This window comes from Lepisma saccharinum, chromosome 6 (genome assembly GCF_977018435.1).
Source record: "Lepisma saccharinum chromosome 6, izLepSacc3.1, whole genome shotgun sequence".
In the NCBI taxonomy this organism is placed as follows: Eukaryota; Metazoa; Arthropoda; class Insecta; order Zygentoma; family Lepismatidae; genus Lepisma; species Lepisma saccharinum.
In genome coordinates, this window is record NC_139234.1 from 74,815,240 (window position 1) to 74,959,418 (window position 144,179).

The 144,179-nt window shown below is 37.6% G+C and overlaps 3 protein-coding genes across 5 annotated transcripts in view; 2 read left to right on the top strand and 1 right to left on the bottom strand.

Moving 5' to 3' along the window:
- LOC145988884 (uncharacterized) overlaps nt 1-2,395 on the top strand; it is a 25,000-nt gene extending 22,605 nt beyond the window's left edge. For both annotated transcript variants that reach the window (XM_083124162.1, XM_083124164.1), the window contains one exon: nt 1,134-2,395. In XM_083124162.1, coding sequence (XP_082980288.1) covers nt 1,134-2,258 — 1,125 coding nt within the window. In that variant the 3' untranslated portion in view covers nt 2,259-2,395. The remainder of the gene's footprint in view (nt 1-1,133) is intronic.
- A 19,237-nt stretch (nt 2,396-21,632) lies between these two features.
- On the top strand, nt 21,633-89,107 carry LOC145988885 (transmembrane protein 120 homolog). Of its 2 annotated transcripts, none has more exons than XM_083124166.1 (7): nt 21,633-21,806; nt 66,621-66,739; nt 67,770-67,940; nt 72,228-72,320; nt 76,219-76,436; nt 77,789-78,012; nt 86,327-89,107. In XM_083124166.1, the coding sequence occupies exons 1-7, from the start codon at nt 21,732-21,734 to the stop codon at nt 86,651-86,653; spliced, it is 1,227 nt and encodes a 408-aa protein (XP_082980292.1). In that variant the 5' UTR covers nt 21,633-21,731; the 3' UTR covers nt 86,654-89,107. The 2 variants fall into 2 exon arrangements, with proteins under 2 accessions (XP_082980292.1, XP_082980291.1); XM_083124165.1 differs by lacking the exon at nt 21,633-21,806 and adding an exon at nt 53,101-53,501.
- An 11,517-nt stretch (nt 89,108-100,624) lies between these two features.
- On the bottom strand, nt 100,625-121,891 carry LOC145989455 (trypsin-1-like). Its single transcript, XM_083124800.1, has 6 exons — nt 121,760-121,891; nt 118,635-118,761; nt 116,896-116,994; nt 108,926-109,050; nt 104,119-104,294; nt 100,625-100,832 (listed from the first exon to the last, which is right to left on the bottom strand). The coding sequence occupies exons 1-6, from the start codon at nt 121,863-121,865 to the stop codon at nt 100,674-100,676; spliced, it is 792 nt and encodes a 263-aa protein (XP_082980926.1). The 5' UTR covers nt 121,866-121,891; the 3' UTR covers nt 100,625-100,673.
- Between the last annotated feature and the right edge of the window lie 22,288 nt (nt 121,892-144,179).

A 144,179-nucleotide genomic window follows, 5' to 3' on the forward strand; every position in this document is an offset into this window, starting at 1 on the left:
CACGGTCTATAGCTGTCTTCAATTCGTCGACTGAACGCGCAGGGAATTCTTCTGACCTCTTCATCCAATCCAATTCAATGGACGCTTGATTTTGAAATTCGTGTTAAAGTGTGTATACATTTTTTTGCGACCATAAAGTTTAGCTACAGTAATTATTATTTACATTTGGAATGCAAAACATATTTATATTTTAAAATTAGCACGTGATTTATTTGTTCGTTCTTGCACTTCCTGCTGTTTCCAATGGCTTGCTACTCACAGAGTCCAAACTTATTTAACATAAGTTTGGACTCTGTGAGGTTATTTTCTGGTTAACAATTTGGTGTACCTTTCAACTTCAGTAGGAGTGTGATTAGCTATAGTTAACTGAAAAAAGAAACTACAGTCGCTTAAGGTTCTCACAAATCTTACATCTCATTGCTTTCAAAATAATATATTTTAAATGAAACATGTTTGGCTTAAACAAACTACTGAAATGAAAGATTTAACACGTTATCTTCAATTATTCTAATTCTCTGGTTCGATAATGATATACGTTTGTGCAGAAAGCAGAAATTAAAATTGATCAAACAACGTCACCAATGTTACCTGTTGCATCCTAACATTCTTGATCAATTTCTTCATAAACTAATAGAATTTTCAAACCTTATAACTAGAACAATTGCAGTTAACATGTTAAATATTTATTCCCAGCAGTTAGTTTAAGCCAAATACGTACCATTTCAATATGTTTTCTTAGGAAAAGTAGAATGCATCATCCGTGACCAGTCAGAGTGGCTCTTCAAAGTTACCTCTTCAATACTTCATTACACAAAGTGTTATTATGTATAATATGCAAAGAAAATTCATTGCGAACAAATTAAATATGAAAAATTAAAATATTGAATTCCGAAAATACATCTCAAATATTAAAAACCTGAAAACAAAATTTGTTGGAAAAATAATGTATTTCTTGTACTTAGTTTTTCTCTAATTTGATTACCATATCTTAACAAGAACATCTAACTGCAAAGCGAGAGAGCCGAGTTCACACACTTGGTTACATACAAACATAACATTGATCACAAACATAGATATGTTGCACGCCATTGTCTCTAAATGATAGTTGTCTTGATTTTCACTTATTTTCACAGAGTTCAGAAGCCAAGGCAACCTCCCTAAATCCTGGAGAGAATCTCCAGCAACTCCAGAACACCATGGAGGACATCAGGAGCAGTTTTGTTGATAAGGTTTCTTCTTCCCTGGAACAACTGAGGACAGAACTCAACACGGAGTCCAGTGGTTTGCAGGCCATCATCAGCAACGGGACTACCAGGATTCAAGGGTTAGTACAAGGAAGACAGGCGAATTCTGGAGACACCTTCACGAGTATCCAGAGCAACGTGCAGTCGTTCATGGACTCCGTGAGGGACAGCCTGCAACAAGCAGGACAACAGTATTCAGGAGCTTCGGATAACGCCGGTATGAAGGTGGAAGGGATACTGTCAGGGATCAAGAGTTACATCCAGGAGAGACGTCAGGATCTCGAAAACCTACGTCAGCAGCTTCAAGGTGACTCTGGCTCCCAGACGAGCACGTGGGATGTCCTGAGAAACCAATCTCTCTCCGGGATCACCAACTTCATCTCAACACTCGACATGGGAAGTTTGAACAGCAGTCAGATGCAGGAGTACTCGGGCAGCATCCAGACGTTCGTCAACGACATGAAGGAGAGATTTGATCAGGGATATGCAGACATGCAGGTACAGATGCAGACGGTCAGAGATCAGGTGGAGGGGAATGTGCAGCAGATCATCCAACGGTTGAGCACGGCTGCTGCAAACGCCAGTACTAGATTTCAGCAAGCCATCCAGGACAATCAGCAACAAGGCTCCGACAATGCCATCCAGCAATATGCCACCCAGCTCCAATCCGCGGTGAACAGCCTAAAAGACCAAGTAAACAGTTTCGCAGGGAAGAGTCAGTATGATTCGCAGACAGTTGTCACCAACATCAAGGAGCAGATGTCGGTCGCCAGGCAGTACCTGGAGGAGACGCTGCGTGATTGGTTCACCAGGATCAACACGTCTTTGCAAACCTTCCTGACAGGGCTCAACAACGAGGTCCAGAACACTGCAAGAACTTCTGGGAACGAGGCTTCGACTAATATCCAGAATTCTGTCAGTTCTTGGTTCAACACTTTAGCCTCCCCTCTCAACGTCACTGGAAACATCCCCTCATCTACTGGGGAGGGTTTTCCTTTAAATTTCTTAGGTTAAATTATTGACAGGCCTGTAATTATTAGTTATCTTCAATATCGTACTAAGTATCTTAAGATACGATATAAATAATTCAAAGTGGTGCTATATTCCTGTAAGCTAGACAATAATGTAATAAATCAGATATTTTATGTAAAGATGTTCCTTTTCACTATTTTCCTGGCCAGAGAAATCATTCAGGTGGGCTACAGGGAGTGAACGAAATTGTTTCTTGGGTCTGTTGCTTCAGTGGTCATGGTATAATTTCTCTTTCTTTCCCATTCCTTTGTTTTGTTTTTGTTTTCCTTCTATCTAGTATGACTTTCTCTTTTTTCGATCTCTCTTGTTTTCCCTTTATACTTCCTCCTGCTTTCTTCCTGTGAAGAGGGGTTTTACTATCTCCTTCCTTTTCTGTAACTCAATCTTCTTGCTTCCTCTGAAGTTCGACTCTATTTTTTCTCTTTTGTTTCTCTCTATCTTCTTCTTCCTTCCTTCCCTTGTTCCTCTCTCTCTCTCTCTCTCTTTCATTCTTCCTCAGGGAGCGTATTTATCTTTTCATTTCCTCTCTCTTTTTATCTCTGTTGATTCGCTCTCACTCTTTTTCTTTCTTCCTCTGTACAGGATTTCTAGCTTATCTTACTTTTGCTTTCTATCTATCTTCCTTCTCTTGTTTCTCACTCTCTTCCTTTCTTCCTCTATGGAGGGTATGTAGTTTATACTTTTTCATCTCTCATTCTATCTACAACCCTTTGTTCCCCGTTTCTCTTTCTTTCTCCTTCTGAGAAGAGTACATTGCTTCGAACACAACGAAAAATTTGATCTAGTGATATGAGGACAATTCATATCAACTGGATTAAAAAGTTTCAAAACAACAAGAAACGGCAACCTTAAGTACCTTCCAGGATCAACAATCGAAAATCAGCAAACTATGTTCCACCTGCAGATCATTGTCTTTCTATTCGCGTAAAATATATATCTGCATGCCAGTAAAAAATTGTGTAAGCAAATGTTTTATTTTTTAGAAAAAAAGATCAGAAAGCTTAAATGCATATGATAAAAGAAATATATATTTTTAAAATCTATCACTTACGTTACTCTTTCTAATACCAAGAAGGATGAGTGGGTACAATTTGTACCCATCTTCAATTAGTAACTCCATTAGGCTAAGCAAATACAAATTACGCAGGTGTGCATTATAAACATTTTACGCAAGAAAATAATTATTTACTAATTCTGATCACACAAGCAACACTACTTATATCCAATCGACAAATGGTTTCTCCTATTACGCTCAAAAATATCCTCAATCACAAAAATTATTTTCTTTTTTGGGTATATGTTTCAACTCAACACACAGAACAATAGCTATACTTATTGAATAGTAATTCCAGGATTAATATAATAAACATAAAAAATAATTAATGATAGGAACAAAGTATCCCTTCTTGGAAGTTCTCTACTTAAAGATATGCAATTTTTATTTAGCAGGATGTGAAATCCTGAGATCTTGTTCTTAAAAAATCCCACCCACCAATAATTTCCGGGGAGGGGAAGTTTTGTTATGAGAACGAAGACTAGCAAATTAGTTTTAATTTCAGATATGCTTTATAAACAAATAATCAAAAACGCATAAAACGAACGAAAGATAATGTCTGTCTATGTTTGTGTTCGTGAGTGTTGCATCAATAAAGACATATGCACAACAAAAGCAAAACAACAATGCAAAGCAAATATATGTATGAAATATAATTGGTTTATGTTAATAAAAAAATATTCGAAAACATTTTTAAGTATTTTTCGATTTATTGACATTTTGAACCAGTTGGCATATGAATTAGTTCGATACTATGGCTCATATCCGACAGTCTTCAGCATTTCAAATTGGCCTATTTAACGTTCCGACATCTGTACAGAAAAATTGGAAATTACCAATGACGTTCTTACCTGTGCGAAATTATGCGAAAGAAAATAAAGACCAGTTTTGCAGGTCTTTAATATAACATATGAAAAGAACAACGAGGTGCCTTTAAAACGAATATCACATCAACTGCAAAACATGCAATAATCGAATTCATTTTCCAAGGTGTGAATATAAATAAGAATTTTCTTAGGAATATTTTATGACTTAATTAAGGCTTTGGATATGGTTATCCATGAAATATTAATTTCTAAAATAAAATAATATGGTAATGCACTTAAAATAACAATAAAGAAAATATTATTATCAGACAGAATGCAATACGTTGAATATAAGAAAATGCAAATCCACTATGAATGCTTTAAAGCTTTGAGTCATTCAACCATCAATCTTAAGACCGTGACTATCATTTACTGCAAAATATATAAAAAGGCCACGATACTAATTCACTAGTAAGGTGAATTGTGTGTGACACAATGGACTGTATGTGACAATTATATATAAACAAAGAGGATCCACATTATATATTCCTTCATACTTAACCCTAACTTAATCTATGGTGGGGGAGGGCTTTCAGGCCCACCCCCTATTGTTTTCCAATTTTTTAACTGTTAATATTTTTATTTAAAAATGTAAATAAATTATATTACTGTACTTAAAAATTTCTCTATTACTTTTCTTCATAGGCGTAGAGCTGACAACTCTGCACTGTAAAAAGCCATGTCAAGAATCAGCAATATAAGGCCACGGATGTTCCCAAGGTAAAATATTCCGGAGGTAAAATAGTCCCCCGTTCGGATCTCCGGGTAGGGACTACTTTGGGAGGTCCCTGGACTAAGGATAAGATCTACATTAGGAATAAGAATATAAAATTAGGCACCTGGAATGTCCTGAGCCTTTACCGGCCTGGGGCATTTCAGTGTACAGTTAATGAGATAGTTAGGTATAAATTAGATGTAGTAGCTGTCCAGGAAGTTAGGTGGCCAGGAGAAGGGAATTGTAAAACTAAAAATTATACTTTTTTCTATGGTGGTACTGAAAATCATAATTTTGGAACAGGCTTTTTCATAAATAATAGAATTATCTCGGCTCTTAAAACAGTAGAATTTATTAATGATAGGATATCATATGCAGTTTTGCAGGGTAGGTGGTGTAAAATTATTTTAATAAACATACATGCACCAACGGAAGATAAAGATGATAATACTAAAGATGATTTTTATACAGAGTTAGAACAGGTCTTTGATAAATTTTCTCAGTATGATATGAAAATTCTGTTAGGTGACTGTAATGCACAGATTGGCAAAGAAGAGACATTTAAACCCACAATTGGTAAAGAAAGTCTTCATGAATTAAGTAATGATAATGGTATAAGATTGATTACTTTTGCAACCTCAAAGAATTTAATTGTGAAAAGTACCACTTTTAAACATAAAGATATCCATAAATATACCTGGTCTTCTCCAGATGGTAAAACTCATAATCAGATAGATCATATTCTCATTGATAAGAGAAGGCATACTAGTATAATTGACGTTCGTACACATAGAGGTGCTGACTGTGCCAGTGACCATTATTTAGTAATTGCTAAATTAAGAGAAAGACTCTCAGTGATAAATCATAAGCAACAAAATCTAAAAGTTCTAAAATTTGATACAGGAAAGTTTACTGATGAAAGAATTAAGAAAGATTACCAAATTAAACAGTCAAATAGATTTGATGTTTTGCAGGATTTAAATGATGATGAAAATATAAATGAAACAGACGTAAATAAGAATTGGGAGCACATACGTAATGCAATAGAATCAGCAGCTAAAGAAAGTATAGGATACCATAAACCGAGAAAAAGTAAGCCATGGTTTGATAATGAATGTCATAATCTAATAGAAATAAGAAATCAGGCTAGACTTAGGTGGTTAAATAACTCTGATGATACAAATCTAAACAATTATAATAGAATAAAGCGAGAAGTTAACCGCACGTTTAGAAGTAAAAAACGAGATTACTTGAAAAGCAAAATTAACGAAATTGAAACAAACAGCAAAAATAAAAATATCAGAGATTTATATAAAGGTGTAAATGAGTTTAGAAAGGGGTGGCAACCTAAAGTAAACTTGATAAAAGATAAAGACGGTGATTTTCTAGCTGACCCAAGTGATATTCTAAATAGATGGAAGAACTATTTTAATGACCTTTTAAATGTCCATGTAGGAGATAAATCAGAAGTAAATGAAGTCCACACAGCAGAACCTTTAGTTCCAGAACCTAACTTGACTGAAGTTAAAGATGCTATTAAAAGGCTAAAGAATAACAAAGCACCTGGCATTGATTTAATACCAGCTGAGTTAATTAAATATGGTGGAAATTCATTAATATGTCAAATTCATAAATTAATTTGTTTAATATGGAATAAAGAAGAAATCCCTCAACAGTGGAAAGAATCCATAATTGTTCCTGTGTTTAAAAAAGGTGATAAAATGAACTGCAATAATTACCGTGGAATTTCTCTACTCTCAACAACATATAAAATATTATCTAACATTCTTTTAACAAGACTAACCCCATATGCTAATGAAATTATAGGTGATTATCAATGTGGATTTAAACGCAACAGATCAACTACAGATCAAATTTTTCACATCAGACAGACACTCGAAAAAAAGTGGGAATATAATCAAAATGTCCATCAGCTATTCGTTGATTTCAAAAAAGCATATGATTCGGTCAAAAGAGATAAATTATATAATATATTAGTAGACTTTGGAATACCTAAGAAGCTTGTTAGTATGATAAAAGTATGCACCAGTGAAACAGAAAGTAAAATTCGTGTGGGTATTAATATGTCTGACAAATTTACAATTCATGATGGGTTAAAACAAGGAGATGCACTATCTCCATTGCTCTTTAATTTTGCCTTAGAATATGCTGTTAGGAAGGTAAACGAAACTAAAGAAGGACTAAAATTAAATGGTGTGACTCAGTTGTTAGCATATGCAGATGATGTAGACTTACTGGGGGATGATGTGAATACAATTAAGAATAATGCTAAAATATTTTTCAAAACTGCTAAAGAGATAGGTTTGGAAGTTAACAAAGAGAAAACTAAATATATGCTTACAGGCCGAAACCAAGTGTTAGATAATAATCAAAATCTAATTGTTGGTAACAACTCGTTTGAAACAGTTTCCAAATTCAAATACTTAGGAGTAATATTAACAAATGAAAATTATATTAAAGAGGAAATAAAAAGTAGGCTTAATTCAGGAAATGCATGTTACTTCTCTCTTCATAAACTTTTGTCTTCTCGTTTAATATCTAAGAAACTAAAAGTTAAAATATACAAAACAGTAATTTTGCCTGTAGTATTATATGGGTGTGAAACTTGGTCCCTTACATTGAAAGAGGAACATAAATTGAGAGTATTTGAAAATAGGATCCTTAGGAAAATATTTGGACCTAAAAGGGATGAGGAGACAGGTGAGTGGAGAAGGTTACATAATTTAGAACTACATAATTTGTATTCATGTCCAGACATTATTAGAATAATTAAATCAAGAAGACTTAGGTGGGCAGGCCATGTGGCACGAATGGGAGAGGAAAGAGGAGTTTACAGGATTCTTGTTGGGAAACCTGATGGTAAGAGACCAGTAGGAAGGCCAAGACGAAGATGGAGGGACAACGTTGAGATGGACCTAAGGGAAATCGGTAGGGATGGAAAAGAGTATATAGATCTTGCACAAGATAGGGACAGATGGAAGGCCTGTGTTGCTGCAGCCATGAACCTTCGGGTTTAAGAAGGCTAGAGAGTTAGTTAGTTAGCTTTTCTTCATAAAATTATAAAGTAACTTACATAGGAGGCAAATTTCGCGAGTGGGCCTGTCAGTTCCTTTCCCCCTTCCCTGGGTAAATAAACCAAATCAGCTATGGGCCACCTTAGGAACTCGCTTCTGGACCACGTTTTTAAACAAAAATTGGTATCGTTGCTTTGACAAAAAAAAATACACTGTAAAAATGACTTCCTTGGAAAAATAGACAGTAGCGAACAGGAGTAGCTACATCGAATCAACATTTTTTTTTCGAATTGTAGCTGCAGCCTTGGCGAGTTACTATTAGAAGCTCTCTTGATTATTTGATTGGATTGGTTAACTTAACTTCGCTTTTCTTCACCTTTGTCTAATCGCAAAGGTGAGGATGAGTGATGATATGATTGGTGAAGGGACACACACACATGGCCAGGCCGGGATTCTAACCCAAGACTTCTGGCACCGTAGCACGCTCTGCTAACCCCTCCGCCACGCAGGAAGGCAAAATGTAGCTTTCTGATCACAGGAAAAAATAATATACCAAAGAATTACCTAATTATGTATACAAACATATCATAGGCGTGCGCACTGGGGGCTAATAAGGGGGCAGTTGACCCTCCTAATACTCTCACGTAGAGACTTAGTGTGGAGAAGTCTCATTACAGTCATTAAGCAATATAAATCTCTTAAAAAAATAAAGTATTTTGAAGCCGACGAATGTTCCAAGCAACTACGGCGGGATTATTTCCTATGTAATTGGACTCCCACTTCGTTCCCCAGCATATTACTTGTTATTAAGACTCACGCATATTATTCATTAGCCTAGTTGTGGTCGCAGAATAAATGTGTCACACACTGGAAATTATAAAATTATGTGTAGTTGTTGTGAATCTGCTGGACGAAATCATGTTTACATGTAAATTAGTTTGAACCACAGAAAAGGAAAATAAACGAGTGGGGGACAGAGAATTTTTGTACCACGGAAGCTGGAGTTATTCTAATAGAGTGTTTTTCGATGGGTCCGAACACACACTATATATACACACGACCCTGTTTAGTACCCATCAATACAATAAAACAGTGAGAGGAAATGAGGTTTTTCTTTTTCCGACTGAACTTTCATCAATGCTTTTGCCCCTTAAAGAGAGGGTCTGCGCAAAGCTATGGCATAATGGTTTCCATTGTGTGTGTGCGCTCACCCTGGGATATAATTGTAAGTTTTTCGGTCCCAGATAATGATACTACTTAAAGATATATCACTTTCTGGTCTTGTGTAGCTGTCATTTGTAATGTCTAAGGCCAGATGATACCAGTTATAAGATGTGCCATTTTTATGACAGTCCGTGTTTTGTGAAGGTGTATCATAAGTAGAGCCCGGAAGTTCAGGCATTTATTTTCGTTAAAATAGGCAGGCAAAAAGGCATTTATAATGTGGAAAATAGGCACAAAAAATGAAAAAAAGGCAAAATAAATCGAAAAAAGGCACATTTGGAAGTCGCTTACTTTTATCTATAATTTCTGGCAAAATGTTAAGATCTACATTGGGAAGAGCATTTCAATTTTCTCCGTCTTGATTGCACATAACTACAATGTGTTTTTTAAGTTCTCATCGTTCATTGATAGTCGTCTATCAGAGAGAATGTTTTTCATAATAGAAAATAATATTTCTATTTCGACAGAAGTTATTGGAGCATACATATAACAAGCTAATGTAGCTGGACTCATTTCGGTAACAGCATTTTCACCTTTTAGAATATCACAAATTGTTTTCAATTGTTTCAAGTCCTCATTTGCACTCACTAGCCGTTTGCACTTTTCCGCAACAGCTGACCCCTTTTCTCCTGGCACTTCCATCATCTGCTGCATAGATTCCTCGTAGATTTTCATGGATGCTATAATTATAATTGTCTCTGACAATGCACCATAATGTGCAAAAATAAACGTGAATAGCACAGGAGTTATTTCACTTCACGAATTGAAGCCGCTTCATTTTCTGGAAGAGCATCGATCACCTCACTGATTTTTTCAAGGTTGTTAGCATAATATATAGCTGCTGATATCCAGGTTCCCCATCTGGTCAAGACTGGTTGCGGAGGTAAACTAAGCTCAGATGCAACTTCATTAAATTTTCGGGTTCGAGAGGGAGATTTCAGAAATATCTTCTTTGTGTTCGAAATCAATCTGTCCACTTCAGCAGTCAATCATGCACAAGGAAATGTTAACCGAAAGGCAATATCCTAACTGAGCATGTACATTTTTCTCACACTTTTCTCCTTCAGCAATGTTGAAACATGCATGAGTTCAATATTACTTAAATAAGGCGAAAATTATTCACATAATAAACGGAAGAAAAATAAATGCCAACAACGTCTTTTGGGAGAAAAATAATTTATATACACATTTTTTTTTAAAAAAATGGTCAAATTTCATTGAAAAAGGCAAAAAAAGGCATTATAATTAAAAATAGGCAGTGGGGTTCCAAATAGGCAAAATAGGCAAAATGAAAAGGCTTCTAAAACATTCGAAACAACATAAGAAACGTATATCCGGAAAAAAATTATCAATATATGCAGTAGATAAAAAGAGGCATTTTGCCAAACTTCCGGGCTCTAATCATAAGTAATAGCGCAAACTGTCACAGTTGAAAGAACACGATATAGAAGCAAAACAGTCTCAGTGAACATGGGTCCGCAAACGAGCCGTTTTCGAGATATTTGCGAATGTGTGGTTACAAGCCGCCACTGACTTCATTGTTTGTAAACGACGTCCTAGTTGCTAAAATGCTAATCATATGCTAGACAAAGACCCTTTAATTTTCTTCCGCACCCCTTTCAGCACCCCTTTCCAAAACCTATTTTCAGCCGAAATTACTGTAATAACTCCTCACAGACAAAATACTTAGAATGACAAAGAAATACTTTCTGGCACAAAAATATTAGTTTAAACAGACGATAAACACAGATCAGTACTAAATGCTCTTTAGTAATCGTGCATATTTGCTTACCAAAAAACTTAACCAAACATGATATTTATTTCACCCGAAAGCACTTATAACCTCCTTAGTGTCATTATATAATTTTGCTTTTGAGTAAAAAGGCTTTATTTTATTAGAGGGGTGATAAGAGTTAGGAAAATCATATCGTGATACTGAGCGTAGGCACTGAAGAAATACCACTGTTATTGTATACTACAGGTAAGCTATTGATACTAAATTGAAATGGAAGCCGCATTTACTTCTCTGTCATGTTGTTGTGGTCAAAGTAAGCAAGGAAACTTAATCAAGTCACTAGCAATTTTCAGTTTCACTGGCATATTTTCATAGAAATCTACTAAAAGTTGATTGGTATTTGATGTAGTGGCTAAAGCATACATGCATGTTTCATTTTTCTTTAGTTTCAACATCGCATCCCCTAAATTTCATTCCGCACCCCTTCAGCACCCCTAGATGATTGATCTTGGCTCCGCCGTTGCATTCATCTCTTCACTAAATCACACACAATCATTTGTTGACGCATACAGACCGAATACCACAGATGTCAGTCCCTTCTAGTTTCGAATTCCGACACACCAAGGAGCTGCTGTCAGTTGCTTGGTGCTACCGTCTGTTGGATCCAAGCCGAACTGCTTGATCAAAACATTTAACGATTGCTGATGTGATGTGGTGACTGATGACTGATGACAAAGAGAACCAATGATCGGTTAGTTAATTGAATTATCCAGCTTAACTATTTTTGTGGGAGCAGAAAAGGTTTATTATCCATTTACCTAGACTGATCTCACCCAACAGATCGGTAGGTGCCTGGGCTTACTCCGAGTTGATACCTTCTTAGGGTGCGAAATCATTGAAGACTGGTGGTGGGGGGTTGAGAAATATCTTAATCTACACACGCGCGCGCAGATATATAGTATTACGTATATATTTATAATGTTATTAATTATAAAATAAGTGACTACGTTTTTAAAAATACATTATTATTATTATTATTAAATGCATACAAAGAGAAATAATTTGATACTACCAGATATTTATAAACTAACAAACTAACTGGTTAAAGATGTCATTAAATTACAAAAATATGTATTTGAATGGGTTTAATTAATAAACAATTAACTGTTTTAATAAATAAAACAGTTTTTGTTTAGTTTTTGCTTTCTTTTACTTGTAATGTGTCTCGTATATATTCCTATTGGTGCAGCTCTGCTAATTGTGTCTTGAAAAATATAGTGTGTGTTCTGTGATAATATCGTTAGTAACGTGCATTTTAAGTCAAAACTAATTGCTTGTCTTTTGTTGTTGTACCAAAAGTGAGATCTGAACCACTATGTGCCTCCACCGGGTATGGAACCCAGGATCCTTTGATTACAAGGCGGCGACGCTACCACTTCGCCATCGGGGATGCCCATAACTCATATTTCGAGTTGTTTATTGTAATAATAATTGCTAATCCGTATCATTTACTAAACATAGAATTATCGTGTCTGTTCAATGGTGCTGGTACAAGAAAATTAAAGAAAATTTAGTTTCACACACACACACACATTATATATAAACACATTTGCGGGTCTGGCCCATCACTCAAAAAATCCTGGGTACGGGCCTGTCTCCAAACATACAATTCGTCAATTCTAACACTAAGAACATAGGAGGAAAAGCCACAGAATTGAAATACACATGAATAAGAGAGGGTAAAAATAAGTAACAATTCCTCCTCATTTCAGGGGGAGTCAAGTGCTTCACTTTTCCCTCCTCGCGGACTTCTGTGGAGACAAGAATCATGATTTTTCAAACTTCGTTCTCGTTCTTGGTCTTATCTCGGCAAGTCTCGTTTCGTTCTCGTCTCCATTTCTAAAAGTTTCTCGTCTAAGTATGTATAATCCCGAACCTAAAACACAGGCGTCGCCGTAATTTTTTATGGTCCGTGGGGGCAGACCATTAGCATAAAATTGAATAATATAATCAATAAATTGAATTGCCATCATTAACAAAAACCAATAATGGTTAAAATATTGTCAGTTTTTATTATTAAATCCTTGTTAAGACGCTTCTATACTCGATCTACCAAGTAAGAAATTACCCATCAAGGAAAACCATCCGAAGTTAGGGATAAATTTTAGCTGTTAGTTTACGTTGTATGATTCTTCACACAAAAATCTATTTTTTGTAATTGGAAGAATTAATGATGGTGTATAATATGACAACATGAAGGGCTGATCTGGTATTTGCATTTTACCAGTCCCCACTCCTATCCTTTACAAAATTTTAGTAAAACGTTTAGGGAAAAGGTTTATTTTTGGCACTTTTCTATCTCATTCCTTTACATTTTGTGGTAATTTCAAAAATTGATTTTGCATGTTGAACCCCTTTTGTAGATAGAGACCCGGGGGTGTAGCTTCCCCTCAGCTCCCCCTTTAAATAGAGGCCTGCATTTTACACACATTTTTTATCTAATGCACCTTCCATTTGGTTATTCTGTTTAGAAAACTAATCAACTTTGCCTAATTATTGTAATTAACTGCAAAAGTATATTTTTAAAAAAAGGAAATGCGATGTATGTTAATTATATGGGGGAAAGGGCGGGGAGTCGACTGACCGGTTTATTATGTACACATTACCACACAAACTACACAATCCAAAGAATCATATTTCATTACTCAGTCAACAAGTATACCCTGTCTCAGTTATCTCTGGAGGAAGACCGCACATAGCGCCAGAGAAGCGGAAGAAATCGAGTGGCAGAGCGAAGCAGTACACTCTGCTGCGAAGGCTGGTAACTGCAGTTGCCTTACCCCTCCTCGCAATCCCTTTCCCTCTTTACGTGTCCATTGGTGGAGCCGTCTCGCGTCACTACTTGCGCAGACACTTGTTTTCGTTCACCTACTCCAGAGATAGTTGGGAGAGGGTATATATAGGTCCAAGGGGTAAAGTACACGCTTTAAAATGGACGTATTGATTTTCTGAACTTGCCCGCCTACAAGAAGTAAATTCACAGGGTACCTTTCAAGCAACAGGGCACTGTAACAGACGCGATGTTCTAAAAAGCTGTGACGTATCATGTGCTAGTATTCTTAGATATATTCTCCGTTTAGCAGATCGGCTTCTCCTTGAAACGTGGTCAAAGACATTACGAAACCATGATTGCGTAACAGCACAGCAAGAATAATCGTCTGTGTCTTGTTTCAAAGTCAACAAAGCGAAAATCCTCGTTGGCAACGAAGTTATCACAAAAGATGAATCTTCATTCTCACACTCTGCATTATCGACAGAAGGTTGGTAAAATCTCAGGGTGTCTTTTAGTGGAAACACTTATCGTGGAATCTGACCATCGAACTGCATTTAGGCATCGATTTGACGAGATATGTACAGTTACATATCTGAGTGTAACATTCCAATTGAAAGATAATGGTAAAGTTACAATACAAAATTGTCCGCGACTGTACAACACTTGAATCATCCAGTATCAATATTATTTAAGCATATTCTATAAAAAGTACTGCACAAGAATCGTGTTCAATTACTTCAATCAATAGTTAACATGCACTATTTGTTTAATTATAAAGTGAAATCCTGAAATCATTTTATATGAAACAATGTAAATTCACTAGTGTAAATATTCAATGAAAAGTAAACAAAAGAGAATTGTGATAGAGATTGGATACGATTAAAAATTGCACTTTGATAGACTGACTGACTGACTGAGCTTGAGTTTTAAGTCCACTTTATGCACAGTAAGGCTAATCGGGACTTGACCTACAGTTTAATTGGGATCCGAACCACTATGGCACTTTGATAGATTTTGACTATTTCCAGTTTTGTAATTGAATGTAAGGAATGAGGCACGAGCGGCACGTTTGAAATGAATTGAAACACTTATTTGGAAATTGTTACTAGGCATCAAAAATTCTTCAACATATTCTGCTTATTGCTCTTAGATAATAACCATAGACATATGTAAATTAATTCTAATAACTAGGGCTCGTAAGTTGATTAAATGTCATCTTTTCTTCTGAGCGTCGGAAACAATGGAATACATGATATCAGTCCATTTTCCTTCACTTAGAACAAGAAAACATAATTTTTATTTTGCATTTCTTTGCATTTTTCGGCCTTTTTGGGTTTTAGATAATCTTTCAGTATTTTTTTCAGTTGCACCGTGTAACCAATTAGACGCGCGAGTGCAGAGAGCGGTGGCGCCGAGAGTTACGACGCGGCGGTAGGAGGTACTACGTGCACCTCGTTCTACAGGCTGCTGCGTTTCTTCTCGCGCTGGATTGGTCGCTTCCCCGCTCCTCACTTCTCTTGCCAGCATATAGAGCGCCCTCCGTAAGAGTAGAAAAAGACCTATAGTGGTTCGGAACCCTCTTTAAACTGTAGGTCCAGTCAGTCCCGATTAGCCTTACTTGCTGTGCATGAAGTGGACTTAAAACACAAAATAAATCTATAATTTATTCTTGACATTATAGGTCTTTTCCACTCTTACGCCGGCCGGTCCTACTTCTGGCGAGGTAGTTAAGTGGATATTACGCCGCAGACTAACCACACAACAGCAGTGGCGCAGAGAGACACAACGCGGCGGGAAGAAGTACTACGTGAACCTCGTTCTACTGTCTGCTGCGTTTCTTATCGTGCTGGATTGGTCGCTTCCCAGCTCCCCACTTCCCTTGCCAGCATTAGGATCGGCCGCCGTAACAGTAGAAAAGACCTTTAGTGGTAGATTATGAAATCATCGATGTCTGACATCACTCCATTTTTCGATCTAACTCAATGTTTACGTTTTTTTTCTTCTGGAACAAACCTAATTGCATTGAATTTCTGTATCAACTACCGAGATGATATGCTCTTTGTCTTTTTCCTCTCATCCGAAATGAATAATGAAATTTTCCAAGTGATTAGACCCCAACCACCAATCCACTTCGCGACTATCATCTCGTCCCGGTACATTTCCCTCATCGTGACAATCAGCCCCATTTCACAAGTGATATAGCTTCGTTCACACGGCTATCACGCCAATCCAAGCAAGTGCGCCATCTGTCTTAATCTGTTTCCATGGCCAATTGCGTTGTTCCCGTGTCCTGCGTGTGACCTTTTGAATGGAATCCCGTGAAATTCAGCAAGAAGTCGCCCAGCGTGGAAAAGAGCAATGTATGCACAATGATTTGCTGTGTGTTTGTTTATCGTTCCAAATGTGTCGTGTCGTTGCAGATGTCACACACTTGCTTGCCCAAGCCAACTGACCTTCTTATCTCGTATTTTGCTTACAAGTTCAGTACAAGTGCATTTCAACCTAGATACAAAAGCAACTGAAATATTAGACATCATGTCCCTGCAGTTAGAAAAAAACCTCTACATAGATATCACTAGGAGAACAGTTTTAAAACGGCAGATTCCACATGGCGATTCTAGAAACAACTGCACGTCACATTTGGCTAAATAACTGAATATCTCGCTCCTATGAAGGTAGAACTTGAAGGTCGTTACACATCCACATAATTGAGTAACTTGACATTGAAAATGTTAAAATAAATAACACTCTTTTTTTTTTTTCATTTTATGACGTCAATTCCAGTATATGACGTAATGTGTAATTCATGTGTTTTTTAGGTAACCTGAAGTTTCTCAATCACTAAGACTTATAGAGTGTTTCTTTCGACGTTTTAAAGTTTATCTTCGTGTTTTATTTGGTTTGTGGAATGTTGATAACTGGAATTGAAAAAGTTGTTTTATTCTCATGATATTAATAGTTCATTCAGTGTTTAGAGTTGAACAAGGGGAACTATGTATGGTAATGACGGCATTAGATATCAAATTCTGCATTTTGCCTCACATCTGAGGTGCTCTAAAAGTACCGTAGTTCATTTAAGCATGGTGTAAATTAAACGTTTTGCTTTGGGGCGGGGGTCGGGGATGCCCACTCAGTGGCGTATTTGTGATGTCATTTCGGGAGGAAGTTTTTATTGCCTATTCAAAATTCTATATATGCTACCAGTCAGTAAACCAAATCATTGCCTTACGATTCCAAGTACCGTAGAGCATTGATTCTAACCTATGTCGTTAAATCTTGTTACACACAATTTAGAAACACTTAGTATATTTACATCCGGTACTTTAGTATTATACGGACTACCTAATTTGTCTACGATAAATTATATTCCCCTAACCTAACCTAATTTAACCTAACCTAACCTAACCTAAGACGGTCTGATGTAAGGTAGTCCGTATATAGAGGTTCAGATCTCACTTTAAACTGTAGATCTAGCCCCGATTAGCCTTACTCTGCATAAAGTGGACTTAAAACACCAAATCAATCAATCAATCAATCCACCAAACACACATAGAAAAAGAGCTATAGAACTAATAACACCGAAAAGTTGACAAAATTTCTATTTCCAAGTTCAAAGGTAATGTCCATCTAACCTACGTACAAGTTTCTTGTGTACACTTGTAAAATGTAAAATGTCAGCACTATGATGTGAAAACTGGAATGTAAAACAGCCTGCTATTCTTTCGGATTGGTGAGGTTGCTCAGTTGCAGAATGGTGTCCTCCTTTAATACACAAGGCTGCATACTTTTCAGCAGGGAAATCTTTGATGACTGGGCAAAAATGATTTTTCAATTGTGTTCGTTATATGGTTAAGAAATGACATTCGCTATGCTTTCAATTCAATTTTATTGGAGGGGGATAAAAGCATCCCTGGTAGGGATAAATATATTTTCCTTTTGCCGTGGATATATTTTCCTTCTTTTGTGGGAAATTTGCACACTTCATTTAAGTCCCAAGCAGTGGCGTAACTAAGAATCATACATATTTTATATTTCACTGTCACGAATTTTGAGTAGCTCCTCTATTTGCTTGCGTTAGGATTATGAAATTTTGAAAATATAATGTTGTACACTTCTACGAAAGTTATATGAAGGCCCTAAAATATTCGTAAGTCCTGAAGTCGTTAATGTGGCAAGTTATATATCTTGAGCACAAGCAGATGGTAGCCAAGCTTACTACAGGCCCCTTTAATAAACAAAAAACACAGTGGTGATATATTTATATGTTTTTGCTTTTAACGTGAAGTCGGACACAAAATACAAGGAAATACTAATACACTGTATTACAAATTACATAAAATAGGGAAATGGTATCTCCAGAGATGAAAACAGTACTTGGTGTTATCAATCTTATGGCAAATATTAATCTTTTGGACGCTGTGGAACAGTTCCCAGCAGTGGGCATTGCAGTGTTTCATTAAAAATCGAGTATGTTAATTTCATACTCAGAAAAATATTTTCTTAAATTTGTCCTGTAAACCAGGAAATGTTTGATCGCTCACGTACAGTGGGATCCTTGAGTATTACCGTGCAAATTGTCCATGACTATTTTCATTCATTTCTCTCTTACATCCTATGTGTTTTTAAGCGGTGGAGTTTTATGTATGATGGTGCAGAAGTTGTCAACAGCTTGTTTTGAGTTTTCTTTTAATTCCTGAAGCTCTTATTGGGTCAAATAAAGTGCACGAACATGGTGATGGACAATTTGCAAGGTAATACTCATGGATCCCACTGTACACGTTAAGAAGCAAGTCGATTGTGGTGAACATTTTAAAATGTAACTTGCTCTAAGAAGGTTCAACACCTCCCCCTCCCCCCAACGCACGGTCTAGTATATGATTAGTAGATATTGATGAATACATAATATAACACCAGTGGCGGCGATTGGATTCCAAACCCGGGAGGGCAAGGTGCCAAAACGGATGGGAGAGGTTGATTGATTGATTTGTTGTTTTAAGTCCACCTAATCGCCGCCACTATGTAACACCCACACCCAAGCGGGGAGTCGAACCCAGGAGCTGTGGTTGTGAGATCGTGAGTTGACCATTCGACTCGCTCGGTCAACAGAATGGTGCTTTAAACTACATATAGATACATACATACAAGTATATACACACACAAACACACACACACATATGTATATACGTATGTGTATACATACAGTGTGTGTGCGTTTAATTGATTTTGTTTATTTAACGTTGCATTTCTGCCACGTTCGGCTAATTGCGACGATGGGTATGAGTGATGATTGAGTTGGTGTTTTAAGTCCACTTTTTGCACAGTAAGGCTAATCGGGACTGGACCTACAGTTTAAAGTGGGATCCGAACCACTATGTGCCTCCACCTGGAATCGAACCCTGGCCTTCTTGATTAGAAGGCAACGACGCTACCACTGCGCCGTCGGGGAGGCTCAGTATGAGTGATGATATGGCGAAACTATATATAAAGAATAATATTTATTAAATATGCTCATATAATGTGTGTGCCAGAGTAAGTTTTAATATAGCTGTTTATGTATATATTAGAATAAAACATGAAACTGATCGTGATCTACATGCAAAGTTACAAGTTTTTTAAATAAGTAATTTGGAGGGTTTTTATATGTTAAAGTAAATTTTCTTCCTAACCACGGATAATTTCAAGGAGCACTGTGAAGCAGCGGCGTATACTCTGGGTCATCTAGGTAATCGCAGATGACCCGGCTGTATTTCTTTTATATATATATATATATATATATATATATATACATTTCCTCGCAATATTCTTCCAAACCAATTTCGATGCATACATTTCCTTGCTTCCAGCGCGCGAATACTTCCAATCGTTTGCCACCGAATGTCCGGGAACCTTTCTCCAGCCGGTGAAATGACTTCAGGGAATCTCACCCTGACGTCATTCCTCCCGCTTTCCTTACAACCCTTGGCGAGGAGGGAGGAGAAAGGAAAGAGGGGGAGGAAACACTGCTTTTCAGGCGCGGTGATTCCGTGCCCAGGGTAAGCTCCTTCTTGTGAGAATCCACCGGTCGCACTCTCAACCTTGAGAGCCTTTCCGTTCCCTCCGCTCAACTAGGGAAAACATACCCGGTAGAGTGCGAAGAACAGGAAAACTGAATAACATGGGCAAACCAATTCTACGCTAATTTTCACTTTACATTTGCTTCTGTCTTGCTGATTTCTGTTACTTGAACATAAATTTATCAAAAGGGAAAAGCTTAAATATTGAAGATGAAGCAAACTGAATTAAAATTCAAGGCTTAAGCAATTAAAGCACCTATTTGCTGACTCCCCCCATTCTTGTATTTACAAAAATAGTGATTGTTTCTCCTCTCTAATCTTCAAAAGCAGCGAGAATACTTCTCTCACGGAACTGAATATTTTTTTAAAGGGAAACCCCCCTCCCCGAAATCCTACAAATATCTAATTTAAAAAGTGTATAGTGGTAATTCATTTTACTTCATTAGCAGGATTAAACACTTTGCTTAATACGTTGTAATAATCTGAGATTCATCTTCAGGACTTCTAACCCCACTGTTTCAAATTTATGTGGCGGCTGCTAATAAGGGATGATCCCCATCCCGAAATAAAATTCTGACTCTGACCTGCAATGATTCGAACTTTTAAAAACCTGTCATTTCGAGCTCGGAAAGGGATTTTTTTTATCATTCATAGGGAATTTCATTCTGAGCCAGGAACACAACAACAGAAGTTTGGCGCGTGAAACTGAATGCGTGTAGTCGTTGGCTTCGTGCTGTGCTTCGTGTTTATTATTTATTTAGGTGTTAGTGTTTGTCGTGATAGTGCTGTGTTAAAGGGTAATGGATGTGATACAAGATTTGCTGGTGAAACCTTTTGGAACAAGATCTTTTCAGGAGAAGTTGCAAATTGTTAATACAGGTAGGCCAGTGTCATCGCTTGAACTTATTTCTACACACAAAGACAAAATCGGGAATATGTGAGGCATTTTCGCAAGCAAATTATGACAAAACACCATGGTTGACAGGAAGTATAAGTGTTAATAAGCTTTGCATTTTTGTTAGCCGTGCTTACTTTTCGGGGCTGAAAAGAATGTATGGACGCGTGACTGTAATCTTTGCAACACTTGTGCCAAACATGAAAAATCCAAAAGTCACATAACTTCCTTTGTTAAGCTGCAATCTTTCGCCCAGACACGTATTGACGTGCAACTGGACAAACAGCGTGCTTTGGATGTAGTACGGCACAAGTAATCGAGTCCTGGAGTAAGTTGAATTTTGCACTTAAATTAATATTGCGGGTTTTTATTTCACTAGTGCACGTCTTTCATTTTTATATTTCACAGGCTGTTTTTTTATAGCTTTATAATACTGTCTTGTTTTATTATTTGAAATTCTACGCGTATAGTAAACTGCAATAACGAGAATTAATTGATTGTGATCGTAGCAATAAGACAAACATTCCGACACAATATTCCTAAATCCAATATGGAGCGTGACATAAATTGCACGGAAACTTTTGGAGTTTGAGGATCAAAAGGTCGGAGATTACCCACTCGTTAGAACCAGCATACGCCACTGCTGTGAAGTTTCGGAGGGAGCAGTGCCTCCCGTCCCCGATTTAAAGTAAAGTCTGCCAAAACAAACTGCATTTCAATCTTAAAGGAGACGTCGCTGACAATCATCACCTTGCACAAGAATCGATCTTCGCAGATCAAGGCCAATTCAACCGACCGCGTGTCGTGCAAATGGGTGACTGACCACGTGTCGCACGCTTTTGATATCTCGCCCACCCTCCAGACCACTCGATCCGAAGGGAGGAACGAATGCGTGCATCGAAGACGAACTTGCAAGGGCTCCATTCGCACACCACATCACGTGATTGCCTCGCTTTGTGTACGTCCCCTTCTGCCACCAGAAAAGGTTGCGATACACGGTCAGCTGTTTGTGGCAGTTGGAATCTGGTCCCGTTGCGATTCGGTCATGGACGAGGTGGATCTCCGTCAGGAAATTCTCTCTAACGGGAGCGACTTGGAATGCACCGTCAAAAGGTTCTGGGTGAGTATTTGCTCAGTTGTTTTCTCGGTGTTATATATTTTGCATGCAGCACCGTAGCTGCAAAGCTAGATATAGAACTGAGGGTTTGCAAAACTGCCCTAGTTTCATGTGACCCGATCCCTTTCCCAACTTCATTGCCGATTCAAGTTATTTTCGTGGATTGGTTGTGAATCTAAAGCCTGGTCCACACGTAATGTTCTGTCGTCAGTCATGCATAATCATGCCAAACGGATCAAACAAAACATTACGTGTGGACGGCAAGTTTGACGTCTTGCATGAGTTTGACAACCGCTCAAAAGACGGATGGGCTTGAGCTTTGTTTTGAAGCAAAACTGTCAAAATTCGCATGATTTTGCGCCGGATCTGTTGATGTTGGATGAGCAAGGTCTTGTTTATTTTTAATTTCTGGGGACACTAGCGTTTATTTGCAGTAGGTGTTTACATTTGTACGTAATACATGCCTATCCTCATGTTCACGGAGCAACTTGACATGTGAGAATTTATTCCGGTCCAAGTTCCTTTTGCTTTATTGCGATTTGACCATGCTACGAATGCAATTTTAACATTGTTCTATTTCGATTTACGTCTGTTCATACATGCTACGGAGTTTTAGCGATTACTTAACATTTTGTTCAAAATATGCTTTCGTGGTTACATTAGGCAGGCCAGGTTTGGTTCTCTCTGCATTCTACCAAGGTTCAGATTTACTTCTACACTAATTCTCACTAGTCTACGATACTTACAGTCGCTTGTCAACGGAAAATACATTGTCCATGGGAAACGCACATGCTTGCGTAAAGTAAATTACCAGAAGTATCTCGGATTGCTTTGAAATTACGCATACTCACTAATTTCGGCCTCGTAATCTAGAATCTGCAGTTAAAAATTGGCGGTCACTTCAAGAAATTTCGAAATTACGTGAACATATTAACGCTACGATTGTCGATACACTTTTATGGTAGCCATGTTTGTTGATGTGAACAAGTGAAGTTCGCTACCCGTTGCATGGAGCGTTCATTTGCATTTGAGAAAATTGCGTCTTGCATAAGGTGGGAAAAATGTTTGCCCCACAAGCCATCCACGGTAATGTTTGGTTAGGCAAGCATAGTAAAAATTAAGGGTCGTCATAAACATGGTTTTGAAACTCTTAATCATTGCAAAAAGTAGTTGTTTTCTTCATAAATAAAGTGTGTTTACTCCGTTCACGGACGCACTTATTTCGACTTACTTTGCAATTTGTGGACATGACCGCCAAATTTCAACTGCAGATTCGTGATTAGGAGGCCAAAATTAGTGAGTATGCCGAATTTCAAACGCATTGGAGATACTTCCGGTATTGTAAATTCGCTCCGGTAATTATTAAGTTGTTGTTTTCAACATAAATAACTTTTTTCGAAATCCAAACACTGTTCCATTACTTTAAGGAACGTTCAAATTTCGTGTGACAATGCAAGTCTCGATTATCAAGCAGGCCTTGTATCGGAAATATAATTTTGAAAAGTGATATTAAAACAATCAGTTTTCGTTTCCTCTTTTAAAAATCATTTTTCAGTTTTGTTTATTTCATTAAAAATACTTAGCTACAGATGGTGTTATTCCAACCAATCAGATTATCAGAATTAGAATCAAAGCCACGTGTTTTCCTCGTTGGAGACCTCATTATATCCACGGGTGCCCACAGGGGGGGGGGGATTATGGCGCAGGCTGTGCCATCGAAATTTTTTGGGGGGATTTTTCCTTTCAAATAATATAAAATTCAACAGTTATATGCATTTTTCCAAAATATATGTAAAAATGTACACCTTAAATGTATATTTTATACATTAGATGAAGAAAAGAAATTGTTTAAGGCTATTATCGAAAGGAGAGGGAGAAATATCCAACTCTTACATATTAGGCCTTAATTGAAACGTGGGTTCTGGGGGTATTCTGAATTAAATGTTGGGGGGGGGGGCAGTATACAACTCTAGGTCTTAGATTATGGCGGGTATTTTAGTTAGAGGGGGGGATTGAGCATTAAATTGAGAGGGTATCCAATTCTTGTGTATTACTATTGCCTTAGACTTTTACGGAACTTCTGGTGTGGAGACTTTGAATTAATTTTTTGGAGGAGGCAATATTCACTCTTCAATATCAACAGTAAGTCTAAAATTGGCATGGAAATTTTGACGGTAGAATTGAGTATTAAATTTAAAAGGTGAGATAGGAAACTCATGGTAAACTGTTATATCTTAGATTGTCAAGGGATTTCTATAGTGGAGAAAGAGTTCGAACATTAAATTTTGGAGACTGTATTTAGCAATATACAGGATGTAACAACCATTAACCCCCCCCCCCCCGCCCTTTGAATTGTAGACAAACCTGCAAAATGTTTAAGAGCATGCGTATGATGAGAGGATGGTATACCATTAAATCAGACCAATGACCACCATTTACTCCAGAGGATCTGTGTGCACACCGCCATTTTCATGGCACAGTATTATTCGCCTCCAGGTGCGATGTGAAATCCTCCGTAATATAAGATGTCAGATCTGGATTTCAGGTGGCCATTTTAAGAGAATACCTCAATGATGTGTTCAGACACAAATGGATTGGACGAGGATCGCCAAATATACCAGCATCTCTAAAATGGCCAACCCAAAGTCCAAATCTGACATCTTGTGATAATGCGCTATGGGGACACATCAAACAGAAATCGCCCATAATTGTTATCAGACAACTGGGGAACTTCAAGAAGCTGTTCGCAGTGAGTTTGCTTCCCTCACGCCAGACATGTTACGGAGGATCTCACATCGCAGCTGGAGGTGAATAATACTGTGCCATATTACGTCATTGTTCTTGGGCAATAGGAGGGCTGAAAATTATATTGAACTTGTGAATGACCTTATATGTGCCTATGAGAAACTGAAATGCAACACGTCACTCAAAATGCACTTCATTCACTCACATATCGACGTTTTCCCTGAAGATTGTGGGGCGTTTAGTGATGAACATGGTGAGAGGTTTCACCAAGAAATCTCTGTAATGGAACATCGACACCAAAGAAGATTCGGTGCTTCAGTGTTGGCAGATTTCTGCTGGACTTTGCAGAAAGACTCTCATCTTCCCCATAAGCGGCAGGCGAAGAGAAAACGCGTGTTGTAAACAAGGTAGCTGTTAATAGTGTATCTTTAATTTAACTAAATTGACTAGCATTTCATGTACTTAGTCTAAAGTACTTTGATTTATTTTTTCACATGATTTGTGAATAGGTTACATTTTACTAGTTTGCATTGTTAGTTTGCATTGTAAAAACTAGTCTGACAAAAATGATGTGATATATGGAATCAGCAAGCTTGTCATTCAAAAATTTTGAATAGAATATGAAAAATATATGTATCAGTATTTCAGTAGCAATATAAACTTCAGCACCCTGTATCTTAAAAACTAGAGCCATTCGAGAAAAACGAACTCCATATTTGTGATCAGCGCATCGAATTAACCCCAAAACCACTGTCAATTGTTTGGTAATTAAATGTGTGTTAGACAGTGCTACGCTTGTTAGACCATGGCCCATTATAATATGTGAAGAACATAAAAGTTTCAATAACTTCCAAACCTGAGCTAATCTAGATTTTTAATTGTCATTTTCAACTTCAGCACACTCAAATCCATATACGTAAATCAGCTATTTTGGCCTCTGTAAAAAACAGTTAAAATTTGTTGTCTAGTTTAATCAAGGGGTTCCGGGTTGGATACCCGGTGGAGGCACATAGTGGTTAGGAACCCACTTTAAACTGTAGGTCAAGTCCCAATTAGCCTTACTGCGCATAAAGTGGACTTAGAACACAAAATCAACCAACCACTAATCTACGATACTTACTGTCGCTTGTCAACGAGAAAACCTTGCCTATGGGAAGCGCGCATGCTTGCGTAAGGTAAGTTTTAAGTTTGTTTTTTCAACATAAATAACTTTTTTCGAATCCAAACAATGCTCATTACTTTTAATCAGGTTCAAATTTCGTGTGACAATGATTTTCAAAATTCTACGATATTTAGTATTTCTGCTAGGAGAATTTGAAAAAAAAAATCATAAAAGAATCTGAACCGTTACCCCGGACAGTCTCTGTGCGAATAATGTGAACTTGGATTAACCTTCAACTCTTTTGGGAACAGAAGAGATAGTCAACTTTGATTTAAAGTAGAAAGTAAAGTTCATGTTGAGGGATAGTTAAACAAAATGGCATTTTGAATGAAACACTACAGTTTAGGTGTATTTCAGTTTGCTAATTGTTATTATAAGAATGGCTAAAAATGCGAATTTTTAAATTTTAATTAGTTGGCTCCTCTTAGTTTAGTCTCTCAGTTCAAACAATCAAAAATCCCCAACAAAACTTTGCACGAGATAAAACGTTGCTATGGCTTACGTAACTTAAAATATGTTCTGAAAAGTCAAGTAATCCTTCCACTTTCCATTCATTGCGTTCCGTAAAACCACAAATAACTTTCACTTGTGCGAATATTTCACATACTTCCTTCCAAAATTGAATTCTGAGAAATAACTGACACATTTGAAGCTCTGGGGAAATTGTCTGGCCACTTTCCTTATTACTACTGGAATTTGTCAGAAATCGGTAATCTTAGAGAAGCTAGCTCTATACTGAGTTGATCGTCACCTGCAGAAATCGGTAATCCTAGAGAAGCTAGTTCTATATTGAGTTGATCGTTGCCTGCAGAAATCGGTAATCCTAGAAAAGCTATTTCTATATTGAGTTGATCGTCGCCTGCAGAAATCGGTAATCCTAGAGAAGCTATTTCTATATTGAGTTGATCGTCGCCTGTAGAAATCGGTAATCATAGAGAAGCTAGTTCTATATTGAGTTGATCGTCGCCTGCAGAAATCGGTAATCCTAGAGAAGCTAGTTCTATATTGGGTTGATCGCCGCCTTCAGAAATCAGTAATCATAGAGAAGCTAGTTCTATATTGAGCTGATCGTCGCCTGCAGAAATCGGTAATCCTAGGGAAGCTAGTTCTATATTGGGTTGATCACCGCCTGCAGAAATCGGTAATCCTAGAGAAGCTAGTTCTACATTGGGTTGATCGCCGCCTGCAGAAATCGGTAATCCTAGAGAAGCTAGTACTATATTGAGCTGATCGTCGCCTGCAGAAATCGGTAATCCTAGAGAAGCTAGTTCTATATTGAGTTGATCGTCGCCTGCAGAAATCGGTAATCCTAGAGAAGCTATTTCTATATTGGGTTGATCGCCGCCTTCAGAAATCAGTAATCATAGAGAAGCTAGTTCTATATTGAGCTGATCGTCGCCTGCAGAAATCGGTAATTCTAGAGAAGCTAGTTCTATATTGGGTTGATAGCCGCCGGCAGAAATCGGTATTCATAGAGAAGCTAGTTCTATATTGAGCTGATCGTTGACTACAGAAACCTAAAATCGTTGAGAAGCTCGGATTTTTATGTAATAACAAGAACCCCAAATCTAAATTATGTAACCTTCTCCACTATATTATTTGTATGATAGAATCACTACAAAATCCTTTTTATTATTAGTTTTTATGTATGTTCAATGTTGTTTTTTTAGTGACAGCTATACTTCTTCTTTTATGCAGTTTCCAATATAACTTGCTGTAGGGCTGGCCTACGTGACGGAGAAAGCCAGCTAGCAGAAGGCTGTTAGTTTTAAAATCTTGTCCTTTCAACCTGAAGGAAAGGGGGGGGGAGGGTTGAAAAAAAGTTCAGTTTCCTGTTGTTGTTTTTTTTTCGAATCGCCTATATAAGGGAACCGATTGAGTAACTGGGGTTGGCATTCTTACGTTTTTTTGGGCAAGAAGGGAGACCTTTGGAAGGTTCTCTCGGTGCCAGTAGAATGGCGGGGCTAGTCACATGGCTAGCGGTCACGGATCAACCATTTGCTTCCATCGAAATACATAGATAAGTCCACGCATTTTTTCTTGATTCGTTTGGTGACAAGCCAACGCTTAGTTTTCGGTGGACATTTGAATTATTCTTAGAGAAACGTCGTATCCGAGGGAATTAAGGGACACGTTTAATTTCAATATGTCTATGCGTGTCCGAAAAGCTAAGTAATTTGTTGCGCAGAATTATTATTTTAAATTAGTTGATTCCACACTGTCAAGGCTCCGGTTTTTATTTAATCTGAAATTAAGGGGACAGTGACAGGATGGAAAAGAATATAACAGTTTTGTTTTTATGTAATTTCAAGAACAGCGCATAATTAGTTGTTGTAATTTCAACCAAGTTTAGTCTATTTTTTCGAGGCTATTTTCATTATAAACAAGAAAGGAAAAGAATTCGAGAAACATGTCATGTATACTAGTGACAAGCTAGATACATTTTTAAACTACTGCTGGTCTAGGCCAGCGTACGAACCTCTCATATATATATATATATATATATATATATATATATATATATATCCAGGGTGGCTCAATAAGTCACTTAACACCCTCAGTACAAGGCCACTGCGGCATGGAATTTGAAATTGGCGATGACCAATCATTGCCTGGCCAAGGGGGAACCACATTGACGCCACCCACACGGTCGGCGGCCATCTTGATGTCCGCCATCTTGAATTCAACTTCAGAATTTTAAATTGGAAGGGGGTCGTGCGACATATCAAAATGGGCTAGAATTTCACGAGAAATGCAATGGTGAAGGTTTTTTCGACGTATCTTTAACCAGTAAAAAGTTATGACTGAATTCTTGTACCAATTTGCTCCTTTTCGAGGTGTTAGAAAAATGCCTTAAAATTTGTTTAGCGCATCGGTAACGCATCGAGATCAAAGTGACGTCTAGGGAGAGAAGTTCGCATGCCATTGCACATTATTTTAATCGGATACATCCATGAAGAGCTGAGCATTATGAATGGTTGTCGCGAACAATTTACAGTGTGACGCTTCCATTGAATTAAAAGTCCTTCACAGTGACAAGACATCAAGATGGCCGCCGACCGTGTGGGTGGCGTCAATGTGGTTCCCCCTTGGCCAGGCAATGATTGGTCATCGCCAATTTCAAATTCCATGCCGCAGTGACCTTGTACTGAGGGTGTTAAGTGACTTATTGAGCCACCCTGTATATATTTTTTTAGTGTTTCAATTAACCATGCATACTAGTGACAAGCTAGATACATTTTTTTAACTAGTACTGCTGGTCTACGCCAGCGTACGAACCTCTGATATACATATTACAGTGTTTCAATTAAAGAGGATCATGTCATTTCTTATTTGGGGTTATTTCTGATATAATTCTTTGTACTTAATCAACGAAATAAATTGTATTTTTATATATTTTTAAACTGAACGTCTGAGCTATCATTCAAGATAAAATAACTGAGTTTTCCCTAATATCCATGGTAAATAATAAATAAATAAATCATATGGTAGTTATTCTATGTCTTTAATTCGATTTGAACCGCATTGTTAGTTTTTTTAAGTGTTATGCTAATTACTTTGCCTGGGGAAGTAACGAGATTAAGTAACAGTTCGAGCCAAGGCAGGTTACTCTCCGCAGAAGAGAAATAGAACATAACATATTTGATGAGTTTTTCTTTGTTTCCTTGTTTCAAAATTTGTGGGATGTAAATATATCTAATCATGGCGTTAGAACAAAATATCGAAGGAGCGCGAATGAAATATCGGTCCTTTGCAGTTTAGGGGTGGTGGGATTAGGAAACTGGCAGGGCACCAAACCACAATCCTGCCTAGGACGCCAAAATATCTAGCTACGGAGCTGGCCCACGGCAACATTTAGGTAACATAAAAATTTTGATCTTGTTAAGGAGTTGTCAGTTTCCTGCAGAAATCTTGAAATTCTAGAGAAGCTAGTTCTGCATCAATGACCGGATTGCCGCTTGAAGATTGACAAGCTTGCTGTATATGGATTAAATGTATTGCTTACAGTCTAGATGAGCCAATTCATGACAAAGTGATCCTCCCACTCAAAAAATAAAATTAGTCCACTTACTATTTAAACAGCATTAAACTTAAGCTCTAGCTTAGTGCGGGACAGTAAATAGTTACTAATTTGATATTTAAATGTTCTTAAATGGCTTTAAACATTCAGATTAACAAAGAGAAGTGGAAAATGTGATAAAGGTTGTCTTTTTACATTAAGAATTGAGTGTATAAGCAATGCTCAATAAATTTGGTTATTAAAATTTGAGTTGAGGAGGTTCTTTTTCCCTTTGATATTGTTCAGTTAAAGTATTGGGTGAGTAATATGGTATTAAATGGTGTTAATTAATGAGGTATTCACATAGACCACACCCGGAACTTCGAGTGGTCACACCCGGAACTTTTTTATAAAATTAATAAGTTAAAATAAAAATGTTTTCACTGGAATAAAAGGCACGAGATGAAAGGTTGCAATCTACATTTCATTTCCCTCCCAAAAGAATATGATGGGTAAAAAAGTTGTAATAATGCAGAGTTTTAAAGTTTTGTGGTGGTAGGTGAAGCTTTTACCGCCGTGCGAGTCGCACCCAGAACTGCAGTTATTCTTGAATTGGCCAAAAACAACGTTGTTCACAGACCTCACTCTTCAGGACAGCAACAGTGTCATAATTCTGAATACTATAATGATGATATGGATGAGCTCGATGTCTTTGTTCACAAAATATTTAGATTTGAAGCGTGTGATTGTCACATCCAGAACTCATGGATTGGCCCAGAGATATTTGTAGAATCTAGGTCCATACTCGTAAGCTGATGAAATCTGCAATAATTTTGAGTCGGGTTTCTTACTCTGCACCTATTCATTCGGAATTACTCAAATGATAAGGAAATAATCTGTCTATCGTGGGAATATGTGGAATACCTACTATGAAGCAATCCGCCATATTTCTTCACTTACAATTATGTAACGAAATATGTTATATTCTGCGTGCCATAATCTTGTGTCGAGTTCGTTTGAGATGTGAAGGTCGCCTACTTCTGCTGCGAATTCGTTGAACTTTGTTCAAATAGCAAAGCTGTGAATTTCTGATAACGAGGTCTATATGTGTGTCGGTTTCCATCGTAAAATTACACTGTGTCACGCGAAAATAGGAATTTAATTGTTAAATGAATAAATAAGCAGTATTTCATTAAAGAAAACTCTTGTGAAAGCGTGTCCCGCTCCTCTAATATACTCAACTTGGTAATGTTCCTCAAAGGACAGAACAGGAGCGTATTTGCAGGACTCTGTTGAAAACAAGGCCATTTCTGCTTTTAGGAGCTGCATCGTGTGTCGCAGGATATAACTATTGCAATAGAGAAGAGACCGTCCTGCAAACTCTGAGCGCCTAAAACGCAGACTCCCAGCTAACCAAAGTGTAGCAAAATCTAACATTTCCCTAGCAAACATTCTCTTTATTTCAGTACTTTTTATGTCTGCTCAAAAACAAACTGTTTTGGTATTGTTTACGATTATCGGCCCTTCCCGATGGCGCAGTGGTAGCGTCGTCGCCTTGTAATGAAGGAGTCACGGGTTCGATACCCGATGGAGGCACACAGGTGGTTCGGATCCCACTTTAAACTGTAGGTCCAGTCCCGATTAGCCTTAGTGTGCATGTGGACTTAAAACAACAAATCAATCAATCTACGATTATCTTCGAGAGTTTAATTTTTTCTGTCATAATTTCGCACAGGTTGAGTTCTCCAACATTCTCTGTTTGTCGTATTTTCGTATTGGTATTGCATTTTTGTTATTGTGCGTCGCCTTTCTGACAGTTAGTTAATTGCTGTGAAGAAGACGGGCGATGATTAGATGGAAGTGATGGACGCTCACAAACATTCAGGGTTGTTAAAAGTTCCAGGGACCCATAAATTCTAGCTTCTATTGGGTCCGCTGCAGGATCGGAAACTTGCTTCTCGCACGATTTCAATTCTGTACAAGTTGCGTATTGTTTCATTGAAAAGAAGTTTCCTCTACCGTATTTAAATTCAACCGGAAAAAAAGGTTCCTGGACCGAATTGAAATTCTTTACAGAAAAATAGAACCCATTTACACTTGGTGATGTCTCTCTTCCCGGACCGGAATTAAATTTATTTACAATCCCTAAACCTTTAACAACCCTGCAAACGTCCGTATCCAGGTCGGACTCTAACCATTGCTCGATTTCTTGGGTGATCGACGACCCATGTGTTATGTACCCGACTTTGTAGTCGAGTAGATGGCGGAACGTAACTTGATCTTCCTCATTATTTGCAAGGCGATAACAGTTGTGACAGACACCTTGCTCAAATGAAAGTGTCAGTTTATCGTGAGCCTTCGCGGATTTCCTAATCAGCGGTTGAGAGAAAGACCACAGTGTTGCGTGCTTCATGGAAGAGTTCTGTACAGAGACCTTGACATTGCTGAGAAAAGGAGAAAGGGTCAGGTTAATAACTGTGGTAGATTGGAGGAACATGCAGCGAGAGTTAATAAGCTTTCTCAACAAAGACTGGAGTAGAGTTTGAGTGAAAATATGCTTCTTTTAGTCTGCAAGGTCCAAGATCCTACATTTATTTTCATCCGTGGCGTGCTCACTGCTTTTGTTAACAGTTTTTTTTATTAAAGGAAATTGCCAGCACAATGCGTGGAATTCAGAGGTGTCGCTACCAGGCTGTCCGTGATCTAGAGGCTTGGCAGGCAAAATGTGTGAGATTTCGAGGCTTGGCAGGCGGAATGGGTGTGATTTAGAGGCTTAGTAGAGAGATGCGAGATTTGGAGACTTGGCAGTAGTGTTGCCCACGAGACGAGACGAGACGAGACTTTGGTCTGTCCCGTCCCGTCTCGTGAAAATGCTGTCTCGTCTCGTGTCTCGTCTCGAAAATATTAGTTTGTCCCGTCTCGTGTCCCGTCTCGAAGGGTTCTGTCTCGTCTCGTCTCGTCTCTTCTCGTCCCCTCCCGTCTCGTCTCGTAAAATTGATCCGGGATATCATGCCAACAAAAGTCAAAAGTAGCAGAAACACGAAATATTTTTCCGGAAAGTGGGATAAAGCTCCAAATATTTTACCCATTGAGTGGTGAGAATAAATAAGGTTCGTTAATCATGAGGACATTAATATTAAAAATGCGGTTTGTTGGTTACTGATTGCTAGGTATCTTATGAAATCTACCTTGTGGTTTTTCTCGCTTCATACAACTGTCTATCCATCGTACATTTATACCAAGTTTGTTAGAACCTGTCCCGTTTCCCGCGCTAGCGATCGCTCGACAGTTTTGGTGCCAATGAGAAACTAGAAAAAAGTCGTCTGCTGAGCAGCGAGGAGCGAATGGAAGCCAGAAGAGAGGAGCTTACGTAGACGTTGTTGCCACGTTGCGTATTTTAATTTGCTGCCTGGCTTTGGCTTTCCCCAGCACGGAGTTCAGGCGGTCTTCAGCAGCAACACCGCTTGGTTTATGCTAGAAAAGCCAGCGATCAGCTACCGCGGGAAGCCGGACAGGTTGTAACAAACACGGTATAAGTGAGTGCTCTTTTTCATTACTGCTATACCTTTTGGAAGTCTTGAAATGTTTTCCAATAGACCTTCTTTCTTCCTGAATGTCGAACTTCCGTGCACTATGAAAATGTACATTTTTTCTTTAAATTCTAAGCTTGGCGCTGGGGAGCAACAAAAAAGATTTTAAATGTGTAGTACGAACAAAAAAGACTATTTAAAATTTCAATATTTAGTATATTACAAATAGAAAGCATTTATTGTTCTTAATATTGTTAGACATCTTCTATGGCATAAGTTTCAACAAGTGTTTCTTTGTGATATTGTGCTGTTTCTTATGCTCAGCTTATGACGCACATACTTCTTTGTTTTCCCTTTAGCCTATAAGTCCAGTACCACCACCGCTTGATCTAATTTATCCTTTCGCAGGCACGCATCTAGAAATATATGTCGGGGGAGGGTGTCTGAGCCAAGTGTTTCAGAAAAAATGATAATAATAACATTAACGACAACAATTAAGCAAATGTTTAAATTAATGCATTAATATAATTCATAGGTCTATTCACTTGAATATGTAAATTAATCAATTCTATTATTGTTATTGCATGACATGTTACAAAGATGGTAGAAGAATAGTAATATAACAGCACAAATATTAGCTAATAACTAGCTTACGTGCAGTTAAGATCGTCAAAATCTGCATAAAAACAGCGTCCTAGCAAGAAAATTAATGTCAAAAAAGGTAATGAATTGAATATTTGCTGAATAACAAAAAAAGATGTTACATCCAGTTGACGAAAAATAAAGTTCCTGATTAATATTTTATGCTCATTATTATAAGTAGTAGCGTACATAAAACTTCATTGATACTGTCATTCAAAGCCGTATGATCCCAATAGAATCCTTGTTTTCTAGTAAGTTCGGCAGGAATATGTAACCCTCGATTATGCTAAACAAATATATTTTTTGTCTAGCTAGAGCAAGGCCCCAGGAGGATGCAAGAAGCCTTTCCTGCAAAAGTGTATGTTTTACGAAGCGAAGAAACGTGACAAAACCACCACGTATGGAAGGCAAACCTGCATTAATTTTGTATCGCAAGTTTACAGAGCCGTGCCTCCTGAAGTTATAAAAATCCCAACTTCAATGATTCTTTTAGACATGCTATAGTTGAAAAAAATATGTTTAGATGCACCCAAAGTGCATCATCATATTATGCATATAACGTGTTATTGGAATCAACATATTTGTGTAAATTAGGTGCCTCGCCGATGGCGTAGTAATAACATCGAGGTCTTGTAATGAAGGGTCCTCGCGTCGATCCTCAATGGAGGCACAAAGTGGATCGGATCGCACTTTAAACTGTAGGTCGGTTCGCGATTTAGCCTATTTGTGAATCAAGTGGACTTAAAAAAACAAACAAAAAGAATATTAGAATAAACTAATTCACCCGCAGGTAAGTCAAATTTCACATATCCTTCATCTTCGTTCATAGACTTCCTGCAATACTCTTGTGTTGCATCCCACCAGGTGCGAAAACTGTGAAGTTATTATTTCCCCGTACTGCGTTATTTCTTTTCATAACAATAAGGCTAAATTCTCGTTTTATCTGAACTTTTAAAAAATGTGCAAAATACGTCTCTATCTTTAAACAACCACCCTTTGCCATGTATGTGTAAAATAATCCCACTCTGTCTCAGAAAACCTCTTCCTAAGATCAAATGAAGGAAACAACTCTCAAGTCTCAACAATTATAAATTTTTGCTTAAATTTCCTATCATTTATACAAACAGTAGCACATATCACGTCCTTTGGTGCAACACTGTCAACAGCTAATGTTACTTTCCTCGTCCTAATAAATTTACTTCCAACCAGTGACGGCGCCAGGGAAATATGACTGGTTGGGGGAAGGCTGGCAACAAAATATTGTAGGGGGGCAGTCACATTAAAACGCCCGAAAACGCTACACATATATATATACTTATATAATAATAATTATAATAATTATTATTATTATTATAATTATTATTATATTCATGTATGGTGTTTTGTGTGTGTCTTTTATTTAGAGTGGACGTTTACTGCCTAAATTTACTTCTTGATTACGAGTTTATCTCCGCATGATTCGTTTTAATAAAGACAGACATTAATTCTTTTTTATTGGTAAGTTGCGTTGTCTCTATGGCCTATTTCAGTATTGAAAGACATTCATAATTTTATAATTCATCGTCTTTCTTGAGATGAAACTACTGATATAAATGTTTAAGTTATAAGATAATAATATAAATGATGAAAATAATGCTTCTAAGAGTTTAATTTTCTTGCAAAATAAACGTGACGTTGGAAGAAATGAATCTTCTTAAGTATTAGAAACAATGTGAGGCACTTAGTGAAGTGCAATTCTCCTGTACGAGAATTCTGCTCTATTTGCTTTGGAGAACACATTGCGCACCTTTGGTACGTCCAGGATTTGACATTTCTTCTCAATGGCAAGAACAGCCAAATGAGGCAGTCTGCATCCAGCATCCTGTTTCGAGCAAGCCTTTTCAAAGATTTTATGGACAACCATCTTCGTAACGCTGAAGAGTTTTGGGCAAAATTTGTGTTTCACCTTTCAGGGAAATGTTATCACAGGAAAAAAGATCAGACAAAGGTTACAGTTAACTCATGATTCAAGAAATATTCTGACCCTGGCAATACTTACTCTTACTCTACCAGTCCAACGTATGTCTGTGCTACCCAATTTTAGGCACCTATGGAGTTCTTGGGAAGAAGTTCTTCGATTTTGATATGTAGGAGAAAGAGCGAACCTGCATCCAATGATTGAAGAGTGGCAAATTCTAATAAGCGTTCTTTTACCTGCCCGCGATATGTTTTGAATCGAATTTTAAGTGTGATTTGCATTTTAATTTTCACGTTCAATACATTTCCAAATAATATCCCCTCATTAGCTTCAAGAGTATCGAAGAAATTCCCTTTGTTACGGTTTCCTCAGACTCATCATCTCGAAATTCAAGTCCCTGAATAGTAAGAAACCGCGATGAATCCACAACAACTGACATTGAGTGTCGGGCTTTCTTCGATGACCTTTGGTCCTGGGTTCGATACCCAGTGGAGGCACTTTAAACTGTAGGTCCAGCCCCGATTAGCCTTACTGTGCATAAAGTGGATTTAAAGCATCAAATCAACCAACCAACCAAATCTTGAATCAACTTTGAATGTCTTTACTAATTAGCGTTGTCACTAACGACCACGATTAGAATAATTTGCCCGTACTACAGATGATGTCTTGCGGTCCTCAAAATATTCGCGATGTTTTAAAACCATCCACATTCAACATTTTTTCCCCAGTTCTTAAGACTGGTTAAAACTTAGGTTAATCTCGGCTATTACAGGACATAAATGAATGAGAAATCACCTATGGCCAGGTCGGCGCTCGAATCTTGGACGAAGCAAATTAATATTTGTTAATCAAGTTGGTATTATAAGCAGGAAAGTAATATCGTGCAGAATACACCACTTTGAAAAGGTAAAAATCGTCATACTCTTATAAATGAACTCTCTTATTATTCGATATTTAATTAACTTCAGTTGGGGGGCCCGGGTGGGGGGGGGGCGAAGTGTCTGACATGGGGCGTCCCCCTGCCCCCTCTGGCGTCGTCACTGCTTCCAACCCTCTAATAACTTCGCTGCTGATAGCCTCACCTTCGAAATGGAAGCTTGTGTGTCGGCGAATAATACAAATAACTTGTGTTCACTGTCCCTCTTTCATTCAAAGTCTGCCGTTTTCCTTTTCAGTTTTTCCTGCAAAACTTCCTGTCGGCAAGCAAACCAAATTACAGATTTTTTATTGCCCCTTCCTTGCATCAACTTTAATTCCTACTTTATACCGCGTTTGGTAGAACCTGTCCCGTTTCCCGCGCTAGGGAGCGCTCGACAGTTTCGATGCCAATGAGAAACAAGGAAAAAATCGTCTGCTGGGCAGCGAAGAGCGAATGGAAGCCAGAAGAGAGGCGCTTACGTAGGCGCTGTTCCGACGTTGCGTATTTTAATTGGCTGCCTGGCTTTGACTTACCCCAGCACGGAGAGAAGCCAGCGATCGCCTAGCGCGGGAACCGGGACAGGTTGTAACAAACGCGGTATAGGCCTGGATTTATGGCACGTACCCGCTACTGCAGGTCAACCTCGCCCTATGTTTGGTGTTTGCCCCCTGAAGCAACGGTGTCCATTGTTCAAAGCGAAACCTTTGTCAGTGGGGAACGTCGAAAAATAGTCTCGGAATACACCCTGATCGTAAACAAGCTCCCGCCACCCTGACATTGCTGTCAGCTTCCCTCTGAAGTTCGATAAAACTACTTTGTGAAATGTGTTTAATAACGAGTGAAAATGTAGACAGTAGATACATGTATTTTGCTCATAAACTTGAAGGCTAAATTTACAGAATAAAAAGAACAGCTACAACATTCCTTCATCTGATTTACAGAAGGCTAATCGGGACTGTACCCACAGTTTAAAGTGGGGTTCAAATCACAATGTGCCTTCACCGGGTATCGAACCCGGGACCCCTTAATTACAAGGCGACTATGCTACCACTGTACCATCGGGAAATCCCCTCATAGAACAAAGTTTCCTTCTACGACGATTATACAGAACTTAGTGCACTTCCTTCATTTGAAATCTATTCTATATTAGCCTCAGTATTTCGTTATCACAATCCAAGGAATAGTATTCTCCTTAAATAAGAAATAAAGAAATGAAAAAAAACATTGGAAATAATCTTCAAACGGACGTAAAAAAATCGAATCCAACCACCTGCAGAATGCCTGAGGGAAACAACAAGAATTTTCTCAACAAAGACACATCCGAAATTTCCATAACATTCTAATATTTCGCAACCCGTGCAAATAATCATGTGGTAAAATCTTGTCGAGGTTCCCTGTAAACACTAAAATCACCAAATTACTTCTTTCCATATTTACCGTATTTTCTCCTCCTCTTTAGCTCTCATCTGTTCGGAGTGGGATAATGCAAGATTATTTGACCCTAATAATCTCCTTCTCTTAGTCTTGCTTATATCTTGGACTCCTTAATAACTTTCCCAACAACTCCTTATCAATTTGTACTGCCATGTTTCCTACAATGCTTTTCCTACTTCCTAATAACGATCGCTTCTGTACACCCTTTGATGTAAAAATTAAATATTAAAAATAAACCATATCCGTCGGTCCGTTTATCTTTCCAACCTATAGAGCTGAGACTATTTTTACAAGATAAACCTCGGACGCAGACATTCCACGATCTTTTGGCCCCTCCTTCCACCTTCTCTACCTGCCCTTTTACTTGATGTTATTCAAAATTGTATTAGTATCTGGAGTACTATCGTAACATAAAGTTATTAACCTGGAATATTTTTTTTTTAAAAAAATGGGGAGTAACGCTGTGTTTCGAAAGAGTATGGCAAATAAGTTTAGGTATTCATTCATGCTTCTCTCTAGAATAGTCTTCTTATTTTGACTTAATACACGCTTCTCAACGTTTCTAATTGAAATACTTTATTCCAAGCAAACAAGTATTTGCAACTGATTAAAAATTTTGCTTTTATTTTTTCGAGACGAGACGAGAATTTTCAAAAGCCGTCCCGTCCCCTCTCGTGTCTCGTCTCAAAAACGAGACGAGAAAGGCATTCCGTCTCGTCCCGTCTCGAATTTCAAAAAGCTTGTCCCGTCTCGTGTCTCGTCTCGAAAACGAGACGAGACACGAGATGAGACGGGACATGTCCCGTCCCGTGAGCAACACTACTTGGCAGGCGGAATGGGTGTGATTTAGAGGCTTAGTAGAGGGATGCGAGATTTGGAGGCTTGGCAGGCGGAATGGGTGCGATTTAGAGGCTTAGTAGAGATGTGAGATTTGGAGACTTGGCAGGCGGAATGGGTGTGATTTAGAGGCTTAGTAGAGATGTGAGATTTGGAGGCTTAGCGGGCGGAATGGGTGTGATTTAGAAGCTTATTAGAGGGATGTGAGATTTGGAGGCTTGGCAGGCGGAATGGGTGTGATATAGCGGCTTAGTAGAGAGATGTGAGATTTGGAGACTTGGCAGGCGGAATGGGTGTGATTTAGAGGCTTAGTAGAGAGATGTGAGATTTGGAGGCTTGGCAAGCGGAATGGGTGTGATTTAGAGGCTTAGTAGAGGGATGTGAGATTTGGAGACTTGGCAGGCAAAATGTGTGCGATTTAGAGGTTTGGTAGGGAGAATGTGTGTGATTTAGAGGTTTGGTAAGGAGAATGCGTGTGATTTAGAGGCTTGGCAGGGAGAATGTGTGCGATTTAGAGTCTTGGCAGGGAGAATGTGTGCGATTTAGAGTCTTGGCAGGGAGAATGTGTGCGATTTAGAGTCTTGGCAGGGAGAATGTGTGCGATTTAGAGGCTTGGCAGGGAGAATGTGTGCGATTTAGAGGCTTGGCAGGGAGAATGTGTGCGATTTAGAGGCTTGGCAGGGAGAATGTGTGCGATTTAGAGGCTTGGCAGGGAGAATGTGTGCGATTTAGAGGCTTGGCAGGGAGAATGTGTGCGATTTAGAGGCTTGGCAGGGAGAATGTGTGCGATTTAGAGGCTTGGCAGGGAGAATGTGTGCGATTTAGAGGCTTGGCAGGGAGAATGTGTGCGATTTAGAGGCTTGGCAGGGAGAATGTGTGCGATTTAGAGGCTTGGCAGGGAGAATGTGTGCGATTTAGAGGCTTGGCAGGGAGAATGTGTGCGATTTAGAGGCTTGGCAGGGAGAATGTGAGCGATTTAGAGGCTTGGCAGGGAGAATGTGAGCGATTTAGAGGCTAACAGGCGGAAGGTCTGGATTTTGAAAATAAGTAACGAAATAGTCCAATTTGAAACACGTGAGCTGCTGTTGTCGAGTTTAGATAAAATATGCAAGACAAAGGAAAATTCCAATATTGGGTAGTTCAATGACCCTGTTATGGAATCGAGGTCAGTGGGAAATCTTTCTTCCAAGAAGAGACGGGAAGAGCTTTTAACCTTTGCCGCAGCCTTTCAACACGTCTGATAACTATCACGTGGACACAGCCTCCGATTTCTTCCTCTCAGCGCTACACGTTGTGCAAATAGATTCGCCGACCTTGAACTTAAACAGAGATATTGGAGTTTAGGAGACTTCTCTCCACGGTTGTACTTCGGTTGAAGTTTCAGAGTGAATATGTGAACTTTCTCACGACAGTAATTTGAACTTCCATCCACTCTGGAAGTGGATGGGGATAAATGGGTCGATGATCGTTGCAAACTGGGCCATAGAATTTGGTTGTTCATTTGGCCTCTCTCAAGTGGATATCCTGAAGTTAGGAAGATGTCACTATAACACTGGAAAATAAATGATAATCTAAAATTATACTTCACACTATAATTTCATTTGTCGCAATGAGTTAAGCATTATAAGGAAATAATGGATAATTACAAAAATAGTTTAAAAATTAGGGCCATTTTGCACCCTTCAAAGTTCGATTTGATTCAATTTTTGTTATTTAGCGTCGCTTTTCTGCCACTTTTGGCTAATCGCGACGACGAGGATGAGTAATTATATGGTGAAATTGATGAGAGGGCACTCGCAGAAAAGGCCCCGGGCTGGTATTCGCCCGGCACCTCTGGCATCGTAGCACGCTGTGCTAACCACTCCGCTCAAAGTACGAAGAAAACATCCTCTTATCTAAAATCGTTACCTTAATATTAAAAACGAGGTTTTAAGAGCCTCTTGAGGAAGATTAAAATGGTACGGTTGCACAGGGGATACACGCAGAAGGTCACCCACGCAGTAACAAAGAGAGAACCGGGATACAGAGAGGAAGGGAAGAAATTAAATTGTGTTTACCTTGAGTGTTACTTTTATGAAAGGAATAAATGCACTATTATAGATGGTTGCAAATTTATTAAAGAACACATTTCTTCTATAGCATAAAGAAGGTATAATTTTACTGCGTTGTTGGGTAATCCTGTGATTCTTGGTAATGAACAAATTACACAATTACACAAATTACATAACTGTCTTATCTAAGTGTTCTTTTAAGACTCCATTTATGTTAAGTGTATGTTAACCCGAAATTTTTTGATAGAAACGTCATTATTGTTTACCATGCGCTCTAAGGTGGAATTCAATGGAAATAACTGATATATTTTCTTTAAAATCTTATCCGTACATATGGTCGATAAAATACACATGGATTTCAACTTTTATAGAGAATTAATCGCATCCTGCATCTACCTTCCGTTGTATAATTTGAACTCTTTCCTTTTGTGCGACTGCCACACCACAAGGAAGCTTCATGATGAATTTTCTAATTATTTGTGCAGTTTCTCCTTCCTTAAATATTTTGTGCATATGCCTCATGCGTTTGGGGGGGGAGGCAATGTCAAGTTCTGGGGGTGGCTTAGCCAAGGATCGAAAGAAGGGAGGACGAGAACCCACCTCGCTGGGGTTGAAAATATTATCTTAAGTTGCTTCTGTATCAACCTTTACGATGGACCCCCTCCGAAAAAATCCTGCGTATATGGTGGATATTAGGGATGGATGATATCTGAAATTTGATATCGCGATATATCGTCACAGACGATACGATATTTTTTCCGTGTCGTGATATCGGCGATATATCGTCTCCACGATATATATCGCCAAGTATCGTGACGATATATTGCTGACACGATATATATCGTCTAGATGATATCGCCTGGACTGGACGATATTTTTTTCAAGATCGCGATATATCGTTTGGACGATTTATCGCTTCGCCAACTGTGATTCTTGCCGTTGACAATACATCCCTCATGTAGCAACATATGGAAGGGTGGATCGTTGCTCGGGCAATATTGAAAACTCGATTACAAGTGGCACTCAGGAACAATCTTGGCAGCTCTAAAAATAAAACACAGCTGTTATCCTTGTTTTGCAAAAGGTCATGTTCCGTTTACCGTAAGATAGAGTAATCAGTGAAGTCCTTATCTGGGAATTAGATTGTTGCAATTGTTATGAAGCGGCGCTGATAAGACCATCTTTGTTGAGACAGGAGTTGTAGAGTATATGGTTTGGTAGATAACAACTGACACTGTTCACTCAAGATAGTAGAGTGTAGAGACACAGTTACTAACTTCAAGAAGAAAGGTATTGGCGGAAGAAGGATAACAACCCTATGTTTGACACGAATGGTTTTCGTTACAGGATACCTGATAGATTGATTGATTTATTTTACTTCGTTTTTGTGCCACTATTGACTAATTTGCGAAGATTGGGATGAGTGATGATATGATGAAATTGATGGAAGGACACTTCCAAACATCCAGACCCAAGCCGGGATTCGAACCCGGGACCCCTGGCGTCATGCTAACCACTCCGCCAGGGGGTCGGCGATACTTGATAGAGGATAATGTTAACTTTACCAAATTCCTTGCGTTGAAATGTTTTACAATAAGACTGTCTCAGAACGATCTTCACAAGTTTTCTTCGGTTTAAGTGATTGATTGATTGATTTCATTTGGCTTATTTTACTTGGTTTTCTGCCACTATGGCTTATGGCAAAAATGATGAGTAATGAAGGACACTCACAAAGAACAACCATGTCCAGGCCGAGATTCGAACCCATGTATTTTTAACGCCAATCAAGCCCCCCTGCAACGAAAAGCTTTTGTGGTTCCGAAAAACACAACTTAAATGTTCTAGGATGCGTTGAAATGAACTGCACCATTGTATTTCTCGTGATATCCTAGCCCATTTTGATATGTCACATGACCACTTTTCCATTCAAGTAATTGAAATTTACTCCCAGATGGCGGATTTCAAGATGGTCGCCATGTTGGTTATATTCTAAAAACTGTTCTCCCCTTTCCTGTATCACTACTCAGGATGTTCCATTCATGTTTCCCTGTCCTTGTTCGTTTTAAACTAGTGTTTACACTTGCACACATATGGACGACGCTTGAATCCACTGTATTAATATATTAATTCAATTTTTCATTTTGTCAAATTAACATACACGCCACATGAACGTCGTACTTCTCATATGACACACAAAAATTATAATTATTGTTAATTAAAAAAACACACACACACATACACACAATATGAAGTCGGCATAACAGTCTGATACAGGCACGTAGCTAGGGGGAGGGCTAAGGGGCTGAAGCCCTCCCGAAATCATACAAATGTCTAATTTAAATAATGTCTCGTGATAATTACTGTTACATCCTTGGCAAGATTAAACATTAGAGCAAATTAAGTTGTGTATAATAGAGCAACCAGCTTATATTTTTATATTCTACAATTTAATCCAAAGAATAAATTAATCCACTGCTTTAAAAAATTATAGTTTTCTTTGTGAAAGGTCACGCATTAAAAACTTGACGAGTAAAAAGTATTTTTTTTAACGGAATGCGTAAAAGTTAATAACAAAATACAATAACTATGAACTTCAGTACACTAACTGCACAAAATATAAGAATAATAGGCCTTCCTGATGGTGCAGTGGTAGCGTCGTCGCCTTGTAATCAAGGATCGGATCACACTTTAAATCGTAGATCCAGTTCCGATTAGCCTTACTGTGCATAAAGTGGACTTAAACACCAAAGCAATCATCAATAATGTCACTCATACGGTAAATTGAGTAGCAAAGTCCCTCAATTTATAATAATAATAATAATAAATTTCGATTTAAATTTGTTTATTTTTAATAACTTATAATAGCTATTATTGTAAAATGACAATTATGACCGGTTGTAATAATTATTAGTTATTATTTATACTAATCAAGTTTTATTAATTGCCTACTCCACTCTACAAATATTTCTGGCAACGCCTCTGCTGATAAGGGATGAACTCCCCCCAGAAAGAAAATCCTGGCTACGGGCCTAGTCTGACACGATAGTTTTTTTTAAGAATCAGTCGCAGTGGCACATAAGAGCGGCGCCAGCGAGACGCAAGGGGGCTCTAGCCCACCTCGAAGAACCAACATTCAAAATAGCCTACATGCACACAGAGGAAAAAGAGTATACAAAAAGAAATGGAAAGAAGCGTATTGAAAGAATTGAGCCAAGTGATATAAAGAGATTTAAAAAAATAGCACGAGGTAAAGAAAAAAAATATAAAGATACCATTTGAGTTCAAAGATGATTACACAGTCATGGACTATTGGACCTTACTTAATTAATAATAAAAACGAGAATTGAAACTAAACTTGGGTAAATAATATTACACTGATGGAATTGTGCAACAAGAATTTGGGGCAGTGCGAAGGGGCTAGTGTTTCCAACTTTGTGTTTAGTAATACACCATACAAAGATGAAATAAGCAAGAAGGTAGGCACAGATTGTCATCCTCAGAAAGGAAGGATACAGAAACGGGGCAGGGAGAGAAAAAGTAGAAAGAAATATTCAAGGTGATTAAAAAGACATAACAAGGGAAAGATTGGATGAAAAAGATGGAGATAGAAGATGAAATGAGAGAGATGGAGAAAGGAGAAGATGGAGGAAGAGAGAAAGGAACACAGAAAATATGATGGAGAAAGAGAATGGAGAAAAGTACTAGGGACGTTCAATATATAAGTTTCCCTGTGCTATAAAATATTGTATAAGCAATACCATTAAAAAGAAGCACATGGTTGAAAAAACGCCATCCTTCGTCTACAAGGAACAACAATCGATTAGTTATCAGACGTGATTGATTGATTTAGTTTATTTTACTTCGCGTTTTGTGCCTCTTGGCTAATTTACGAAGATGAGGATGAGTGATGAAATGATGAAATTGATGAATGGACATTCACAAACAACCAAGCCCGACCGGGATTCGAACCCTGGACCCTTGGCGTCGCAGCGCGATGTGCTAACCACTCGGCCACAGGATCGGGGAGTTATCAGACGTGAAGGCGCATGCGCTCAAGGGCGAAAAGTAAATGCTTGTTAGGAAAATGCGGGCTCGCGTCATAAGGAGTTCAGAAGCATGGATGCTAAGGACTCGTGGACTTTTTGGAACGAGGAAGAACAATTAATGCTGACCGTTATTGTCAAACATTGGATAAACTGAAAAACGCAATTCGACATAAGCGACCAGGTCTCCTGTCAGCTGGTGTCATTCTTCTTGACGATAACGCTCGCCCCCCACTCAGCAGTGCAAACACAACACAAAATTGAAGAATTGGGGTGGGAACGGCTGCTCCACCCTCCATACAACCCCGATTTAGCATAGAGTGATTTCCATCTTTTTCTGGTGTTAGTCTGAATTGCAAGGTTACAAAGAAGTGAATCGTAATGTGACAATAGTGCTCAATAGCCAGAGCCCTGATTTTCTTGCAAAGGGTATGGACAAATTGGTGCAACGGTGGGACAAATGCCTGAATCTCTATGGGGATTATGTGGAGAAGTGAGGAAGGATCCTCCTACACATGAATGTATAGTTTTCTAATGTATCTTAAAAATAATTTTTTTTACAGCATACGGAAACTTATATATTGAACGACCCACGTAGAAGGAAATCCAAAAAAAGAGGAAGATAAAAGTAGGAGTAAGTGAAGAAAACGATCGGGAAAGAGAGGTAGAAGAAGAATGAGAAGAAACAAGTATTTCATTTTCATCAACCTTTTGAACCCATCCGAACCATATGCGTGCGCACGGGGGAGCCAGAAGTGCTTTTTACTTCGTACAAAACCTTATTTTTACACCTTAGTAACTTCTCCCCATGCTGAACATTCATGTAAAGAATAATTTTCTTATTTAATGTTTCAAGAAAATAGGGGTGTAAGGGTAGTACACCCAATTGTCAACCTCACTTCCACGTAGTACACCCTGGACTGCATTTTGCAGACTAACGAGACTCTGGCGACTGGCTCCATCGCCAGTATAATTCTGTGTCGTCCTGTGTTTTGTCCTTATTTGTGCTGAGCGCCCTTTTTAGCCTCAGCTTTTAACCAAGGTAATGAAATTTTAGTTTTCAGACACGCTTCTATTTTTGTTATAAGGGGCTGGACCCCTTATAGTGTGACGTGTGCAAAATAGCCTAAGTGCTGACGCACCCAAAAATTTTAATTCAAATTCAAAATTAAAGTTAAAAAAATACCCACATATATAAAGTTAATGCTCATGTCTCTATCGCTTTTTGTACAAAAGTTATGTACGTTCAAAGACTCGGTTGCGTGACCTCTAGGACACCCCACAATAGAAATGATAATGTTAGCTTTGAAACTTTGATTTTATCTGGTTAACTTTGTACGATAAGTTGGAGACTGTTCCGCGTCCACCTTTTGAGATCAAAGTACAAACGTCGATTATTGTCACTCGTGTACACTAACCTTGACAATCGGTGCAGGTCCATGAAAAAAATTGTTCTAATCACTAATGCAAGGAGGAGAAAGACTGAACAAGGTTGGAGATGCTAGGCATACTCTGAGTGACGAGAGCTGTCAGCGAACGTTTGTTACTTTGTAGGCTTGTAGAAAAAGATTGTGTTGACCCTTGAGCCAAACAAAGAAAGTTCTTTACTATGAAGAAGATTCTCTTTTAGTATTGCATTGTAAAAACTGAACAATCGCGGTTTAACGAGGCTTGAGCAACTTACTTTCACTTATGGTGAAATTCCCCGAGCTTCCGACCTGCAAACACTAACCTCAAGCAGCTTGAGGCCTAACATTGAGGAGGGCAGAATTGAACTTGAGGCCTGATTTTTTGGAGGGCTGAATCGTACTTGGGGCCTGACTTTGGGGAGGGCTGAATCGTACTTGGGGCCTGACTTTGGGGAGGGCTGAATCGTACTTGGGGCCTGACTTTGGGGAGGGCTGAATCGTACTTGGGGCCTGACTTTGGGGAGGGCTGAATCGAACTTGGGGCTCTGACCTTGGGGAGGGCTGAATCGAACTTGGGGCCCTGACTTTGGGGAGGGCTGAATCGAAATTGGAGCCCTGACTTTGGGGAGGGCTGAATCATACATGAAACTTGTGAAAGGCAGAATCGGAAAGTTGTCCATACCACAGAAATAGCTTCCACGACTATTTTGCTAAAGAACTGTTACATTTGTGAAATCATAAAAATTAATTAATTTTTTTATTTGTGTTCCTCAGGTCCAGGCGATTATCAAAAGTACCCTTAAGTTATAAAAATTTTAAAAAGGCTGAAAATTTTGGGGAGGGAAGTGATTGGGGTTATTTTTGTACTTCCCTTTTCTGCCACTTTTGGCTAATCGCGGAGATGAGGATGAGTGATGGTATGATGACATTGATAAAGATACAGCCATAAAGAACGTCAATGCCCAGGCCGGGATTCGATCCCAGGACCTCTGCCGTCGTAATGCCTGTGCTAACTTACTCATGCTCTCCTTTCCGCCCCTCTTACGACGCTCTGCAGTGCACATGTGCATACGAGAGCGCGCTCTCACAAGTACTGGAGTTGACAGGCATAAACGTGCACGGACCTTCTGATTGGGGGGGGGGGGGGGAGCAAAAGCCTTAATGAAAGTTCAATCGGAGAAAGAAGAATCTCATTCCATCTCATTCCTTTATTGTATTGATGGTTTGGTACCACATCACGCTACGACGCCAGGGTCGCAGGTTCGAATTTCGGCCTGGGTACGGGTGTTTGTGAGTGTCCATTCATCATATCATCACACATCCCCATCTTTGCAATTAGCCAAAAGTGGCAGAGAAGCGAAGTAAAATAAAGCAAATCAATAGATAAATATTGTATTGATGGGTATGGAACAGGGTCGTATATAGTTGTGTCCGGACCCGCCGAAAATCAGTGTAGCTATTAGAAGAATTCAAGTTTCCGTGGAACCAATGTCCTTTGCCTTCCCTCCTTTATTTCCTCCTTTCCAGATTATTTTACATAGTAACATGGATTTGTACAGCACATTCAAACTACACATAATGTATTTATTTCCACCGGTATCGGCGATTAGAGGAAGGGAGTGTGGGTGGCAGTTGCACTTTTGGCCCCCGCACTATGAGCTCTTAATGCTAAGCTTTAACATTCGAACATGTTCTTTATTATAGGAATCATTTAATACATGTCATTTAATTTATTTATATATATACATATATATATATATATATATATATATATATATATATATATATATAATATTATTTCTAAACATAGAATTATCATGGCAGTTCAGAGGTAGTGGTAAAATAAAATTAAAGGAAACTTGAGAATATCGTGAATTTTGAAGAATACAGTACTAATAGAATACTTCTGAGTATTGAAAGTAAACAATAAGCACCAGCCATTGGTATCAATAGGATTGTTACAACCTAGAACTGTCCGTGACTGTACGCCTAGATCTAGATACAATACTAGAATTTTACCATAACGTTCGTGGTTCCAACTCGCATCTAATAATCCAACAGCACTTATCTCCTAGATGGCGTAGTTGTAACGTATGAGCACGTGACCCCTTGTAATCAAAGGGTCATGGGTTCGATTCCCGGTTTCAATCCCACTTTAAACTGTAGGTCCAGTCCAAATTAGCCCATATGGGCATAAAGTGGACTTAAACAAAAATTAATCCTAAATTTCTGTTGGAATTGAATTTGTATCTGTTTCACTCCGATATCCGTGTCAGGGTTAGCAGAGCGCCAACTACGCTGTGTTCTTTTGTTATGAGAACAAAGAAAAACAGTTAGATTGATTTGATTGATTGATTTAGTTTATTTTACTTCGCGTTTTGTGCCTCTTGGCTAATTTGCGAAGATGGGGATGAGTGATGAAATGATGAAATTGATGAATGGACATTCACAAACAACCAAGCCCGACCAGGATTCGAACCCGGGACGCTTGGCGTCGCAGCGCGATGTGCTAACCACTCGGCCACAGGGTCGGGCGAAAAACAGTTAGTTCTGAATGCAAATTAATTTTTCTTCCACTAAGGAAAAAATTCAAAGAACTAGTATAATGTCAGTCTCTGCGTGTGTTTTTGAGTACTGCATGCTTTCTTTCTCTCTCTCTCTCTCTCTCTCTCTCTCTCTCTCTCTCTCTCTTTTTCTCGCACTCAAGAGACCATGGACAGATCTATAGCAATAACAATTAGCACAATAAAAGTAAAACACGAAAGTATGAAATGTAATTGATTTGTGTTAATCAATAGCAAAATGTAAACAAAGATCTAAACATAATAAAACCAATCCCACCATTTCGCAATTGGGACATTTAAACTGGTTAGTTAAGAAATTAGTTTGTTACTTTATAATGAACTATAGAATGAATGATCGAATGAATGAATTAAAATTATTGGGTGCGTCGGATTTGTTGAAATATAGAAAAGTAAAAAAATGGCTTCCTTTACATAACTATATTTAGTACTCCCTCTGTCCCATAATTATTGTCCGGTACACTTTTGTTTGTTGTCCCATAATAATTGTCCGATATTCAAACTGTGACAATGGTGTATACAGAAGAAGAAAATGTAACACGGGAATGAGTCATACAACGTCATTACTCAATGATCAGTAGAAATTGGCCGATCAAGTATCCAAAAGAACATAAAAAGTTACCATTTTGGCATACCGGACTATAATTATGGGACAGATGGAGTAATATATTTAATCATTTACTTATAGCACGCGTGTTTGTAAACTAGGATCTTCCTAGGGTTACCAGACGTCCGGTTTTTCCCGGACATGCCCTACATTTTAGCCTTATGTCCTGCGTCCGGGAGGAATTTGAAAAATATCATAAATGTCCTACATTTTGAGCGTCACATAATATTAATTAGGAAAATAGGTAACAGAAGAAATCATGAAAGTTACAAGTCTATAGGCTACGCTTCCAAACTCAAGAGTGAAATTTATTTTGATTCAGTCATTGAGTCATTGCCCAAAAAGAAAAAAAAAGTTTGTCCTGCTATTAAACAAACAGGAAAACGGAAGCACTTAATGAACAAAGTTTTGGGACCACTTTCTGATAACGTCACTGTTCAATGCCTGAGCAGAGTTTCTTACCTTAGGGTTTATACTGCTGGAACAATGTGTTGACCATTCTTATTCAATATTCAATATAATTTGATTGTAAAGCAGGGGTATAGAGAACAAAGTTATTCAGGGTGTCTGCCAGTCAAGGAAGTCATGGAAGTCAAGAAAAAGTAAAGAAATTAACAAGTAGGTCAAGAAGTCAATAACAATGCAATAAATTATTCTTGTGGTCAAGAATTTTTGCTATCATAATGACTGACTGGTTGATTTAGTTTATTTTACTTCACTTTTTTCTGTCCCTTTGGCTAATCGCAGGGATGAGGATGAATGGTGGTAAGATAAGATGGATGAAGGGACAGTCACAAACACATAGGGACAACCGACACAAGCCCCACATAAGTATATACTGGCTGTGAGTAGACGCCAAAGCCTCGCTTATCTGCCAAACACAGTTCAGGCTCTTTGGTAGGGTTTTTCATTTAAAAAAATATTTTCTTAATTACTAATTTTCAACTTTACCTAAGTAGGGGTCGAATAAATAGACATTAAGAAAAACTGAAAAAAGGTATAGGAAAGTCCAGAAAAAGTCAAGAATTCTGGATGTGTTATTTTGGTAGACACCCTGGACACTACTCAAGATGAAACTTCTCGAACCATTTTCAATTACGGTAACTGCTGAATATTTGTTTGCCATTACAGGTCATGATTCAAATGTTGAGAGAGTACTTTCATTACCATCAGCACAACACTCACGAGAGAAATTATTTTTTCATGAAGTCTGTAAAATGTTTGTTTGGTACTGGTCAATATAATTCCAAAGAGTTTGACAGTCCACTCTAACATAAATATAACAGTTGGGCTGAAAAGTTCGTAGGCTGACTCATAGATGGCGTTACTAGAATTAAATCCATGTGATTTTTACTTAGTACTAACCTTCAAAAGATACGTGTATAAATTTCACAGCTGCCGGATAATTAGTTCGTGAGATATAGCATTGTGAGTGAAGCAGCTTTTGTCATTGTGAAAAAATGGATAAAAAAATAATTTCGTGTGTTAATAAAGCATTGCTTTTTGGCGAAAAAAAATACTGTTGAAGCCAAGGCTTGGCTTGATAAACATTATTCGGACTCTGCACCAGGAAAATCAACCGTTGAGAAGTGGTTTGCTAAATTTAAACGAGGCGAAATGAGCATCGAAGACGATGCACGCAGTGGACGCCCCAAAGAGGCTGTTACCGACGAAAACATCAAAAAAGTCCACAAAATAATTTTAAATGATCGTAAAGTGAAGTTGATCGAGATAGCTGAGATTATTAGGCTACATAGCATTTTTGGAGCTTTTAAAGGATGAAATCACGAAAAAACGGCCCCATTTGAAGAAGAAAAAAGTGCTGTTTCATCAAGACAATGCACCGTGTCACAAATCAATGAAAACGATGGCAAAATTATATGAATTAGACTACGAATTGCTTCCCCATCCACCATATTCTCCAGATCTGGCCCTCAGTGACTTTTTCCTGTTTGCAGACCTTAAAAGAATGCTCGCTGGAAAGAAATTTAGCACTGATGAAGAGGTAATCGCCGAAACTGAGGCCTATTTTGAGGCTAAAGAGAAATCGTACTATAAAAATGGCATCGAAAAATTGTATGACCGCTATAATCATTGTATCGCCCTCAAAGGCAACTATATTGAATAATAAAATCGAATTTTGTCAAAAAAATATTATTTACTATGTTAACCTACGAACTTTTCAGCCCAACTGTTAGTTTGGCTAAACCTGAAAATTTGATAAAAATTGTCTCCCCTGAGAAGTACCGTTTAAATCATTTAGTGAGAGGTGCATTGATTAGTATGATTGCAAATTTTGAAATTTTGCATTTTTTTAAAACTGAAAAGTCACTTTTCAACTACTTTCTAAAATGTTCTATAGAAATATGTATTATTTATTGAGAATGTTTTGTGTCCTACATTTCCCTTACAGCGATCTGGTAACCCCAGATCTTCCTCCAACAGTCTTTTCAATGTTTTCGTGCCCTGCATAAGAGCTAAGTAAGAGAAACCCCCTCAAAAATTCTGGGTACGGACCTCTCGTAAGGGGAGTCTGTTATTTATTTTCTTTTTTAGTAGTCTGTCCACTATTTTGAATCTTTCCAGTATGTGGCATTAATTTTTTAACAGTTCTAGGCAAAAGGGGGGTATGACCCCACCCATTTTGGCACGCTACTTTTGATTTTTCTAATAAGTGTAGGTATGCAAGTATTGATCTAATTTTGTTAGTGTTAAAAACACGTTTATGTTAGGTACGTATGTATGCATTTAATTCCTACATAATGTTAAAAAAGTAACAGTAATCTCTTAGCTTAAATTGATACATAAATTAAAGTTATTATGTTATGCAGCAGTAACTTCGATTAATTTTTGTTGACACAAATCCATATCTTTTCTAAAACAAAGAACTGCGATTACAAAATCAGAAATAAAGGGTACACCCCGTTCGCATCCTTATGCCTGCCCCTGATTGTGTCTTTGTGAGAAAAAAAATAGGGGAGTAAACTAGTGTTGGGGGCTGGGTGAGAAATATCACTGTATAAGGTAGCCTGTAATAGCACTATTTTAGCCCAAAGAGAGTGTACTATTACAGACTTTTTCTGTGGCTCAAAATGCCCATAAATTAGATTCTTGTGAATTTTTAGGGGGTGTTGGGAATAATATGGGGGTTTGGAGGCGTTGAGAATAATGGGCGGGGGTGTTATGGATCTGTATGATTTTCACTATTTTTTTTTAAAAAAATGTACCGTTGTTCCTTGTTTTACACATGCGGTTTTCATGATCTCGTGTTACCTCCCCTCCTAGGCAACTTCAAGTTGCTGCTTGTTATTATGCAGTCTGTGATAAGCTGTACTTCCTGCGTGCTGTAATCTGTGTCTTTACGCCGATGTCAAAGCAGAAGTGACGAGTAATGACGAGTTAATTACGTCATTCAACAAAAAGATTGTAGGGAGCTGAGTATGCATTACTTTCAGTTTCGGCATTGGATGCTTTTAGGTTTAAGTTAGTGGCATTGCGAAGGACAAATTTGTAAAATAATGATTCACGAAAGAACATCGTGCTCTGTGTAAAGTAACACACGAGCATTTTGAACCTACTGTGTTGAATCAAGTTGTAACTTACCAGGAATTGTTTGGAATCAACGTATTTTCAACAAAGAAGAAAGTTTTGTGAATTTGTTTAGATTATCGTATGGAACTGCTAAACGCCGAATTGTAAAGCAAAATGATGGAAGTAAGTGATATTAAGACGTGTGTCAAAGACTGGGAAGACCTCAGTGACGAATTCAAATCTTTTGAGGTATGTATCAATTTGCGAGGTTTTTTTTTTACTGGTTTTAATTTAAAACGCATTGCTAATCTATCTTGTTTCACTCGATGTTTCAGTACAAGATATTTTTTCCCCCTACAAACCAGCTGATAGTGCGTGTTAGTATGGACAAGGCCAATTCGGCAAACCAAATTACAAATTTTTCAAGCTTAACAATTTATTGTAAAGTAAGCTGTTCATAATGTTACTTTTATTGCAAGTACTGTTACATACTTTTCAAAGCAGCTGGTTACGGTTAAAATTCCTCAAAAGAACTTCCACACACTGCTTGTCAACGTGTTTTTTTTATTATTATTCATTTACTTGTAGCTAAGTCATGTGCAGAATCTCATGGAGAACTGTGAAAAAATGCTACTTAACCATTAACCTAGCATATATCAGAAACTTACGTACATTATTGATTGTTATACAATAACAAAAAATGTTCAAAACCATAAAAAATAATTGGTAACAGTATGGTATAGTGAAAACACATTTCACTCGTTTATTTCCTTTTTTATTTAAATTTATACTTACCTATTACGCATAGTGGAACATTTTTGAATGTGGGATTTTGCTTTTTTCACATTACAAGTATTTATTGTTCGTTGCTAATTCGCTTTCGTTACAATATGGCAGACAAATCTTGACTCAGATTGTCTATCGTCAGCTGATATGCAGCGTTTCCAAACTTATTAACCGAAAAATGTCGCACAAGCTATTCACAGAAGGTTTTTAAGTGAAAGTTGATGCACAAACCATTCACAGAAGGTTAGGTTAGGCAAACAGAAAATTAATTTTGAAAAAAAAACAAAAAACGCTCACACGTCATCTTGTAAAACTATCGCGTGGTTCCTACACTAACAGGGGTTACATAATCAAACGCACGGAAAATTTGATTCACGTAGTCGACGGTAATGGTGGCAAGAGCTATCGTGCATCGGAGATACATTAATGTCGAAAAATACATGATTTACCAGCTGAATAAGTTGAACGAAGGGAGAAAACACTTCCACGAGCTTCCAAAAGTATACAGAAACTCAGTTCCATAAGTAGTTTCTCCTGTAAATTTGAAGAAATGAGTTTTCACTATACCATACTGTTGCCAAATACCATACTGTTGCCAAATAATTTTGCAACCATAATGCTGTTTCAGCATATGTGTTTGGGAATAAAGACAATACATGAAGTTATTAGTTTACTAACATTCTTGAACTTTCTTCAAGAGAATCACTGTTTTTCAAATGTCTCGCATATAACACATTTTCATTGTTTCATGCACTTAGGCTATGTTGTCATATTAAAGTGTTGTTTTTTTTAAAAAAACAATAGTAGTTTACACAAAGTGCTTTATAATTGTATGGAAATCAGTTCATTATGTATGTCTGAATATAATTGCATGTCTAGAATGCTGGAATATCGTAAATAAGGAATGGATTCCTGTCTGCTCTTGGAACATTTTACCAGTTCCATAAAATTTACTAGTTTTTGAACGTTCCCCCACAAATGATAGTTTTCTCAAATTTACTTCTGTTCAGAAATAAGGGTGGGGGTCTACAATGGAAAGGGAACGCTAATATTCCCCCTCCCATTTCACCCATTTATATTGGTGTAATTACAAAATTGTTCTCTTATGCTTGGAAGTGCCATGGTAATGTAGGGACTTCAAAATATTTCCCCCATCCTTACGGTAAAAGGAATTTAGACATTAAGGATTGGTCTCCTACATAAAATACATATATATCATATATCTTGAAGATTGGCTGTGAAACCTGTCAGGTTATACAGTGATTTTTTTGGTACTCTTAAACATCTGTATGTGACTGACCCAAAGACGTTCATTTATTTCATTTATTATTTATTGTTTAATTTTGTGCTTAATACGCATGATGATATATTTATGTTATCAATTTCTGTTTTGTTATACTTTGGAAAACGTTGTTGCATTATATGATGTATAATTAATTATAATCACATTCTTCATAATGTAAAATTACGATGTATACATTTCTATATTATTTTTTGATCATAGCAACGAAAAAGAAACAAAACACAGTAGATCAATAAGTGAAAAATATATTGAAATTATATATAGTGACGTCCGAGTTTTCTTTGAATTTAACAAACTGTAAGTAGATTTGGATAAAGATAAATACTAGGATGTTTCGTTGAAGTGTGTGTGAAAGACTTGCTTCAATAATTTGGCGCCTACAGCCAGGATTGAAAAAAAAGGACAATCTTCTGATGCGTGGTGAGAAGTTTGCGCAATGGTAGTTATAGACTTTTAAAATTTTATTTTGTCTTCGAGTTTCAATTTGTTTAACATGTTGCGAAGGCAAAATTGGCGACCCTAAATATTTTATTTATGTTTATTATTATTCTGTGCAATCATGGCAGATAAATCTAAGGAAACGAAGCCTAGACATTCACGTAGGCTAAAATCTAATGTTGCATATGAAGGAACCTACTTAAATAGTAGTAATTCTCAGGATGGTGATATTTGTGATGTACAGTCAGGTAAGATTGAAGGAGTGACGTGTTGTGATAAGCTCGATAATGACCTGAGGTATGTGCAATGTTTTGATTGCCGTTCGTGGTATCATATTTCATGTTTGAAGCTTTCCGTCACACATTGGACAATTTATTCCACCACTAAGGAAAAATATGTTGTAACAAATGTGATTCCAGTTACGATCCTTACCAATTGCCGGTGTATTTGGAAAGTATAAATCCTAATTTAAATGACATACTAAACAGCATTAGAAGCATACAATTAGCTGTTGTAAGTTCTAATCAGGAACTTAAGGCTCAGTTTGAACAGTCTAATCAGGAAATTAAGACTCAGTTTGAACAGTCTAATCAGGAACTTAAGACTCAGTTTGAACAGTCTAATCAGGAACTTAAACAGTCTAATCAGGAACTTAAGACTCAGTTTGAACAGTCTAATCAGGAACTTAAAATGTCTAATCAGGAACTTAAACAGTCTAATCAGGAACTTAAGACTCAGTTTGAACAGTCTAATCAGGAACTTAAGACTCAGTTTGAACAGTCTAATCAGGAACTTAAGACTCAGTTTGAACAGTCTAATCAGGAACTTAAGACTCAGTTTGAACAGTCTAATCAGGAATTTAAACAGTCTAATCAAGAACTCAAACAGTCTAGTCAGGAACTTAGATCAGAATTAAATCTGTCTAATGAAAATATTCAGGTTAAACTTGACGTTATATCTTTAAAACAAGCTGAATTATCTAGTGCACATACACAGTTATCTTCACAGCTTGATGTCAAATTTGAAGCTGTTAATCATGATATTAGTCATGTTAACAATCGGCTCAATATTTTAATGTCTGAATTTAAGGACAAAATAGATTCGGTTAGTACAGCGTGTTTACAATCAACTACACGTCTTGAATCTGTGTTTGATAATAAATGTCGTAATGTTGATGTCAAACTATCTGAATTTGAAAATGTGCAATTATCATTGAAAGAACACGTTCTTGATTATGACCAACGTTTAGATAATCTCAATTCAAATTGCAATGACTGCTCTGCTAATATAGTTGATCTTATATCTAGAGTCACTATTTTAGAAAGTAAAAGCGATGTTAATGCTGATGTACATATTTCTCATTGTACAGAAAAGTTCCAACAGTTTAATTCCCATATTGAAGGTATAGAACAAAATATCAAAAAGCTTCAAACTGATGGCAAGGATTTAACAGTCAAAGATAATTATAACGATAATGATGAAGGTAGCGTAGCCCTTGCACATAATTCCTCTGCTCGTAATTCTGTTGTTACAAATAGTAATAGTAGAACAAAATCAATTGTTGTGGATAATACAGAATCTAATACATGTCGGAATGGAAGAACCCAGTGTGATATTGGACTCAGTACTTCGTCTAGTGATGTATCAGATGATTCTTCTAAGAAAGTTTCCGGTAAGAAGAATGTTACTAACACTCGTGCTCGTAAACATGTCCGTTGGAAGCACAAGTATAATAAATCTGTAAGATCTAGCTCTGACGAAACTTCCGTAAAGAAATTCCGAAGTGACGATGCAGAAGGTCTATTCCTAAAACGAGAGTTAGGTGCTGAGAAATATAACTACACTGATGCTTGCTATCAACTGTTTGGTACAAATGTACATCCTACTTCTAGTTCTGTGTTTACTAAGAATAATGACAATGTTAGTAATGTACATAATAATCCACATTGTCATCTGGATCAAAGCGTTAAGTCTCCTTGTATGTGGTGTGATTTTAACCCACAAATATCAGAACCTAACCCACAAAATGATTGTGTTAGTAATATTTATCGTGATGCAAGTGTACCATGTTCAGTTTCGAACAATCACGATGATCATCAGTCGTCTGTAAATGGTTCTAGATTGCATAATTATGGTAACACAGGGTTAAACGGAGCAAATCATATTTGTTATAATCAGCCGTATAGTTCGAGGGGAAGAAGTGATCATCCTATAATTAGAAATACATGCAATGGAGAAGGAAATGCAAGAAGTGGACGTTTAAAATTAAGTGAATTATCTCAATTGCCTAAGTTCTCGGGAAAGATAGAGCAACAATCAGCGAGAGAATATATTGAACAGCTGGATAACATATTAAATGTTGTAGGAGTGCCAACAGATATGAAACTGCAAAGTATCCAACAATGCTTCACTGGGAGAGCTGGTTATTGGTTTCGGACTCATAAATATTACTTTAATTCTTATGATCAGTTTGTACAAGAATTCATTAATCAGTTTGCTTCTTCGGAAGTTATCCAATCACAACTCTCCGTATTGAGGAATCGCAAATACGATCCCAGTGTACATGGCAGTTTAGAGACTTTTGCTTTAAAAACTCACTCTAGTTATTGTAATTTGGTTGAAAATCCTCAAGATATAGATGTTATACTGTTAATACTTAGCCAATTACCTGATAATATTGCCAATCACATTACTTGTCACGAAATTCGTTCAGTAGATCAACTAACTAGCATGTTAAGAAGATTAGATGTAATAAAATTTAGTTGAAAGGGGCTTGTTGTTCTTCCTAATGAAGACAACGAACGTGAAAATATTCCAAAGATTTTTAAGAACTCTGAACAAAATAGAGGCAAGTTAAATGTGCGGCAAGTTAACGTTCGACGTTTGAAGACCACTAGTGTTTGTACTCAGACTCCAACTAGTAGTGAGTTAGAAACCAATACTGTTATCAATCAAGGTTACGAAAATCGGCAGGGAAACAATCTTCCAGGTCGATATTTCAACAATTTTAGGCGAACCTCTAATAATAATGGATATCATGGAAATTTTACTGCACGAAACAATTATAATGGCTTGAGATCTAGAAACGGAGGACAATTCCGAAATAATTACAGGCAAAATAATTCTCGTTCACCTACAGGACAATTTAATAATGAAAATTTGCTCAATCAATCGCGATTCTATTACAGGAATGAAAATCGCAGTGCTAATAATAATACAATGCCATATCAGAGTTTTCCTGCAAATTCAAATTCATTAAATTATCAACCTGAAGCAGCAGATTTAGTATCACAAACTAATTCTGATTCTACAAGAATGGCAAATCGTGAACAAAATACTTCGCAAATAAATCAAGTACAAGGTTCTTTACCTTTAACACAAGTTCCCGTGAGATGTTAATTAAAAGGTTGAGATGATTTACTTCAAGCAAGTTTTTTTTTTGTACAAGGGCAAAGTTTGTTTAAAATGACATCAAGAAATGTATTTATTAATTATTTTCACTTTAATTCAAAGAAAGGTGGAATATTTTAATCTATGCATATTCAATGTAACTTATGATGTTGGAACTTCTTTCTATTGCTACGAGAATTGTTGTTGCGTGCAAGTAAAAATGTACATTCTGTTTCTGCGCGATATTGTTTAAGAATTTGTTCAGAGAATAATATACTCTGCATATAAATAATTGATTTATGCCAATATATTGTATCTAGTAGGAATGAGAAATGTAATTATCCACTAGATTACATATGGTTATTATTTTATTTGAGAATTGATGTGTCTACAAAGTACATGATTGAATGTAGACAATACTTTTATGAAAGGCCATGGATGCCCTGACGATGTGATAATTATCTTCGTCTAACAAGTTTATGTGTGCGCAAATAAGTATGATATTTGAAGAAACAGTCGCAGCATTATATTATTACTTGCAACTCAATTGGCAACTTGAGGTATTCGTTCAAGTAAATAAGTAATTATGAATAATTACGGAGTTTCCAACTAAGATAGTAATTTGGAAGATATAGAAGAAGGAATGAACTAAGTGTATGTTTTGCATTTCTTGATTGCCGTGTATTAGTTACATCTATTGAACATATTGCTGAAGAAATTATCCAAGATTTAGTGAAGAAGTGAAGTAAGAAGGTTTCAAGATTTTGAGAGAGACATCGGACAATGAGAAGCTATAAATACAATTTGAGATGTAATAATTTATGTTAATAATTGTTTCCATTCAAGAATATTGTCTTTAGTTTAATGTACTGAATGCATGCAACTAAAACAAAATGAAGAATATGTCAGTCAAGTTTGATTCACGGAATTCATAATGAACTGAAATAATATTGTTTAATAAAATGAATAGTTGATTACAAGTTGTAACTTAAAAATGATGTGTTCACAAGTTTATAACTAAATGTAAAATTTTCGATATTTACAGAACTTAAATAAGTCGAAAATTTTCACCCGGAAGGGGTGCGTATTGTGACTGACCCAAAGACGTTCATTTATTTCATTTATTATTTATTGTTTAATTTTGTGCTTAATACGCATGATGATATATTTATGTTATCAATTTCTGTTTTGTTATACTTTGGAAAACGTTGTTGCATTATATGATGTATAATTAATTATAATCACATTCTTCATAATGTAAAATTACGATGTATACATTTCTATATTATTTTTTGATCATAGCAACGAAAAAGAAACAAAACACAGTAGATCAATAAGTGAAAAATATATTGAAATTATATATAGTGACGTCCGAGTTTTCTTTGAATTTAACAAACTGTAAGTAGATTTGGATAAAGATAAATACTAGGATGTTTCGTTGAAGTGTGTGTGAAAGACTTGCTTCATGTACCCCACCAAGAAAGTGAAATATTTTCCATAGTTTCTGAAGATTCTTTCGTTTTTGGAAGTTTTCAGTTATTTTTAGCTCATAGAGATGTGTAATTGTGAAGTAAAGTATGACTGTTACCTTAGTGTGATCCCTTACCGTGAAACACAACAACACCGAAGGCTTCATGCAAGTGAGTATAGCACCCAACATGACATTCCACAACAGCAGCTATAATTTTACATTATTAGGTTAGGAACAGATTAGCAATTTCCAGCTTGTTCTTTCTCTATTTTAGTGTGCATAGAAACAGTTTTTGGTAATAATAAAGTGGCAAAAGTACTCAGATGGCAGGTTTTTACTTACTGTGACCATACTTTGAGATGAAATATCTCTTGTTACTTGTGTTTTCCACGTGCTGAAACAAATTTTATATTATGTAAAACATCCTCAAAGTCTGTAGATTAAAAGAAAAATAATTCTTTAGGAGGGTACAGTGGGTCAGCAGCCTCATTATTGAATAGTTATTTCTTCAGTTGCTGTTGTGATTGGTTTATTCCTTTCTTTTACCCAGAATTAGGCTAATTTATTTTCAATTGAAGTTATTATGGAATATTTATCTTGGTAATTATTAAGTAATTTGTACTTTTTACACAGGGTTGTCCCCCTTCAAGGTCTCTCCCATTATGGCATGTGCTAGTGCAGGAGATAAGTTTACTTTTCCTTGAATTTCAAATTGCTTTAGTTTTATCTTGAATGGACTTAGACAGTAATCTTATGAAGTGTGCAAAGATGCATCTTTGTTTACCATGCTTTCTTCATAACACTTGTTCAGACTTGTTTGGTGAATGTTTTTATTTCCCAACTACTGCTTGCTGGATACCCGTATCTGACTGATACATGTACTTGTTCTACACAATAAAATAAGAAAACATTTTTTTGAAATTGTATTGTGTTGCATATGTTATGATAGCCCACAAGAATAATTTCGTGCTGTATTCGCATAAGTCTATCTTTAGCTCAATTAGGTTAAATTGAATACATTTGTATTTTGTGGTTTTCCCATTTTAGGCAAAAGTTGATAATCAAGCAAGCTTTCAGGACACAAGCTAGACTTGCATGCTACTTGGATTGTTTTCTTTTCTCAATAGTGTGTACTAGAGTACTGCATGCACTTTTGCTCGCTCATACTTGATCGAATTGCCCACGCTCTGAGTGTGGTACGCTCGAAGAATCAAATATCATTTCAATGTGACAATAATTATAGAAATATATGTGCAAAATTCTGCCCTGGTAGTTTCAACCCATAATCATCTATTCATTTTCATATATTGGTATCCAGGGATGCTGGGTTCGAATCCTGGTCTGGATGTTTGCGAGTGTCCATTCATCAATTTCATCATATCACTGATCGCCATCTTCGCAAATTAGCCAAAAGTGGCACAAGAAGCGAAGTAAAACATAGCAAATTAAAAAAATTCAAATTCTATATCGATGATGCATTATCTCCATGGCTCTTTAATTTTGCCTTAGAATATGCTGTTAGGAAGGTAAAAGAAATAACCTAAGGACTAAAACTAAGCAGTGTGACTCAGCTGTTAGCATATGCAGATGATGTAGACTTGCTGGGGATGATGTAAATACAATTAAGAAGAATGCTAAAATATTTTTCAAAGGAGTGCAACACACATATCTTTGCCGTTGCACACATACCAATTTTCGTTTGTCTCCCTCTCTCTTAGCATCACGTGTTCTATGCTGGTCGCCATTGTTGCCATATTGTCATTCCATTCCTGGACACACTCGCGCAATCATCATTGAAAACAATTGATAGCGCTCCAGCTCGCGGTTCACACCGTTCGGCAGGGACGGTAATGTGGCAATATAGCATGACGAAGTGGTTGCTTCTTTTATGCAGTGCATGTTCATTGGCTAGCTAGTAACTATTGTTGCCAACTGTAATAATGAAGCACTATTTCTGTCACGGAAGGGGAAAGGCAGGTAAAGTGACGGTGAGTTTTGTTGAATTGGAAGCACCATATTTTTATTTTATACTAAGTATTTGACTGGTTTGATTGTGTGCGTATATTGCGTGTGTGTATGTAAAAGTGTGTGTTTGTTAATGAACGTTAAATTCCCAAAAACCTTGCATAGCCAAGCTCGGGAAATTCTAAGCAACGTGCACGAGTTCATGAAGGAGGAAGCCAGTCAAGGTGTTAGCATCCCAATAAAGAATTTTGGCAAGAGAGCAGCGGCTGCGACTGAAGTTCTTGAACGAACAATCAGGGCTATCATGAACGAAAGACAGTCTCTTGAGATGTCAGAAGGCCCCTCCATATCATTCCACACTCCCGGGAAAGAACTACAAAGACCATCGACCAAATCGTCAGTGGACTCTTTCGATGATAACGTTATCCGTAGGTGCATATATGACTACGCTCTGCGTGAAAATGAAGTGCAGACATTGAATAAATTGCATGTCAAATTACAGGCGGACATAAATTTTGCGGGAAGTCGAGAGAGTTTGCGACGTTTGCTGCGAAAGATGGGATTTAGGTGGAGGAAGACACAAAACAATAGAACCATTCTGACAGAAATGCAAGATATTTGCCTTAAAAGAACAAGGTTTTTGAGGCAAATATTGCACTAGAGACGACAAGACCGACCAATAATATACATAGACGGGACTTATTTGCATAGCACCCACACCACACAGTTTTCTTGGTCGGATGACTCTGGAAGAGGGCTTCGGATGCCTTTGTCTAAAGGACGGCACCTGGTAATAGTTCACGCGGGAGGCAAGAGTGGATTTGTCCCCAATGTCCTACTCTTATTCAAATCAAATACCAAGTCAGGAGACTACCACGATGACATGAATAGCGATAACTTTATGAAGTGGCTCCGTGAGAAATTAATTCTGCCACCCAGTTCTGTAGTGATTCTTGACAATGCTTCTTACCACAATGCATAAATAAATCCTGCTGCTACTCTCGGCTCGTTAAAGGAAAACATGCAGAGTTGGATCCAAGAAAGAGGCATTCCCTTTACACCTGTTATTAGTTCTCAAAGCAGTGGTAGTGTGGGTAGTGTATTATCTGTCGTTCCAGTTCTGTACCAGTGTAGACTGGTTTTGGGAGTGAACAGTTAGAGCTCCACCAGTGCATTAATGCAATGGAAAATTATAAATTGTTTATTTTGTTTGAAATCACTCAAATAAGGAATCACTTTGAGGAAGTCTTCTTTGCAGCATTTTTGGTAATTTTACGTATGTGTTAGTCCGTATTTTGCGAATTTTTAGTCCATATGTATGTAGCTACATACAAAGCCACTTGTTAGTACATATTCATCCTAGTCCTGGTATAATGCATGACGTTTAAAACTCAACGTTAGATAGACCTGAATTCTCTAATGCGTAACAGCTGTGCATCGGAACACTGCAGCTATTTTTCTATCTGCTCCATTAGCTATTTAAGAAGGCTAGAGAGTTAGTTAGTTCAAATCATTTATCGCTATGTATTTGGTAAGATAGACTAAATTACATTTTAACCTGGAGATGATGATCATGTTCACTTAATTAAATTAAAAATATATAATAAACACTTAACGTGAGTGAGTATCGTTATTAAAACAATCCTGTAAACGACGTTTCGCAGAGCTACGCTCCGCTTCTTCAGGTTTATTTTCAATCAGCAGATAAAATACTTCGTCAAGTAAACAAATCCAGGATTGAAAAATGCCATAAGGACTTGTCAATACTTCTAGAGGAGCTGTTTCTCCTTCATTTTGAAGGAATGTAACACATTCCTTAATGGATGTAACACACGTACGTAACAGCCGTTAGTCAGCCGTGTAGGTAGGATGGGAACACAGCTGCTCTAGAAGTATTGTCAAGTCCTTATGGCATTTTTAACAGTTATGTAATTTTACGTCTTTTAATCCAAAACCTTTTTACCCAATCCTGGATTTGTTTACTTGACGAAGTATTTTATCTGCTGATTGAAAATAAACCTGAAGAAGCATGTAGCTCTGCGGAACGTCGTTTACAAAATTGTTTTAATAACGATACTCACTTAAGTGTTTATTATATATTTGTTCTTCAATTACGAGGCACATCCAGAAAGTAAGTTTCCCTATTTTTTAAAAAAAAAACCAACACAGTTTCAGGAAACCATTTATTGGTAACAGGTACAGCAAAGGTTCAGCTATCTGTCAACATAGCAACCACCAGAATTGAGACACTTGTCGTATCGTGGTATCAACTTTTGGATCCCACTGTCGTAGAACTCTGCCGCCTGTGAATGGAACCAGCGTGTGACAGACGTCTTCAGCTCTTCGTCGTTGCCAAAACGCTCACCGGAGGACAGGAATTTCTTGAGGTGCAAGAAAACGTGAAAATCGCTGGGAGCCAGATCAGGACTGTAAGGTGGATGATCAAACAACTCCCAGCCAAATTCCGTCAAAACAGCTGCTGTGCGCTGAGCCGTATGTGGAGGGGCACAACACCTGCAGTAAGCATGCTACGCCTCTTTGTTTTGAATGGCACGTCGTAATTTCCTTAGTGTTTCACAGTAATGGTCAGCGTTCACCGTTTCACCTCTGGAGAGGAAGTCAATGAGCAAAATGCCCTTCCTGTCCCAAAACACGGTGCACATCACTTTCTGTACCGACAGCATCTGTTTGAATTTCTTCTTAACCGGAGATCCACTATGTCGCCAATGCATTGACTGCTGCTTGGTTTCCGGGGTGAAGTGCGAAATCCACGTCTCATCGCCCGTGACGATCCTGTCGAGGAAATCATAGCCGTCATCATGGTACCGTTGCAGGAATGTCAGTGCTGCTCCTGAACATTTCATTTTGTGTTCGGGTGACAGGTTTTTCGGCACCCACCTGGCACACAATTTTTTGAACAGCAGGCGCTGCGTGACAATCTCATGCAACACGGATCGCGATATCTACGGAGAAAGGCTACTCAACTCTGTAATCGTGAAGCGACGGTTCTCTATGATGCGCTGCCGCACCAGCTCAACCAGATCATCAGTGATGAGGGACGGATGCCCACTGCCCTCTTCATCATGGACACTTTGACGACCTTCCGAAAACTGCCGACACCAGCGATGCAGCATCTGCTTACTCATAATGTTCGGCCCATAGACCTCACAGAGCTGACGATGAATGTCAATTGGCGCAATGCTTTGTGCATTCAGGAACTTTATCACCGACCGAACCTGGCATGCGGCGGGAGCAGGAATACGAGCTTCCATTTCGGACCACTGCTGCCTCGCTACTGGCATGCGGCGGGAGAAGGAATACGAGCTTCCACTTCGGACCACTGCTGCCTCGCTACTGGCGCCGGGCGGGATCTGTCCGCCTGGCATATGATTGATACGTCTTAGCTCTGCTGCGCATGCGCAATTTACACGGCTCATTATGTTTACTTTCATGGAAAAAAATAGGGAAACTTACTTTCTGGATGCGCCTCGTATAATAAAGTGAGTAAACACACTGTCGTAAAATGTATATGTTCACTTAAGTTTCAATTTCACTTCACGATCCATATTTGAGGACCCACTACCACAGACAAATTACTGTTTTATGTGTACTACTAGATGCCGAGCATGTACCACTCATTTTGCCTGTTCGAGCATTATTCGCTTGTGCGAAGAAGCTCTCGATTCCGAACGCCATGTAGCATCGTCTTTGTGAAGTATTTGGTGCTCGAACGAGAAACTCTCATTGCAGCACTCTAGTGTGCACCATGTTGTCTCGGTCTGGTCATCGCGCATGTTCAGTATATGCTTGTTTAGACTGGAGATGCTTGTCAATTAGGTGTGAAAGCTGCTTAATATTAAGATTAGGTTCTTAATATTCTACTGTAGTTTTAATAGAATAGTCAAATTCCACCAAAATCAATAATAATGAAGTAAAAATTGTATGTGGAATACCCCTTCTTATTTTACATGTTAATACAAATTAATTTTACAAGTAATTTTCTGTTTCTCTGTAGAGTGTCCACAGAGAATATTTGCGGAAGCTGGAAGAGGTGGGGGAACTCCAGGCAAAATGCATAAAGGAGATAAATCATCAGAGGTACAGGATAGGAATAATAAAGCAGTCAATGAGGAGGTGAGTGGCGTGCTTTGCAGTTTTCAGTGTTGCATGCTGATTATATGTAGATGCTACGTACTGCTTGGTATAGTAATTAAATTTTGGCCCAAGTTCAGACTGTCATTCCAGTATTATCATTGAACACATGCATTTTTTACAATTGCTGAATGTATTTTCAGAGTATTTACTGTGCCCTTCACACAGAATAATTTTTCCATTTTATATTGTTTGAGAACCAGAGGAAGGTAACTCCAATGGCTACAGCCGGATTGCGCACATTTTTTCTGTTTTGTCAGTGGTATCTGATAAGCCGTTGACAAGATGTCACAATGTACTGGATTGCACACAAAAAAAGGAGGCGATGTTGTCAGATGTAAAATGTTCTCAAGCCGTTCTCACTTCTGTTGTGTTTGTTTGTTTGTGTGTGTGTGGACATACACATGTCTTTGCTGGAAGGGTAGCATTAGATAGGCATAGAGGATGAACCTGATTGGTGGACTAGAATGTAATGGTCGGTGTATCTCCGTATTTATACCGAAGGTCACGAGCTTAGATTGACAAAAGTGTTTGTTGTGCAGTCATTAAACTAACCTAACCTAACTTTTGAGTTTGAGTAAATTGGTATGAAAATTGTATCTTGAAAACGTCAATAGTGACTTACTGTATTGTGTAAATTGGTATGAAAATTGTATCTTGACTTGCTACATTTACTGGTCAAATTATAGTTTTTATTTAATCCTTAAGAGATTTACTATTTTATTTCTAATTTCTCTCTTCTTGTCTAAATAATAAAACGTTTTCTATCACAAAATTTTAAGGATATATATCATGTCAGCGATGTGTCACGATATTTGGCAATATAGCTATATCGTGGAGGCGATATATTGTGATATAAAATTTCAAATATCGTTAATCTATTCACTGTCCCTAGTTTGAGTGCCTGGGTTTTTGTGGCTGGGTGTAGGTGCGTCTTGTTGTACAAATAATTGTAAGTAACAAGTAGTGTCAGTTGTCAGTCATACATGTTTAATCATCTGTTTTGTTTCAGTTTGAAGAAAAGCGGGGCCAATGCAAACGAGCTGGAGGGGTTGGAGAAAGAAATTATGAGGAGGAAAGCACAGTTGTATGATATGGAGCAGGCACTGCCAAAAGAAAATGGATTGTACCTGAAAATTATCCTTGGGAATGTTAACGTCTCTATTCTCAACAAAAATGACAAGTAAGTGGAGCCACAGCTGAGAGAGCTGTAACTAGTGAAACCTTATGGTTGTGCAGTAGATCAGTAAAGTAGCCCAAAGGTTTTAGGCTTGATCCTTTTCACTAAAGGGGGGGGGGGGGTTAGTTATCCTGAAGAGGAGAGATTTTTATAATGTCTTTATATTGCAACCCAACACAGTATCTATCTATGCATGACTGTAAATGTAGTTAGGCTAAAAATTGCAGGAAAATAATGTTTACTACTAGCAACACTGAACATGCTGTAGACATTTTTGGTACCCTCGATGCATAGAACAGGGAAAGAAATCCAGGATGAAAGTGGGCAGACCCAAACACATGATAGGGGCTGATCTGAGCTATGGGGGTGACTTTAGAATTTTTAGGGTACCCAAGAGAAACAGCAGCTTATGCTTGGGGATATTGGCAGAAACTGTGGATTGGGTGGGTGCGGACAGCACCAAAGGCACAATCGGTACTGCTTTCAGGATGGCCAGGAAAGAAAGGCAGCAGGGTGTTCATGCAGCAATTGGAGTTTCTGGCAGTGGAAATACCTTCAAATATATTCTTACTATGTTATGTTGCGTATCCAGAATGCCTGCCTCTGTTGTTTTTGCTCAAGAACAACCAGGGACATTATGAATCCTATGAAAAACTAAATATGCTGACCAAGGCAGTAATTTATTTTATTAAAAACATAAACTAAACATAACGTTTCAACCTTCTAGCAAGGTCTTCTTCAGACTCTGTATCAAGTACAAAAGTAACAAGATACAAAAACAGGGCATTATATATACACAAACATTACTCCCTCCAGACTATTTAGAAAGTTGTTTGGAACTTTCTAGCAGGTGACTTTCACTTTCCAACTTTACTTTCACCTAAAAGGCTAAACACAATTACTTCAATATAGAATGTGGTTGGACTTTTAATCTCACGCTCTTTTCCCTTCCTTTTTCTTCTTCCTTCTCCTCTCCTCTTTCTCTCTTGCCCTTTCCACTCTTTCTAACGTCTTCTTCCATTCTTTGTTTAACTTCAAACCCCCATTCCAGTTCATTGTGTCTTCTTCACCTTTCTTCTCTATTTCCTTGGCTTTCTTCCATTTTCTCACTAGCATTCTCTTCTCCCTTCCTATCTGCTTAGCCTCATCCCACTCTATGTCATGTCCTGTTTCTCTCGTGTGTTTAAATATTGCATTTCTTTCTCTCTTAAGTCGTACATCATCCCTATGTTGTTTCAACCTGTCTTTCAGCCTCTTTTTCGTTTCTCCTATGTACACACTCTGACATTCTTTACATTTCACTTCGTAGATAATCCCTTCCTCTTCCTCTTCCTCTTCTCTGTTTTCCTTTTTCTTGTTTGCATTCCTCGCTATTCCTAAGATGCTTCTCCCTCCCTTCCTGTAAGTTTTAATTCCCGCTTTCTTAAGCACTTTGCATATCTTTTCTGTGGTCTTCCCCATACTCCTCATTCCAAACCTTCTCTCTTTTTCTTTCTCTTCCTCTTCCAATTCGTCCCTGCCCGTTTTCTTCCTTCTTCTGTTTATGTCCAGTCTATCCTGCTTCTCATAGCCCTTCTTTTCCAGCTGTTTCCATAGGCTATTTATTTTGCCTTCTTTTTCACATTCTTTCATGCATATTTTCTTGATTCTGTCCTCCATATTCTTTATAAAATTTAAAAGAAAAGAAAATGGATATGAGGAGATTTGTGGAAAAGGAGAACAAACTATAAAAGAAAGAATCATAAAAGACTGTAGGAGGAGAGGATTCAAGAAATGCATAAAGGAGACAGGAAGACTACCAAGTTTGAAAGGCTTTCCAAAGATACACAAAGAGGAGATAAAGTTAAGACCAGTAATGAACTGCAGAAACAATATTTTGGAACCCTTAGAAAAGAAATTAAAGAAAGTTATTGACGTGTTAGTAACACAGCAAGAAAGCAGAGCAGTTAAGAACAGTGAACAAGTAGTAGACCTCATAAAAGGACTTAAGTTAAATGAGATGAAGACGACAATGTTTAGCTTAGATGTGAAAAGTATGTTCCCGAGCATCAAGAGGGGACACGTTTTGGACATTATTAAGAAGAGAATGGGACAAGAAAGTATAGGAGAATGGGATAGTGAAAGGGTAGTGAAGGCGCTGGAAACCATTTGGAATAACGGTTACAGTATAATGGGAGATAAAATAATGTTAATGAGTGAAGGACTACATATAGGTTCCAGTCTAAGCCCAACATTGGCTGAATTGGTTATGAATGAATGGGAAAAGAAAGTGATAGAAGAAGGAGGTGACAAAATAATTCTGTTTTGCAGATATGTGGACGATTGTTTTGGCATGTGGAAGGGAACGAAGAGGCAGCTTGATATTTTTGCCAAAGAAATACAAGATGAAGAAAGAGGGATATTATTGGAACTTGAAATAGAAGAAGAAGACAAGTTAAGCTTTCTAGATATATTGATGAAAAGGAAGAGAGGACAAGAAATTGAAACCGCTTGGCATCAGAAGAAGTGTGCAGCAGGGGTATTCTGCCATAAAAGAAGTGATGTAAGTGAGGTGACAAAAATAAATTTTATAAAGATTATGGGGGACAGAATCAAGAAAATATGCATGAAAGAATGTGAAAAAGAAGGCAAAATAAATAGCCTATGGAAACAGCTGGAAAAGAATGGCTATGAGAAGCAGGATAGACTGGACATAAACAGAAGAAGGAAGAAAACGGGCAGGGAAGAATTGGAAGAGGAAGAGAAAGAAAAAGAGAGAAGGTTTGGAATGAGGAGTATGGGGAAGACCACAGAAAAGATATGCAAAGTGCTTAAGAAAGCGGGAATTAAAACTTACAGGAAGGGAGGGAGAAGCATCTTAGGAATAGCGAGGAATGCAAACAAGAAAAAGGAAAACAGAGAAGAGGAAGAGGAAGAGGAAGGGATTATCTACGAAGTGAAATGTAAAGAATGTCAGAGTGTGTACATAGGAGAAACGAAAAAGAGGCTGAAAGACAGGTTGAAACAACATAGGGATGATGTACGACTTAAGAGAGAAAGAAATGCAATATTTAAACACACGAGAGAAACAGGACATGACATAGAGTGGGATGAGGCTAAGCAGATAGGAAGGGAGAAGAGAATGCTAGTGAGAAAATGGAAGAAAGCCAAGGAAATAGAGAAGAAAGGTGAAGAAGACACAATGAACTGGAATGGGGGTTTGAAGTTAAACAAAGAATGGAAGAAGACGTTAGAAAGAGTGGAAAGGGCAAGAGAGAAAGAGGAGAGGAGAAGGAAGAAGAAAAAGGAAGGGAAAAGAGCGTGAGATTAAAAGTCCAACCACATTCTATATTGAAGTAATTGTGTTTAGCCTTTTAGGTGAAAGTAAAGTTGGAAAGTGAAAGTCACCTGCTAGAAAGTTCCAAACAACTTTCTAAATAGTCTGGAGGGAGTAATGTTTGTGTATATATAATGCCCTGTTTTTGTATCTTGTTACTTTTGTACTTGATACAGAGTCTGAAGAAGACCTTGCTAGAAGGTTGAAACGTTATGTTTAGTTTATGTTTTTAATAAAATAAATTACTGCCTTGGTCAGCATATTTAGTTTTTCATAAATCATGGAAACAAGGCTTAATGGTGTTATAATTATGAATCCATTTTTATTCCTTTCTTTAAGTGACTTAAGTTTTACGTGTTTGATATTCCTTTGAGTGCTTTGTAGCTGCATTACTTCCATCGTTAAGCAGACTGAGTTCTCTGGAGATTAAAAAAAAAACATATTTGTCAGTCATGAATTAAAAAATTACTACTTTTCCTCTGCAAATGAGTAGTTTGTGTGCAAATAGTGTTACTAGTTCCCTTGCCCAAAGTAACTGTCATACATTTTGGTTATGAAAAGTGCAGTGGAATCTCTGTTGGTTGAGAACTACAGATTGCATAATGAACCACTGTACTCCATTGTGCTTTGGTACACTTTGTTTTCGCTCATTCAACAAGCATAATGATTCTTTGTTTTTCTTCATTAAAAAATTGTAGTTCCAATGTTGGATTGATAGATATTTAGTTGTATCATTATCATGAATAGCGATATTATCATTGTCTGTATCATTAATTTGGATACTCGATATATCAGCTAGATATCAAACTTCGATATCTCACAGCAAGTTTTGTGTTCTGTCACCCAATGAAAGGTGATTTCCACAGAATTTGAAGGAACACATGTAATCTAGATTTCTACTCTCTTATTAATCCAGAATATATTCCATTGTTGTAGTTTCTAGCACCGAACAAAATGCACTTCTTTTTTTGCAGGTTCAAGTACAAGGATGAATATGAGAAATTTAAGTTGGTCCTTAGCGCCATAGGCTTCATTCTAGCTGTGATCAATCTCATTACTAATCTCAGGTAAGGTTATTTATTGATTTTATCATCAGTGCATAATCATTTTATTTTAACCTTTAGTAGAAGGACTCTCTTTATGCTGTAAACCTCTCCATATGGGAGGTTTTCAGGAACATGCTTTTCAAATGTGCAGTGATGTGAAAAAAATGGAAATGGAAAAACCACACTCTCATAGGAAGTGAAATATTTTATTTCTGCCTCCAAAGAAGGGCAGTTTCACAAAGGAAAAGGAGAAACATATTTTTACCTGGATATATGAATCTGGCAAGTTGAATTGGGCCAACAAATCGAATTGAATTTCGATGAAGGGATGTCAAAATTGTGTAAACAGGGTGGCTACTCACTGGGAATTCCTTGAATTATTGACTCTGGGAATTATGCTTGAATTTTTCTCCATAGATGTGAAAAATTGCATCTTTTATTAATGCAAATCCCATTAAATTTATACATATTTATTAATGCCCAGAGGCAATTTTTTTTTATAGTTTAGCTTTTATTTATATTGAGAAAGGAAAAGAAAAGAAAGCTGCAAGCAAAATGAAACAGATTCTCTCAATCCGTTCACTTGGTTAGCGTCCTTTGCACAACAATGTATCTGACAGACTGAAGATATCTTAAGTTGATTTCTTGAAATTCTTATACAATTAACAATTTTTGGTAATTACTATATCCCGTAACATTTCTGATTTGTGTTTGTGAATGTATTTCTAGTCTGAGTATGTGACATGGCAATTGTGAACTCCATAACATATTGTGTACGTATTACTCGCAGCTAAATAATGAACTTTAAAAAGATCTAAGATCAATTACTTACGTGTGCGAGTACGATTTGTCGATCAAAACAATGTTTCGGAAGTCAAGACTACCTCCTTCAGGTTAATGCATATTGTTAGGCACCAAACATGATGTCACATTAAGAAAGTGTTAGTTGAGGAAACAGGTTAAAGGTTATAGTAAGTGTACATAACACAATAATTGTTTTTTACCATAACCTTTAACCTGTTTCCTCAACTAATACTATCTTAACGTAACACCATGTTTGGTGCTTAAGAATACGCATTAACCTGAAGGAGTGGTAATATGCAAGGTTGAAGTAGAGAAAAAATGCACTTTTACCCTTGAATTTTTGGAAAGTTCGCCTTGAGAATCGGGAATTATACTTGAATTTTATCATGGTCCTAGAGTGGCCACTCTGGTAAATTAAAAATCATTACTGTTCCACCCAGAATAAATCAAACATCAACCCTCCAGGACAAAGAGTGTTCGTTCAGTGATGATTTGAAAAGTCCACATTATTAAATTCGTAATTCATTTCTTAAAGATAGTTTCTACAAATCTGCAATATTCATATTGAAATTGAAATGTCATACCTCCATAAGAAAGTAGAAACAAATGGCATTTAAAGGTTAAATGAAGGGCTCTGGTGTAAAACATGCTGACATTTTTGTCATTTCTGAGTTCATTAAGAAAAAATATTATTGGAAGCTGAACTGTAAATAATAAATTGTTTTCGTGTTGTGTTGACGAATTTCAGAAGGCTTCCTTGAGCCCAATGCAAATTGTATGGCATGTCAATTTTGCTCGAAAATGTCACTTAGTGTTTTACACCTGAGCCCTTCAAATGTTAAACCGTAAAATATTTATAATGAATTAATTATACATGCACTTTCTCAGGAACATAGGTAGGTCAATAAGTTTGGGGCAGGGGGCTATTTTTGTATCAAATTTTAAAGATATTTTGTTTCCACTAACAGGACATAGAATATCAAATCATGCAAAAGTGTTTGTATGACTATTTTAGATGCCTTCTTGTTTTAGGATATCAGAACAAGTGTTTTAAAAAAAATGTCCTCTTGCATGTAGTCCTCTGGTGACAGTAATTTTTCCAACAGGGTAGGTGGCATGTTTAGCATGCATACTGTTTATGGAAACCTTTATCTATCTATAGATAGAGATCTGAAAGAATGTTCATTTCACAGCTATTAAGGGGTACTTTGTAAGATGTTTGAGTATGTTTTGCTCAAAATCTCAAACTGAAAATTTAGATGAAAATTGTTTTAAAAAAATAATTTTTAAGCCATATTTTTAAAGGAGGGAAGTTTAATCTAATTCTTAATGTAGCCTAAATAGCATGAAGTGGACTTAAAAAAAATAACTCTAAAAGCAACATAAAAATCGCATGTTTGCAGGCTTTGCCACTGAAAAATACTCATTTTTAAGCTGTATGTGCTACCCTATATTGATCACACCAGTTGAGGCTAAAACTTGATATTTTTACTGTGAGTTAGGTACATAAAAGCTTCTTATGGATCAAATTTAAGATTTATTTCATGACGACCAATCACCCTGACACCCTGTAGACAGATCTACACATGTAAAAGAATTCAAACCTTGGATTAAACATTTTTTTTTAAAATAGCAGCTTAAAACTTCAATTTTTAACAATTTTTCTTGCATGTACAGAATTATTCTTGTAGTTTGATCAAACTACAAATAAATGGCTGGTGAAAGGAGTGTGTCTTCTTCCAAAGCGTTACATCAAGAGATGTGTATAAATGACTAAAAGAACAATTTTTAAGAATCATTACCCAAATTTCCACCTAAATTTCATCAGTAAAGATGCAATTTAAACAAAGCTTTCTCAAATATCTTAAAGTACTCTTTAATAGCTACAAAATTAATTTTATTTCAGACCTCTCCATTTAATGGTTTCTTGGATATAAAGGTAAACAGCTGCATGAAAAGAAAATGCCACATGCCTTGTTGGAGAAATGTCTGTCCCAGAACAACTAAATGCAAATTAAAAAATAAAATAATTGGTTCTGACATTCTAAAATAAGTAGAAACCTAGGTACTAAAAAATATTTTTTTAAAAACCAATGAAAAACCCAATGATTTTGAAATATGATGATATGATACAGAATGACTCTCACATTATTGCTGACAAAACTTGTTTTTACTTTTAATTTCATGTAGTTTCTGTTTCAATGGTAGTAATTTCTTTCTACCACTGAGTGTCAATTTGTTTCAAGCAAGAGCTACAAAGAAAAATGTGGTGGTCTGAAATACTACCAAATAAGTAAATGCACTATACATTTTGGCCAGTTAAGTAATTGGCACCCTTTGTTTCCAATCGCTGGATATTTTTGCTGCCAATGAATTCTTGTATATCTGTATGGCTTGTATTATATAACTTGTTTCTACCTTATTTCTGTGATATTTCACACCAAGTTACATGTCGCTTGTCATTTTGGCATGAAATTTACTGAAAGAAAAGAATTAAACTGAATTGAAAGAAACAGTCTGGAATGATTGCATTCTGTGTAATGAAGTTCATATGTCCTTTAGACACAGCTTGATACTTTTGAATATTTATTTATTTTGCTTCGAGTCAGTCTGTGCCCGGAGTCGGTCTGTGTCCGAAAGGTACGAAAAACGAGCTGGAAGTATGGTCCGTCGGAAGTGACTTGACCTAGTGCAGTTTGAAAGTGCCTATTAAATGGGCAATAAAGTTCACAGTAAGCATCAATTCACCCTTGCCCGTTCGTTGTTCATTTGTTTGTAATAATGAAACTTGAAAGTCAGCCAGGTGCTGGTTTTAGTTTTTCTATTGTGTGGAAATGTAAATTTGAGAACTTTTTGAAAGTGCTATGGGATTTCTATGGTGAAAAATAATTCTTTATAATACATAAGAAACAATGTGTTCTGAGTTTTATCTACTGATTGAATGAGGCATTGCAGTCAAGGTGTAATTCGAAAGATTTTTGCTTCAAGAGTGAACTGAGAGACCATTCTTGACGTATGCTTGCTTCAAGTGCAGTCTTGCACCTTTCGGACACAGTCAAAGTAAAAATATTTTCATTTCCATGAACCAACCTTCTAATCTGAATGCCTCTTTCAGGGCACTAGAGCTGATAATGATATTTTTACTGGTTTGGTATTACTGCACGCTCACCATACGGGAGAGCATCCTGAAGGTGAACGGGTCCCGCATCAAGGGTTGGTGGAGGCTCCATCATTTCATCTCTACCGTAGTGTCCGGAATTTTCCTTATATGGCCAAACAATGCAACTTGGTACGAGTTCAGAGGGCAGTTCATGTGGTTCAACTTATATATCAGTAAGTACAGAGAAAGATTTTGATTTCACTACATTGCTGTCAGTATCATGTTCAAGTAATTTGCTTAATTGCATGTTGGTAGTAATCAATAAGAAATATGTGTAGGTATCAGTTTGGGTCAAGGATTAAAGTATTAAAAGTAATTTTGTCAAAGGTATGGATTTTTTTTTTGCCGTAACATACTTAGGTGCATGGGGTACATTTATCGCCCAACCCTTTAACTATCTTTAAGGTATGAAATACACCATGAATTATACTGCGCATGTGTGCTCAACATTCTTAGTCTTTCTACTAAGATCTGCTGCACTTTCTTAGTGAGTTAATATGATAAAGTTAATGGTCTCCCAAGTGCATAAATATGTAACAACGAAGCAGTGTCACTTTCATGTTAATTTTTGTCACTAACACATACCTACGTGTCCTGCACTTCCTCACTAACCCACTTTCATATAACATCTGAATCTGCTGCTGTATGCTTTTTTTTTTCCTCTCGTGGTGGGCGCTACTCGTGGTCGGATCTGTCATGCCTTCACTTGCGGGTGAGCGTGGCACTCACCCCACGTATTTTCGTATTTGTAATGATTTAGTTCGCAAAATTTGACTCAGATCAGGAAGTTTATGCAATGTATGTGTATTTTGTTTGAGTAATACACATTTGAATGCCTCGCTTACTTTCTTTAAGAAGCAAATAAAATCTATTGTAATTCATTATCAGGTGAAGATTCAGTTTCCCTGCAGGTGAGCACCGTGATCCCTTTTTCCTGTGCATCCGACACAACTGAAACAAATGGCCCAGAGGGCATTAAGCGAAGACTCCTATTTCAGATTGTATATTATTGAAGAGCATTCTCTGAAAGGAAGATAGATGAGAGCTTCGCTCTCACACTTCCACAAAGCTTGAATTACAAGCATTTGGAAATGAAAGTGAGTGCAGCGCTGACTCGTGAGTAACGGTGGGTTAGAAGACAATGAAAGAATGTTCAGCTACACAAAAGCATCAATGTGCAGTAGAGTTCACTGTTGTAGTCTTGCAATGATGGGGGGGAGGGGGCACTGGTACCCTATGTGCCTTATGGAGGGTTAACAGAATTGCCCAAAGTTAAGTTTAGGTATAGTTTTTTAATCATATTAGATATTTTATTTGCTACTTTAACATTGAAGTGCCATTTTTTTTTTTTTTTAATTTTTGGTCTTTCCATCATAAATGTATCCCTATACATAAGAATCAGAGCTTTATACATGGTCCATCTTTGTTCTTATTTTTGTTTTTAACTTTTCAGGCTCCCCTTTCCCCCAGCATGTAGGAGAAAATATATGATCTAATGTTGTTTTTTATTATTATTATTATATAGGTATGGTCCAGTATCTTCAGTTCCGCTATCAGCAAGGTGTGCTCTACAGATTGAAAGCTCTGGGGGAGCGACATAATATGGATATCACGATAGAAGGCTTTCACTCGTGGATGTGGAGGGGACTCAGCTTCCTTCTGCCTTTTCTCTACGTTGGTTACATCTTTCAACTGTACAACGCCTATTCCCTCCTTCGACTGTCTTTTCATCCTGAGGCTACGTGGCAGGTGAGGAACTTTCTGTTCATTGTTGTAGAGCGGAACATTTCCTCTGTCTCTACAGACTGTTTAGGTCTTAGTAATTACTAGTGTTGGGCAATATATCGTCCAGACGATATATTGCGATATTGAAAAAATATCATCTCGGCAATATCAACTAGATGATATATTGTCACAATATTTTGTTGGCAATATATATCGTGTCTGTGATACATAGTCACGATATTAGGTGATATATATCATGTCGGCGATACATTGTCATGATATTTGGCAATATACAGGGTGGTCCATATTGATGGGACACATTTTATTTTGTATTTTCAGATAATAGGAATATTATTAATTATTATTTAACATTTTTCAAATGCTGTGTATTCGGAAGCTAGAGCTTGGGAGTTAATATTAATTCATTCTTCATAATTTAGTGGAACAATAAAATGATGCTGTGGACTCTGGTTGATATTGCTTATGTTGTGGAAGCATCCCTCACTAGTGGATGCTTCATCATTACAGCACAAAGGCGATTCTATCAACTTTTCAAGAAACGTGAAGCACCATCTTGTAAGTTATTCCTGCATGCTGTGAAAAACTTCCGTGAGATGGCTAATGCCGACAAGAAACCTTCACCTGGGTGACCTCGAATGTCTCTCAGTGCAGAGAACATTGAATGCCTGGCGAATACAATTGAGCGAAATCCCAACTGTAACAGTCACTGTTGGGCACTTCAGTGGCATGAGAATCACGTTTTTAGTTCCCTAAATGAGGCGGCTCGGTTCCCCAAAATTGGTTCCAACAGTATGAATTGGCCATCCAGATTACGAGATGTAGCCCCACACGATTACTTCCTCTGAGGTTACCTAAAGAATAGGATGTACACCACGAGAGACCAAACAATTTCTGACCTTAAGGGAAATATCCAGAGGGGGGAGATAGAGACCATTTCGCCGATTTGCTAGGCCACAGTTTGGACAGAATGATTTCGAGAACCAAAGAATGTTCTCCTCAAGGTGGTGTCCATCTGTGGGATGTTATATCCAAACGATAAACATTGCTGTAAACTCCCATATATCAGTCAGGTATAGGACATTTATTCATCACATAGTGCTGAATAAATGAGCTTGTTCCTTTCCTAAAACTTTGCATTTTAAATGTGTCCCATCAATATGGTCCACCCTTTATACAGGGTGACTGGTAATTAGATGTATTCCCTGAGAGGGGTTAAAGTAGAGACAATTTGCAATAAATTTGACCATATGATACCCCATCCGGAAATTAGTAGTTTTCGAGATAATCGAATTTCAATTGTTTTTGAAAAAAATGACAATTTTCCACATAAAAAGATGAATTGAGAAAAAACTGCTCATTGTATGGAACTTATTTCAGCATTTTCTGATAGCTAACAAATAAGTGGTTCGTTGAAAATTAAGTTTTTCCCAAATAACAATCACATGTAAGTACCGGGTGGGTCTAAACTTACAAGTGATGATAAAAAAATTCACTCTTAGTTTACTTGGCAACGTATTAATAACAAAAATGGTATGACACGAAGCGTGCAAATTACTTAAATTACTTCCTTGTTACATCTGCTATCCAACAAGGTACAAATGTTGCTAACATTCAGATTTGAGTACAAGAAATAATACTTCATTCATCTTCATGTGAATGGAATCAATGCACAATACAATTAAAGAACATTACACGTCTTGCTCAAAGTGGGCACCTCCGTTACGAATGCAGGCACGCAGGTTTTTACGGACATTTGGTCTCTTAACTCGTGATGTGATGGTGTCCTTGATGTGTTGACCAGCTGTTAAGATCCTCTCGCTGAGCTCTTCTTGCGAGTTTACCTGTGTCTTGTCATGTGGCTCCAAATGTAAAAGTCGCAAGGCTTCAAATCGATCGGGGGATCGAGCTGGGCAGCCATCATGCTTGTAAATTATGTCACGTCTTGTAGCTAGAGGCACATCCTCCAACAACATTGCCATCCCGTTCCTCAAGAAATGTTCATAAGTGATGCCTTTTAAGATTTGGGGCAGGAAAAATGGCCCGATCAAATGATTGTTGATTATGCCCATCCATACTTCTGCTTGGGCGTGCGACTGTGGCTGGATGAAAATTACCCAAAGAAATGGATTGACGAGGCGGCTCGATTCCCTGGCCGGCTCGATCGCCCGATTTGAAGCCTTGCGACTTTTACATTTGTAGCCACATGACAAGACAGAGGTAAACTCGCAAGAAGAGCTCAGGGAGAGGATCTTAACAGCTGGTCAACACATCAAGGACACCATCACATCACGAGTTAAGAGACCAAATGTCAGTAAAAACCTGCGTGCCTGCATTCGTAACGGAGGTGCCCACTTTGAGCAAGACGTGTAATGTTCTTTAATTGTATTGTGCATTGATTCCATTCACATGAAGATGAATGAAGTATTATTTCTTGTACTCAAATCTGAATGTTAGCAACATGTGTACCTTGTTGGATAGCAGATGTAACAAGGAAGTAATTTAAGTAATTTGCACGCTTCGTGTCATACCATTTTTGTTATTAATACGTTGCCAAGTAAACTAAGAGTGAATTATTTTATCATCACTTTAAGTTTAGACCCACCCGGTACTTACATGTGATTGTTATTTGGGAAAAACTTAATTTTCAACGAACCACTTATTTGTTAGCTATCAGAAAACGCTGAAATAAGTTCCATACAATGAGCAGTTTTTTCTCAATTCATCTTTTTATGTGGAAAATTGTCATGTTTTTCAAAAACAATTGAAATTCGATTATCTCGAAAACTACTAATTTTCGGATGGGGTATCATATGGTCAAATTTATTGCAAATTGTCTCTACTTTAACCTCTTTCAGGGAATACATCTAATTACCAGTCACCCTGTATAATGGAGACGATATATATCGCTGATATCACGATACGGAAAAAAAATTTGTCTTTGACGATATTTTCTTGATGATATAGGGCCTCCTTGATGGTGCAGTGGTAGAATCGTCACCTTGCAATCAAGGGGTCCCAGGTTGGATACCTGGTGGAGGTATATAGTGGTTCGAATTCCACTTTAAACTGTAGGTCCAGTCCCGATTAGCCTTACTGTGCATAAAGTGGACTAAAAACACCAACTCCATCAATCTTGATATATCGCTATATCAAATTTCCGATATAGTCCATCCCTAGTAACTACCCACAACGTGGACTTATCCGTAATGCAGCTTACATCACGTAACTCAATGTTACTTCTGCATTTGGGATCGAACCTCGAATGTCTGAATAACAGTGTTACGAAGTGACTTGGGTATGCATAACAATTTTTTAATCATAGCTCCCAGTTTGTTGTCTATAAAGAAGTCCATTTTCCATAACATATTAGCAGGCTGTGTTTGACTGTAATTGATCAAAGTCTTGTTGCAGTGCATTTAATCTTTCCTCGATCTCCCGATTAGCCTGAGAATATGTTACGTCAACATGACAATTGACAGTGCGCTACAGCATTGTAGCGTAAAATTTTGTGCACTGAATCATATTCCCTCTTGTAAATTTTTCATAAAGTTAGGTTGTAAACCCTCGCTTATTTGCTTAATTTGTTCACTAATATCCATGGCAGGATCTAATTTTAATAACAATAACTGTTTTTCTCTCGCATATTTTGAAACAGGTTCATTTTCCTGATGGAAACTTAATCTGATTTTTTATTCTAATTGAAAAGTGTCCCCTGGTTCCCTAAATTCTTCTACAATTTTATTTTTTAAAGTTACAAAATATATATCCTGTACTTCCTGGGTTCGACTCCAAGCATTGAGCCATCCCAATGCTGAACCACACAAAAATGCTGGTAGCATCTGCCTTTTCTTAGTCATTCCACTCATTAAGAATGGCTAAAATTTCAAATTTGTCATTGAATTTTAATACATCCTCATGAATGTTACCTTGAAACTGTATAGTTTCGAGAATGTCGGGGTGGATAAATCTAGATTGTGCCATGATTCTATGATTAGCCTATGCGCAGGGAAAATGCTTGATTAGCTTAAAGTAAGCACTAAGTTGCTTATTTACATTTCTCATCCTCTGTTACTTTGATTGGACATTATTAGCAATTGTTTACTCTCCTGGAAATTTGATAAGTTAGGGTCAACAATCGCATAACAGAGTGAGGACATTACCGAACAAATCTTTAAAATATTTAACCAACCTTTGTGACATCCTAATGCTAATTCTCCTTTTACCACAAATCAATCGCCGAATAATCTAGTTGAAACCTTAAGTTAATCTTAATTATTTGTGCATTACAGCGTATCGCATTGCTAGGACTACCTTTTGTTTTCTTTCCATTCTTGTAACAAATTGTAATTGGTACAACGCCGGTTCAAATCCGGGAACTTTTCTAACGTTGGAAGCGGCCCCGGCACGCACCCAGCATCGAATGACATGTGTACCTGGGGGAAACCCCGGGGGAGTAAAGGCGGTCAGGGGCATGATGCTGATCACATCACCCCCACTCATGACTGGATTAAGAAAGTGTGGGGCGTTACCCCCATACTCCCTATACACCTTCATGGCATGGTGCTAAGCACAGGGGAGCACTTTACTTTTTTTTTTTTTTTTTTTACAACGTGAAGCACTAACAAATGAAAATTCCAGCGCCATCTCACGTACGTAATTTTAAAGCTAAAAGGCTTGTATTATTATTATTTTCATCTTATGAAATAGATAAAAATCGCAGCTTTTCATGCAACCCAATATTTTCTCATCGCATTTGCGAAAAATGGATGAGAAGCCCAAAGCAGCCTCCACCACGTAACGCAGCTTACATCATGTAACATCATGGGATCGAACCACGAACCTTTAAATTGTATTCATCTCTCAGATGGTTATCACTTGCTTGGCCTAAATGTGATAAATGCAAGAGATTACATTTAAAGGAATGGCGATAGAAATTAACTTATGTTAGATATGGGTTTTATACTCTCCATGACTGAACCGATTGGTTTAGAAAAGGATATTACTTGCCTTACAAATAAATGAAGATTATTTCCACACTTGTCCTCTCAAATGTCACTTGTCTGACCTCCCTGTCAGACATCAATCTCCTCACACACCATTGTCCAATAATCGTTCTCCCCTTCGCTTCTCTTTTTCAATCTGTAGTCCTTACTCTCTCTCGAATTCTCACCAACTGATCTCACTCCCTGTTAATTCCAACACTCCAAGCCACCTCGTCTCCCCAAGTCGATAACCTCAAGTTTCCCTCATTGCTTATTCCGCATTCCTATCTGTTTCCTACTATGCTAAGAATGACATAAGACTTGTCATTTCTATCCAATACCTTGGGTACGATACATATCTTTGATATGACTTACAGGATTTACAGTGGAACTCCCAAGATTGTGCTCTCAGATTTTATATCTTCTTGCTCATAGTAAAGTCATATGTAATACAAATTTTCCCTGAATTTTGTTTACTTGCTTACCTGTTATAAAATGTTCTATTTCTATACTAATCTGTATTATGTATTTTAAATTATATAATTTTTAGGAAGAAATTAATGTATTCTTTACTATTACCTTATGATTTGGTACACACAGATATAGGTAAGGTAATGTTCCCCATGCATATAGCATCATGCCGAGCACATTTAGGGAATGTGGGTGTAGGATCCCACACATTCTCAATCTCGGCCAATTTGGAAGTGGTGATCAGCATCATGCTCAGACCACCTTTACTCCCCAGGGTTGTCTCCAGGTACACATTTATTTGAGGCTGGGTGAGCCCCAGAGCTGCTTTATGCAGGGACAAGGCTGGAAAAATTCCAACTTTACATCACCCATCCTGGGATCGAACCCGGGTCTCCCACGTGGCAGCCAGATGCCATTCCAACTAGACCACTGCGGCTCTCCATAGATGATACACCTCATAGAAATTAAGCAAGAAATGCAGGCTCAATCAGGGCTTGAACCAAGCATACTATGCCATGGTCTACCAGCTGAACTCCCAAGCCAGCCAGCCTAGTTTTCTTGTCAGTGATACCGCAATGAAAATCTGTTGGCTTTGAAACATTGCCTAGAATCACCTAAAGTTCTATAAAGTACATCTTGTGTGTATGCCAAATCACAAGGTATTACCTATGAATACAACTTCAAGTTGGAAGATGATCAATCTCCCCAAGCCATGCCCCTCATCAAAATTAGCACATTCTTGTTCTTAGACACTTGTTTATTACTCCCAATCAAACAGGCATTTTAAAGAAAAACTTCTTTATTTGTTTTGTTTCTAATACCAGGTGTTTCATAAATAATTCAGGGGTTACAAACATTTATTGCAAGTAAACTAAACGTACGTTAATGAAACCAGTCCAGAACGATCGAGGAACTCAAAACAGTTTGTGCGTGTGTGTGTTTTGTTAAGCTGAGAGTTCTTATCCTTGCTGCTAGGAGACACTCAAATCACCCACATCATTAACATCACTTGTGCAATGTTTTGGTCCCCTAGATCACTGGACCTTACACAATGTGACTTCTTTTTGTGGGGTTTCATCAAAGACAGGGTATTCGTCTCACGGATGGCACGTGATATCGCAGCGATAGACACTTTCGACAGGCCCATGTTGATGCAAGTGTTGCAAGAAGTAGACTGTCGTGTCGATGCGTGCCGTATCACCTGGGCATACATTGAACTGAGTTCCTCATTCGTTCTGGACTGGTATCATTAACGTTAAATTCAATACTTTAATGATGGTCTTCTATCTGAAGCGAGGTGCCTAACCCTCATGTCACCCGAAAACCCAGCCCTCAAACCTAACAAGTCCCAGCTTTTCTTAAAAACAACCATTCAGACTGAAATTCGTGCCACCACCATCCACCAGCGAGAGATGCGCCGTTTGGAGTTTCACAATGTAGACAACTTATCGAATCTTGATCATTAAAGCCAAAGATTTAACCAAAATTACTGTATTCAAGAAAATGGACAAACAAAATTAAATGCAAACTCTATTTTGTATACATCCTGTACTGGTTATTCATAAAGACATCAATGATTGCAGCTGAGAATTTCAGGTACACATGGAAGGAACCAGCAATCTGTGGAATCGCAAGTTTAGTGATGGTATAACATGGATTTGGGGTATGGGGACTTATTATTTTATTGATTTGGCGGTAGTATCTTATTCTTTGAATTTGCTTAGTATTTAAATTATTATTTTGATAATGGTTGCAATTGTCTGTAGAAGAGTTACAAAGTTGTTATTCATTGATTGAGTTGGTGTTTTATGTCCACTTTATGCACAGTAAGACTAATCAGGACTGGACCTTCAGTTTAAAGTTGAATCCAAACCACTATGCACCTCCACCTAGAATCGAACCCGGGACCTCTTGATTACGAGGTGACGACGCTACCACTGCGCCATCGAGGAGGCAGAGAAGGTGTTATATCTACAGTGGAACCCTGACTTTACGTTTCTGGATTTTATATTTTTCTACATTCAATCTTGATGGTCCCAACATAGCAAAATTTTTTAAAATTTTCCTTAATTTTAAATTTTTCCACATTTTAAGTTTTTTCAGTCTGGTGCCCTGAAAAACGTAAAATCAAGGTTGCACTGTAATTATTTTCCTGTAGTTTACGGTTATTACAAGCATAAGAAAACAGTTTTTCTTTGTGACATTTCAGGAGAACACAGACATTTATTTTCATTTTGACTAAAGATACAGTTATAACAATGGTTAGTAATTTTTTAAACAAAAAGAATCCGTTATATAATGGATGTTGTCAATGTTACATTGTTGTAATATAGCAACTTAACTGAAAAAAGCAGTCTGTTTTATTTTTATTTCAGATTTTTTTTTTGTTTTCTTATGCTTGTAATAACCGTAAACTACAGGAAAATAATTCTATAATGCAAGCAATGCGTACATACAAGAAAAACTATTGTTTTTATGTTCGTGGATTAAACTTGATTTATTTTATTATTGTTAATATTATCTTTTGTAAGAAATGTTTTTTTTTTGTTATATTTATTCTTTGAGGGATCTTAATTCCTACTTTATTTTTGCTAAGTGATCTTTGTGAAATATTAAAGTTTAATTGTATGACTTGCCAGGGTGAGTACTTGTGAAACAATGCTGTGTTGATACTTGGCATGAGCCAATCTTTCAGAAAAGCTTGTATGTTTAGTGAAAATATTAAAAAGAATTATTTTTGATTAGAATTGTTATTTTTAACTTTGAATTTTTGGGACCTTGAAAACCTGTAATTATACTTGAATTTTAAATTGGAGTTAGAATAACTATTGTTATTACAATCTATACTTTTTGCCTTTTCACAGGTCCCAGCTCTCAGCATCCTGTTCTTCACTCTGTTCCTTGGTAATGCAATTACAACATCCATGGTGATCCCACAGAAGCTTGAGGAAAAGGTGAAACTAAAATATCGCTTCGACAAGTCCATAAGCAACAAGCTCTTTGGAAGCAAGGGCAGCTGCACCAATCTGCTTGCTAAGGATGAACAGAGGAAGTCTGTGGCCGACGGAACGTACCCTGAGGGTGCGGGAAACCCTGCGGCAGCTGGGAAGGAACCGCAGGTAAGTGGACTTGGGGATGGCATAATCCACAACCACATACAAGCAGTGAAAGAAGAGAAAAAGGACAATTGAGATCGGAATCCATATGTAGAGATAAAGTAGATGCGAGTTTTTTCAACTCTTATTACTGTTGTTTGATGTGCGTGTGTGCGCTTTTTCTATTTAAGATTATATGTTTTCTATCTGTGTATGAGCGTCTGTGTTTCTGTAATATTTTGTGTATGTCAGACAAATCATTAAAAATATATGTATGTATTGACGGATTTTTTTTACTTTCAAACATTAAGGTTTCTCAGAGATAGATACGAAGGGGCATAATTATCTTTGGCAGATAACTAATCATCGAAAGCGAAATGTCGAAACACAAATTGTTTCATAGCATGGCTGACTATAGAAAGTATTTTGGTTGTATGTTGGGGTCCACTTATGCACATTTGCATTGGTGTTATCATTGTTCAAGAACCAAACATAATATTATGCAAAATATCTTAATTGTATATACTGGTACATGTATGTTAATCTTAACTGTTTACATGCTCTGCATATTTATATATGTATGTGTGTATTTCCATGCACATGTGGGGAGATGGGAATATTGTTGTAGCAGAGGTTTCGACTGGTGTGGAATTATTTACCAAGTGTCTTGTGCACTTTTGGAAATCTAGTCTTGTTGTGAATTTTGATCATGGTGAGGTAGTTTTTGTTTATTTTGAAGGAAATATTTTAAAATAGGGTAGTGTATTTAATATGGATCAATGTAATTGCATTATTGAGTAATGCACAAGAGCAATATGGCAGCTGTAGAATGTTGTTTTTTTTTAAAAAAAAATGCACATATATATTCACATTGACAAAGAAACATTCCATACTTGTTGGTAATAATTGGGTTTGTTATGCGACATATATGTCCAGCAATTATTTTTGCATTCGTATATTTTTTTCACTGTTGGTGTGATATATTTCAATTCTGGATGTAAAGGATTGTATAATATTGGCACCTTGTAAAATCTGTGAAAAATGTCCCTATCCAGTAGTAATGACCAAAGAATGTTTTCCTTAATTTGGTGACAAGTGTACAGGGTGTTCATAAGTTATTGACCATAAAATAACAATTACTACAAATGAAACGTATATTAAAAAAAAATTAGTACATTTATTTGTGCAGATGTACTGTAGACATCCAACCCCAAATTTGACTGTTAATAACATGTAAATGGTACATTGAATGGGATTCTGTAGTGTTTGTTTTTCTAAGAGTAGTACCACTTGTAGTCTGTGGTAATCTGCACTAAATATGTAGTAACATGCAATCTGCAGAAGTAATGTCAAAGTTAGGAAATATTACTTTAACTGATTTCCATTGAAACCGAGGCAGTAATGTTATAACAAAATAAATGTTCTTCAGGATGTGTATATATGTTAATGAATTTACACCATATCAATTTATTAGAAATGCATTTTATAATAGTTTTTCACATGAGAATGAAAATTACGAAAATGTACCTTTTGCATAATTTTTCAAAGTATGTAAACTCTTGAAGTGTCATGTGGCACCTTGCCTTTCCCACAAGGTTCTGGAAAAGTATTGTAGATCGATTTGTAATCAACAGTATACAATATAGATATCACACCTAATGCAACAGTTAGTTAATGAAATCATAGTTATTTATTATCTTGCTCATTACTAGAATTTCAGTTTGAATAATTTTTTATTCTGTTGTTAGTATGTGAATAAACAGAATCAACTGTTACACAGCCAAGTGCTTTGTCTGGATAGTAACGATCTCGCCACCAAAGGCCCAAGGTTCAACTTCTGACCTGGGCATGGGTGTTTCTTTGCTAGTGGCCATTTTATCAATTTCAGCCAGTTGTCATCCTGATTAGTCAAAAGTGTCAGAAGAACAAAAAATTTCATGGTGTAATAGCCCTCGAAGCGTCAGGGTATGCAAAGTTGCTTTTTTTGTTGGGTGACATATTGTCACGGTCCTCACGATGCTGGGTCAACACCAGAATTTTCAAACTCCCACCAGGAATCTAATCAGGACCACTTGCACCAAAGGCAAGAGTGCTAAACATTTGGCTACATGGGAATATTGACTGAAAAGCAACATTAAATAAGGAAAAATAAGTAGATTACTAATATAACATTGCAGATAATTTCTAGTTACTTTAAAAGTAGCAGTAACTGCAGACAGATGTATTTTGAATTGTTACTGAATAATTAACTGTTAATTATTTCGAAATGCTGGTAACTGTAGCAAACCAGTTAATGTTATAAGATATATAATCTGACAAGTTTCATGGATCTCTTTGCGACAAGTGGTGTTAAGAACAAGATAAAAAGGTTCTCCCCAATGGTATTGCAACTAGGTTGGGAATTTATAGACACTAAAATGTGTTAAAAAGGTACTATAAAATAAGGAAAGCATAAAAATGGGCAGTTCGCATGAACTTCTTTTTAATTTTGTTGGTCATTTGTTCAAGGAGTCCCATGTTTGATACTTGGTGGAAGTATAGTGGTTTAGATCCCACTTTAAACTGTAGGCACAGTCCCAATTAGACTTTCTGTGCATAAAGTTGACTTGAATTTTTTTGTATTCTATTGTATTTTTCTCATTTTTGGTTTTCTGTTACATTTTACTAATTTCAATGAATGATTTGTGATTAAATGAAATTGATGAAGTGACACTCTCTCAAGACAAGAGCTTGCCTTCTGCAGTTTACTGTGGACACAGCCAAAGTAGGGGAAAAGCAGGGATAAGTAAAAATGACCCAAACTAGTATTTTAAGCACTTATGCAAAATGGTACTAAACCTGAAAGTTGGCATTTATAGGCATTATCGGAATGTGTTACCAGGTTCGAAACAACATTATATGAATTAAAAATATTAAAGCAAATGAATAAGAAAGGTAATGCTGGAGTTGATGCCGGGTGGATGCACATTGCACAGTGGTGTAAATTCCACTTTAAACTGTAGGTCCAGTCCCATATAGCCTATCTGAGCATGAAGTGTACTTGGGCAAACTTTTTTTTAAAATATTATTATTACTACTCACACACATGCATTGTTAGTTTCAGTGAAAGCAACAGATCTTAGGTTCATATCCTCAGGGTGGCTACTCTGGGAATTTTGTGAATTTTCTCCTTAGACTTGAAAAATTGCAACTTTTATTAATCCAAATCACATTGAATTTATACATATTTATAAATACCCTGAGGCAAGTTTTTCAGTTTAGCTTTTATTTTTATTGAGGACTGAGAAGACAGCTACATGGATAATAAAACAGAATTCAATCTGTTAACTTTGCTAGTGTCCTTTGCAGAACAATCTGTCGGACAGATTGAAGATATCTTGAAGTTGATCATGTAAATTCGAGTTTGAAGTTCTTGTACATTAGTATATCCTGTAAGATTTTGGACTTGTGTTTTTAGAAGTATTTCGTGCCTATTTCCGGATACATGGGAATCGCACAGACCCTTTACATTGTTAATATATTTGTGTATGGCTGGTAAGAGGTGGTAATACATAAGGTTGGAATAGAGAAAATATCGGAGCATCCCTTGAATTTTCGGAAAGTTAATCTCTAAAACCGGGAATTATACTTGATTCATCATGGTCCTAGAGTGGCCACCCTGATCCTAGATAAGGTGTGGGTGTACCATTTTGTTAGTTCTATCACTTTTTCACTATTTATTGACAGACTCGCGCAAGTCAGGAAATCATTTTCCTCTTTCCCAAACATTTCTATAAAGTTTGGTGGTGGTAACACTATTGATAAGGGGTTCGTCAGACAATATGCATATTTCGACACGATGATGTCTTTGCGTACATGCTGTCTCGAGGAAGCACAGTTCAAGGTTACCCAGATCTATTTCAAGATTTCTACTTACGGAAAAGTCGGGGAAATCAATTAGTAATGAAAAGATCATAGAATTTTCGAAAATATAACCAAATACCTGGAAAAGTAGTGATTTTTGTACTAGCCACGTTTTTGGGAATATAAATAAATTCCAAATTTTCCTTGAATCACCTTCTTGGTGGGAGATATTATACATACATACATTAAGTAACTTTTGTTCACTCATTTTGAGCAATATTGAATAGGACCGAGCCGATACCGATGTATTGTATTTATTGTAAAATTTCATGAGAAAGTAAGGGAATGTGTTTTGCCAAAATGAGTGGGATTTCTGTTTTGGTTATTTTTTGGTTTCCATTCTACCCTCTACTGCCGGATATTTAACTAAAATTAAAAAGTTTTTATCTATTTTGTGACTAGCCTTTTTGATTTCGGCCACACATTTCAGTATTTTCACAAATGCAAAATGTTAGCATACCTTATTTACGCATGTATAGTGTGTGTGCGTGTATAATGCGCACCCTAGTTTTTGATGGGTAAAAGTTACAAAATAATATTGTCTCATATAAATGTGCAGTGCAATCCAGATTCAAGAAATGGCTTTCTTAGTTGTAGGTCGTAAAGCTGTTGCTATGCTGATCAAGAGTGAATAACATCATACATATTCAATGAGTCACCTGTTGCTATGTGGACCAAGAGGAGAATATCCTCTTGTGTAAACAATAAGTCATCTACCCATGCCACCTTCCCCTCTCTCTCTCCACTGTGTTTAGAATCCCAAAGCTTTAACTCTTTAACCACCTTATTTATTCTGTAATAGTAGAAAGCGAGATTAAATTAACTTATGGATTTGCAGTGCTCAGGAAGTTATTTTCTATTATTTCTCGCCCAACAAATACTGCTGATATGCATCCCATGTGACAAAAGGTGCATTCTCGAATTTTGCCAGAGTTGCAGTAATTTTCTTGGTGTCGCAGGGCCTCCCGATGGCGCAGTGGTAACATCGTGGCCTTGTAATCAAGGGGTCCCGGGTTCGATACCCGGTGGAGGCACATAGTGGTTTTTATCCCACTTTAAACTGTAGGTCCAGTCCCGATTAGCCTTACTGTGCATAAAGTGGACTTACAACACCAAATCAATCAATCAATCTTGGTGTCGTAGAACATTACATTACAAAGTGAAAAATCGTTTGAAATGGCCTTCAAACTTTTATGCTTGGTTTTGCTCATTCCATCTTTACTTTTTCTAAAAATTTCAAAATAAATACTTTTTCGGTGACTAATGTAACATTTATACAAGGCACATTCAGGACCTTTAAAGTAGCAGTTAGCAGCAGAAGATTTCTTCTATTAAGGAATTTACCCACGCCATATATAATTATTTGGCCATTAATACATTTTAATTATTGTTTTCTTCTTCCTTATGTTTTCGTTCATCCAAAGCACCATAGAAATCGGAACATTCTTTCATTTTGTGATGAACTTATTTTAACCGCATTTCACATTAATGTCATTATCTTGAATGGAATACTGTTGCCATATTCAGAAATTGCAGGATTTAAGCTTTACAACGATATATAACATGATAGGGTTCCGTAAACATGAAAAATCAATGAAAGTGTCCCAAAATCATGGAATGACCCTGTACGGTTTCATGTTGGTTGTCTGAATTATTCCGTGCATAATATGCACAACAGTTTTTGGGAGCAAAAATTTTGGTAAAAGGTGCACATTATACATGAGTAAATACGGTAACAGTCAATTAATTTGTTCCTTTATTGTATCATAAAGATATGTTAAAAAACACTGAACTACTTTTGATAATAAAATTCTGGTATGTTTCTTCTGCAGATTTCATGCAATTAAGTCAGATTACAGGTTTTCAAATCTTTGAATTACCGTATACAAAGTATTTTATAATGTGAAAAATAGTACTGTAATGAATGTCAAAATTCATATTGTGATGAGGATATAATAGGATCGTAAGGCATGGAAAGGTATGTGAATTTAACATACTGGTAGCCAAGATGCAGCAATTATCGCACACTACACGTATGCCATAGTTTATCCAATGTTTATCTAAAGAAATAAGGTAATATTCCTCTAAAGATTAGATTACAGGTAAATTGACTGGAGGACAGAAACAAAAATATACAGGGTGGGTGTCCATATGAGAAGTATCCAAAAATGAAATGATTTATTTTGCATACTATTTTAAGCCAATAATGAACTTCTGTTTACATGTTTTGCAAAATGTTAGCTGTAGCCTGCTTTGTATTGTTAGTTCCATATAGTGCACAGGGAATTTTCAAATATATACAAGGAAAATGATCAGGTACTTTAAACTTGGTGATATGAGACTGTGGCATGGCAATAGTCACTGGATGTGTTGTAATTGTTCATAAATGTAAGCTCTTGATAAGCAAAAACAGCTACAATTTGTAAACATTGAATTTTTACTCTTGATAATCTAGCAAATTTGAGTTATGGTGCTTTTTTTTTATATTTATCATCCGGACACCCTATGTTTTATAATCTTAGAAACCAATAAGTCGCTGACCAAGGCAGTTTATTAAGGTAAAAACACTTAACACGTAACGTTTCGACCCTGTATTAGGGTCTTCCTCAGACGAATAACTAAACTAAAATGATGAAATAAACTACACACAGAAAGATTACATACACATAGCAGGGTCATGAGCCACACAACAACAAATCAAGTTGACAGTCCTTATCTAGGAAGATTTCTGCAAAGGAATTAAACATATCACCTCCTGACAGTTGTTGACTAATGGGTCTACTACACTGACAGGTGATTGGCAGGTCAAGATCAGCAAGAGTCTAAGAACCACCTGCTCACCACTCCCCCACCCCTCCTGCAGGTGAGCAGGTGGTTCTTAGACTCTTGCTGATCTTGACCTGCCAATCACCTGTCAGTGTAGTAGACCCATTAGTCAACAACTGTCAGGAGGTGATATGTTTAATTCCTTTGCAGAAATCTTCCTAGATAAGGACTGTCAACTTGATTTGTTGTTGTGTGGCTCATGACCCTGCTATGTGTATGTAATCTTTCTGTGTGTAGTTTATTTCATCATTTTAGTTTAGTTATTCCTCTGAGGAAGACCCTAATACAGGGTCGAAACGTTACGTGTTAAGTGTTTTTACCTTAATAAACTGCCTTGGTCAGCGACTTATTGGTTTCAATATGGAAACAAGGCTTAATTATATTACAATCTTAGAAGTGAAAATGTCTGAATTGGCAATATCGTCTCCATAGAAATTTTAGAAAGTCAGTCATAAAATATAAAACCCCATTTTATGAGTTACTCAATATACAAATGGCAAGACAGTGAAAAGGGTCTCACGCCAAACTAACAAGTGACGCTGGTTCTTCCAGTCTCTGAAAGAGCATCATTCACTGTGCATATGAAACCAACAGTGCGCTCTGTTGAGTAAATGCAGATCTGAAAACTGCTTTACAGACCCCTATTAAAAAGAATGATCACTCCCATGTTTTTCTTTTAAAGCAATGAAATATGATCACTAAACAGTGAACACCCTTGCAAGGCATGGAAAAAAAAATTGAATCGGAAGTCTTCCTCCATTATATGAGAAACAATAATTGAATCTACAGCTTTAAACCAAAAAATACTTAATTGTAAAAATACTTTTTTTTTGTTGAGGTGTATTTGTAAAGTTCATCCTGTGATATGTAGATATCATGCTATGATATTCATATTCATAATTTTTTTTTAAATATTAGTGATGAAGCTGTAAATATGCTTTTAAGTATATGGAATGACATAATCAGGCTCTGCTAGTTGTCATTTTTTTTGTGGGTTCTGGTGCAGAACCATTGTATCTCGGTGCATGTTCATTTTTAGTGCACTGTCAAGTGTAGATGTACTGTAACAGCGTGTACATGTTACCAGTTGTACATTTTATTGTTAAACTATTGTTTGTATTGTTGTGGTATTAACACTGCATAATTCTTTTAAAATGACCACAGCGGCTTATTTTATAAACTTGTAATAAAAATAGCCCCTGTAAACCAACCAGATGTCTAATCTCAACATTTTTAATTGGGAAGTGGGTGATTGAGCAGTATTCAAGAATATTTTTTTTAAACGTAACAATGGGTTGGGCACATGATACCATGTTTTTGAAAAAAAAAAGTACTATTTTTATGCTCCTTGAAATGAAATACTTCTTGTTGGGAGCTGTTGTTTATTTTCCTGAAACTAAAATATTTGTGGCCAAATTGTTACCTATATATTTATTTTTTCTATACAAAGAAATCATCTCATTGAAAGTGAAAAGAAAAGTGTTCCATTCTTCATTGTAGATTAAACCCTGTTGGTGCTTGATTTTGGAAAGAATATACATATTTTTGTGTTTATACTGTTTTTTCATTAGCTTACCTTTCATCCTTTACAATTTTTATGAACTTTATTCAGGGTGACTCCAGACTTTGAAAATGACTATTTTTTTTTTTCTGTTAGCCTAATTGATGGTTTATACTGTTTGTAATTAATTTTATTCTTTCCGTAATGAACAAATTATTATCCCTTCGATTTTTTTGATGTAATTCGTTAATTGCAGATAAGTGGAAAGGGGTGATGTGTTTTTAAACTTCAAAAATGGTGATGGACGTGAACATTTGCATTTAATTGTTCTTCGTTGCTGAGGCGATCTCTTAATTTTGGATGTCATTGAGGTAATTTAAAAATTGTCTTTAAGATGTCCAAGGAGGCAGTCGCGAATCATCCTTTACCCTTATGCTTGTTATTTTTCGATGTTTCAGGGAGGGGCCCATAATTTTATTATTTAGTAAGATACAGTATATTCATAAATATTTAGTGTAAAATATTAATACCAATAATTATTATTCACCTAGATTTTTTAAAAATTGACTTAACCTGGAATCATACTCTATTTTTATAGTTTCTGCACAACCAAATCAAATAATATTTACTATGGACATAATTTTTTTATCTTTTGTCACTTAGCCTACTGAAAGTATGCTACAGATGCACTACAATGTCAGTGCCTCCCCAATGGTGTAGTGATAACATCACAGCTTTGTAATCCTGGGTTCGATACCTGGTGGACCCAAGTACCAATATGAAATAAGGAACCCTGGTCCGGAAACGCACAATTAAAAAGCATGTGCCAAAAGTAGTTGGGGCTGGCAATGACAGAATAAGAGAACTGAAAGATACGGCTTCTAGATTTAATATGCTACATTGTTTTCATAGCACACTACGATGAAAATGTTACAGCAGGTGTTCAAAATGGCAAGAATCCTTGCTGCTTGTATTGTCAGGACAATTTTAGGTATGTTAGACTAGATGTGACAGAGCTTCTTGTGATGTCATGGCTTCATCCATGTTGGGGTCTGCCATTTTTAACACCTTCTGTTTCATTTTCATAGTCTTGTACTACAATACACTGTAGTAAACAAGCCGCATCTTTCAATTGCCTTATCCCACTGTCATTGGCAGCCCCAACTACTTTTGGCATATAACTTTTTAATGACATGTTTCCGGACTGGGATTTCTTACATTGGTACTTGGGTCGGTCTCCATTTACCCTGCCAGTTTGATTAAAGATCATGGAAACACCCTGTATACATGTTGCACACCCTATGCTACACTTTTGCAGTAAGGAAAGGCTTCACATGTGTACTTTAGAAGACAGCCCCCTACTTACTGGTCACACAATTTTTCCCTAGCTTATTGTAAATTTTATTTTTCCGAAGTATCTGCCACATTAATAGATTTGTGCAGAATATTGAACTCAGTTTCTCGAGTGAAGTAGAAATAAGACTGTCAAGAATGCTGAATTTAGGTTCCAGTTTCATAAGAAAAAAATATTGTAGTTACGAATGGATGCAAAAGGTTTAACACATCATCCTTAAGTGTGTCTCTTCTGATAGGAAAACAGAAATAAACAAGTATTTTGGTTTATAGGTTATTGCGTGAAAAGTCTCAGAAATGGGTTTTATACATTTATTAGGAATATATACCGGTTTCAGATTCTTCCATTTCTTTAATTTTGTACTTCAATTATCCAATATGCCATCTGGTGAGATTTTTGGGAACAACTATATGTAGGACACTACACTGCATTGAATTCGTTCAAACTACGGGGAAGGTGCAGAAGAGTAACGTCGACTGTTCAGTTTTTGGCTATAAATCCATTTCTTGGTTAGTGTTACATTAGGCTGTTCACTTCACTGGCTTAAACTGCTTGGCTGCGAGAGGATGTGTGTATGAGGAATGTAATAATTTATGTTCATCGCCCTACATCAATATTTAATAGACTAAAGAAGCGATTGGGGAGATGACCACGGATGAGCCGGTAAGATATATCAACACTGATAATGGTAAACCCAAAGTGCCACCACTGTACAGTCAACAGCAAAGATAATGGTAGGCAACTTGTCCACCGCTATTTTAATTACATTTTTATTCTCCATCCTGTGTTGTTTTAAGGAGTGAAACTATGTTGGTTCGAAGTAGACATGGTTCTCTGCTTATTGAAGTCATTGTCATTACATTGTGTAATACAGACTGAATGAAAATGGTGATGGACAATTTGCCAACTGTTTCTTTAGCTGGTGGGTGTACTTGTTTCCTTTTTTGGTTTCTCGGCTGTCATGACATGGCACTGTGTCGGTCCATTGAAGGTGTCCTCAGCGGGTTTGCACAAACCTTTTAAGCAGACAGACTTGACACACTCTCAACACCTCCATGCTTTGCCCTCCCTATCAAGTCTATCCCGATGACTTCTTGTCACCTGGGGACTGCTGGCGTTGATGATTATACAGCATTTTATTCCGGCTCGTGACATTAGAACATGTGAAAAGGAATCAACAAAATTAAATTTGTAAATAAATCTGGGAAAACAGAATTGATGGACAGAGGATTGGCATTGGGGATGATATTGAAATGCGGCATGAAAATTGCAAATTATGTAAGAGTATACTCATAATTTTTCGAAGGATTTATATATTACCATGGAAGTAAAGTTTTAAAAAAATGTACCCCAGTTTGAAGTGTCTGCAGTAGTCCCTCCAACTTACATCTGTGCCTTGCCAATGGGTCAAACAACTCGGCAAGCATGCGCAACAATGCAAGGGGCAAAAATTGTAAACAAAACTTACTTTCTTGACGTACTGTATAATTTTATATTGGAATTACAATTAAACCCTAATTAACAATCTGACCAGATCACTTGCGCGCACGCACACACACAATAACTCTTTCTCATACATCACAAAATAAAAAGTAATTACAATATGAACACATCTTACACTGATATCACTTACTGCTGTTCCATACCACTGAACTGGCAACATTTGCCTATTTTTACCCCAGCTGTTGGAAATAGCAGTGCTTGCAAACATTACTGTAAACGTTTCCAAGTCTTCATAGGGCATTCCGTGAAACTGAACTACCTCAATGACTGGTACATAAAAAAATTAACCATACCATTGTTTACAATTTGGATAAGTCTGCCTGTTCGAGTCTGGGCTAGTCTAGTGTGACTGCACACATGTGCAGGATTGCTACTGGGTTAGGCATAACCTCTTCCTGGTGAATAGCCATTTCTACTATAATTTTAATTACGTTTAACAGCCAATGTATTCATCCTCACTGCCCTCAGATGACATGTATAACTACATTATGTTCTAAACACGCTTCCAAAATTGAAGCACGCGATGGTAAAATCAACAACAATGGAAAAGTAAAGCTTTGATTAACACAAAATTGCACATGAAGGTAGCAAATGTGTTTATGCATTAAATAAAACAAGAATTGTGTACAAAGATGGAAAAAAAAAATATTTATTTTTCGTAAATTATATGACGACGTCCTTACTAAATGCTGCTGCAACCATGGATGTAACAGTTGTGGAGGTCGCTCTTCGATTCAGCTTGGCTACTATAGCAATATACCGATCATCAGAGTGAGTGATAACCCTTGTATGACTGGGCACAGGTCTCTGGACAACTGTTTGACTTGTTCGGAATTGTTTCCATAATCGAGAAATTACCGAATGATCAACGCCAAAGAATATGGCAACATCTTTGATTGACTGTCCTGCTTCAATGCATCCAACAGCATGCCAGCGCTCACCATCTGCCATTCGTCTTCTTTCAGCCATAGTAACATGAATATTATCAAAAATATTCCTACAAAAAGTTATAAACACTTCGTATCAACTTTTAAATGCACCTCAAACCTTCAGAATGCAGCCATCTTCAACGAAAGTGTGATGAGGTGATGATTCTTGCATGAAATCCTCCATTTTATGCTATTTGAAGAGCACAGATTAAGCACCTAGGTACAGATGATTCACTCTCTACTTACAAAAAGGAAGCTACACATAAAATCTGACATCTACATCCGCAGCGATTTTCAGCCACTCAAATTCAAATACGCTTTCGAAAATTTGCATTTCTTTTAGAAGGCAGTGTATGTTTTGCATTATTTCTTATGTAATTGCATGTGGTTGTGACAAAGTGGAGGTTTTTAAAACTATTGTAAGAACCAAACAAAATGTAACATTGTAGGATAGGATATATCTATTCTTAAGACTGCAGAAGTTCATTCTAATGTTTGACCATATGCTATCCCATATTTGTAAATATGTATATATGTGCATTCAATTCACAAACGTATGTAGTGGAAATTTTAGTTTAAGAAGAGCTGTGAATTTTGTTTAAATTCAACCTTTGTTTATGTAATGAGTAAATGAGTTTCATTTCCACATCAGAGGTATGACATGTATACAATTACTAGCAAAATGATTTCTAGTCCCTAACCTATTTTTTTACTACATCCTTAGATGTATGCTATTTAGATATATTTGTGTTTCATATACACAGCACCCCTTTACTGAAATTCTACAGGACCTAAAAATTCCTATGAATGTCTAAAAGCTCTGTTTGTACCTACCTCAAAAACGCCTTCTAAACCTATTGCGTTAAGTTTAAAACTTTCATTTTCACCACAAAGGTTTGAGATCTTTCAACCTTGAGACCTTTGACCACATTGACAAAAGAGTCTAGGTGAAAGGCAGAGTTTGCGCTCAGGACGACCTACAGTTTAAAGTGGAATCTGAACCACTATTTGTCTCTACCAGATATCGAAGCCAGGACCTCTTGATTACAAGATGACAACATTACCACTGTGCCACCGGGAGGGGCTGAAACTGCCTTGGGAATAGCAGCAGTTGAATATATGAAGTTTGCACTAATAACTTCTTGATATGGTAAAGTTTTTGCGGTGGACAAATTGTATCGTTTTTATAATCAAATAATAAAATTCATTGCACTGAAAGTAGCTTTTTTGTCAAATTGCATCTAAAATGAGTTATTTCATAAAATTATTGTCAATTATACCTATTAATTTATAAAATGGAGATTATAAAGCCCCAAATCCCTCTCTATATAACACCTAAGAATGAGTTCCCTAATAGTTACATTTAAAATTACAATAAATGTACATGTAAGTCTCTTAATTTTTCTGTTATTATTTTTGTTGTATTATGTTATCTTTTTGTCCTTATGTTCTATAAAATCGTTCCAATGTAAATGGCTAACGCTGTATTTGGAATCTTCTATTAAATAAATAAATAAATTTTTGTTGCATCTGGACCAACTCTGAATATGCCCCTGCAATGGGTCTTATGAGAAATTATTGGTTGGACTTGGGACCAATGCACCCATATAAGTTATATATTATTATCATTATATTTGTTGTTGTGATTTGTGGTATAGTGCTCATTGAAATCAGTAAATAACTTATTTTTTTAAAAAAATGTTTGGATGCATTATTGCGAGGTTTTTGTGAACTTATTCAAGTGTGCGAGCCCATCCGATGTTTCTGAATAGTTGGTGCCCCTGTTTTGTACACACTGATAAGAGAGGTGGAATGTGTTTTTTTCTTCCACCCAGTGAACTTTCATCACCCTAATGAGAACGTGAACCTTCTTGAACCTTTTGCATCTTGCAAGTAACTTTTTATTGGCCTGCCCCATCAGTCACTCCCGGAGTTGCGATTCCCACGTATGTTTTGTAAACATTCATCTCTTGCGCACAGTGTCAAAACCAGAACTGTTGGTCCCTACATGCAAAGTAAGAAAACAATGTGAATGAATTAATTGTCGTTTATTCGCTTACATCTCTTAAAACATCATAGTTTCATGTTTGTAATGTATATTCAGTGATAAATTTCTTCTTCTATCCAATCTTTGAAGTACGATACTTGTGTATAAACGCCAGGCAGTCCGACAGTACCACATCCTATCCCCCAGCTGACAACTCCCGCCAGTACTTGAGATCCGTTCCATCGACATACAAGAGGGCCACCGGAGTCACCCTGAAATTGGAAAAGAAATTTAATTGATTGATTTGTTAGTTTTACTTCGATTTTATGCCATTATCTGATAATGAGTAATGATCAGATAAAAATGATGAAGAAAACTCACAAAGAATACACCCATACTGTGGTCGGGATTCAAATCCGAGAACTTAGTTCGCTAAATCGAAAGTTGACTATTTAACACAATCAGCTACCGAACCGACCAAGACTATAATAATCACAATTTTGATTGCATGATTTATGATTTGGTTTATTTTACTTCGCTTTTGTGCCACATTTGGCTAATTGCGAAGATGGGGATGAGTGATGATATGATGAAATTGATGAATGGACACTCACAAATATCCATGCCAAGGCTGGGATTCGAACCCGGGATCCCTAGCATTGTAGAACGATGTGCTAACCACTTAGCCACGGGGGACGGCAATCATAATTTTGAGTTTTGTTTTAAGTTCACTTTATGCACAAATAGGTTAATCTGGACTGGATAAGTGGGTCGGTAGTGGTAACTAAACTAACTCTCTCTCTAGCCTTCTTAAACCCGAAGGTTTATGGCAGCAGCAACACAAGCCTTACATCTGTCCCTATCCTGGGCAAGATCAATCTAATCTTTTCCATCCTTATCGATTTCCTATATGTTCTCAACGTTATCCCTCTTGGCCTTCCTTCAGGTTTCTTGTAAACTCTTCTTTCATCTCCCATTTGTGCCACATGGCCTGCCCACCTAAGTCTTCTTCTAATAATATCTGGACATGAATACAAATTATGTAGTTCTAAATTATGTAACCTTCTCCACTCACCTGTCTCCTCCCCTTTCGGGTCCAAATATTTTTCTAAGCATTTTATTTTCAAATATTCGTAATTCATGTTCCTCTTTTAATGTAAAGAGACCAAGTTTTGTGTATTTTAACTTTGTTTCTTAGATATTATATGCGAAGATATTATATTCACGCATTTTCTGAATTAAGCCTGTTTTTTATTTCCTCTTTAATATCATTTTCATTTGTTACTAGTACTCCTAAGTACTTGAATTTGGAAACAGATTCAAACGAGTTGTTATGAATAATTAAATTTTGATTATTACCTAACACTTGGTTTCGGCTAAGTTTTCTCTTTACTATTTTCCAAAACTCTTTAGCTGCTTTAAAAACATTTTAGCATTATTCTTAATTGTATTTATAGCATCCCCTAGTAAAACTACATCATCTGCATATGCTAACAACTGAGTCAGACCATTTAATTTTAGTCCTTCAATAGTCTATTTAACCTTCCTTACAGCATATTCTAAGGCAAAATTAAAGAGCAATGGAGATAATGCAGCTCCTTGTTTTAACCCATCATGAATTGTAAATTTGTCAGGCATATTAATACCCTCACGAATATAACTTTCTTTCATTATTCCATACTTTTATCATATTAACAAGCTCCTTCTTGGGTATTCCAAACTCAACTAATATATTATAAAATTTATCTCTTTTAATCAAGTCCTATGCTTTTTTAAAATCAATGAATACCTGATGGACATTTTGATTATATTCGCACTTTTTCTCAAGTGTGTGTCTGATGTGAAAAATTTGATCTGTAGTTGATCTTTTACGTTTAAATCCACATTGATAATCACCTAAAATTTCATTAGCATATTGGGTTAGTCTTCTTATATAAGACAATATTTTATACGATGTTGATAGTAGAGAAATTCCATGGTAATTATTGCAGTTCATTTTATCACCTTTTTTAAACACAGAAACAATGATGGATTCTTTCCACCCTTGAGAGGTTTCTTCTTTATTCTATATTAAACCAATTAATTTATGAATTTGACATATTAACGAATTCCCACTATATTTAATTAACTCAGCTGTTATTAAATCAATGCCAGGTGCTATTGTTATTCTTTAGCCATTTAATTTGTGTGTACTTCATTTACTTCTGATTTATCTCCTACATGAACATTTAAAAGGTCACTATAGTAGTTTTTCCATCTATTTAAAACATGGCTTGGATCAGCCAAAAATTCACTGTTTTTATCTTTTATGAAGTTTACTGTAGGTTGCCACCCATTTCTAATTTCATTTATTTATTATTTTATTTACTTATTTATTCCTTGTTTTGGATGGCGAAGTTAAGGCACAAGCCTTTATATAAAACTCTGATATTTTTAATTTTGCCGTTTGTTTCAATTTCATTAATTTTAATGAGGTAAAAAAAAAAAAAGGTAAAGTGTTCCCCTGTGCATAGCACCACGCCATGAAGGCGTATAGGGGGTGTAGGGGTAACGCCCCACACTTTCTTGATCCGGTCGTGAGTGGGGGTGATGTGATCAGCATCACGCCCCTGACTGCCTTTACCCCCCAGGGTTTCCCCCAGGTACCCATGTTTTTCGACGCTGGGTGGGCTAGTGTCTTTAATTTTCCATCAGCAAATTTTCCTGAATAAAATTTTAGAACTTTTAGATTTTGTTGCTTATGATTTACCACTGAGTCTTTCTCTTAAGTTAGCAATTACTAAATAATGGTCACTGGCACACACAGCACATCTATGTGAACGAATGTTAATTATACTAGTATGCCTTCTTTTATCAATGAGAATATGATTAACTGATTATGAGTTTTACCATCTGGAGAAGACCAGGTGTTATGGATATCTTTATGTTTAAAAGTGGTACTTTTCACAATTACATTCTTTGAGGTTGCAAAAGTAATTAATCTTATACCATTATCATTCCTTAATTCATGAAGGTTTGCTTTACCAATAGTGTATTGAAACGTCTCTTCTTTACCAATCTGTGCATTACAGTCACTAACATAATTTTCATATCATAATTTATCAAAGACCTGTTCTAACTCTAAAAATCATATTTATTATAGTATTATCATCTTTATCCTCTGTTGGTGCATGGATATTTAGTAAAATAATTTTACACCACCTACCTTGTAAAACTGCATGATATCCTATCATTAATAAATTCTACTATTTATTTATGAAGAAGCCAGTTCCAAAATTATGATTTTCAGCACTACTCTCTGGTACCACCATAGAAAAAAATATAATTATATCAATAAAATATTATTTTATTATTAATAATTTAGAATGCACAATTACTAGTATTAATTTATACTATTATTCAAATTTACGTGAATGGCCTAACGCTCATGTATGCTATATCCCATTGAGAATTGCTTCGGTCTTGAATTTGAGCCTAATTGGTCAAATTTCAAGCCTGCAGAATTTTGAGAAACGCACAACGTGTAAACACATTTGAGCATCGAGGACCACGACATACCAAGCAAGCGTCAGTGTTTCCACCTCCGGCGCACAGCATCCCGTCGACCAGTTCTTCTTCCAGCGCCTCTGAGCAGGAGTCCAGGGGCACCACAGGAACGGTGGTCGACAGGAGCCTGGTGGGCAGCTGCTTCTCCGATTCGCTCGGTTGGCCCCAACCTGTCACATTGCACTCGCCTGCAGCAAAGGAAAACGGATAAATCCAAGGAAGTGAGGATTTCTAGTTTGTTCTTGAGATTTGCCAATCATAGGCCGAAAAAAGTTATTTGGCGGGGCTGGGGGGTGGGGGGTGAGGGCTCGGTCTACTGACAGAGCAATTGCGATTCTGTTATGGTTAGGAAAATGGGGCAAAAACTAAAAATAAGTAATTGATTAAGACCTAGCGAAAAGTTGCTTGTACTTGTCGAGCGCACACAAGCGGTAAAATAGTTGGGACATTTGAGGGACATCACGCTCTTTTACTACTAAATGACTATGTTCCTTGTAGCTTTTCTTCTATTTTCAAACTGAAGTAGTTGTGGAGGAAGCATTTCATTTAAATGACACTCCATTATGACTAATTGCGACTAGAATATCGGGATAAAGTCAGAGCTGGAAAAAAGTCGGGGACTATCAGTCAAATAAATTACGGTTTTTCAAATTCTGTATAACGGGAAATAAACAAAAATGCCAAACTTCTCTTCTGTATGGTAATATATTTTTATATTTCTTGCACAAAGTTTCAGGTAGTCACGTGACACTTCTGGCTGGCTTGAGATCGAAATGAACACAAAAGTATTTAAAAGTATTCATTGATGCCAACCATATTGCGGGAGAGTATAAATTTTGTTCATTTGTGCAAATATTAATTGACATTCACCGTTACACAGTTCTTACATTGTATATTTTACTTTTCAAATATGTCCTAATCTATCCTTCCTTGGACCGTCTTTCACGTCACTTTTTTACGAAGATCTCATGCAATTCTAGCCACAACTTCCAATATTCTTCCAAACGCCTCTCTTTCATTATCAAACGATATTGTACATTCGCCCATTACAATAACGACCTTCCCGATGCACTGGGACTTCATTTGCCCGAAAGCTAAGGAACAGTGATTCGGGTTATAAAATATCGTCTGTGTGCGCTAACATGTTTCAACCCTTATGTTTCATTTTTACGGGCAACAATTCAGTCGCCTTAAAAATGGAGCATGCGGTAACATTTCAATGGCCGTGATTTAAAAGTTGCCAGTGCGCACATTCCCATACCAATCCTTACATTCTATTCCGGTAATAAACAATTTGCTCTTGTGCGCGCTAGGTCTAACATTTGAGTACTATAGCTCCCACGTCACTAAAACGATAATTACCAGTGCCTAAAATGTTTCAAAATATCAGTTAACTAACCCGAAATAAGTTAAGATCGCCGCCTTTTATTTGTAATAGATGGTTGCATTTGACGTCTAAAATTAAGCGACCACCCTTTCAAAGGCATGTGAAATTAATGAATGAATCATTGGGCCTCTAAAATAAACACTCACTTCTTCCTGAGTTCTATAACTCTCTCGAGATTCTAAGATAAATCTATCTCTTCCGAGGTTTCTAAAAGTAAGTGATTAGACTGAAATGTCTAACATTAACCTATCATCCCCTGAGATCTCCAAAAGTGAGAGTTCACTACAAGGTCTCTAATTAAACGATCACCCAGATAATTCCCTCTCTCCTGAATTTTCGTTCCAGGCTTTAGATTTCTAAATTTGCTCCCAAAAAACAGGGGAACAAATTTAGAAATATAATACACACATATATATTCTCCCCATTGAAAATATATACCTGTTAGGCCATCGTCTTGTAATCCTTGTAATCAAGAGTTCCCGGGATCCAATCTAAGCGGAGCCTCATTGCACATAGGTTGGTATCACATTTTATACTGTAGATCCAGTCCCGATTAGCTTATATGGTCATAAAATTGACTTCAAACAATTTTCAAATATGTATGTATGTAGATATATATAAATATATGCAGAGCATACTCTGTCCCCGGAAAATCTGCAGCAAGCGAACGAAACAAGTCTCTGCGCAAGTAGAGGAAAAGGTCTAAATATTGGCCCCCTTTTTATGTTGTCATTTTCGGAGGAAAAAAAATATATCAAGCACCTGCCTTAAAAATGCATATCTATGAAATATATACTTAAATGTAATAGCATGCTAAAGTATAGAAGGTCTCAATTTTTTTTATTTTAAAAAAAGCAATTTCCAAAAAATGGTAAAATAATGTATATCAAAATTGTGGTCTAAATATGGGCTACTAGTGGCAATATCACAAAAATCAATTAAAATAAAAAAAATAGTCATTTATCGCTAAAACAATATAAAATTCATATTTATGAATAATATGTTGTTTTGAAAATCACGCGGAATGGGAAAAATCGAAATTAAGAAAAACATCCAAATATTTGTTGAAAATGTGATCTCAACATTAGACCTCATGTCATAGCCCATATTTAGACCATCACGCTATTTTTTTTCTTCAATTTATTTTCGCTCTCTGTGGTACATATTTCACAAACAAATAATGGCATTATAGAAGCCCACATTTGTTTTATGTACCGGTAATATCATAACCTATACACAGCATATGAGAATTCAGAAAACGCTGATATAAAACATACCTGCAAGAAGTTTTCGGAGGTCGCAATTCTATAACAGCGTCTAAGGCCGAAACTAACCACCACTTTCTCTTACGAATTGGCGCCGCAACCTTTGTCCTTGACAGAAAGCCAGTTCCAATAACCTCTGCCAGGCTGCAACACCCGGCAGCGCTGATAAATCGAAAACCCATAATTAAACCTTCGCCCATATTTAGACCTCCTCTAGTGACTTCAGAGGGTTCGACCGTTGAACATGTGAGAGGGAACGGGTTTGCGTGCATAGGGGGGCGTTATTGCAGCTGGCCAAATTCGGATACTTTGATATTCGGATATCTAATGATCATATATCAAAGCATTCGCTAAATTATCCAGATATTCAGATTATCCGAAATGTATCCGAATTATTCTAAATATCGTGATATCCGAAATACCCGAATGTGTGCATTATTTGGAGAGTTCTGTCTTTTATCAGTTTCATAGGCTCCGAATACTCTTTCAGTCGTCCTTTTCTACTCTACAAATCCTTCATGCAATCTGCCTGTTTATCTGTTTTACGGATTCTCGGCATATTCTTTAAAGGTTTACTTTTTTCTGCCTAAAACAGATCTCTGCATTATTAAGTTTAGTATAAATGCCTAAAGTTTTCCACCGTAACAAAAAGAAAAAAAAACATCAAACAGATACAGCTTAGATAGAATATAACATTCTCAGTTTGGTGTCCCGATTCTTTATTTGGTACAGTAAGTAAAAACTGCATATCCCGGAACCTCTATAAGAAGGAAACCTGTAAATACGGAAAAAAATACCTCAGAACGGACCGATTTCATACCTTAAAATGACCTGCTTGAAGACCAACGAGGTGTTTTTATTCTCAGTAAGACGGAAATTTCTTCCTTTATTTTTTTCGCTCGCAAGAAAACAATGCAACACTGTAAGTGGAACACGCCTCTGTTGCCACTCGCTTATCGTTAACATTGTCGATATGAAAGAATGTGCTACAATACTCATAGCTGTTATGATTCCGTTTCTTTCTTTCATCTCTTACCCTCTTTCTCCACCTTTCTTTGTCTATTTCTCCTCTGTTCTTTCGTCATCTTTCTATTTTTCTTGTTATCTCTCTTTGTTTCTTTCTTCACTTTTATCGCAATCTTTCTTCACCTCTCTTATTCCATATTTCACTCTTTCTCTTTCCCTCAATGCACATCGCGCTACGACGCCAGGGGTCCCGGGTTCGAAAAGATACATAAGTAAGTACTGTACGTTCTTACAATACTGTAAAAGGTGTACCAACATGTTGTGTAGTTACATAATTGTAATCTCTGCTATGCTTATTGCGACTGTATTGCATTTTTATCCATGTACGTACATGCATTAGTACTCTACGTTATAAGTAATGCGAAATGTAAATCTGTCTTTTCATTATTTCCTGCAGTGCTCTATACTGTATTTAAAGTCAACCCTGTATAAGAAGGAAAACTGTTAAGACGAAAAATTTTGCTCGGAACCATCATGTTCCGTGATACACTGGTTTTACTGTAATTATATTTTCATAATTACAGACTCCATTCTTTCCAGAATAGCTTACTGAACTTAAAGTATTTGCCCAGACTGTGATGCGTAATCTATGGTCATCTGGTAACAAATTGTGACATGTCACTCCCTTGTTTATTGTTTTGTAAACATTACGATTCTTTGTGCAAATCTCATGTGTCATTATGTAAATAAAATGTAAGTGTATCAATATACTTCTAGCTATAAAAACAACATAGTTGTACGTTACTTACAATTTCTGTTGCATATTTTGATGCGAAAGAACAAAATATATGACTAGATCATATTGGGTACATATGTAGCTACCCAATATGGCCTAAACGTAACTTTGTAATAAAATCTTTCTTACATCCATGTTATTATTTGGAATTGGTTCCAATTTTCAGTGAACGTCCAGAAATGTTCCCTCTTTTGAATCTTGCGATTAATCTTGCATTTCTGACTTTGTACAACATTAGAAGCAATCCCAAACCTTAGGTAGGCCATATTGGGTTCAGGTACCCTAATTTATATATTTTTATAACTATTGAACTTTTTAAAAATTCACACTGTAACGAAAATTTTAATTGATTTGTCTTATGCAGGCTTTAACACTTTTATTCACCTACTGCATGTGCATCCTAACCTTGAGGAATGTAATCTTCAGATGGAAGTTGAACAGGCTGGGCACCATTTTTGGACATTTTCCTGTGTCCCCTTGTAGCTGCCCTTGATAGCTTCAGTAGTGCCAGATCGTTTCTCTTTGTTTCCCTAAAAAATATGCAGTAATCAGTAACCCAATATTATATTAACAAAATACATCCTTTAAAAAATAATATTTTCATTCAAAATAGCAAGAAATTGTATCTAACTATAAAATTGATATTCAGTACCAGAGCTTCTGACATTTTTCATCTCATTCCATAATATTAATTAATTTCCTTTGCAGGGAACGCAATGAAATGTTAGTTTTTCTGTTCATTACATTGAATGGAGAATTACTGGGATCCATAGTGCATCTTCAAAGAAGAATGATGGCGCTAGTCAATTGTCTCCCTGACAAGACCTTTTTATTCAAATCATTGAAAACACTGTTAAAGACTTTGTTAAACGTATGCGTGTGTGTGTCGATAAGAACTGGAGAGGCCAATTAGTCGATAAGTACCTGATGTAAATCACACGCAATTTTCTACACCATGTCCCGGGAATCTTTGGAGTGAGGGAACGAAAATATGTCTCTGCGCAAGTCACGAGGACTCGGCCAATGAACTCGTGGGAAGAGAAGTGAGTGCACATTTTTATTTCTGCGTAAAAATAACCTCTCGTTTTCAGCTGGTGCATTCGTACGAGAAGTTTTGATCAACGACGAACTAAGAAACAAGCAATTACACGCATTTATATCGATTCATACGTATATTACAAGTGCATAAATTAAATGTGATACATTTTTTTTCTAGGTCTGTAGGAAATTTTAAAAACATTTACAATTCCTTGGAAATGTCACCCTCCAGTTCAAGAACTCAAAAGGGCTATACTGCATATCGGATTAAAAATTATAGATACTCGAGTTTAGACTGCAATAGGTGTTTCACCTACGTCACAAGCTGTTGCATTGTGGGATCGAGCAGCCATGATTGAGGCCGGTTCTTGTAAGCATACGGAATTCAAGCGGGAGATTTCAACCTTGTTTACGATGGTACATTGTGCAGTATTTAGTTGTTGACTCGATAATTGTTGACCAGAAGATTGGCGAGAATAAATTGTGCCAACATTAATGAACAAAGCAAACATTACAGACTGTGGAATGAACATTTCCTCTCAGTTAAGTCCATATATCACCTTTCGCTGCGACTTTTAGTACAAATGGATCAAGCTGGTGCGTTTAATCATACTTGCAAGTAGTGTTTCTTTGTTTTTGTTTGGTACAAAAGTGCTGATACTTCGGATAAATTTGACGATAAAAATGATAACATTCAACTTTAAATTCATCTTGATAATTTTTTGTTTGTACTTGATTATTTATATTTCGTTCGTTAACCCCTTAAGCGGGGAGCCCGAGTTGTGCTCGGGCATTTGAATTTGGCGGCTTTTTGTGCATTTCAGATCCAGTCAATGTTCCCGTAGCGGGAAATTATTTTCTTTAAATGGATATACAGTAGTACATACATAGATACATTTCGTTTTGTACAGTTTGCTTCAATGTTTGTGTGTTCATTCACCTTTCTCTCATTTACAAGACATGTAATGTTATAATGTTATAACGTTGTCCAGAGACATGTGCCCTCGGGGACAGGGGCGGACTGGGGGCTCCCTGAACTGGGTACTAAGATTGAACATACGATTTACTTTAAATTATGTGTGCAGTAGTTTCAATCCAATTTTAGGTTTAAGTTACTCTCTCTCTCTCTTTATCTCTCTCTCTCACACTCTCTCTCACTCTCTCTCTCTATATATCTCACTCTCTATCTCACTCTCTCTCTCTCTCACTCTCTCTCTCTCCCCCCCTTGACAATGTAGTGAGACAGTTTACTTTAAATTATGTGTGCAGTACTTTCAATTCCCATTTAGGTTTAAGTTACACACTCTCCCTCTCTCTCTCTATCTCTCTCTCTCTCTCACACACACACACACACTCTCTCTCTCACTCTATCTCTCTCTATCTCAAAAACAACTGCGCATCGGATTCGGCATAGTGTACACAACAATATCAGAGAACAATTCGTGTTACCCGACCTGAAGTTGGAATAAACTTTCCTGCCCGAACCTAGCTCGGGCAACCCGCTAAACGTTACACATTGCAACCCCGAACACAGCTCGGGTAACCCGCTTGTAACTCCATTTATAAAATCGAAACACCCACTTAAGGGGTTTAACACAAACTGTTATTAATTATTAGCCGATTAGCCGATCCATGAGTAAAGGTGCCGGTAGCAGGCTTTGCGTACTGTCAGAAAAAAAAAATCACTGCTTGATTAAAACATATTAATGATAAATCAGATTAGCCAATTTTGGCTAATTGTGAAGACGAGGCTGAATGATAATATGATGAAATTGATTAAGGGAAACTCACAAAGAAAACTCATGCCCAGGCCAGGATTCGAACCCGGGACTCCTGGCATCGTAGCGGGCTGTGTTAACTACTCCACCTCGGAGGCCAGCATATCCAAACTTGTTAAAGCAAGGAGTAAAATTCTACTGTTTTCGTGCAACTCAACATTCTAAGTTACAGCGCTTGAACAAACCTTAAAGGAAAACAGAGAAGATAATGACAGAGCCTTGAAAATATTAGTAAATCTGTACTGGATGTAAATATTTCAAGCAGAATCCGAACCACTAATAAATACGAAAACGAAATGATTCCAGGTAGCTGGGTCAAGTAATTAAACACACGTGAACTAGAGTTGGCCAAGGATTTAGTCACCTTTTCATTTTGTTTTCGTCCAGTTCATATGGATCTACACCGCAAAACTTCTACTTTTCTCCATATCTTTTTGTGTCGACTGCGCAAAGAGCTTGAACACGAAAAATTACCGCCATTTCCAGATGGCACAACATTCTAATTAATTGTATGCAATGTTACCGAAATTTTACACAGTAATTACTGACAAACGAACGTACAGTTGGCGCAGGTGAAACGAACCCTACGTGCAAAGAGAATGGATCCATTCTCCTACGTGGTGCGTATTTCCTTGCAGACGACAAACAACTCGGCCGCAAACATGGCGGCGGTGCGAATTCTGACGTCACATGAAACCCACCTATTGAAAATTAACCATTAGGCCTACAAAAAAAGAGTTACATCAAAATTTAACTTATTCAATTCTGCCTTAATCTATGTCAACTAATTCTTTTTTGAGTATTCGTTATATTTTTTATTGTCATGAGAACAAAAAAAGGGCGGGTTTCTTGTAATTTTGCAAAGGATCGGTCTCTTTGAAATTCTATAAATAAGAAATGTCTTCTCCGATCGTCATGAAGTTTTAGTACGGTGCAGGCAGAAAAGTTTTAAACACAATTCTTAATTTTCAGATTTTTGAAATTTGTCAAAAAACTGTTATCATAAATTTTGCGAAACGACTTTTTTTATTAGTATTGGGTAGTCCTACAAATATAATATTGGTCTTGTTTTGAAGCTCTTTGAATCTGCTTTTATAATCCAATATCATTGTAAATTCACATTGCGAAAGCGATTTTATACAGATTTTTATTCAACGGAGTAAAGCTCTAAGTGGATCGTGGCAACACCGCACACAGCGATGTCCGTTGAATCGTGCGAACTGCAGGCTGGCACTGCGAGTGTTGCGTTGTTGCCATGTTCCACTTACAGTTTTACTCCGCTGAATAAAAATCTGTATAAAATCGGTTTCGCAATGTGAATTCACATTCATAATGGATTTTAATAACACATTCAAAGAGCTACAAAACAAGACCAATATTGTATTTGTTGGACTACCCAATACTAGGAAAAAGTTGTTTCACAAAATTGATAAATGTGTACTGTTTTTTTGACAAATGTTAAGAATCTGAAAATTAAGAATTGTGTTTAAAACCTTTCTGCCCGCACCATACTAAAATTCCATCACGAAATTGGTTAGTATAGATTAAGTCAGAATTGAATAAGCTGAATTTTGATATAACTCGTTTCTATGTAGGTCTACTGATTAATTTGTCATTGGAGTCCAAACTCGAGTATCTATATTTTTTTAATCCGACAGTAGAAGAACTAATTGGTGCATTTCACTATGACATTGTGTGTATGTAAACTGAGACATACACGTCTTTTAATTCGTAAGGCATAATGGTAGTTCTGTTACAGTTTTTCAATTTTTTTCTGGCATAAAAACATAGGTTGTTGATACCCGGAAGCAATTTGTTCCTGCGAAGGTATATATTTGTACTACTCGCATGTGTAATAATGTCCAGCAATGCTCATGGAATGGCTGTACAGCACTGACGCAATGAATCCAACTGCGTGTGATGGAATTATCAGCAGTGTCTGCGAATTGCTCCAAATGATGTTTGTGATGTATCATATGTTATATGCACATTGCTAACTCATTTTCAGGTGAATCTGTAACATTACTGGAGTATAATGGCTAATATAGCAATGCAAAAGTAGGCAGAGAAGGAAGAAAACAGGATTTTATGATGAAATGGTAGAGAAGGACAACGAACGGAAGCGATTGAAGAGGCAGCATATGAGATTAAGTGAACAGAACTGAATGGCAGCGAGGTGCGTCAGTCACAAAAAGAAGTAGGGTGCCGAGGCTACAATTCCTCCTACTCCAAGCACAAAAGTCCTCGAAAGTTACTCAAAGTTGTAGGGACTTGAACGTCAGTTCAGTGCCTCATCACTGATCATCAAGAATATTTTCATCAAAATGTGATGATTTGATTAGCATTGTGAAAGATCTCTACAGTGACGATGGTACGTTGGATAACACCAGGGTGAAAATATTATTTATGGATGGGCAGATCAAATGATAAAAACATCCAGAAGCAGAAGAGTTATATGTTGACGACATTGATAGATGTATTTGAATTCTTTGGTTAAAAGCATCCTCATATAAAATGTAGCCTGTCCAAAGTCTGTTGCCTGCGTCCATCTTATGTCAAATGCTTGGGTGATGCTCTTCATGCAACTTGTTTGTGCAGATACGTATTATGAGAATATGCAGTGGCTACTGAGGGTCTTTCGAAGTCAGAAGATCAGGCCAGTTAAAAGAAAGATACCTGTTTGAAAATATAATATGCTTCGAAACATTATTTAGCTTGACTCACATGGAATGGCTTTTTTTTGTCAGTGTACTGAAGTAGATCATATAACACGTGTTGCCCAAGAACCCAACAACCTGCATTGTTTGTTTTTGAACAGCGTGTTCGATATGTTTTTAACAGTCCAGTAAATTCAACGTAGGCCAGGGCAAACAATTATGGCAATATAGTTTCCAAGCAATTTCGTTTACTTTTTGACTCTTTTTCACCTGATATTACATTTTTTTGTCATATTGTTATTGTATTGCTCGTATTACATTTCGATTATTAAAATACATTTTCAGTGTGTTGTATTATATTATTTTGAAAATTACAGAATTAAATATGTATAGCATATTTAGACAAATCGTAATTCTGTTACACATCATTTTGGAAAAAAATAAGTATCAGAATACAAAAAAAACAAAAAAAAAAAAACAGTTGTGGCATGATGAGCATAATTTGAACTATTTTTCTTAATATTAATAATTCAGACAAAAATTAATAATTCACAGTAATTGGAAAATGTCAGCATGTACCTGCTAAGAAGGTTTCCATGAAGGTAATTCCGTCACATGGATTATACACACAATATCTGTATAGTACATCCAAATAATTTAAATGTTTTGCAAGCTTGGAGTTGTACTACATTGAGTAAATATACCGGGTGTCCCAAAAGTCCGGTCTCATAGGGAAAGTCGGAAAAATTGAAGTAATGATAATTTCTTGCAGACAAACGAGTGGGATGGAACGTACACTATGCTAGAGAAAACCGAAATTGTGATTCTGCATGACTCAGGTCTCTCCCAACGGCAAACATGTGATGAATTTCACCGTTCATCATCCAAACAAACGGAAACCTGGACAACGATATATGGGGGCACGTTAAATATGTTGTGTACAACACACGTCCACGTTCAATTGATGATCTCAAATAAAACATTCTTGCTGCATACCACGCTATCACACCAACAATGTTACGCAATATACAAAGAACTTTCGATTCTCATATTAATACCTGCAGGGCTTAAGAGGGGCGTCAATTTGAACATTTGTTGCCCTATTGCTTTTCCTACCTGACACAAAGACTATATTCAACATTCATCACTTCAAGACTTCCGACTTTCCTTATGAGACCGGACTTTTGAGACACGTGCAAGTCACATATTGCACTTTATATATGTATATACATAGTATGTGAGGGAAATATGTAATTACGTAGTTGTCCATCACGTATGGAATCGCCCACACATAATACTGCTTTTTTGTTTGTTATTCAAAGATGTGCTGTTAAATGATCATTGACATTCTCTATGAAAGATTGAACATTAATTGTTATTACCAAACTAATATAATTTACAGCTTTGCTATGAATTTCTGGTCGATATTTTTGTATGTTGCATTGTCTACTGAATTTTAGGGCAGTCGTTCAATAGGTCGTTTTCTATTATTGTGTCAACAATGTTGACTTCTTGTGGGGGCTCAGGGAGCAAGTACCACCTTGCCTTCGGACCTGTACGGCCCTGTACTTATAGAGTGGATTTTCTGATTTTTTTTTTAGCTGGGTAGAGTGGTTACTTGAATATCTATTGTAGGAATGTCTAGCTTTCGAACATCTAGAATAATGTTCGATCACACAAAATGCCTAGTTTGATTGGACGAGTCGAAACACGTATGGAGAAAATGATAGAAACTGCTCTCTGGGTTTCGGATAAGTGTTTTCCTTGTATCATTTTGATTGTTTACTAACCCCTCTGCCCGGGATTTAAATCTCCCGCTTGCTGAATCTCAGGCGGTATTTAAATCGCTAAGATTTAATGTTTTCTGGTCACATCAAACAAATTTCTATTTTTTTAAATCCAGAGAATATATTAAAATCAAATTTCCAGTGTTATTCATCGACAGGTTCTCACACATCTTGATCTGTGTAAAATTTTAGCATGCATTCTAAATGCATTTTTATGACTATGATATTTGAAAGTGAGTAATAATTTTGCTCTTAACAAAGTTTTTATCAAACTAACACGTAAAAAGTGACGAGAACTAACACTTGTGATTATAAATAACTTGAAAATATTGCTATATGTTTGCAGGGGAGTGTCATTGTTAAAAATTTGCAATTTCTCTGGTATTTTTTCGCAATGCTTAACAGTTGGGATAACCCAGCCATTGCTTAAATTTCACTGACGAAAACAACGCCGTGCAAGTAGTCTTTTATTTCCGTGTGTGGCCAACTGGTTAAAACAGTTTATGTATACTGCCAACAGATAGCATCTAACATCAGTTTGATGTCAGCCATGCAGTGTAAGCACACTTGTACATTGAACCACCATTAATACAGGATTCCGCAAGCGTGTCGTTCCATTGAAGGGTTAATTGGTTGCTATTTGATGACTTATGACGACTGTTACTCATAACAAGCCTTTTCGAAGTAGAACAATCACAATTTTCCAAATGTGCTTCATCGTCTGCTCTCCACTTGCTGTTTTCTTCCCATTTTGCCCCCCCCCAAAGTAACTAATAAATAAAGTGATATTAAGTTATAACATTTCTATTCATTTTTTGCGTCAAAAGTCCCAACTAAAGCGGGCGATTTGTATTGTGATATTAAAGTTATTAATTGTAAAAAAAATAATTGTTTAATTGTGAAAATTAGATGACTGGCAGCATCAGATTGGTCAATGCCACAAGGTCCAATAAATCTGTCATACACAGTGAAAATGGCCTCCAGATCCAAACACAGTCCGAAAAAATCAATAATGGTTTTCAATACTTAAAGGATACAGAAATAAGTGGTTAAATTATTATTTTTTTAAATGGTGAAGCAACAAGGCTTGAGTGAAATGACCAATAGGAAATTACTTATCGTAATCAGCTCTTCGAATTTTGTCCACTGGTATAAGTGTCTCGTTTCCCAATAAGTTCTTCTCTCCAGCCATGACTGCTAGTTCCGCAGGAGTTCTGTAAAACAACATGACAGTAAGTAAAATTATTTTCTCTGGAAACTCATAAAGTGTACAAATCTATATTTAACATATTCTATTGAAAGCCTACACTGTAAAAAGTAGACAGGACATATGGCGTTTAAGACTGTCAAATATTTGGCCACCCAACTGCAATAAAAATGACTATGGACCACTTTTAAAGTATTAACGGCCATTACATAAGTACACTAATTACTGTAACTTAAATTATTCAATTTTTGAAACTTTCTGATAATTCACACAATTGCAATTTCTATTCATTAATAATCTTTATACAGAATAAAATCTAGGGTGTTCGGGAAAAATACACTTAATTCACAAACTGCAATTTTTTATTGTTTTCATTTAAGTCACACTGGCTCAATTAAATAAAATATTATAAGTATAATTTTACATTGGTCATGTGTATAGAGTCTAAACAGTGATGCTCCAACGTTTGTATCATGTCTATAATGTTTGATATTAACCGAATAAACATAAAGTTAATAACTGTAAACAACTGTTAATAAATATTTTTTTTATTTCAGTGCTTTTTCCCGAGCAGCCTAGCCCTATTATTACATCTAGAAGCACTCTACAATTATCTCCAGTAATTTATTATCTGTTGTTATTAAAGAAAGAAGCAGGATGAATATTTAGTGGGAAAATTGATACCTACGAAGAATGTTGTCTCTACTAAATATATATATATATATATATATATAATTTGGTGTGAAGGCACTTTAAAACAAAGTCTGAAGTTCATATGTATTCATAAGATGGAAAAAAAGAAAATTCCTCACCTTGCAGTAACATAATACGTTCGGGCCTCCCCGATGACGTACTGACAACGTCGTCGTATTGCAATCAATCAGTCCCGGCTTGGAAACTCGGTAGAGGCACATGATAGTTTAGATCCCACTTTAACATGTAGGTTCAGTCCCTATTAGCCTAACTCAGGGTGGCCACTCTAGGACCACGATAATATTCAAGTATAATTCCCTGTTTTCAAGGCGAACTTTCCAAAAATTCAAGCAGATGTTTTCTCAATTTCAAACTTATGTATAACCACCTCTCACCACCCATGCACACAAATATATTAACAATATAAAGGGTCTGTGTGATTCAATTGTATCCAAATATTCTAGTTCAATTCAATTAAACGATACATACATATTTTAAATATTTAAATAAAGGGCGGAGTTTGCATTTGGCACTTCACATACTCCAACCCTAAATACATGGGATACTAATCCACGAGAAACAGATAATAGTGTCAGAATTTCAAATTCAAATTTACCTAATGAACTTCAAGGTATCTTCTGTCTGTCAGATTGTTCTGCAAAGGACAGTAACGAAGTAGCCAGATAGAGAGAATTCTCTTGTATTTTCCACGCAGCTTTCTTTCCCTCGATAAAAGTAAAATAATATTAATGAAAATAAATTCAATGGGATTTGAATTAATGAAAGTTGCAATTTTTCACGTCTACGGAGAAAAATTCAAGCAGAATTCCACCATAGAGTAACCACCATAGATAAAATACACCCTGCACATCCAAGTTATCTTCATATTCGTATTGTATATATTCAGTAATAACTCATTTCTTTACAATGTAGATATAAACAAAGAAATCTCACCTGTCCATAGTACAGTGTGCAGCAGTAATAACCCACTTAGCTGCTATCAAAGCTCCACCACATATATGTTGAAAATCCTCATTATCTTCATTACGAGCTTGTAATGAAACTTGCCATCTATATTCATCTGTGGGAAAAGTAATATTGTATCATATTAGAAGGACAACGGTAAGATTACCGGATGGACAATTGTATTATTGATTCGTTACCATACTGTGCCTGGGGCCCCACACTGTAAATCGGTGACCGTCAATTTCGACTTCCGTAATAATGATCATGGGGTATTTAAAGTATTAATGGCTAGATAACGGTAATCATTATAATTTCAGTTGGAACGTTTTCAAAAATATATTCATGGCACACACAAAACTGCAATGTTCAATCTCAGTCTTACTTTATGCATGAAAAAATCTTCCTATATGTCTCTGTGTTGTACTGTAGGCATATATGCGTATATATACAGGGTGTGGCAAAACAACTTCAACAACGCTTGGGTGTTGGCAGATATCATAAAAACAAGTAACTTTCCCTATAAACTTTACCTCGAAAGCGCTTAGTTTCTGCGCTATAAAAGCTTAAAATCTATCCTGTATATATACAACCCAACACAGCAAACCCTCGCTCTTACATAACTTCCAAGGACGCATGGCAGGGTTGACACTAGCGTTCCTCATTAAGAGAGACGACTTGGAAACAACAACTTGGGAGTCTTGCTTGAGCAAAATCCAAAACATTATTATTTGCGATGTTGTAAGAAGCATTTACAGTATTTATAAACTGACCAAGACAAAGAATAGGCGGATTGAAATTTAAGACTATTCATTTTAAAAGTCTCCATAGTTGATTGATTGATTTGGTTTATTTTACTTCGCTTTTCTGCCCCTTTTAGATAATCGCGAAGATGAGGACGAGTGTGATGATATGATGAAACAACAAATAACACCGATGTCTAAGCCAGGATTTAAGCTCGAGACACCTGGCGCGATAGCGCGCTGTGTTAACCACATCACCACGGAGCGTTACATGTGACATGCAATATCAACAATCGCAAGGGACACGTGCGGCAGGGAAAATCGACTAACGAACAAATGCAAACATAATGTGTTGGCGGCCTCGTTTCGAAAACGCAGACTGTAATGTTGTAACAATTTATTTGAAAATTGAACAGGGCAGTATATTCGCTACTGATTCATCATTAGATTGTTACTGTGGTTGTACGTGAACCTCGGATACTTCCGTTATCAGCACAAAGTACCACAAGCCATCTGGACACAAACCTGTTGGTACAATATATTTAATTTTCAGAGTATGATCAGGAATGGTTGGAACATCATTAAGTATTTTAATTCGTATGTAGATATCAACCTTGCAACGAGATTTGCAGAAATAATTGACATGTAAACAGCGTAAACAGTGACATTGGCGTAAACAGCCACATGTAAGCTCTAAGTCCAATAAAATTTATTGTTGTTGATATTTGACATGTAGACTGAGACAAAATCCGATATTGACACTTCATTTTGAATAAGTGTTTTACCATATCTCATATCTTTGGTTCACTTCCCCCTTCACCTGAGATGACTGCTGATCTGGCTGGTAGGCTATGATGTTCGGTCTACTGGATGCGTTTCTCGCTTCGTTTTACAGCTAATAATGTGATTGGTAGTTTGTCATTTTTCACAAAATTTGTGTTCCTTGCAACACTGTCGTGCGCTGTTTTGCCGCAGGAAATTACGTCACAGATACGATCAAATGATGTGTTGGGTTGCCAGCATCCAGGCGGCAAAACGATCTTTTTTGAACGGCTGTAGCGTTTAATCGACGCACCAACGAGAAAATGTTACTGAGAAAAGTTGTTTGTTTTGATGTCCTCTATACGAATCTGTGGTCCGTGAGTGCCGTCAAAATGACACCCTGTATATAGCCTATGTATGTATGTATGTATGTATGTATGTATAATATGTTAACTTTGTTATCTAAACCTTGTAGTTGTTTGATATGAAACTTAAATAAACCCCCAATATGTCCCCTCTACTAGAATATTTTCTTCAGTTTTATTATTGACGTATGTTATTACCACTGACATTTGATCAATTTTAGTAATATTTTGGGTTGAATCCAAAATAAGGGGGAAATGGTGCTTTTACAACGTCATTTATTATGCGCACGTGGAGATGTACTGACCATATAATATAAAACTTCCACGGTTGGTATGTATTTTAGAAATATAATTTCTTGATTCTTTCTTACAGTTCAATTTCTATTACAATCCTAAATTGAATACTTCATTTGTGTACACCCTGTACTGTTCTTGGTCAGAATGTAGACAGTATTCATGAGGATACCCCTTTGGAAGTAACCATTAGCTCCGTACCCCCTTTAACACTTGCGGTAACTCCATTGAGATGATAATTGAAGAAGCAGTTTCTTCTTCATTTCGGAAATCCCAACAGCACGCACGAATTCGTTTTACATTCAACGTATTTCACTCGGTATCCGGCGACCTAACCTGTTCAAAATGAAGATTCTATAGAGGCTGAACCGGGGAATATGGGGTGATCATAACCCCCAGACGCATCTACTATTTGAAATGATTTCAAATAACTTCCAAGTCAAAGATAAGGCCTTAGAATCATTGTTTTAGTTAATTTATCTCATAGTAATATGACATAGAGAGTATTCAAAGTATAGGCCTATATCAGTAAAAAATAACCTTACGTACATTTCATAATTAACCGATTCATATTAATAGCATAACTATTCACAATTCAAAATTCAATACTTGCTGTTATGAAGAAAAGCTATTGATTTCAAGGATAAATTGTAACAATGGAAAGTTTCTTTTATGGTGAATTGGAATAATCAATAAAATTATAATAGATATTATTAGCGCTAGAATTTATCCAAGTTTGCTGCAAATAGATCGTAAAATTGCATGTGCAATTCCATACCCAATCTAAATATTCTTAATTCCAGGTGAGATTGCAACGTTTCTTCAATTGTCTTGACTGCAACTTTTTAAATGACACTTTCCAAGAAGTCCCAACTGTCTTAGATTAATTTCACTCTTTGGTTTCTATTATAAATCTTGTAACTACATTTCTTTAAAGTCGCAAGTCACTCACCATCCTTTACTGGAGTTCCCCCAACAATTCGATCCGGCCGCTTCAGTGATTTTGGCGCTGCTGTCACTGCAGTAATCAAAGAAAACAAAGTTAACAGACGAGGCATTGCAGTACGGACTCAGCCGTGCCCTCTGTCGACAAAATGGCATAGCTCAGGCAGCAGGCAGAGTACATAACTGGCAATTGTGGCTGAAGTGCGTAAGAATGAAGTTGCTGTTTTCATTTAAGGGAGAGAAAAACATCTGTTAAACACTTGAATATACAAAAGTGGATATTGTTCCTTCTCTTCGCCTCCAGTGATGATTTATAAATGACTTCTGCCAGCGATTTATCTTAGTCAGAAGTTCCACGTTTCACGCATATACTGCATCTCCATGTAATATAAGTTTTCACAAGTGGCGTGGTGTTCATTCTCGAAACTGTATGCAATCCGCGTAATAAGCCCATCATTGATCAGGTCTGCTCAGAACTTTAAATACCGTAACCAGTTAAAAAATAACGAATTTCACAAAAGCCTGCACATAGAACGTGAAATGCATGCATTGAAGGTTGAGACACAGTTAAAGGTGTAAATTTGGTTGCTTTGAAATGGTCTCGAATGAACTTCTCAATCGATGCATATTTGATTTGACACATCAGTTGATAAAAGTACATTTTGATGCATTGCTCTGCATATTTTGATGCAGTGTAAGTGCATCATTAGCAGTTTATGCATTCTAACGTATTACAGAGTCAATATACAGTATGTACCATTCTTATTCGTACACACGGATTTTCAAAGAAAATGCTTTAATATCTGAAAGGAAATACACTCTTTTGAAATTGTTTCTTTACAATTCAATAACTAATATAAATAGGAACATAAAATCTTACCCAAATTCTGTATAACCAATGACAATAATAAATTAAATGAAACTGAAAGAGAAACATGCCATTTTTTGTACAACTTTTCTATTCGTACACTTAATAATATAAAAGAAAAAAGTATATTCAGAACAAATTGACTGACAGTTCTAATATTTTGATGCATATCCTTTGGCTTTAATTACTCCTTGACACCTGTTCTTCATAGAATTAACCAGTTTCCGACATGTTTCAGAGCTTATTTTATTCCACTTGGCTTGCACAACAGTTTTCAACTCTTGTTTGGACTTGACGCCTGCTTTATGGACTCGCCTCTTCAAAATTGCCAAATCAATGGGATTTAAGTCTGGACTTTGAGCTGGTGTTTGTAGTAGTTTGGGCACATTCCATATTAGCCAATTCATGTTAGCTCGCGCCTTATGCTTACTTTCATTGTGTTGTTGGAATCTGTAGATAGGCGGCATGTCCATTTTTTGGGCACTCTGCTTTACGTTGTTCATGCATCTATGATACCATCAATAAACTGGGTGGGGCCTCTCCCATGGCGCAGTGGTAGCGTCATTGCCTTGTCATCAAGGGGTCCCGGGTTCGATACCCGGTGGAGGCACAAGTGGTTCGGATCCCACTTTAAACTGTAGGCCCAGTCCCGATTAGCCTTACTGTGTATAAAGTGGACTTAAAACAGCAACTCAATAAACTGGATGGTACCAACACCTTTGGATGACATACAGCCCCAAATCATTAATGACCAACGACCGTGTTTAACTGTTGGGACTGTGTTAACGTGATCATTGTCTTTATTTGATTATCTCCAAACCCTATTTGTCCCATCTGACCCGTATATATTGATCATGGACTCATCTGACCATATGACACTATCCCAAAATTCCTGGCCCTTGTGGATGTGCTCTTTCGCGAATAAAAGTCTATTCCTGCGATTCACCTTATTTACATACAGCCTCTTTCGTGGTATTCTGCCATGATATCCATGCTTCCACAAGGCACATCGGACAGTTTGATCGGACATCATCTTGCCAGCAACATTTTCTACTAACGGTCGTAACTGATGAACACTTAGTCAGGGGTTTTTCTCGCACTCTTTTTAAAATAAAGCGTTCATCACGTTTATTCAACCGTCTCTCTTTTGGTTCTCTCGGCACATTCTGTGTTGAACCTTCCTCTCTAAATTTGTTTGCTATGTATTGAACTGTGGAGTGTGATTTATTGACTGTTTGTCCAATTTTTCTAAACGAATAACCTCTAAGGGCCAAATTTATAATAACATCCTTCAGATCGGAACTAAGTTCCTTCCCCTTGCCCATTTCGAACACGCTGATAGACGATAGGCCTACAACAATGCCTACGTCAGGATTCCGCTTGATGGGGAACGCGCCTGCATGTTCAAATTTGTTACGAAGCTGCAAACTTCACGAAATCGCCCGAATAGTGGTGGCGCTGTATACGAGGAGGATTGAAACTCTTGCCTGTACGAATAACAATGTTGCATGAAACAGCGTGTTTTTATCTTTTCACACAAATTATATGCTCTGTTTATACACTTTGAACATACATTTTTATTGACATTAGTTGGTGAAACCTTCATTAACATTAATTTCCAGGTACATATGAAAATGATTATACAACCTTGGTGACAATGAAGTTCGACCAGAAAGGAATATGTGATTAAATGCACAGAGGCATAGGCGGTGGAATCGGTGACCCGCATTAGTGACGCATGTGTGTAAGAGGAGGCGTATGAGCAGGCAAGAATCGTGATCCCAGCATGTTGCACCCAAGGTCACGTAAAGAACGAAAACGGGGAACTATACGCGTGACATTGAACTTCGACCAGGCACCAGACACATACGGAAAATTCCAGATAGTAGCGCATACGACGGAAGCATGACGTCACGGATACGATAAGGGAGTCAGCCGTATATAAGTGCGTGCTGTGCACCGAGGAACCACAGTGCATCATCACCATGGCCAGGGACAAACCTATTGACAACACCATGAGGAGTAGACTGGTGGAGTTGCAACGGGATGGACTCAGTGAACGGGAAATAGGGCGCCAACTGAACTTACCCAAGTCAACCGTCCACTGCATCATCAAACACCACCAAAATACGTGTACTACAGAGCCAGGTAAGGCCCCCGGTCGAAAACGCCTGCTCAGCGTGCGTGACCTACGGATATTTAGGCGCTATATCCAGACCAACAATCAAGTTCCTGTGGCCGAATTACGACTGTGGACTCGAGAACGATTTCACATTGAAGTGTCAACCAGAACCATTCGCCGTTACCTACAGCGATGCGGTTACCGAGTGTACAAGGCGAAACGTAAATCCTTCCTTTCCATGTTGAACAAAGGCAATCGACTACGGTGGGCACGAATGTACCGGGGATGGACATTTCGGCAGTGGAACAGAGTTTTGTGGACGGACGAATCCATTTTCAATGTTGTGTACGGGAAAATACGGAAAACAGTCATTTGTCGGAAGGAGGAACAGAATGAAGCAAAATGTTATGCACGTCGGGTACAGAAACCTGCGTCAGTGATGGTATGGGGATGCATGACGGCATCTGGGGTTGGCCCACTACACGTCTGTGAGGGCACTGTGAATGCACACGCCTATACACGCATACTGGAGCGGCATCTTCCCACAGTGCGAAGGCACCTGTTCCACAGGCGGCGTCTCATCTTTCAACACGACAATGCCACGCCTCATACAGCGCGGCTGACAAGAGAATGGTTGACTCGCCATCACGTGCGAACTCTGCCATGGCCACCATCGAGTCCCGACCTCTCGCCCATTGAGAATATGTGGCGTGTTCTTAAGCGACGTGTGCAACAGAGGGGACCCACGACAGTGGCTGCTCTTATCGCCTGCCTGCAGGAGGAATGGCACCGCATCGACGTGGAATACCTTGAACGACTCGTCCGCAGCATGCCCCGACGCATTGCCACAGTTATTCGCCGACGGGGCGGCGTCACACCATGGTAAACAGGATCCCCTCTAACAGTGGTCGAACTTCAATGTCACGTGTAGATGGACGAAAATGTTTTATTTTGTGTGGACACCATACATTGCTGCGTTTTCCTTTGTTCCATGTAGCCTGCTGAATAAAATATGTTCAGCATATGCATGTGTTCTCCTTCTTTCACAACGCACTTCTATATTTGTGACTGGTCGAACTTCATTGTCACTAAGGTTGTACTAGTCGATATGACATTTTTTCCTCGGAACTTCTGTGTACGAATAAAAATGTTACATACTGTACGTATTATTAGCAATTGACACATTTCCTTTACTGGATTCTGCGGAACATCCAATCAGAGCAAAGTGTGGTCATGTGAAGATAATCTGTGAGTTCGCTGAAGGATTTTTTTTGTCTGTGGTTTCTGAGTGTTGGTTTGTTTTCTTCGCTTCTCGATAAAAGAAAAAGTGAAATGATTTTCGTTCGTGTTCAGTTCGTTAGTTATTTATGCAAAGCGATGAGATTTGTACGTGACAAATATAATTAGCCGATAATAAAAATCCTTATTAGTACAAGTCCATTGAATGTTTCATAGCTATATTTAGTTGAACAAAATATTGTTTTAATGAACGAATCCTGCGAATCTTGTGCATTAATACAGGGTTATTCATATGTCAGTGTCACATTTGGGGAACATCGTGTGCGTGATGTATGAGACCTGCGAGTCCGAATCATGTACGTATGGAATCAGAAACTCTCTAAGTTTGTGTCACTTGAACAGCGCATGTTGTGGTGACGCGGTTGGCAGCTAGGCGGCAGCAATGTACAATATCGCGTACTCAGGTAACGAGAGAGCATTTTGCGTGATACAGTTTGCGAAAACAGAGGTTACTGTGACTGTTCAGCGGCGATTTCGCACTCGTTTTCAGAAGGATCCACCAGATCGCAGGACCATCAAGAACAGGACGGGGCCCCACCCCACTTCCATCGACTCGTGCGTGCGTACCTAAAGATGGATTGGACGCATTACTGACGATGACGTCGCATTGTTTCGGTGGCCGCCAAGATCCCCAGACTTCACACCTTGTGATTTCTTTCTCTGGGGATATGTGAAGGACAGGGTGTTCATCCCACCGCTTCCAGCTGATTTGAACGACTTCCGAGTTCGCATTACAGCAGCGATAGCAACGATAGACCGTGACATGCTGGTGCGGGTGTGGGCAGAATTGGACCATCGCCTGGATGTCTCCCGTGTAACCAAAGGTTCACACATTGAGCACTTGTAAGGTATGATTTGATTTTGATTTGATTTAGTTTATTTTACTTCGCGTTTTGTGCCTCTTGGCTAATTTGCGAAGATGGGGATGAGTGATGAATAGGGAACGGAACTTTATGTGCTAAAAAACTCAGAAATATTTATTTTTTATGTGTCATAAATGTTGAAAATATGTGATAAAAACAGGAAAATATGTGACAAAAATAAAAACATTTGGTAACAAAAACAAACTATAACATGCATTTTAAACACCTGAAATCAGTTTCTAAATGATTACCTCTTAGTGAGCTATTTTTTGGAAGAGTTGCAGTGGATCACCATAGTTTGTTTCCAAATTCTCCATTGTAAATCTGTCACGATTATCTCTAAAAAGCATCTTATATTGTGAGAAAGATAGCTCCACGTCACAAGAAACAATTCTTGCATATTTGAAGCACGAAATGTCACTAACGCTGAAGTTTTCCAAAGCTTCCTCTTCCTCTACTTCACTTTCCAAAACACGTGCAATTTGGCACAAAGTTTGAAAACCTTGTTTTTCCCAAAAAATTCTGTACATTTAGACATTTGCACTCGTGCGTTAGATCCAGTGAATTCTTTCAGTTTCGTTTCTACTATACGCGGACGATTCAAGCTTTCGTATGGAATTGGAGAGAAAGGACAGGTTTCTTGAGATGTATGCCAATTCGACTTTTAAGGAGGGCTCCATCAACAGTTCTTGCAGAATTCTTCTTTGTCGAGATCATTTACAACAGATACAATTTTTTCAAAGTTCTGGGCATAACATCTGCATCCAACCAAGTGCCCTATTGCGTAACTACAGGTGTAGGGGGAAGGGGAACTTCAGGACATTTTTGTTTAAAAATGTCTATTCTTCTAGGCGACTTGATAAAAACTTTCTTCCCATTTGAAACCAGTTCATCGACATTGGGATAAAGAGCTCTTATCTTTTCACATATTCTATGCAACGCATGAGCCACACATGTAACGTGCACCATTTTGGGGTAGCTAACAGCAAGGCCTACTGCATGTAAGCTGCAGCATCTGTCAAGAGAAGAACATTGTCAAATGTTATGCCTTCCGGCCACAATAGCTGAATTGCTTCATTAAAAAGCCTTGCTATCGTTACGTGTAGCCAGCCCCAGCTACTTACAGCTATTTTCTCCCAATAGGATCGTAGGCGAGGTGCCAGAAGTCTGCCAGCGAGGGTGCTTAAAGACAAAACAAACCTAACACTCTCGATATGAAAGACGTGCGGAGAATAAACATTTTTCCTTCGAGGATTTCGAGGTAGATGAAGTCAATGAGCGATTTTATGCATTTAAAATGAAAATTCGCAAAATATGTATTTACATACGGAAAACTGGAAAATATGTGTTTTTATGTAAAATAAAATTTGCTGTGTTGACATATAAGGCTATGATCAGAATTTTGGCAAAAATGAGGGTCTCTATCTTATCGCAGAAAAAACATTTATTTACCTGAAGTTCCTTTCCCTAGTGATGAAATGATGAAATTGATGATTGGACATTCACAAACAACCAAGCCCGACCGGGATTCGAACCCGGGACCCTTGGCGTCGCAGCGTGATGTGCTAACCACTCGGCCACTTGTAAGGTATGACAAACAAACTTTTTGAGATTGTCTTTCTTTTTTTATATCATTCATGCTGATACGTCATGTACTTATTTCACAATAAAACTCCGAAATGTGACATTGACTTATGAATAACCCTGTATGTATACCCAAGTTCATTAAAAAGCTTGTTCAATACGCATTGATTACCAAATTTTCTTTCGAGCCAATTTCTATTCCATACTTTTCTTTTTTTTAATTTTTAATATAGCAGTAATGCTCCTATAGGCTACAACGTTCTTCAAATTCCTCGTCCATCTTTACAGATTGTCTGCTTTGCGCAATGTCTTATGGGAACCAAAGTATATCGACATGTATCGTGTGAGGCGAAAACTAGCAGATGGGTAGCCAGTCCGACGCCAACTAGGACATTCCTATTGGAAATCCAGTTGCGTGTGATTCGGGCTTTACATCGACTGGATACTAGAGTCGGACTAGAATCGCAGGTACTTCAACATAGATACGAGATACTTGAAACTCAACTGCTTAGTCAGGGCTCGACTAGTGATTCTAGCCGGAATGGTCCTAGTCCTATAGTATACTATAGTACCAGGTTCCAGATACTAGCCTCTGAGCTAAGCGCTACTTCAGGGTAGCGGTAAAAAGGAAATAACAGTACTAACTAAATTGCCGAAATTTCGAGGTTTCTGTACTTGAGGTTTTTACTCTTTAAACCTTTGGTTCCAAGATTATGACATCGTCTTTAATTTACATTACACTAATTACATTAAATATTTTTGAATTCTGATTCAGACTTCGATTCCAGCGAAATTCACACGCATTCCAGGAGTACCTATTAAAAAGTGTGGAGTAGTGAAAGATTGAGACGTAACCACACTAGGGGGAAAAAATATATAGATTGCATTTTGCCAACTTTCACACGAATTCCTTTTTGCCAAACAGTGGTTCTAGACACTTGTCGAACTATATCACATTTATTCGCGGAATATATGAGTGGGCAAAATGTAAAGTTGGTCCGACACATTTTCATTTTAAACAGAAAGTTATTCAGATAGGTTGACTTTTCGTCCTCTTTATAAAACTGTTTTCCAACATCCAGTGGAATTTTGACCAAAAATCAGCCCATAATAGTAGATTATAGACAGTGTGGTTTCTCTACGACCCCAGGGGTCCCGTGTTCGAATCCAGGCCGGGACATATGTGTGGCCCCTGTGAGTGTCCCTTCATCAATTTCATCATTTCCACACCTTCGCGATTATCCAAAAGTGGCAGAAATGCGAAGTAAAATAATCCAAAACCATAAAACCAGATAAAGTTGCATAGTTTGATTATTCCAAACCCATCAATATATTCTCTCTCCCCTCCCTTCCCTCTATGTGTGTGTATGGGTACATACATTCATAAAGGGAAGGGGGAGAGAGGAGTAAGCTACAGGTGTAGACATGATAAGGCAGGTTGCAAAGTTTACATGATCTGTTTTCAATTTGAAACCTGATTGTGTCTGAAAATCATTTGATTTTCCGATAGTTTGTTTAGTTTTTCAACTTAATTCTCCGAATAAGTAAATTAATGAAACGGTGTTTTGCACATTTCGAAGCTGACATTTTACCAGGGAACGGCGAGAGGTGTTTGATATTTGTGTTTTGAATAAGAATTCTTTAGTTTCGCACATATTGGAATTTGTTTCCGGTAAAATCGTCGTTCTTTGTGAAGTTGATTTATATCTCAAATTTTACAATTGTCTCATCAATTGTATACAGTATTAAGTTCTTAAGGGAAATTAAGTGAACGTAATGAAACATATTATAGTCTAATAAACTCATTATTTTGGTGTTCACTCTAGTTTTCTGGTTTGAACCTGTCTTGGTCATGAATTTTGGATTACTCACATTTCCATTGTTCATCTCCATCCATTGTAATACCTAAGCAAATATCCAGTATAATTTTATGTAAATTTATGTGTTTAAAAATAATCTTGAAATACTGATATTCGAGTTAATGCAAAGCAATGATACAATACTAATCATTTTCTTCGAGTCTCTAATGGCCACCGCATGTATTGAGCTTAGGATGGGCGGTCAATATATTGACCACCTCCACATGAGCGCGATTAACACGTCATTTCCTCAAATCTACAAGTTCAGTGCCGGATCTATAAACCGCGAAACCAGGCAGTGCGGAGGGGGTTGGGGGGTATGAGGTGGTCTTTAGGGGGCCCTTGCATATGTGTATGTAAAACAATAAACGTAGTAATTTGTCCAGCACTACAGAGAGAGGAAAAGACCACCGAGATATTGCAATGTGAAAGGATTTGTTGTTCATTTGAAGTTCCTAAGATATAGTATTTTTTCCGTTAATAGCTTCGGTGTAATGCTTCATAACACTAACTAAACAATAATTTCTTTCTAACCGTAAGTGTTTCTTCCTTAGGTCTGTTGTGTGGAACTAGGAGTCGAGATTCTACTCTAAGTATGTGAGACAGGTCTTACTACATAGAAGTCCAACACGGCGGGCCAAGGGACGAAAATCACGTGGATGGAACGATAATGCTTTTTACTTTTGGGGGCCCCTGAAACCTGATTTACTTATCTAAACACTATTGCTTACCTAACCTAACACATGGCGAACTGATAGCAAAACCAGAGCAATTACAGAAATATTATGAAACAGATATTTGTCCATCATTCCCAGCTGAATTGTTGTCTCTCTAAATAACTCTCAAAAATGATTTATGTGCACATGATTTTTCAAAACTACTCTATGAAAAGTACGTTATAATACTATCTAGCTCTCCCGAGGTTTCCCGATCTCCGGGCGGAGTGGTTAGCACGGCGTGCTCCGACGGGGGTACCGGGTTCGAATCCGGGTCTGGGTGTTCTATATAAGTGCTCCTTCCTCAATTTCATCCTGTCATCATCTTCATCGTCGCGATTAGCCAAGAGTGGCGGAAAACCCATGCTAACAAAATCAAGTCAATTTTTTCTAAAGGTATGTAAACATACGAGATGTATGTATATATATGTACTCTCGTATGTATTCATGTACGTATATATAGAAGGGGACTTTTAGTAATATTTTTCGGGAGGGCGCAAAATTTGTAGATCCGGCACTGACTACAAGATATTTCAATTCTATGTTTCTTGTTCACTTGTGCTGTCTTCCATTCAAGAGACAATCTATTATATCATAGCAAACATAGACACGTACCAATAGCATATTTTGCAAACAATAGTGCATACTAAAAAGATGAATGCTATTCTATTCCGTACATACAACACAAACGAACCGAACTATGATGTCACAATAATATGGCGCAAATGTATAATGAATAAATTAATAAATTGATTCATTTTACTTCGCGTTTCAGCCAGTTTTGGCTAATTGCGAAGATGGGGATGAATTGTGATATGATGAGATGAAGTAGATGAAGGGGCAATCACAAGCACATATGGACGGCACACAGCACAAGTATCGTAGATGATTATACTCGCCATGGGTCCAAACGCCAGAGCCTCGTTAGTCTGCAAAGTGCAGTCCAGGGTCTAATACGTAGAAATGGGGTTGACATATGAGTGTATTCGCAAAGGATCACCCTTAACCCCAAGTGTGTGTTGATCACAACGCTCGGCATGAAAATGGTTAAGCCTATTTTTTCCTAAAAATGAACACACATGAACATGGGAAATTGCAGGGGTTATTTGTCGATGGTAAAGATTTTAAAAATTGTTTTATAAAGTTTTATTGAAAATATCCATTCTAAAACTTCGCAACAGGCACTTAATTTTGAAGGAAAGAATGCGTTGCATTACCTATCAACGTTCTTTCACGAAAACGTAGTGAGCGACTTGAAGGTGCTATTTTGGAACGTATGTTGCAAAAACACTTACAAAATGCTGTTGGAATATCATATTGTCCATGTATAGTAAGAATATACTATACAGGGACAGACTATACTATACAGAATATAGAGTGTTTAATATAAATGTTACCATTTACAGTGTGCAATACTTATGAATTGCTTATAAACCTCTTGCCAAAATGTATGCAGATAAGTATATATATGTTCTCATGTGTTACATGTGTTGTGCGTGAATGAATATGTGTTTATATATTTCCATGTAATTTGTATTGTATTAACTAAACGGAGTCTACGCCTTCTGTAATCGGAGGTTCAATCCTCTGAAGAAGTGCAAAGCATAAAAATAAATAAATATACATCCTTTAGCGCGACACAAAGGAAAAGTTTCAGCATAGGTCTACTGCGGTTCAGTTCATTGCTGGTGCAGGACAAAATTCCATCTCATTTTTCTTTATTATATGGAAAAACACAACGATAAGACTTTCTCAGTCGAAAGAGGAATGGTGGTAATTAAAAATATCCAAAAATGAGAAAAATCTATTGGGGGTGTTTTGAGCTGTTCAAACTTGAACATTTGAACAACGGAGTGTTCAAATTTGACCAAGACTCACTGTTGATCATCTCGTAATTTTCTACTGTCTTTTCTCTTTACAATGAGCTCAAGAACGCTTCTTTATGTTCATTCGTTCCAGAGATACACGCAATTGAAAATTGCATGGTTGTGAAAAATGCCTCTTTGATCAACCTTCATATCGAATTACGTAAAAATCATATTTCAGCAAAATCCTTTCACGGGTGTCGGTTTTGTAGCACGGGAGAGCTGTGTACTAAATATCATCAAAATCGGTGATTATGAGGGTTAACTTCTGCCTGATTTGACGTGGAACGACATATATATATGTATGTATGTACTGTATATCTATATCTATATATATATAGGTATATCTATCTATATATCTATATCTATCTATATCTATCTATCTATGCATATAACACACTTTTGGAAAATAAAAAATAAGCACTACTTTCTACAATCTATTTCGGTGAAGTTTTTCTATGGAAGCTGGCAAATTGTAATTTCATTCTATTATTTATTCTGTGAATAAATTGGACAAATTCTAAAAACTAACGAAACTTTTATCAAAACAACTAAAACTAATAAAATATCAACTCAGCTGGATAGATTTCGGTTTAAAATTGAAAAAAAAAGTCGGATCAAATTCACATTCTGCTCACTGATTTATTTCGTAAATAAATTAGATATTTGGAAAGGTGAAGAAAACTTTATCAGAACTAAGACATGCGTGGAGTCTACAATCTACTAATATATAGACCGTTGTATGTTCAGACTTTCCTGTGGAATTTTGAAACTACAATATCTCTTTATTATTTACTATGCATGTTAATGGATGAATTCTGAGAACTAAATAAAATTTTATCAGAAAATATGAGAAATATTAAAAATGAACTGGAATCGATAATTTTCGGTTTAAAATTGAGAAGGAATAGGGAGAGTGTGATGTTGGTTCGACCTATTTATAATTTAATAAGTAACGAAAGTAGAACTAAAGAAAAATATATGACTTGACTAGATTTGGGGTGGGCAAGGAAAATGATTCGGGTCAACAGGATCGGGGCCAGGATTAATAATCTAGGGGTGCTGAGGGGGTGCAACGTTGAAAATAAGGAAAGCATGAAATATGCATGCATGTTTTTGTCACTCAATCAAATATCAATCAGCTGTTAGTCATTTATGATAATATGCCAATGAAACTGAAGAATACTAGCGATTTGCTTAATATTTGCTTCATTTTAGCACAACAACGGTTGACACGTCCTTTCCCATTGAACTAATATTTATTGTTATTAATTATCTTTTCTCTTGTACGAATGTTTATTGTTCTTTAATCTTAATTTCTGAAATTTACGTATCACTGATAATGTCAGGATAGTGACTAACCTGTATATACTTATCTTGTAAGGGCTGTTACCATGGCAATTACGAGTGTGTTTTGTCTTGACTTGGAGGTTCGGGCTCGGTTTTTGAATAGAGTGATCAAGTTGAATTATAAAAAGTTTAATTTCTTTGAGTGACATGGATTATATGTTAGGCATATAAGTATTTAGTTTGCAAAGAAGTAAAATAGACTTCCTTTTTCTTAGTGCAAACTTAACTTTGATTTTATTTGACGAACTAACAGAGAGATATTACCCCATACCCTGAGAGGCATCACGCGAATGCTTTCGAGTCTTTCATATGAACTGATTATTTGCTCTTTTAGTTAAATCATGTTTTTTTGCCTAAAGAACGTGTCACGGTATGTTTGGAAATTTGAAAGGAACAGTTTGTTCAAGGAAGACTAATGACATACATCGACAACCGGAGGATTTTTTCCACGGGTAGGAGGGTGCAAGACAAATGATGCATTTTTTTTCTCCCTAATAGTGTTGTTCTCTAGGGAAAATAAACACTCCTTCAATTTGAAGTTATCATGTTCTTGAAACGCTCTTATAATAATTAACATAAATTACTCTGTGCCGTGAAATTATATACGTGAAATATACTGTTTAATTTTAGAGTGACAATCATTTTCCAGGGGAGGTTGTAGCATCTCTTGCCAATGGCGCCCGCAGGGATGCACTTGCCCCCCCTGAGATTTCTGGAAAGTGTTAATGTAATTTGAATGGCGAAATTGTAGCGATATTTTATAACAAAAAATATTGTTTCCTCTTACTTACAGGCCGTAAGTTACAGCAACTATTATTATTATTATTATTATTATTTTACAGTACTCTTCGGCACATAAAAACATGGAGCAGAGGTACCACGGAGGACAGTAGGATAAGTGGTCTCTGTCTCTGTATGAAATGTGTGCACTGTTAAAAGGCACAAAATGACAAAGAACAAAATTATCAATGAGCAGTGTCGTCTTTCCGCACCCTGAAGGTCCTACGATCAGACACCGTATGCTGTCGGGGAGCAATTCGCCGTTCCTTTTCTTCGTTTGACTTTCCGAATCAGGTAAACGTTTCACAACATTCCACGTACTCATAGAATCACTTCGTTCGAATCGATCCAACTTGTTCCCGGAAGTCCCAGCCATTTCACCAAAAGTTTGTCACCTCTCTTACGCAAAAATTTTTCGATAAGGTACGTGTCGGGGTATTTAGTTTTAGAGAGTTCCTCCTCGTAGAAGCGCCCTAATAAAATTTCACCGTCACTGTCCTTTATTATATACGTGTGACGGTTCCCGGGTAAAACTCGAACTACGGTAAAAAAGTTCCGTGCTTCAGTTTCGTGTGAAACCCTTGTCGAACGTTCGCTTCAATTTAATGATCCTCACCTGGTCTCCAATTTTGTATTTAGGTCTTTTTGTCGTGGGTGTGTACTTTGGGCAGTAAACGGTAGAAATTAATCGCTGCTCGTCGGACTTGGTAACGTCAGCTGGCTTCATGCCTATCGTTCTGTGCACCGTGTGATTATAGTCGTTAACGAGTTCCGGAAGAATGGTGACCCACTTGTAGCTTCCCTGAAGCGTAAAGCGTGACCACATGCGCGATTTCAGAGTCCGATTGAATCTTTCCACGATGCTGGCTTTGACGTCACTGAAGGTCAGTAGAGACAATTGGGGAGTTCTAAATAATCTTTTGAGGCTCGAATCATCACTTGAGGCTCGTCGTAGCCTTTTATGATGTATATTTTGAGGGCACAGAGTTGGCAACACTGTGGGCTCTTACTGTAGCTTTTTATGAGGGGGGCCCATTGCCCCCTGTTTACATCTGGTAATACTGCCGTAGATTTTTTAACAGTGTTGTTAACCTACTGGGTTTTTCACTGTAAATTTTCATCAAAGGCCCTGAGGGGTCCATGTATTTTTTATGTCTGGCAACACTGTTGGGGGCCTAGTGTTGGCGACCTGTGGGCTCTTACTGTAGCTTTTTATGAGGGGGACCTATTGTCCTCTTTTTATATTTGGCAACTCTATTGGATGTTCCTTCTTTGAGGCTTGGGTTTTGCCAACCCATCCGAAGAAAATTTCACTATATGATTTTTCACTGGCTAAGCTAACCTACAAATAGGAATTGGCAACACTGACGAGCATCAAATGATGATTTCAAACCTCAAATGATGATTCGAGCCTCGTCGGTGTTGCCAACCCACTCTACAAAAATTCCACTATATGATATTTTGAAGCTTTTTACGGTGTATGTTAATTTTACTAGCAGTGTTTCCTACTAGCAGTGTTTCCAACTCGTTGTAGCCTTTCACGGTGTATAATTTTTTTAGCTTTTTGTGTGTGTGTGAGTGTATGTGTGCCCGAACAAAACGTAGCTTTTCACGATGTGTTTTTGATAATATATGTTAACCTCACTAACAGTATTACCAACTCGCTCTACAAAACACTAAACTCGCTGAAATGATGCTCGCTGAAATGATGCTCGCTGAAATGATGCTCGCTGAAAATGGACGCTCGGGGTCAGTTCTCGGAGAGAGGTTAATTTAACCTAATTTTTTTTTGTACGAAGCAAACATACGTAGGGGGTAAAGAAAAAGGGCTTTAGTAGTGCAGGTGGGCCGGTTGAACGCTATTAAGTGAGGATAAAAAAAAAAACCTCAAAAAGTCACTTTCTCTCCACGTTCCGCGACTCATTTATTGCGGTGATGATGTTTCGCAGCGAAGAAAACAGCACCAAAACATAAAAAAAACTCACTTCAATTCACTGAAGTGAGCCACAGTGTTGCAAAACCTACGAAAATTTCATCAAAACCTCAAAACCTCACTTTCTCTCCACGTTCCGCGCATTTATTCGTTGCGCTGACACAGCGTGATGAGTAAATAATGCACTCTCTCATCCTTTGAAGGATGAATGCACCTTATTGTAATTTTCCAAGTCCTGGTCAAATGTTTATATATCGTGACCTTTGTAAACCTCTTTCGGGAACGATGTGCCACACACACACACACGCACACGCGCGTGTATTGTGACGAATACACTCTCTCATCCTTGAAGGATGAATGCACCTTATTGTAATTTTCCAAGTCCTGGTCAAATGTTTATATATCGTGACCTTTGTAAACCTCTTTCGGGAACGATGTGTCACACACACACACACACACACGCGCGTACCTGTATTGTGACGCAAGCAAACAAAAAAAAACTTTGCGTGTCATTACAAAAAAAAAAACTTTGACCGTATTCTTAAATAACTAACAAGGACAATGAATTTTTTGGCTTCCGCAAACAGATCAACATGGAGACTGCACCGCCAAATTTCAATAACCTCTTACCTTCCGTGTTATCTAAACTCAATGGTTTACTGATTGTTCATCTCAACAGCATTTGGACGAAACTGAATGACGATGTGGGCAAGATGTTTTATGTTTTTAATAACAATTTACATTTCTACGAAATTCCGATCGACGGGAAACTTCAAATCACCGTGAATCCGGAAAACGCAGGCGAAATCAAAATTTCTACCGGCAAGAACATTTTTCGAATCAAGCACGACAAGATGCTTTCTAACATTACGTACGATGTTTCTGCAGGAGATTATCTTTACATGGAACTCCTCGGAGATTACGACAAACTCATTCCTCTCTTTGTAGAATTACGAATCGTCTATCCTATTATAAATAACCGTTAACCAAAAATGCCTAACGACATTTTCGGCAACACCAAGCGTGTAGACCACGCAGAAGAGATTCTCATGTTGGACATTCGAGTTAAGAAGTTGAGGACCGATTTGATCGCTTTGCAGGAAACCTTAAACAAAAGTTTAGAGTCGGAAATCGCTACGCTCCAAACGCAATGTCTCGACCCCATTCTGAAAATCGATTCCGAACTGAAGACGCTGATAAAAAATTATGTCGACGTACCTTCTTACGACAACGTTCAAAATATACAGTTGAGCGTGGATTCGCTTCAAAATGATTTGGCCAAATTACAGCAATTTCAATCGAAAAATGAAGATTTGGAAAAATTGAAACTCGAAATCGAAGAACGAACTTCCGCAATAGAAAAGAATTTCTCTGAACTTCAAACCGTCGTGAACGATATAGATGCAGAATTCACCAGCACGTTGGAAGAAATTAAATCCAAGTTGCAGACTTTGGAAGATACAATGACGAACCTACCATCGTCGGACGAACTGCAGGTCATCGGTAAAAGCGTCGCAAACATAAACATTCAATTGGAGGCGTATCGAGATTTCGAACACATTCAAACCACCATCGCTACGCTTCAGGCGTCCTTGGAATTGATCAACGAAGAAATTAAAAATATTCACGCTGAAGCAAGAGCGTTGACGAGCATTCAAGACACGTTAAGCACGGTTCAGCAAAAGATCGAATATTTAGAAAATTTGAACGTCGAAACGAATCTCGCTCATTTTCATCACGTACTCGACAACATACAGGGTGATTTGGAATCGTTACGGACGAGCGTGCCTTCGAGCGAAGATTTGGAAAAATTGAAAACGGCGGTGACGGCACTATCCGATTCGAGTGACATCAAAAGTTCATTGAACGATCTCGAAAGTAGGGTGGCCAATCTCCCCACCTCCAAAGAATTGCACGCTTTGAAAAGAAACATATCTCGAATGCTGAAACGACTAGAAACGGAAACGGCGAACGTGGAACAGATTCGAGACGAAATTAGTTCGCTGGTGTCGACGCTGCCCACTTCGCAGAGCGTCGCCGACCTTCACACGCAGTTTACAGAGATGCGAAGGATCGTGAACGATCTTACCGAGAAGAGCTCGAAATTGAATCAAGTCGAGAACCTTCAGAACATTGTCGTCAACATCAGAGATCAAGTCGGAGTGCTGGAATCCACGCAGGAATCGACGCTGGCCTCTTTCGGTGCCAAGTTGCAAGAACTCAACGAAAACTACAAGCAGTTGAACGTGGAAGTGAAAATCAAACCGTCGTTTTCTGTCGTAACGGATACCATAATCGAGCATTTGCTGCCCATCGAAAATAAACTCGGACAAGTTCACAGTAATCTGCTCGGCGTCGACACTAAATTCGCTAAACTGCATTCTCTGCAAGCCATCGAAATCAACAGCGTTCCCAATCAACAGAGAATCTCCACGTTCGTCGAAGGTAACAAACTGTACATGTTACATCCTTATCATCCGTACTACAAGTTTCTCCTCGATGGCACGATTCAGATAAACGAATTTTCGTACTGGTCTCACGGTAGAAAAGCTAGCGTTCCTACCATGACTTTGATATCGAATCGTGGTGTCCAGAAAGCAGGAAACATTCCTCTGGCACGTTGGAACGAAACGCGCAACATATATGAAATACACGAAGACGAAGATCTTACCGTTTTCGACGTGAGTGCCGGCGATAAGCTGATCATTCAAAACACGAGCGAAGTGCCACCCTCTTTGAATCCCATCACGCTTGTGCTTCTCTTGAAACGTAATCTCTAAAAAAATGTCTAGGCAAGCCATCGTCGAAGAATTGCATAAACCTGCACGCCGTAACTACGAACGTTTGGCTGTGGTAACCAAGGGCATCGACGACCTCTGGCAAAGTGACCTCGTGGAGATGAGTAGTGGCAATTTGAAAAACGTACATAAATTGAACAAGGGCAACAAGTACCTCCTCACCGTCATAGACACATTTTCGAAATTCGCATGGGCTCTACCTTTGAAGGCGAAAACGGGAACATGCGTCACGGAAGCATTCAAATTAATTTTTCGCGAAAGCGGCGGCAGACAACCACAGTTTCTGCAAACGGACAACGGTAAAGAATTTTACAACGCCGTATTCCAAAAGTTTATTCAAAAACACAAGATTCGACATTATTCGACCTTCAGTCACATCAAAGCCAGCATCGTGGAAAGATTTAATCGAACCTTGAAAACACACATGTGGAATCGATTCACGCTTCGGGGAAATTACAAATGGGTCGACATCCTGCCGGAACTCGTCGACACCTATAATGATACGGTACACAGAACGATAGGCATGAAGCCAGCCGACGTTACCAAGTCCGACGAGCAGCGTTTAATTTCTACAGTTTACTGTCCAAAGTACACACCCACGACAAAAAAAGCTAAATACAAAATTGGAGACCAGGTGAGGATCAGCAAATTCAAACGCACCTTCGAGAAGGGATTCACAAAAAATTGGAGCACGGAACTTTTTACGGTGGTTCTAGTTTTACCCGGAAACCGACACACGTATATAATAAAAGATAGTAGCGGCGAGATTTTGAAAGGAAGATTTTACGAAGAGGAACTCTCTAAAACGAAACACCCCGACACGTACCTCATCGAGAAAGTATTGCGTAGGAAAGGTGACAAACTGTTTGTCAAATGGCTGGGACTTCCGGAAAAGAGTTGGATCGACGCGAACGAAGTGATCTTGTGAGTACGTGGAACGTGGTGAAGCGTCTACCGGATCCGGAAAGTCAAGCGAGAAAAAAAAAGAACGGTGAGTTGCTTCCCGACAGCATCCGCTGTCTGATCGTAGGTCCTTCGGGGTGTGGGAAAACGACACTGCTCGTGGACAATTTTCTCCTCGCACCGAATTGGTTAGATTGGAAGAACAGGCACCTGTACGTGTTCTCGAAAAGTTTGGAGCAATCCAAATACCAGCAACTGATGAAACTGTACGATGGTCTGGACATTGCAACGTTCGCCTCGGAAATAAAACCACTCGACGATTGTCGTGAAAATTCAGTCGTTGTGTTCGACGACGCCATCCTGGAAAATCAAAATGAAATTCGCAACTTTTTCACGCAAGGTCGTCACAAAGGAATGGATTGCTTTTACCTAGCTCAAACGTTTTCCAAAATTCCAAAACAGTTACTACGCGACAACGCTAATTTCATATGTTTGTTTCGTCAAGATCTCACCAACCTCAAGCACGCGTACGATGACTACGTAGGCGGAGACATGAACTACAATCAATTTTCGGAACGCTGCTACTCTACTTGCTGGAACGGTGACGATTTCGGATTCGCGACGATCGACATGACGAGGAAACCCAACGACGGAAAATACAGAAACAAAATCAACGACTTTCTAAACGTTGCAACGTTGTGAGAAACGACGTGTATAAATAACGTCATGACGAAACGAAAAATCGAAGACGAAAATCTCAAGCTTCGCGATTACCTCGCGAGACGCTTCAAAGGTTGGAAATCCGAGAATCGCGGATTCTACGAAGAGAAGAAACGTCAGGATCAACCTGTGATCGATGCCATCAGCAGTCTAGGTAAAGAAATTAAAAGTGTCACGGAACAAAATAAAAATTTGATCAACGAACTCGTACCGCTCGCAGCTAAAAGTTACGCCGTACCCACGCCCATTTCGAGCATTCCTTCGACGCCGTTCGAACTGAAGGATGCACCGGCACGACGTCGAGCCATAGGCAGCACGTCTTCGGATAAAATCGAGTTGGGACCTTTGGCACGAGACTACCTGAGCACGGGGAAATTCGACAAGGATGAAGTGTTCGGATTGTATCCCAGCATGGAAACCAACGAAGGCGGTGGTGTGGTGTGGAAGATTGGGAAATCGAAGGTGACCTTCGAAGGCAACGACATTAAAGTTAATTTAGGCGAGAAGGATAGTTGGAACAGGTATCCGGGTACGGTGGGACTGTGGGAACTCGTCGCCAAAAAGCAGCCGAAAGATTACACCGACGAAGATTACCAAAGTTACAAGGAAATTCTGATCATGACGGATGCCTTGTACCAGAACAACGACGCCTCGCAGAATAGGGTGAAATCGAGCAGCGGCGAGAAGTACAGGAATCTCATCAAACCGATTTGGAACCAGGTCAAAACAGGCAGCGGCGTCAAACGCTACAACACGTTACCCAAAGAATTCGTTTGGGTGGACGACGTTAGGAAACTCGTGGACCGATTGTTGGTGATAGCCGGCGAAGAGAATGCAGGCAATCGTAATTTCTACAACGAGAAGGTTGGCATCGTGGACATGATCAGCACGAAACTTTCCAACTTCATCGTGAACGACGACAAGGGCATAGGTTACCTGATCAAAATCATCAACACGCTGCCTCCGAAATTTTGGAACGTGGCCGAAGGAAAGGGACTCGTGAACGACATCATCAACAAGTTACCTTTCGAGATGCATCTACCTGGCTACCAGTACTGCGGACCGGGTACCAAACTCGAGAAAAGATTGGAGAGAGGAGACAAGGGTGTGAATCCGTTGGACGCCGCATGCAAAGATCACGACATCGCTTACAACACCACGCAGACGGATCTGGATGCACGTCACGAAGCAGACAGAAAGTTAGAGCACGCAGCTTTCGAAAGGTTCGTGAGCAGAGACGCATCGCTGGGTGAACGGGTCGCCGCACTGGGTACCACCATCGCCATGAACACGAAACAAAAATTGGGGTGGGGTATATAAATAACATACCGTAAAAAAACTACACAAGAAAAAATCTCAGAATATATATATAAATAACATACCGTGAAAATAACACATAGAGCATCAACATGAAGCCCAAGGGTGTCGTGTACCAGATACCATACTCCAATCTTAAAAATCTAGGTGCCCTCGATGGGTTACTCACCAAGAAACAACGCGAGAAGAAACGTTCTTGCTTGAGCAAAGGACACGGAATGAAATTACTTCTCAGCACACCTCAATTGAGACGCTTGCAGCGTTCGCGGAAACAGCAAAAGATCGGAGGTTTCATATTCAGCATCCCGGCCATCCTAGCAGCATTGGGGGCCGTTGGAAGTTTGGCTGGCGGAAGTGCCGCCATCGCGAAAACCGTCATCGACTCGAAGAAGAACAAGGCGGAATTGGAAGAACAGAAACGTCACAACCTGGCCATGGAGAAGAAAGGGGGGAAGGGCGTGATGAAGAAGTTTAAAAAAAAGAAACAACAGCACTCACCAACCCAGACATTGAATCTCTGATCGAACCGTTACAAATCAAACACTTCAGAGGAGTTTTCATGTCCGACTCGTTACCTTCAAGCTTTAAAAGAAGAGAATGCGGAGTAGTCAACTTGGACGGTCAAGAAAATCCAGGCACGCATTGGATATGTTACCACAAAAATGATGATAAAGCATTCGTTTTCGATTCTTTCGGAGGTGTTCCACCTACAAATTTAATTCATTATCTGAAAACGAACAAAACCTCTATATACTACAACGACGAACGCATTCAAAATTTCGGAGACGTGAACTGCGGTCATCTATGCCTCTCCGTGCTCGCGTTTCTCTCTAAAATAAATAACCCTACGATCGAGGATTTCCAGAAAGCATTGTGGAACCTCAAACAGCATCACTAGGATGGGCGTGTTCCATCTCACGAGCGAATCTTCAATCTTGAAACTCACGCTGCACGACGACATCGTCTATCCTAAATCCGTGGCTCTGCGTACATTCTACAGCATGTACCTCATACCTAACGTCACGCAGCACAACAACAAAATTCGCGTCGGAAGCGAACACATCGTCGTCACGCCAGGACAATACAATCTTTCCACTTTGCAAGCTCAATTACCCAAAGGCACATACCTTTCTCAAAATTCGGTCACGCACAGAGTGGAAATCCTATCCGCGACGGAGACCGTGGACCTGGGCACCATGGGAGAGCTTTTAGGTTTCGAGAACAACCACCCAAAACTCGAAGCTGGCATCAAGCACGTAGCAACCAACATTCCTAAATTCTTGGCCATAGAGACTCTGAACGTACACTGCAACGTGGCGGAAGGCATGATCACGAAATCTTCGGACGGATTATTAGGAAGTCACAAGCAGACGGGAATCATAGCCACTTTCAAACCAAGTTCCGAGTTCATGGAACCGATCATCTACACGCCCTCTTCGCCGATCTATTT

What these genes read in the sequence shown, in the direction of transcription:
- LOC145988885 (XM_083124166.1), top strand. Translation starts at nt 21,732, where the DNA reads ATGGACGAGGTGGATCTCCGTCAGGAAATTCTCTCTAACGGGAGCGAC. An exon ending in GCACCGTCAAAAGGTTCTGG is followed by an intron (nt 21,807 to 66,620) that starts GTGAGTATTTGC and finishes GTTTCTCTGTAG; the next exon opens with AGTGTCCACAGAGAATATTT. An exon ending in GTGGTTCAACTTATATATCA is followed by an intron (nt 76,437 to 77,788) that starts GTAAGTACAGAG and finishes ATTATTATATAG; the next exon opens with GTATGGTCCAGTATCTTCAG.
- LOC145989455 (XM_083124800.1), bottom strand. Translation starts at nt 121,865, where the DNA reads ATGCCTCGTCTGTTAACTTTGTTTTCTTTGATTACTGCAGTGACAGCA. An exon ending in GGGAACTCCAGTAAAGGATG is followed by an intron (nt 118,762 to 121,759) that starts GTGAGTGACTTG and finishes CTTTTCCCACAG; the next exon opens with ATGAATATAGATGGCAAGTT. An exon ending in GCACACTGTACTATGGACAG is followed by an intron (nt 116,995 to 118,634) that starts GTGAGATTTCTT and finishes GTTGTTTTACAG; the next exon opens with AACTCCTGCGGAACTAGCAG.